This window comes from Staurois parvus, unplaced genomic scaffold, assembly GCF_062004578.1.
Source record: "Staurois parvus isolate SC_StPar_1 unplaced genomic scaffold, SC_StPar_1.0 ptg000169l, whole genome shotgun sequence".
Lineage (NCBI taxonomy): Eukaryota > Metazoa > Chordata > Amphibia > Anura > Ranidae > Staurois > Staurois parvus.
This window is the reverse complement of record NW_028317965.1, coordinates 6,362,038-6,506,216: the sequence shown is the minus strand read 5'-3', so window position 1 is coordinate 6,506,216 and position 144,179 is coordinate 6,362,038.

The following is a 144,179-nucleotide window of genomic DNA, read 5'->3' as shown; positions in this document are numbered from 1 at the left end:
ATGGGGGTTCTTAAAATTGGAGAGTTAGGAACTACAGAATACTAGGTGCCGTGACGAGGCTCTGTAGCTTACACATGTATTTGCAAATGTGTGCTAACTAAACCCCTGTTTTTAATGCATACTGTTAGACAGGTTAATTTGGTTTGTTTGCAGGCTGATTGGTAAAAAGAACTTGGGTTTTTTTAAGCCCAGTTTGCATGGTCCCTTACTGTGAAAAACCTCTTTAAAATGTATGTCAAGGCTACATTTTAAAAAATGCAATACATCTCTAAAATACATGCCCATCTTCCCATGTTTTATCCCTTTAAAGATCCAGCAAGTATCAAAAAATACCTCTCGATTGGCCAGAATTGCACTCAGTTCCTAAGCCCTTTTGTGAGCTGAAAACACTCAACATTGTAGTGTCAGCCCTGCCCAGTTGCCTTTTCCACTCTCACATCCAGGGGCGGACTGACAACTCATGGGGCACCCGGGCAATAGGGGATTGTGGGGCCCCTGTGTCCTTGCCCACACTAAAAAAAAGCCTATAAAAAGGTACCAGGGGCATTTCATGGGGCCCCCTACTGACCCAGGGCCCTCGGGCAGTGCCCGAGTGCTCGAATGGTCAGTCCGCCCCTGCTCACATCTCTACAAGGTTAATAATTCTGCAGTCCAATGTAAGAACAAGCCATAGATTATTCTATTTTCTTTTCTTCCGCCATGGGTGAAAGGAAAGAAAATCACTCAATTCTCCCACAGTCAGTATTGATGGGGTACAGCCTCCTGTGGAGCTATTGTATTCTGGTGGTGGGGAGCGGTGAGCTTTCTAGACCAGCAGAATACAATGATTACTGTTAGCAGCTATAGCCGCAGGCAGTAATCAAATGCAAAATATACGAAAGACTGGTTGGACCCAAGTCAATTGATGGATCAACTTGGGTACAAACTACCTGCCCATAGATGGATCAAGTCTGCTGAACCGGCCGAGATTCGATCCATCTATGGCATCTATGGCTGGCTTAAGTAGGGCTAACAAGAGTCTTTAAGATAATACAGGAAGTTTGCACAGGACACAGGACAGCTCTGAATTTCTGGCATGATCCAAGTTTTGTTTTGTTATGTTTGCACTTGTAACACTACCCCTGTAGGAGTTGCTGGGTTTTGGGTCCCCTTATAGTCCTGCACGGCAATGAACACACATTTTCCATACAGACTTGCATGCAGGAGACAGTATCCAGTCTTTGATCTTGTTTTTTTTAAATGTATTAGGGAAATTAAACTTGAATGGGGTTAGGGATGTATGGGATGCCCAAAGAGAATGGCAACTGAGAACAATCTCCCTTATGTAAAGTCTCTTTAGACAGCAAACATTCTCTTCTGGAGAGCTAGCCAGCATCTCCTGGTGTACCACCCAGACCCCAGATACTCCTTTATATAGCTGTACAGGGTGAATCCCTGAGCAGGGGTTCCAGTGTATGTCACTTTAAAAGATACAACAGTCCCTGGTAGTAGTTATTCCAGTTTCCAACTAGAGTTCTTCTTCCCCTTTCTGGCCCAGGTGTTGTAGGTCTACTCACTCAGTCCTCTATCTGTGAGATGATGGGTTGGTGGCTGCTCTCAGGCTTTCTGTTGGGCTGCTCCTTCTCTGCTGCACAGGTGGTCCTAGCTCTGGGGGTCGATGAAGTCCTGAGCTTTCCTCCTTTCCAGCTCCACTGCCTGTAGGTGAGCCCCTTCCCATTTGGGCCTCTGCCCAGGCTCCTACTCCTCAGCCTTCTCTCTCCATCTTCCACCCAAACTCTACTGCTGCTGAGCAGGCTCCCTCACTTCAAGGGCTGTCCTGGCCCTATGGCAAGCCTCCTGTTGGGGATTGTCCAAGATCTCCTGAGAGTGCAGACCAGCCACTCCTCACTTCCTCCCACTGCTTCTAGAATCTTCACCAAAATTCTAGAGCAGGGGAAAGTTCCAGAGAGCTAGTCTGCAGAGCCTCTCAGCACCTGGGCTGCTACTCAGCCCCTCTAACTGAGATTTAGAATCTAGCTCCCCCTAGCTACCTAGGAGGGTGCTACACACTTATTAAACATATATAACAAAATGCTACCAATGTTATATTTAATAGACCAAAAGGGAGCAAATAAGAAAAGTTCATTGTTAGGGTTTACATACACTTTAAATTGAAGCCATGTCTTTTTCAGCCTAATATATCTTAAGTTCACTAAAATCTGCAATGTTCGTAAAGATCTCAAGTCTGATGGTAATTTTATTGCGAGCCAAATGGGTCATAAACACTCCTGGTGTTGGCAGTGCATTTTATTGAAACCCTTGAGCAAAGTAAAAAGTTACTGACTTTATGCAATGAATACAAACTTTAATTTCCCCCTCCATATCAGTGCATTCCTTCTTCCAGGCTTATTGTGTGCTTAGACTATAGGAACTACTGTGAAATTGATTCTTAAAATGGCAGAAGCGAAGGATAAATCTGTTTAAAAGTAAAAGCAGACTCATATTGTCCTAGTCAGGACAAAGATGTTTTCATATAGCTCTAAATGGAAGGTATTGTTGATGCTGCATAATGCTGAACTATGTTATTATCAGACCCTGCATGACACAGACGAATGAAAGATTTCTGCCCAGCTGTAAATGTCACCTATAGTTCCTGTTTTCACACTAATATCTTCAAAGCTGAAGATTTTTCACATTTAGAATTAAAATAAAGCTTCTTCTTCTTTGGAAGAAAAAACATAAATATCATATGCCATCTGTAATTAACCATTTCCCACCCAGGCCAATTCTGATATTTCATACATACATGTACAAACATCATTTTTATTTTTGCTAGAAAATTACTTAGAACCCCCAAGCATTATTTTTTTTAAAGCAGATTCCCTAGAACAGTGGTTCGCAACCTGTGGGTAGCGACCCCTTTGGGGGTGAACGACCCTTTCACAGGGGTCCCCTAAGACCATCAGAAAACACATATTTCCGATGTGTAAAGAGCAGCTACTGTGCAGAAAGCAGCTGCTGTGTTGAAAGCAGCTACTCTGTTAAAAGCAGCTACTGTGTTGAAAGCAGCAGTATTGGAGGTAAAACAACACTCATGAATTATAATTACTGGGTAAATAATTTTATGGTTGGGGGGGTCACCACAACATGAGGAACTGTATTAAAGGGTCACGGCATTAGGAAGGTTGAGAACCACTGCCCTTGAAGATAAAATGGTGGGTGTTGCAATTTTTTATGTTGCATGGCATTTGCGCAGTGGTTTTTCAAACACACATTTTTAGGAAAAAATAATGAATTTTAGTGCACACAAACCCAATATAATACCCAATTTTGGTAAAATATAACAAAAATATGTCATGCCGAGTAAATAGATACCTGACATATCATGCTTTAACCGCTTCCTGTCCACCCTATAGCAGAAATACTGCTACAGGGCACCACGGGTGCACAAAATCATGTGAATATATACATGATTTTGCAGTTCCAGGTAGGGGGTGCATGCGAGCCCTACCTGCGCCGCCATTCATGGCCTCAGCTTTCAACCACTGGGTCTGGGCGGTGATTACTCGCCGACACCCTGTGATTGCTGAGTATTACTCTCTCCCCTATTAGCTCCTGCACACTGCTTTGTATGGCTCTGCGTAGCACTGTGTGCTTACAGTGAGGCACATACACAACCAACAGTGTCATTAGTATAGAGTCAGTGCTTTTGATTAGCACTGATCACTGTATTGGTGTCACTAGTGATGTCAGTGACACCAAGTCAGTTCCCCCAGTGTCAGAATGCCCGCCGCAGTCCCGCAATCCTTCTATAAGTCACTGATCACCGCCATTACATTCCAGTATCTATACCGCCATTTGTAAACGCTATAACTTTCACGTAAACTAATTCATTTACACGTATTGGGATTTTTCTTCCAGCAAAGACATGGAGCAGAATACATTTTTCCGTAAATTTATGATGAAATTTGATGTTTATTTTTTTTAACTGGACATGTTTAATAGCAAAAAGTAAAAAATATTTGTTTTTTCTCAAAATTGTAAAAGTAACTTTAAGTATTGCCCATCTATATATATTTTAAGACATCGTGTACGGCAAGTTCCGCACAGCCAGCACAAACGTTTCTCACTACTGCCCGTCAAACCACGTGGGCATGGCATCTGGTATCACTTTTAGTCTGGAATTTGGTGATACTTCCAACCCACTTTAAGCCACCTTCCTGGTGGTGTGATGACGTCATTAAGGTCTGCCTTGACGCGTTTCGTCACTTCCTGTGACTTCTTTGGAAGGCAGATTGATGACGTCATCATGGAGCTTGATCACGCCACCCGGAAGGAGCGATCTGAATACTGAAGCTTGCTGATGCTGCGATCTTCTTCTTAAAGTGTTACTAAACCCACAACAGTAAAATCAGTCTGTAAATGCAGTAAAGCATGCTTGTTATATTCACTGTGGAACCTAACAGGTTTATCCTCTGCATTGTGGAAAAAAGATGTTTGATCCAGACTTCTCTGATCCTCCCCTTCTCCCACTGCCCCCCTCTTATCCCCTGTGAAGACATATCTTATGGAGTCACTCTGTACATGCTCAGTTTGGTGTATATTGCTAAAGAGGTCTTGGGAGAGTGCATGTGATCAACACAGTGCCAGTCAGCACTGTTCAGACAAAGGTCAAGGGTTCTGCATCCCGCTAGAGCAAAATGAAGACTCTTCCTACAAGCTTTAACATGTGCTCTGCCAGACACTGATAGAAGTCACAAGATTGCTCTAACTGCTGATGAGAAAACGTATTTAGCAGTTTATATTTACTAAAATAATTGCATTTCAATGTTGTGTGTACTGTGGGAGACCAGATATAATGAATGTATGGTCCTTGGAGACCAGATATAGTGAATGCAGGGTCCGCCGAGACCGGATATAGTGAATGTAGGGTCTGGGGAGACCAGATATAGTGAATGCAGGGTCTGGGGAGACCAGCTATAGTGCATGCAGGGTCCTGGGAGACTGGATATAGTGAATGCAGGGTCTGGGGAGAGTGGATATAGTGAATGCAGGGTCCGGGGAGAGTGGATATAGGGAATGCAGGGTCCGGGGAGACCAGATATAGTGAATGCAGGGTCCGGGGAGACCAGATATAGTGAATGCAGGGTCCAAGTAGACCAGATATAGTAAATGCAGGGTCCGGGGAGACCAGATATAGTGAATGCAGGGTCCGGGGAGAGCGGATATAGTAAATGCAGGGTCCAAGGAGACCAGATATAGTGAATGCGGGGTCCGGGGAGAGCGGATATAGGGAATGCAGGGTCCGGGGAGACCAGATACAGTGAATGCAGGGTTTAGTAACACTTAGGGGACATATACATGTATATGCCAAAAGGGGCGGACCAGATATAGTGAATGCAGGGTCCGGGGAGTCCAGATATAGTGAATGCAGGGTCCGGGGAGAGCGGATATAGTGAATGCAGGGTCTAAGGAAACCAGATATAGTGCATGCAGGGTCTGGGGAGACCAGATATAGTGAATGCAGGGTCCGGGGAAACCAGATATAGTGCATGCAGGGTCTGGGGAGACCAGATATAGTGAATGCAGGGTTTAGTAACACTTAGGGAACATATACCTGTATATGCAAACAGAGGCGGACTGACAACTCATGGGTCCCCCGGGCAATAGGAAATCATGGGGCCCCTGTGTCCTCGCCCACACTCAAACGACACCCAAAAAAGCCTATGAAAGGTACCAGGAGCATCTCATGGGGCTCCCTACGGACCCTGGGCCCTCGGGCAGTGCCTGAGTGCCTAAATGGTTAGTCCACCCCTGTATGCAAACACCATTTCTAAGGTTGTGCACTGCTGTTTATTAGTGCTCTAACATTGTGAGTCTATTTTAAAGGGTTTTTAAATACATGTGTAATGGTTTTTATGTAGAAAAACACTATGTTTGGTTTCTGTTCCTTTTGAGTGACATTTGTTATTGAAGAATATGTTGGGTTTGTTGGATACACATTGAAATCTATGGAGAGAAGAGACAAGGAAGGAATTAGAGATTTAGAGTAATCTTCAGGGATCCCCCATATAGGGGAAATCGTATAGTGAGCTGCTTAACGTCCAGAAGTTAAGGTGAGCACAGAGAGTGATTGGTGGTGGTTCACACTGAAGATTGCTCACATCGGTGATTGTAAAATACTGGATATCCAAAATGTGAGCACCAGTTGGAATATATGATCTTTATATTTGATTTGTAGTAACACTAACCCTCTTATTATAAATTGTACTTTTGGTTCTTTTTTTTTATATTGGACACATTGAATTGTTCATATGCATATATTATGAGAAGATAATATTTATTTATTTATTTATTTATGCCCTAGATTTAACACATATTTACACACTGTTTACTTTTATGTGATATTTTTTATTTGATCTAGCGCTGGTTGGAGCATTTGATTTGCAGTATTATAGTGGTGGTGGAACCCTCTTATTTAAAAATTGGATTACTGAATATTTTTTGCACACATTGAATATTACGTGTATGCATGTATATATATGTATATATCATGAAAAGATAATACTAATTTACTTGTTATGTGTAGCACATACGCTATATTGCCAAAAGTATTGGGCCACCTGCCTTTACACGCACATGAACTTTAATGGCATCCCAGTCTTAGTCCGTAGGGTTCAATATTGAGTTGGCCCCGCCCTTTGCAGCTAAAACAGCTTCAACTCTTCTGCGAAGGCCGTCCACAAGGTTTAGGAGGGTATCTATGGGAAGGTTGGACCATTCTTCCAGAAGAACATTGGTGAGGTCAGGCACTGATGTCAGAAGAGAAGGCCTGGCTCGCAGTCTCCGCTCTTATTCATCCCATAGGCATTCTATCAGGTTCAGGTCAGGACTCTGGGCAGGCCAGTCAAGTTCCTCCACCCCAAACTCACTCATCCATGTCTTTATGGACCTCGCTTTGTGCACTGATGTTCAGTCATGTTGGAACTGGAAGGGGACATCCCCAAACCGTTCCCACAAAGTTGGGAGTATGAAATTGTACAAAATGTCTTGGTATGCTGACGCCATAAGAGTTCCCTTCACTGGAACAAGGGGGACAAGTCCAACCCCTGAAAAACAATCCCACACCATAAACCCCCTTCCACCAAACGTTACACTTGGCACAATGCAGTCAGGCAAGTACCGTTCCCCTGGCAACTGCCAAACCCAGACACATCCATTGGATTGCCAGATAGAGAAACATGATTCGTCAACCAGAAGAACACGTCTCCTACTACTACTACTGCTACTCAAGAGTCCAGTGGCGGCGTGCTTTACGCCACGGCATCCAATGCTTTGCATCGCACTTGATGATGTAAGGCTTAGATGCAGCTGCTCGGCCATGGAAACCCATTCCATGAGGCTCTCTACGCACGGTTGTTGTGCTAATCTGAAGGCCACACCAAGTTTGGAGGTCTTTAGCTATTGACTCTGCAGACAGTTGGCAACTTCTGCGCACTGTGTGCTTCAGCTCTGTCATTTTACGTGGCCTACCACTTGGTGGCTGAGTTGCTGTTGTTCCCAGTTGCTTCCACTTTGTTATAATACCACTAACAGATGACCGTGGAATATTTAGTAGCCAGGAAATGTCATGGGTGGACTTATTGCACAGGTGGCCACCTATCACGGGACCACGCTTGAATTCACTGAGCTCCTGAGAGCGACCCATTCTTTCACAAATGTTTGTAGAAGCAGTCTGCATGCCTAGGTGATGATTTTATAAACCTGTGGCCATGGAGGTGATTGGAACACCTGAATCCAATGATTTGGAGGACTAGCCCAATATTTTTGGCAATATAGCAAATATACTCTCACTTCCTGTATATGAAATCAATATGACGGCCTGATGTCATCGCAGGACCCTGATGAAGTCACATGTTGTGACGTAACGTCACAACTGATTTTTCTACACTTTATATGATAATTTGAGTTGTAGCACATTACACTGTATGACACTGTTTGCAGATTTTAATTTTATCATATGTGGGTACACATAGGGGTTGATTTACTAAAGACAATTAGACTGTGCAGTTGCTCCTGAACTTTGTAAATGAGCAGAAGCTCTGCTGACTTCCATCATCCAATCATGTGCAAGCAAAAATTAATTTTCTTTCCATGTGATTGGGTAGCTTTTTTTTTTTTTAATTCTTTTATTTATAATTTTTTTGCAAAGTAGCCAAAATATGTACAATAGGCAGTACAGAAAAGTTACATAGCAAATGGCAGGCTATGGGTCAAACATAACCAATAATCCAGGAAACAAACAGCAGCATGGTAAAAAGCGAGATAGGCATGAACAAAATAAAATCAAGTGAATGGTACTGTGTGGTCCCGACTGGCTGGTATGTCAGTGGTCCAAATACAGGTACCAACAACACAGGCCACACAGACAACCGGCCATCCAAAGATCTCAGACGTGATTGGGTAGCTTTTAGAGATGAGCGAATCGAACTAGGCGAAGTGGAATTCGTTTCGAATATTAGGAAAATTTCGATTCCGATTCCGAATCCGAAAATAAGCAGACTTCGGATGCGCGAATCGAAATTTTTCCTAAAATGACGGCGACATGTGCGGCGACGGAGCGGGGAAGTCTGGGAAGGCGCGCAGACAAGGCGCGCTGACCCATAATGCATTCATTCATGACATGTGATCGCATTAGCCAATCAGCAGCCAGCCAGCCAGCACTGTGTAATGGTCGAGCTATAAATGGCAGCCATTTTAGAATTCTCCATTTGCCTCCAGTCATTCAACAGAGGCAGACCTGGCTGTATTCAGGGAGAGAGTTAGGGACACAGAAACGTTACTTAGGGCCACAGAATCGTTAGTTAGGGACACAGAAACGTTACTTAGGGCCACAGAATCGTTAGTTAGGGACACAGAAACGTTACTTAGGGCCACAGAAACGTTACTTAGGGACACAGAAACGTTACTTAGGGCCACAGAAACTTTACTTAGGGACACAGAAACGTTACTTAGGGACACAGAAACATTACTTAGGGACACAGAAACGTTACTTAGGGCCACAGAATCGTTACTTAGGGCCACAGAAACGTTACTTAGGGCCACAGAAACGTTACTTAGGGCCACAGAATCGTTACTTAGGGCCACAGAAACGTTACTTAGGGCCACAGAAACGTTACTTAGGGCCACAGAATTGTTACTTAGGGACAGACACAGATTTGTTACTGAGGGACACAGAATTGTTACTGAGGGCCACAGAACTGTTACTTAGGGCCACAGAAACGTTACTTCGGGACACAGAATTGTTACTCAGGGACAGACACAGAATTATTACTTAGGGACAGACACAGAATTGTTACTGAGGGACACAAAATCGTTACTTAGGGCCACAGAAACGTTACTTAGGGCCACAGAAACGTTACTTAGGGCCACAGAATTGTTACTTAGGGCCACAGAAACGTTACTTAGGGCCACAGAATTGTTACTTAGGGACAGACACAGAATTGTTACTGAGGGACACAGATTTGTTACTGAGGGCCACAGAACCGTTACTTAGGGCCACAGAAACGTTACTTAGGGACACAGAATTGTTACTCAGGGACAGACACAGAATTGTTACTGAGGGATACAGAATTGTTACTGAAGGCCACAGAACTGTTACTTAGGGCCACAGAAACGTTACTTAGGACCACAGAAACGTTACTTAGGGCTACAGAAACGTTACTTAGGGCCACAGAAACGTTACTTAGGGCCACAGAAACGTTACTTAGGGCCACAGAATCGTTACTTAGGGCCACAGAAACGTTACTTAGGGCCACAGAAACGTTACTTAGGGCCACAGAATTGTTACTTAGGGACAGACACAGATTTGTTACTGAGGGACACAGAATTGTTACTGAGGGCCACAGAACTGTTACTTAGGGCCACAGAAACGTTACTTCGGGACACAGAATTGTTACTCAGGGACAGACACAGAATTATTACTTAGGGACAGACACAGAATTGTTACTGAGGGACACAAAATCGTTACTTAGGGCCACAGAAACGTTACTTAGGGCCACAGAAACGTTACTTAGGGCCACAGAATTGTTACTTAGGGCCACAGAAACGTTACTTAGGGCCACAGAATTGTTACTTAGGGACAGACACAGAATTGTTACTGAGGGACACAGATTTGTTACTGAGGGCCACAGAACCGTTACTTAGGGCCACAGAAACGTTACTTAGGGACACAGAATTGTTACTCAGGGACAGACACAGAATTGTTACTGAGGGATACAGAATTGTTACTGAAGGCCACAGAACTGTTACTTAGGGCCACAGAAACGTTACTTAGGACCACAGAAACGTTACTTAGGGCTACAGAAACGTTACTTAGGGCCACAGAATCGTTACTTAGGGCCACAGAAATGTTACTTAGGGCCACAGAAACGTTACTTAGGGCCACAGAATCGTTACTTAGGGCCACAGAAACGTTACTTAGGGCCACAGAAACGTTACTTAGGGCCACAGAATTGTTACTTAGGGACAGACACAGATTTGTTACTGAGGGACACAGAATTGTTACTGAGGGCCACAGAACTGTTACTTAGGGCCACAGAAACGTTACTTCGGGACACAGAATTGTTACTCAGGGACAGACACAGAATTATTACTTAGGGACAGACACAGAATTGTTACTGAGGGACACAAAATCGTTACTTAGGGCCACAGAAACGTTACTTAGGGCCACAGAAACGTTACTTAGGGCCACAGAATTGTTACTTAGGGACAGACACAGAATTGTTACTGAGGGACACAGATTTGTTACTGAGGGCCACAGAACCGTTACTTAGGGCCACAGAAACGTTACTTAGGGACACAGAATTGTTACTCAGGGACAGACACAGAATTGTTACTGAGGGACACAGAATTGTTACTGAGGGCCACAGAACTGTTACTTAGGGCCACAGAAACGTTACTTAGGACCACAGAAACGTTACTTAGGGCTACAGAAACGTTACTTAGGGCCACAGAATCGTTACTTAGGGCCACAGAAACGTTACTTAGGGCCACAGAAACGTTACTTAGGGACACAGAATTGTTACTTAGGGACAGACACAGAATTGTTACTGAGGGACACAGATTTGTTACTGAGGGCCACAGAACCATTACTGAGGGCCACAGAAACGTTACTTAGGGACACAGAACCGTTACTCAGGGACAGACACAGAATTGTTACTGAGGGACACAGAACCGTTACTTAGGGCTACAGAAACGTTACTTAGGGCCACATAATCGTTACTTAGGGCCACAGAAACGTTACTTAGGGCCACAGAAACGTTACTTAGTGCCACAGAATTGTTACTTAGGGACAGACACAGAATTGTTACTGAGGGACACAGATTTGTTACTGAGGGCCACAGAACCGTTACTTAGGGCCACAGAAACGTTACTTAGGGACACAGAATTGTTACTCAGGGACAGACACAGAATTGTTACTGAGGGACACAGAATTGTTACTGAGGGACACAGAATTGTTACTGAGGGCCACAGAACTGTTACTTAGGGCCACAGAAACGTTACTTAGGGCCACAGAAACGTTACTTAGGGCTACAGAAACGTTACTTAGGGCCACAGAATCGTTACTTAGGGCCACAGAATCGTTACTTAGGGCCACAGAAACGTTACTTAGGGCCACAGAAACGTTACTTAGGGCCACAGAATTGTTACTTAGGGACAGACACAGAATTGTTACTGAGGGACACAGATTTGTTACTGAGGGCCACAGAAACGTTACTTAGGGCCACAGAAACGTTACTTAGGGACACAGAATTGTTACTCAGGGAAAGACACAGAATTGTTACTGAGGGACACAGAATTGTTACTCAGGGACAGACACAGAATTGTTATTGAGGGATACAGAATTGTTACTGAGGGACACAGAACCGTTACTTAGGGCCACAGAAACGTTACTTAGGGCCACAGAAACGTTACTTAGGGCTACAGAAATGTTACTTAGGGCCACAGAATCGTTACTTAGGGCCACAGAAACGTTACTTAGTGCCACAGAATTGTTACTTAGGGACAGACACAGAATTGTTACTCAGGGACAGACACAGAATTGTTACTGAGGGACACAGAATTGTTACTCAGGGACAGACACAGAATTGTTACTGAGGGATACAGAATTGTTACTGAGGGACACAGAACCGTTACTTAGGGCCACAGAAACGTTACTTAGGGCCACAGAAACGTTACTTAGGGCTACAGAAACGTTACTTAGGGCCACATAATCGTTACTTAGGGCCACAGAAACGTTACTTAGGGCCACAGAAACGATACTTAGTGCCACAGAATTGTTACTTAGGGACAGACACAGAATTGTTACTGAGGGACACAGAATTGTTACTGAGGGCCACAGAACCGTTACTTAGGGCCACAGAAACGTTACTTAGGGACACAGAATTGTTACTCAGGGACAGACACAGAATTGTTACTGAGGGACAGACACAGAATTGTTACTGAGGGACACAGAATTGTTACTGAGGGACACAGAATTGTTACTGAGGGCCACAGAAACGTTACTTAGGGCCACAGAAACGTTACTTAGGGCTACAGAAACGTTACTTAGGGCCACAGAATCGTTACTTAGGGCCACAGAATCGTTACTTAGGGCCACAGAAACGTTACTTAGGGCCACAGAAACGTTACTTAGGGCCACAGAATTGTTACTTAGGGACAGACACAGAATTGTTACTGAGGGACACAGATTTGTTACTGAGGGCCACAGAACCATTACTTAGGGCCACAGAATCGTTACTTAGGGCCACAGAATCGTTACTTAGGGCCACAGAAACGTTACTTAGGGCCACAGAATTGTTACTTAGGGACAGACACAGAATTGTTACTGAGGGACACAGATTTGTTACTGAGGGCCACAGAACCATTACTTAGGGCCACAGAAACGTTACTTAGGGACACAGAATTGTTACTCAGGGACAGACACAGAATTGTTACTGAGGGACACAGAATTGTTACTCAGGGACAGACACAGAATTGTTACTGAGGGATACAGAATTGTTACTGAGGGACACAGAACCGTTACTTAGGGCCACAGAAACGTTACTTAGGGCCACAGAAACGTTACTTAGGGCTACAGAAACATTACTTAGGGCCACAGAATCGTTACTTAAAGCCACAGAAACGTTACTTAGGGCCACAGAAACGTTACTTAGTGCCACAGAATTGTTACTTAGGAACAGACACAGAATTGTTACTGAGGGACACAGATTTGTTACTGAGGGCCACAGAACCGTTACTTAGGGCAACAGAAACGTTACTTAGGAACACAGAATTGTTACTCAGGGACAGACACAGAATTGTTACTGAGGGACACAGAATTGTTACTGAGGGCCACAGAACTGTTACTTAGGGCCACAGAAACGTTACTTAGGGCCACAGAAACGTTACTTAGGGCTACAGAAACGTTACTTAGGGCCACAGAATCGTTACTTAGGGCCACAGAATCGTTACTTAGGGCCACAGAAAAGTTACTTAGGGCCACAGAAACGTTACTTAGGGCCACAGAATTGTTACTTAGGGACAGACACAGAATTGTTACTGAGGGACACAGATTTGTTACTGAGGGCCACAGAACCATTACTTAGGGCCACAGAAACGTTACTTAGGGACATAGAATTGTTACTCAGGGACAGACACAGAATTGTTACTGAGGGACACAGAATTGTTACTCAGGGACAGACACAGAATTGATACTGAGGGATACAGAATTGTTACTGAGGGACACAGAAACGTTACTTAGGGCCACAGAAACGTTACTTAGGGCCACAGAAACGTTACTTAGGGCTACAGAAACGTTACTTAGGGCCACAGAATCGTTACTTAGGGCCACAGAAACGTTACTTAGTGCCACAGAATTGTTACTTAGGGACAGACACAGAATTGTTACTGAGGGACACAGATTTGTTACTGAGGGCCACAGAACCGTTACTTAGGGCCACAGAAACGTTACTTAGGGACACAGAATTGTTACTCAGGGACAGACACAGAATTGTTACTGAGGGACACAGAATTATTACTGAGGGACACAGAATTGTTACTGAGGGACACAGAATTGTTACTCAGGGACACAGAATTGTTACTGAGGGACACAGAATTGTTACTGAGGGACACAGAATTGTTACTCAGGGACAGACACAGAATTGTTACTGAGGGACACAGAATTGTTACTGAGGGACACAGAATTGTTACTGAGGGACACAGAATTGTTACTCAGCGACAGACACAGAATTGTTACTGAGGGACACAGAATTGTTACTGAGGGACACAGAATTGTTACTCAGCGACAGACACAGAATTGTTACTCAGGGACAGACACAGAATTGTTACTGAGGGACACAGAATTGTTACTGAGGGACACAGAATTGTTACTCAGGGACACAGAATTGTTACTCAGGGACAGACACAGAATTGTTACTCAGGGACAGACACAGAATTGTTACTGAGGGACACAGAATTGTTACTGAGGGACACAGAATTGTTACTGAGGGACACAGAATTGTTACTCAGCGACAGACACAGAATTGTTACTCAGGGACAGACACAGAATTGTTACTGAGGGACACAGAATTGTTACTGAGGGACACAGAATTGTTACTCAGGGACACAGAATTGTTACTGAGGGACACAGAATTGTTACTGAGGGACACAGAATTGTTACTCAGGGACACAGAATTGTTACTGAGGGACACAGAATTGTTACTCAGGGACAGACACAGAATTGTTACTCAGGGACAGACACAGAATTGTTACTCAGGGACAGACACAGAATTGTTACTGAGGGACACAGAATTGTTACTCAGGGACACAGATTTGTTACTGAGGGCCACAGAACCGTTACTTAGGGCCACAGAAACGTTACTTAGGGACACAGAATTGTTACTCAGGGACAGACACAGAATTGTTACTCAGGGACAGACACAGAATTGTTACTGAGGGACACAGAATTGTTACTGAGGGACACAGAATTGTTACTCAGGGACACAGAATTGTTACTGAGGGACACAGAGTTGTTACTGAGGGACACAGAATTGTTACTGAGGGACACAGAATTGTTACTCAGGGACAGACACAGAATTGTTACTCAGGGACAGACACAGAATTGTTACTGAGGGACACAGAATTGTTACTGAGGGACACAGAATTGTTACTCAGCAACAGACACAGAATTGTTACTCAGGGACAGACACAGAATTGTTACTGAGGGACACAGAATTGTTACTGAGGGACACAGAATTGTTACTCAGCGACAGACACAGAATTGTTACTCAGGGACAGACACAGAATTGTTACTGAGGGACACAGAATTGTTACTGAGGGACACAGAATTGTTACTCAGGGACAGACACAGAATTGTTACTGAGGGACACAGAATTGTTACTGAGGGACACAGAATTGTTACTGAGGGACACAGAATGGTTACTGAGGGACACAGAATTGTTACTCGGCGACAGACACAGAATTGTTACTCAGGGACAGACACAGAATTGTTACTGAGGGACACAGAATTGTTACTGAGGGACACAGAATTGTTACTCAGGGACAGACACAGAATTGTTACTGAGGGACACAGAATTGTTACTCAGGGACAGACACAGAATTGTTACTGAGGGACACAGAATTGTTACTGAGGGACACAGAATTGTTACTCAGCGACAGACACAGAATTGTTACTCAGGGACAGACACAGAATTGTTACTGAGGGACACAGAATTGTTACTGAGGGACACAGAATTGTTACTCAGGGACAGACACAGAATTGTTACTGAGGGACACAGAATTGTTACTGAGGGACACAGAATTGTTACTGAGGGACACAGAATGGTTACTCAGGGACAGACACAGAATTGTTACTGAAGGACACAGAATTGTTGCTGAGGGACACAGAATTGTTACTCAGCGACAGACACAGAATTGTTACTCAGGGACAGACACAGAATTGTTACTGAGGGACACAGAATTGTTACTGAGGGACACAGAATTGTTACTCAGCGACAGACACAGAATTGTTAATCAGGGACAGACACAGAATTGTTACTGAGGGACACAGAATTGTTACTGAGGGACACAGAATTGTTACTCAGGGACACAGAATTGTTACTCAGGGACACAGAATTGTTACTGAGGGACACAGAATTGTTACTGAGGGATACAGAATTGTTACTGAGGGACACAGAATTGTTACTCAGGGACAGACACAGAATTGTTACTCAGGGACACAGAATCGTTTAATTAAAGAGTATGTCAGACAACATGCAGAGGAGTGGCAGAGGAGGCAATGTTTTAGGAGCGAGCAGACGTGGCAGCAGAGGAAGGGGTCGAGGCAGCACTAGTCGCAGCCAGAGGCCAGTGCTCCCGGTGTCATCCAGCGGTCGTGTCTCCACCGACAACCCTGCCGTCATCGATTGGTTGGCTCGGTCGTCTTCCTCTTCCCAGGTCACCTCTGACACCTACAGCCAACGGTCGGTGGGTACGTCAGACACAACCGTTAGTTGGCATGGCCCGGGAGCAAGCCCACTGAAATCACGTGTCCTCTACCTGCCCCTGTCCTTTGGTGTTCCCTCACCAAGCAAAGTATCGCATGCTGTGGGCTCAGCCCCACTGTACAGTGAGGAAGAGCTAACAGAGGGCGGTCAGGAACGGGGGGAGACATCCGCCTCTTCAGCAGACAGGCGAAGAAGTAGTGGCGAGGAGAGTGGCTCGGTAGCCGGTCTAGAGACAGGTCTGTCTCCTGACCCACACGCAGCCGAGGGGGCTAGTAGTGAGGCGGAGACCCTAATTGATGATGATGAGGCTGATCGCACTTGGCAGCCTCGTCGTCATCAGGCTATTGCTTCCGCATCATCAGGAGAAGAGGGTGGCAGCTTGGCAGCGAGCAAAACAGTCGGTGGGTTGCCCAGGAGGCAGCAGGGTCGCAACAGTGTCAGTGGAGGCAAACGGCCACGGAGTACAGCACCAGCTCCACTGCAGCCTACCACCACGGCCAGTAGTGGTGCCGGTGTGCACGGAGGAAGCAGCAGTCAGCCAGTGAGGAGTATCGGGGGCAAAGTTTCCTACTCGGCGGTGTGGCAATTTTTTGTCAAGCCGCCCGAGGAAGTAAACGTAGCCGTATGTCGACTATGTGGCCAGAAAGTCAAGCGTGGCCAGGGGGCCCATGTTGGGACTACAGCGTTGCGGCAGCATATGCAGCGTCGCCATTTGGTGGCCTGGGAAAACCGTGATAAAGATACGGCGGTTCTGCCCGCCCCAGCCCCCGCTCCATCACCCGCTCCGTTACTTGCTCCGTCACCCGACGTCAATCGCCCTCTATCAGCCAGTCAAGGCTCCAACACCTCTGCTGAGGGGAGTTGTCGCTCGTTGCCATCTTCCGCTCGTTCAGATGCTCCTTCTCCTGCTACTCCTCTTCACGGATTCCGTCAGCAGTCTTTCTTGGAATCCGTTTCCAAGAGACAACAGTTTGCGAGCACGCACCCGACGGTGCAAAAGCTGAACGTCCTCCTGTCCAAGTTGCTGGTGCTGCAGTCCCTCCCTTTCCAAGTGGTGGACTCAGCACCTTTCTGAGAAATGATGGCTTGTGCCGCGCCGCGGTGGAGAGTGCCAAGCCGCCATTTCTTCGCCAAAAAGGCAGTGCCAGCCCAGCATTCACATGTAGAAGAGATGGTGGGCCAGTCTTTGAGCATGTCGGTCTCTGCCAAAGTGCACGGCAGCGCCGACGTGTGGAGCTGTAACTACGGTCAGGGACAGTACATGTCATTTACGGCCCACTGGGTGAACGTGGTGCCGTCACAGCCGCACCAGCAACTTGGACAGGTCACGCCGCTTTTGCCTCCACGTTTGCACGTCCTTGGTCCGGCAAAGATGTCCGCCTCTACCACCTCTTCTTCCGCCGTGTCCTCAGCCGCCACCCCCGTGCCAAGTCCCATTACCCGACCGGCATATCACATGTGCAGGGCGCAACGGTGTCACGCTGTGCTGCACCTGGTATGCCTTGGCGAACGTAGTCACACAGGGGAGGAACTTCTCAGTGTAATGAACAGAGAAATCGACAGATGGCTGTCTCCGCGCAAACTCAAAATCGGAACCATGTTGACCGACAACGGAAAGAACATGGTGTCTGCTCTGCGTCAAGGAAGGTTGTGCCGTGCGCCATGCATGGCTCACGTGTTCAATCTGGTTGTCAAGCGGTTCCTAAAATCCACCATCGCACTGCAAGACATCCTTAAAATGTCACGTAAACTTTTCATGCATTTCAGCCATTCCTACACCGCAAAGCACACCCTCCTTGAGCTGCAGCGGCAGAACGGAATTCCACAGCATCGCCTGATCTGCGACGTTGCAACAAGGTGGAATTCAACCCTACACATGTTAGACCGCCTTTACGAACAGCGAAAGGCCATCACCGATTTCCTGATGTTACAAGCGGATAAAGGTACTCCCCTGTGTAACTTCGATGTCAGCCATTGGCAGCTCATGCGTGACACCTGCCGCTTGCTCAGGCCCTTTGAGGAGGCCACGCTATTCGTGAGTCGGCAGGACTATGGGATGAACGACGTCATTCCTCTGTTGCACGTCCTGGAACAAATGCTGTTAACAATGGCTGGTCAGGGTGCGGTAGACGTGGCGCACAGATCTCAACGCCACATGACCCCTGTGGGGGCAGGACAGGAAGAAGAGGAGGAGGTAGAGGAGGACATTGGTGCTCAGGAATTATTGAGTGAAATGGGTGGTTTTTCCACTCAGCGGACAGGAGTGGAGGAGCAGGAGAATCTGGTAGAGGAGGAGGAGGAGGAGACAGAGGACCCAGACGCACCGTGGCAGTATGCTGTGGAGATGGAGGCAGGGAGTCCCTCGCATTCCTTGGCACAAATGGCCCATAGCATGCTCGCTTGCTTGCGTAGCGACAGCCGAATAATAACCATCAGACAGATGGATGACTTTTGGCTGTCCACCTTGTTGGACCCTCGCTACCGTTCAAAAATGGTGGCCTTTTTCACACCTGCTGAGAGGGAGGCCAAAATAATGTACTATAAAAACTACCTATGTAGTCAGTTGGTCTCTGCCTTTCTGCGCCAACGTCCATCCTCAGACACTGTGGGCCCTGTGCGCTCGCGTTCCGCTGCCATGGCAGCAGGGGATAGGTGGGGTGGTAGGAGCAGTGGCAGCTCCACCAGTAGCGGCTGCCTCAGTCTGCAGTCGATGATGAGTAGCTTTCTTCACCAGCGCAGTGAGGAAACTACTAACCAGCCGCAGCAGCAGCAGCATCAGGTGGACCTGGAGCAGGACCTCAAACAACAGGCTTGGGCCTACTTGGACAGCACCCTGCCAACCGAGGTAGACAATCCCCTTGACTACTGGGCAACGAAACTTGACCTTTGGCCCCAACTAGCTGAATTTGCCCTTGAAAGGCTGTAATGCCCGGCCAGTAGCGTGGCATCAGAGCGCGTGTTTAGTGCGGCAGGAGGTATTGTAACTCCGCGGAGGACACGACTGTCCACCCAAAGTGTGGAGAGACTCACGTTTGTGAAAATGAATCAGGCGTGGATTAGTCTGGATTTCAAACCACCAGTTCCTGACACAACTGACTAAATCCGCCATGAATCATGCCCCAAACATGTGCCACTTTCAGGTCTCCTCACACTGCTGGTGTGTTCCATTTTTTGTCATAGGGTGCTGGCAGATTACGGGCCTCCCATAGCTGCTGCCAGGCCCCTAATCTGCCATGGGCCCCTATACCGCCTCCTCATGCTGCTGCCAGGTCCAGAGTGTGTCATGGGTCCCTGTACGGCCTCCCATTGCTGCTGTCTCCATCGCCATACTCTGCCATGTGCCACTTTCAGGTCTCCTCACACTGCTGGTGTGTTCCATTTTTTGTCATAGGGTGCTGGCAGATTACGGGCCTCCCATAGCTGCTGCCAGGCCCCTAATTTGCCATGGGCCCCTATACCGCCTCCTCATGCTGCTGCCAGGTCCAGAGTCTCTCATGGGTCCCTGTACGGCCTCCCATTGCTGCTGTCTCCATCGCCACACTCTGCCATGTGCCACTTTCAGGTCTCCTCACACACTGCTGGTGTGTTCCATTTTTTGTCATAGGGTGCTGGCAGATTACGGGCCTCCCATAGCTGCTGCCAGGCCCCTAATCTGCCATGGGCCCCTGTACCGCCTCCTCATGCTGCTGCCAGGTCCACAGTGTCTCATGCCATGTGCCACTTTAAGGTCTCCTCACACTGCTGGTGTGTTCCATTTTTTGTCATAGGGTGCTGGCAGATTACGGGCCTCCCATAGCTGCTGCCAGGCCCCTAATCTGCCATGGGCCCCTATACCGCCTCCTCATGCTGCTGCCAGGTCCAGAGTCTCTCATGGGTCCCTGTACGACCTCCCATTGCTGCTGTCTCCATCGCCACACTCTGCCATGTGCCACTTTCAGGTCTCCTCACACTGCTGGTGTGTTCCATTTTTTGTCATAGGGTGCTGGCAGATTACGGGCCTCCCATAGCTGCTGCCAGGCCCCTAATCTGCCATGGGCCCCTATACCACCTCCTCATGCTGCTGCCAGGTCCAGAGTCTCTCATGGGTCCCTGTACGGCCTCCCATTGCTGCTGTCTCCATCGCCACACTCTGCCATGTGCCACTTTCAGGTCTCCTCACACTGCTGGTGTGTTCCATTTTTTGTCATAGGGTGCTGGCAGATTACGGGCCTCCCATAGCTGCTGCCAGGCCCCTAATCTGCCATGGGCCCCTATACCGCCTCCTCATGCTGCTGCCAGGTCCAGAGTCTCTCATGGGTCCCTGTACGGCCTCCCATTGCTGCTGTCTCCATCGCCACACTCTGCCATGTGCCACTTTCAGGTCTCCTCACACTGCTGGTGTGTTCCATTTTTTGTCATAGGGTGCTGGCAGATTACGGGCCTCCCATAGCTGCTGCCAGGCCCATAATCTGCCATGGGCCCCTATACCGCCTCCTCATGCTGCTGCCAGGTCCAGAGTCTCTCATGGGTCCCTGTACGGCCTCCCATTGCTGCTGTCTCCATCGCCACACTCTGCCATGTGCCACTTTCAGGTCTCCTCACACTGCTGGTGTGTTCCATTTTTTGTCATAGGGTGCTGGCAGATTACGGGCCTCCCATAGCTGCTGCCAGGCCCCTAATCTGCCATGGGCCCCTGTACCGCCTCCTCATGCTGCTGCCAGGTCCACAGTGTCTCATGCCATGTGCCACTTTCAGGTCTCCTCACACTGCTGGTGTATTCCATTTTTTGTCATAGGGTGCTGGCAGATTACGGGCCTCCCATAGCTGCTGCCAGGCCCCTAATCTGCCATGGGCCCCTATACCGCCTCCTCATGCTGCTGCCAGGTCCAGAGTCTCTCATGGGTCCCTGTACGGCCTCCCATTGCTGCTGTCTCCATCGCCACACTCTGCCATGTGCCACTTTCAGGTCTCCTCACACTGCTGGTGTGTTCCATTTTTTGTCATAGGGTGCTGGCAGATTACGGGCCTCCCATAGCTGCTGCCAGGCCCCTAATCTGCCATGGGCCCCTATACCGCCTCCTCATGCTGCTGCCAGGTTCAGAGTCTCTCATGGGTCCCTGTACGGCCTCCCATTGCTGCTGTCTCCATCGCCACACTCTGCCATGTGCCACTTTCAGGTCTAATCACACTGCTGGTGTGTTCCATTTTTTGTCATAGGGTGCTGGCAGATTACGGGCCTCCCATAGCTGCTGCCAGGCCCCTAATCTGCCATGGGCCCCTATACCGCCTCCTCATGCTGTGACGTTGCAACAAGGTGGAATTCAACCCTACATATGTTAGACCGCCTTTACGAACAGCGAAAGGCCATCACAGATTTCCTGATGTTACAAGCGGATAAAGGTACTCCCTGTGTAACTTAGATGTCAGCCATTGGCAGCTCATGCGTGACACCTGCGCTTGCTCAGGCCCTTTGAGGAGGCCACGCTATTCGTGAGTCGGCAGGACTATGGGATGAACGACGTCATTCCTCTGTTGCACGTCCTAGAACAAATGCTGTTAACAATGGCTGGTCAGGGTACGGTAGACGTGGCGCACAGATCTCAACGCCACATGACCCCTGTGGGGGCAGGAGAGGAAGAAGAGGAGGAGGTAGAGGAGGACATTGGTGCTCAGGAATTATTGAGTGAAATGGGTGTTTTTTCCACTCAGCGGACAGGAGTGGAGGAGCAGGAGCATCTGGTAGAGGAGGAGGAGGAGGAGACAGAGGACCCAGACGCACCGTGGCAGTATGCTGTGGAGATGGAGGCAGGGAGTCCCTCGGATTCCTTGGCACAAATGGCCCATAGCATGCTCGCTTGCTTGCGTAGCGACAGCCGAATAATAACCATCAGACAGAGGGATGACTTTTGGCTGTCCACCTTGTTGGACCCTCGCTACCGTTCAAAAATGGTGGCCTTTTTCACACCTGCTGAGAGGGAGACCAAAATAACGTACTATAAAAACCACCTATGTAGTCAGCTGGTCTCTGCCTTTCTGCGCCAACGTCCATCCTCAGACACTGTGGACCCTGTGCGCTCGCGTTCCGCTGCCATGGCAGCAGGGGAGGGGTGGGGTGGTAGGAGCAGTGGCAGCTCCACCAGCAGCGGCTGCCTCAGTCTGCAGTCGATGATGAGTAGCTTTCTTCACCAGCGCAGTGAGGAAACTACTAACCAGCCGCAGCAGCAGCAGCATCAGGTGGACCTGGAGCAGGACCTCAAACAACAGGCTTAGGCCTACTTGGACAGCACCCTGCCAACCGAGGTAGACAATCCCCTTGACTACTGGGCAACGAAACTTGACCTTTGGCCCCAACTAGCTGAATTTGCCCTTGAAAGGCTGTCATGCCCGGCCAGTAGCGTGGCATCGAGCGCGTGTTTAGTGCGGCAGGAGGTATTGTAACTCCGCGGAGGACACGACTGTCCACCCAAAGTGTGGAGAGACTCACGTTTGTGAAAATGAATCAGGCGTGGATTAGTCTGGATTTCAAACCACCAGTTCCTGACACAACTGACTAAATCCGCCATGAATCATGCCCCAAACATGTGCCACTTTCAGGTCTCCTCACACTGCTGGTGTGTTCCATTTTTTGTCATAGGGTGCTGGCAGATTACGGGCCTCCCATTGCTGCTGCCAGGCCCGTAATCTGCCATGGGCCCCTGTACCGCCTCCTCATGCTGCTGCCAGGTCCAGAGTGTGTCATGGGTCCCTGTACGGCCTCCCATTGCTGCTGTCTACATCGCCACACTCTGCCATGTGCCACTTTCAGGTCTCCTCACACACTGCTGGTGTGTTCCATTTTTTGTCATAGGGTGCTGGCAGATTACGGGCCTCCCATAGCTGCTGCCAGGCCCCTAATCTGCCCTGGGCCCCTGTACCACCTCCTCATGCTGCTGCCAGGTCCACAGTGTCTCATGCCATGTGCCACTTTCAGGTCTCCTCACACTGCTGTTGTGTTCCATTTTTTGTCATAGGGTGCTGGCAGATTACGGGCCTCCCATTGCTGCTGCCAGGCCCCTAATCTGCCATGGGCCCCTGTACCGCCTCCTCATGCTGCTGCCAGGTCCAGAGTCTCTCATGGGTCCCTGTACGGCCTCCCATTGCTGCTGTCTCCATCGCCACACTCTGCCATGTGCCACTTTCAGGTCTCCTCACACACTGCTGGTGTGTTCCATTTTTTGTCATAGGGTGCTGGCAGATTACGGGCCTCCCATAGCTGCTGCCAGGCCCCTAATCTGCCATGGGCCCCTGTACCGCCTCCTCATGCTGCTGCCAGGTCCACAGTGTCTCATGCCATGTGCCACTTTCAGGTCTCCTCACACTGCTGGTGTGTTCCATTTTTTGTCATAGGGTGCTGGCAGATTACGGGCCTCCCATTGCTGCTGCCAGGCCCCTAATCTGCCATGGGCCCCTGTACCGCCTCCTCATGCTGCTGCCAGGTCCACAGTGTCTCATGGGTCCCTGTACGGCCTCCCATTGCTGCTGTCTCCATCGCGACACTCTGCCATGTGCCACTTTCAGGTCTCCTCACACACTGCTGGTGTGTTCCATTTTTTGTCATAGGGTGCTGGCAGATTACGGGCCTCCCATAGCTGCTGCCAGGCCCCTAATCTGCCATGGGCCCCTGTACCGCCTCCTCATGCTGCTGCCAGGTCCAGAGTCTCTCATGGGTCCCTGTACGGCCTCCCATTGCTGCTGTCTCCATCGCCACACTCTGCCATGTGCCACTTTCAGGTCTCCTCACACACTGCTGGTGTGTTCCATTTTTTGTCATAGGGTGCTGGCAGATTACGGGCCTCCCATAGCTGCTGCCAGGCCCCTAATCTGCCATGGGCCCCTGTACCGCCTCCTCATGCTGCTGCCAGGTCCACAGTGTCTCATGCCATGTGCCACTTTCAGGTCTCCTCACACTGCTGGTGTGTTCCATTTTTTGTCATAGGGTGCTGGCAGATTACGGGCCTCCCATTGCTGCTGCCAGGCCCCTAATCTGCCATGGGCCCCTGTACCGCCTCCTCATGCTGCTGCCAGGTCCAGAGTCTCTCATGGGTCCCTGTACGGCCTCCAATTGCTGCTGTCTCCATCGCCACACTCTGCCATGTGCCACTTTCAGGTCTCCTCACACTGCTGGTGTGTTCCATTTTTTGTCATAGGGTGCTGGCAGATTACGGGCCTCCCATTGCTGCTGCCAGGCCCCTAATCTGCCATGGGCCCCTGTACCGCCTCTTCATGCTGCTGCCAGGTCCAGAGTGTGTCATGGGTCTCTCTACGGCCTCCCATTGCTGCTGCCAGGAGGCAGCAGGGTCGCAGCAGTGTCAGTGGAGGCAAACGGCCACGGAGTAGAGCACCAGCTCCACTGCAGCCTACCACCACGGCCAGTAGTGGTGCCAGTGTGCACGGAGGAAGTAGCAGTCAGCCAGTGAGGAGTAGCGGGGGCAAAGTTTCCTACTCGGCGGTGTGGCAATTTTTCGTCAAGCCGCCCGAGGAAGTAAACGTAGCCGTATGTCGACTATGTGGCCAGAAAGTCAAGCATGGCCAGGGGGCCCATGTTGGGACTACAGCGTTGCGTCAGCATATGCAGCGTCGCCATTCGGTGGCCTGGGAAAACCGTGATAAAGATACGGCGGTTCTGCCTGCCCCAGCCCAGGGTTCCATTTTGTCATAGGGTGCTGGCAGATTACGGGCCTCCCATTGCTGCTGCCAGGCCTTAATCTGCCATGGGCCCCTGTACCGCCTCCTCATGCTGCTGCCAGGTCCACAGTGTCTCATGGGTCCCTGAACCGCCTCCCATTGCTGCTGTCTCCATCGCCACACTCTGCCATGTGCCACTTTCAGGTCTCCTCACACTGCTGGTGTGTTACATTTTTTGTCATAGGGTGCTGGCAGATTACGGGCCTCCCATTGCTGCTGCCAGGCCCGTAATCTGCCATGGGCCCCAGTACCGCCTCCTCATGCTGCTGCCAGGTCCACAGTCTCTCATGAGTCCCTGTACGGCCTCCCATTGCTGCTGTCTCCATCGCCACACTCTGCCATGTGCCACTTTCAGGTCTCCTCACACTGCTGGTGTGTTCCATTTTTTGTCATAGGGTGCTGGCAGATTACGGGCCTCCCATAGCTGCTGCCAGGCCCCTAATCTGCCATGGGCCCCTGTACCGCCTCCTCATGCTGCTGCCAGGTCCAGAGTCTCTCATGGGTCCCTGTACGGCCTCCCATTGCTGCTGTCTCCATCGCCACACTCTGCCATGTGCCACTTTCAGGTCTCCTCACACTGCTGGTGTGTTTTATTTTTTGTCATAGGGTGCTGGCAGATTACGGGCCTCCCATTGCTGCTGCCAGGCCCCTAATCTGCCATGGGCCCCAGTACCGCCTCCTCATGCTGCTGCCAGGTCCACAGTCTCTCATGGGTCCCTGTACGGCCTCCCATTGCTGCTGTCTCCATCGCCACACTCTGCCATGTGCCACTTTCAGGTCTCCTCACACTGCTGGTGTGTTCCATTTTTTGTCATAGGGTGCTGGCAGATTACGGGCCTCCCATAGCTGCTGCAAGGCCCCTAATCTGCCATGGGCCCCTGTACCGCCTCCTCATGCTGCTGCCAGGTCCAGAGTCTCTCATGGGTCCCTGTACGGCCTCCCATTGCTGCTGTCTCCATCGCCACACTCTGCCATGTGCCACTTTCAGGTCTCCTCACACTGCTGGTGTGTTCCATTTTTTGTCATAGGGTGCAGGCAGATTACGGGCCTCACATAGCTGCTGCCAGGCCCCTAATCTGCCATGGGCCCCTGTACCGCCTCTTCATGCTGCTGCCAGGTCCAGAGTGTGTCATGGGTCTCTCTACGGCCTCCCATTGCTGCTGCCAGGAGGCAGCAGGGTCGCAGCAGTGTCAGTGGAGGCAAACGGCCACGGAGTAGAGCACCAGCTCCACTGCAGCCTACCACCACGGCCAGTAGTGGTGCCAGTGTGCACGGAGGAAGTAGCAGTCAGCCAGTGAGGAGTAGCGGGGGCAAAGTTTCCTACTCGGCGGTGTGGCAATTTTTCGTCAAGCCGCCCGAGGAAGTAAACGTAGCCGTATGTCGACTATGTGGCCAGAAAGTCAAGCATGGCCAGGGGGCCCATGTTGGGACTACAGCGTTGCGTCAGCATATGCAGCGTCGCCATTCGGTGGCCTGGGAAAACCGTGATAAAGATACGGCGGTTCTGCCTGCCCCAGCCCAGGGTTCCATTTTGTCATAGGGTGCTGGCAGATTACGGGCCTCCCATTGCTGCTGCCAGGCCTTAATCTGCCATGGGCCCCTGTACCGCCTCCTCATGCTGCTGCCAGGTCCACAGTGTCTCATGGGTCCCTGAACCGCCTCCCATTGCTGCTGTCTCCATCGCCACACTCTGCCATGTGCCACTTTCAGGTCTCCTCACACTGCTGGTGTGTTACATTTTTTGTCATAGGGTGCTGGCAGATTACGGGCCTCCCATTGCTGCTGCCAGGCCCGTAATCTGCCATGGGCCCCAGTACCGCCTCCTCATGCTGCTGCCAGGTCCACAGTCTCTCATGAGTCCCTGTACGGCCTCCCATTGCTGCTGTCTCCATCGCCACACTCTGCCATGTGCCACTTTCAGGTCTCCTCACACTGCTGGTGTGTTCCATTTTTTGTCATAGGGTGCTGGCAGATTACGGGCCTCCCATAGCTGCTGCCAGGCCCCTAATCTGCCATGGGCCCCTGTACCGCCTCCTCATGCTGCTGCCAGGTCCAGAGTCTCTCATGGGTCCCTGTACGGCCTCCCATTGCTGCTGTCTCCATCGCCACACTCTGCCATGTGCCACTTTCAGGTCTCCTCACACTGCTGGTGTGTTTTATTTTTTGTCATAGGGTGCTGGCAGATTACGGGCCTCCCATTGCTGCTGCCAGGCCCCTAATCTGCCATGGGCCCCAGTACCGCCTCCTCATGCTGCTGCCAGGTCCACAGTCTCTCATGGGTCCCTGTACGGCCTCCCATTGCTGCTGTCTCCATCGCCACACTCTGCCATGTGCCACTTTCAGGTCTCCTCACACTGCTGGTGTGTTCCATTTTTTGTCATAGGGTGCTGGCAGATTACGGGCCTCCCATAGCTGCTGCAAGGCCCCTAATCTGCCATGGGCCCCTGTACCGCCTCCTCATGCTGCTGCCAGGTCCAGAGTCTCTCATGGGTCCCTGTACGGCCTCCCATTGCTGCTGTCTCCATCGCCACACTCTGCCATGTGCCACTTTCAGGTCTCCTCACACACTGCTGGTGTGTTCCATTTTTTGTCATAGGGTGCTGGCAGATTACAGGCCTCCCATTGCTGCTGCCAGGCCCGTAATCTGCCATGGGCCCCCGTACCGACTCCTCATGCTGCTGCCAGGCCCGTAATCTGTCATGGGCCCCTGTTGTCGCTTGTTGGCATATTCCGCTCGTTCAGATGCTCCTTCTCCTGCTACTCCTCTTCACGGATTCCGTCAGCAGTCTTTCTTGGAATCCGTTTCCAAGAGACAACAGTTTGCGAGCACGCACCCGACGGTGCAGAAGCTGAACGTCCTCCTGTCCAAGTTGCTGCTGCCAGGCTCGTAATCTGTCATGTGCCTCTGTACCGCCTCCTCATGCTGCTGCCAGGTTCAGAGTGTGTCATGGGCCCCCGTACCGACTCCTCATGCTGCTGCCAGGCCCGTAATCTGCCATGGGCCCCCGTACCGACTCCTCATGCTGCTGCCAGGCCCGTAATCTGTCATGGGCCCCTGTTGTCGCTTGTTGGCATATTCCGCTCGTTCAGATGCTCCTTCTCCTGCTACTCCTCTTCACGGATTCCGTCAGCAGTCTTTCTTGGAATCCGTTTCCAAGAGACAACAGTTTGCGAGCACGCACCCGACGGTGCAGAAGCTGAACGTCCTCCTGTCCAAGTTGCTGCTGCCAGGCTCGTAATCTGTCATGTGCCTCTGTACCGCCTCCTCATGCTGCTGCCAGGTTCAGAGTGTGTCATGGGCCCCCGTACTGACTCCTCATGCTGCTGCCAGGCCCGTAATCTGCCATGGGCCCCCGTACCGACTCCTCATGCTGCTGCCAGGCCCGTAATCTGTCATGGGCCCCTGTTGTCGCTTGTTGGCATATTCCGCTCGTTCAGATGCTCCTTCTCCTGCTACTCCTCTTCACGGATTCCGTCAGCAGTCTTTCTTGGAATCCGTTTCCAAGAGACAACAGTTTGCGAGCACGCACCCGACGGTGCAGAAGCTGAACGTCCTCCTGTCCAAGTTGCTGCTGCCAGGCTCGTAATCTGTCATGTGCCTCTGTACCGCCTCCTCATGCTGCTCCCAGGTTCAGAGTGTGTCATGGGCCCCCGTACCGACTCCTCATGCTGCTGCCAGGCCCGTAATCTGTCATGGGCCCCTGTACCGCCTCCTCATGCTGCTGCCAGGTCCAGAGTCTCTCATGGGTCCCTGTACGGCCTCCCATTGCTGCTGCCAGGCCCGTAATGTGTCATGGGTCCCTGTACGGCCTCCCATTGCTGCTGTCTCCATTGCCACACTCTGCCATGTGCCACTTTCAGGTCTCCTCACACTGCTGGTGGTTTCCTTTTTTGTCATAGGGTGCTGTATGGCCTCCCATTGCTGCTGCCTCCACTGCCACACTGTGGCTCCACACTCTGGTTTTGGCCCCGTGACTGCCCAAATGAGTGAAGTGTGCGGTGATTCTAAGATCGACGGCACTCATCTGCATGTCATACTGACTGTCAGTATTATTTCTCTTCCCCAGCAGACTCCAAGGGCATTTAAATTAAAGGTACAGTGTTCTGCACTAATATAAAGGCTCTCTGAAGCCTAGAAACACCCTTTTATAAGTTAAATTCGCAGCGAATATATTCAACTCGAATCAAAAATTTTTCACGAATTCGCCGAATCAGTCGAATCGAATTTTTGAATAATTCGCTCATCTCTAGTAGCTTTACCTGATTTACAAAGCTCTGGAGCAGCTACACTTGCAGAGTGTGATTGCACTTTGTACAGTGCAGTCTAGTTGCCTTTAGGAAATCAACCCCATATTGTCAGCACCCAGTTTAACACTTGGAGAGAGATTATAGCTTTTTATGTAAGTGCACTGAGGTATATTGTGTTCATTAGCAAATTAATAAACCTGTATGTATTTCAAATGTATTTAGCCCAGTAGCCTGGAGTTCCACTTTAGTAAAAAATAAAATGGCCTTACTACTGCATCACATTAAGCCAATCCTTGAATATCCAGCACTCTTCTAACGGCGTCTTACAAGCCATATAGATATCTTCATGTTACGATCTTGTTACACATCCTTATGAAGTGGCTTTCCTGGGCAAAGGTATAAATATTCATCATGAGAATTTACAAAAATGCAAACTGGCACAAAGTATACTCATTGTGCTCACATTACGTTTTCCTGGTAACGTGCTGTCATGTGGTTTTTCAGCCCATGGAGAAAAACTGTTTGCGGAAAAACATGTTTGTGGTTACGTCAAAAGGAAGACATAATCCCAACCGACAGTAATTTTTTCACTGTAATCAGGAGAGAATAGCGCTGTAAAATCATCTGCAGAAAATATAAATAAGTTGGTAGATTTATATTCTGTTTGCACTGCATTTATTTCTGAAAAAAAATTGAATCCATGTGCACATCCAGTGAGAAAAATGCTTATTTCAGTATAAAACAAGCGGTGTGCAATTACTGGATGTGTAATTATCATCTTAATTAGAATGAAATACTGAAAATGTGTCCAAAAATGCAAGTATAGGGCAAAGGGCTAGTCACTAGTAGGGATGAGATTCGGGTTCAGGAGAACATTGGGTTCAAGGAGAGCCCAGTCTGTCCAAGGTTTATGGATCCACCAAACTAATTTGGCAGTTTAGTAGCCTGAATTCATTGTAATGATAATGCATTGCATGGGATTTTGAACTTTGGTCAGCTGGTTTAGAAGGGCCGGTAATGGGAGTTTTGCTATGTGCCAGACCCATATTTGTCCATAACATCACCCAGGACTCCTGGCTGTCTGTTTACATTACCATAGCCTGGGATCTGTTATTGATCGTTGGGAGTGCGATGGGCAGGGGCGGACTGACCATTTGGAAACTCGGGCACTGCCCGAGGGCCTGGGGTCAGTAGGGGGCCCCATGAAATGCCCCTGGTACCTTTTTCATAGGCTTTTTTAAGTTTGGGCAAGGACACAGGGGCCCCATGATCCCCTATTGCCCGGGGGCCCCATGAGTTGTCAGTCCGCCCCTGGTGGTGGGTAAGTATGGGCATCAGGTCATGATTGATGCTGGACTCCATGACTAATGTGGATTACTTTTAGAGACATTAAAACATATCTACACTCAAAACCAAAAATGTAATATATTGCAGCTTGCCGATTCTCAAATGCAATGGCTGCATTCGTTTTCTATTTTTTTTTCCCTTTATATTCCCTGATGATCCAGCCAAACACACCTCCTGTCTTAAGGTGGCTCCACTCTATGAAGGAGCAATGAAGCCACACTTGGACATTAACATTGTTAACCTGTGGAAAGGGTAGTGTCACATGCACTAGCCAATTTAGGTGGATTTGACTAACAAATTAACCACTTGCCCTCCCGAAGATTTTACCCCCTTCATGATCAGGACATTTTTTACTATTTGCCATTGCGTTACTTTAACTGACAATTGCGTGGTCATGCAACGCTGTACCCAAATCAAATTTAAATATTTTTTTTTACACAAATAGATCTTTCTTTTGGTGGTATTTGATCACCACTGGGTTTTTTATTTAATATTATACACTGCTCAAAAAAATTAAAGGAACTCTTTTTAATCAGAGTATGGCATCAAGTCAATGAAACTCCTGGGATATTGATCTGGTCAGGTAAGTAGCAGAGGGGGTTGTTAATTAGTTTCAGCTGCTTTGGTGTTAATGAAATTAACAACACGTGCACTAGATAGGCAACAATGAGATGACCCCCAAAACAGGAATGGTTTTACAGGTTGAGGCCACTGACATTTTTTTTCCTTACTCATCTTTTTTTACTGTTTTTCACTAGTTTTGCATTTGGCTAGGGTCAGTGTCACTACTGGTAGCATGAGGCCATACCTGGACCCTACAGAGGTTGCAGAGGCAGTCCAACTCCTCCAGGATGGCACATCAATACGTGCCATTGCCGAAAGGTTTGCTGCGTCTCCCAGCACAGTCTCAAGAGCATGGAGGAGATTCCAGGAGACAGGCAGTTACTCTAGGAAAGCTGGGCAGGGCCATAGAGGGTCCTTAACCCATCAGCAGGACCGGTATCTGCTCCTTTGTGCAAGGAGGAACAGGATGAACACTGCCAGAGCCCTACAAAATTACCTCCAGCAGGGCACTGGTGTGACTGTCTCTGACCAAACCATCAGAAACAGACTTCATGAGGGTGGCCTGAGGGCCTGACGTCCTCTAGTGGGCCCTGTGCTCACTGCCCGGCACCATAGAGTTTGATTGGCATTTCCTATTAAACACCAGAATTGGCAGGTCCGTCACTGGCACCCTGTGCTTTTCACAGATGAGAGCAGGTTCACCCTGAGCACATGTGACAGATGTGAAAGGGTCTGGAGAAGCCGTTGAGAAAGTTTTGCTGCCTGTAACATTGTTCAGCATGACCTCTATAGGCTAGACAATGGCACCCTGACTGCCATTAGGTATCGGGATAAAATCCTTGAACCCTTTGTCAGAGCCTACACTGGTGCAGTGGGTTCTGGATTCCACCTGCTGCACATCAATGCCCAGCCTCATGTGGCGAGAGTATGTGGCGAGAGTATGCAGGCAGTTCCTGGAGGATGAAGGAATTGATACCATTGAATGGCCTCCACACTTGCCTGTCCTAAATTCAATAGAACGCCTCTGGGATATCTTGTTTCGGTCCATCCGACGCCACCAGGTTACACCTCAGACTGTCCAGGAGCTCAGTGAAGTCCTGGTCCAGATCTGGGAGGAAATACCCCAGGACACCATCCATCGTCTCATTAGGAGCATACCCCCATCATTGTCAGGTATGCATACAAGCACGTGGAGGTCACTACAATCTACCATTTTGAGTTGCCGCAATGAAATTTCAGCAAAATGGACTAGTCTGCTGCATAATTTTTTCACTTTTATTTTCGGGGTGTCTTTGAATTCAGTCCTTTGTAGGTTGAAAATTTTCATTTCCATCAAATGCTGGGGCATCCTTACGTTCCTAACACATTATCCAGTCCATATCCATATAGATATCCAGCAGGAGATTGTTACCCATTGAGATCTGATGTGTTTTTAGAGTGTTCCTTTAACTTTTTTGAGCAGTGAATACATGAAAAAAGACTGAAAAATATGAAAAAAAAACAAAGCCAAACAATTTTTTTTTACTTTCTGCTATAAAACATATCCAATAAAAAAAGTCATAGAGTCTACAAACTATGGTATATATGCTGAAATTTCTATTTATTTATTTACACTAGTAATGGTGGTAATCAGTGACTTATAGTGATAAGGTGGTGGGCAATCTGACACTGACACTTTAGTGTAATGCACTGATCAGTGATAATAACACATACTGACACTGTACTAATGACACTGCCTGGGAAGGGGTTAACATCTAGGGGCAATCAAAAGGTTATCAAGCATTGGCTGGGATCCACTAATTGACTACTCACAACACAGCCCAGCCCAGGTGGCAGGCGCATGCCTCCTACCCGGAAGAGCTGGATCACGTTTTAGATACTGCACCCCCTGCACCCCCATAGCGATGCTACTGAATGTGTGAATTGGATGACCTTTCCCTTTCTGCTTATTTTTGTAATCACCAGAACTGGAGGATTCTTCTGACGGTTTGTGAGGTGATAGTTGCTGATGGTTATCTACATCCAAGAGCCTACTGGGTCCTGTCACAGTTTTTTTTAGCAGTGAGTTATTAGTTCAGATGTCCAGGCCCTATCTGCCTATTCAGCTTCTGAATTTGTGAACATTTGTCCATACACAAAACGGTATAGATGATCCTGTATCTAATATCACACCTAGTGACAACCACTTCCCCCATTTCTATGGTGGGTGTCATAGGGAGCAGGTAAAAATCTCCCAAATAGGGTCACAGAGAAAAAAAACTGACACAAATTCAATTATTATCTGAAGTTACAGGTTTTTCGACACTCCCGTCACTTGCATTAGCAATTCTGAATTTAGGGATAGATCATTTACCTGTGAACTGAGGTACAGTCGTATCCTATATCCTCAGGACTGGTGCTAGACTATTTTGCGCACTAGGCAAGACCAGCTACTTGCAAAAAAAATTGTAAAAACTAGTAAAAAAATACTAAATCAACAAAACATGAAACTGATAAATTGCTTTTAATTTGCAAAAATAAGTGCCGTAAGATGCCACCAGAACCAATATTAAAGACAAAATCAGTGTCACGGACAGACTGTATCTGTGGCTGGCAGTGGCAGGGTGACAGTTGCAGTGAGTGGAGGATGATGGATCCACACTCTGACAGATCCCAGGCTGGAATTCCCCAGGCAATGGGGGGTGATAAAACGCTGTGACAACAGGCAACTGAATTGAGCGATCCCACATAGTGACAAATCTAACACAACACACCACCACCAACACTGACACAGATCAGCAGGCCCAGCAGGCACTAGAAGAGCAGGCTGTGGGATCATGATGCTGTCATCACTCACTGACACATTGCACATGTGATGGATGGCCGGCCGGGTCACATTCACACAGACATGAGACATCAGAGTCAGACATTACCTTCCTCCACAGGCGCAGCTCTGCCTCCGCTGATGAATGGGAAGATAAAGACTGGAACTCCACAGTGATCAGCAGCCAGCAGCAAGTGCACAGTAAAGGACTGCGTCTGAGAGGAACACTGGGAGGAGCTGCAGCCCAGCTGCTACACTAGCCCCAGACACCCAGCATCTTCCTCTGTCCTTTCTTCCTCCCCTCTGCCTCCCGCCCCTCCCCTCAGCTGAAGGATCATTCATGACATGGCGGCATGCAACATAGAGAGAGTGCCTGCCTGTGCTGTGCCCAGGCACCCCTAGGTGGTAGTATGCCTTAGGTGGCCACCTAGTTTGCCTAGTGGAAGCACTGGCCCTGCTTATCCTCCTATCTGCCAGAATTGTGATTACAAGGTACTGGAAACAACAAGTTGCCCCAATCCTTTGAAAGTTGTTGAGCTAATTAAACATTAATTAAGCATGAAAAGTTACTGGCTCTGACAGGTATGCAGCCCATGACAAGGACTCGAAATCATAGAATATATGGATGGTTAAAAGTAAATGTGCATTTACTATGTCAACATCCTATGGCTATAGTAATCTTTATTTGCTGCCCTTTGCAGTTTTACTCTTTATGGTTACTATTATTATCATTACTGCTTTGCAGTTATATTCTGTTTTGTCTTTTAGGCATTGTTTGTGATTCTTCTGCATTTTTTTATATTTTAATTTTGTTTATGTTTTCCACAAAATGTTCCACAGTCACTCACATAATCTCTAAAATTACAAATCCAAATAATATGTCCGTTACAAACAGTTTTTCTGTTGAGAATACACTCATCGGCCGCTTTATTAGGTTCACCTGTTTAATTGCTTGGTAACACAAATTGCTAATCAGCCAATCACATGGCAGCAACTCAATGCATTTAGGCATGTAGATGTGGTGAAGAAGACCTGATGAAGTTCAAACCGAGCATCAGAATGGGGAAGAAAGGAGATTTAAGTGACTGTGAACATGGCATGGTTGTTGGTGCCAGACGGGCTGGTCTGAGTATTTCAAAAACTGCTGATCTACTGGGATTTTCATGCACAACCACCTCTAGGATTTACAGAGAATGGTCCGAAAAAGTGAGCAGCAGTTGTGTGGAGGAAAATGCCTTGTTGATGTCAGAGGTCAGAGGAGAATGGGCAGACTGGTTCGAGATGATAGAAAGGCAACAGCAACTCATGTCAATAGGGACCAAAATCTCTGAAGAATGTTTCCAACACCTTGTTGAATCTATGCCACGAAGAACTAAGGCAGTTCTGAAGGCAAAAGGGGGTCCAACCCGTAACTAGCAAGGTGTACCTAATAAAGTGGCCGGTACCATTCTACGGTACTGGTTGCTACTCACCTTAGTGCATTCAAGAAAAAGAAAATAAAGAAATAGAAAAAGGAAAAAAAAGGTCTTTTCACACTAGAGAAAACATGATCCTCCTCACATCATACCATCTCTAAATCTGATATATCTTATGCCAGGAATGCCCATTTGACAGCAAATCTCTAAATTTAGAGGTTGTACAAAAATATCTCCAATGGGACCACACTTCCAAAAATGTAGTGTGATTATCATATAAGGTCCATATAAGGTTAGAAAAAAAAAGATACAAATTTTTGCTCTTTCCCACTCTATCAAAACTATTTAAAAAATGGTTTCAATTTTATATAATATGATATGATATATCATATAATATGAGGGTAAGAGTCTGAGTGCTTGCAATGACTAGTAAAAGGAGTGGCTGTCATATACTTTGGAAGGAGGCCGAGCTGACGAGAGGGCTTCCCTTGTGGATCTGGTCCTGGCACTGCTGAATGTAGTGACAGAGATAAAAGACTCAAAGAAGCACTGGTGCAGGTAGCTTGGTAGCAGGTGACTGCCAGGGTCAGAGACATAGTCAAGGTGAGCCAAAGTTATACACAGTTGAGGCAGAAGCTTGGTCAGGTAGCAGGCTGAGATCAGTACCAGGGAAGCAGGCAGAACAAGGTCCAATAGTAGGCCAAGGTCAACACCAGGGAAGCAGGCAAAGAATAGTCAGAGCCAAGCCAAGGTTGGTATCCAAGATCCACAGATTGAGGTCAGGAACAAACCAGGTTAGCAATGGGAGATCAGTCAGCAAAAGCAGGAGCACTGGAACACAGATCACAGGGAAGCTGAAGAACATCCAACAATTAGCTCACTCCAAGGCAGGGGCGGACTGACAACTCATGGGGCCCCTGGGCAATAGGGGATCATGGGGCCCATGTGTCCTTGCCCAAACTCAAAAAAGCCTATGAAAAAGGTACCAGGGGCATCTCATTGGGCCCCCTACTGACCCCGGGCCCTCGGGCAGTGCCTGAGTTTCCAAATGGTCAGTCCGCCCCTGCTCCAAGGCCTCCTCTAAATAGACAACTCAGTGTAATTCTCAGAAATGGGCGTGCACAAGTGTGCGCCAATGCATGTGGCCGTGCACTTGGACGCAAGCTGGTACACACAGATGGGCCAACACGGCACTGCATGCCCCAACTTGTGTGTGTGCAGCATTAGCTGTATTAGTTTCCTGATAATGGGGTAGGATAGAGCAGAATGGCAAGTCATAAGCATCTTTGGTTTATTTTTTACACAGCTGAACCAATCCCATATCTCCCATATTTCATGCACTGGGAGCACTGAGGTTACTAATTAGGCAACTCAATAGCCAAAATGTTTAAAGTACATAGCTGAGACTCTTAAAATGGTTGTAAACCCTGAAAGGTGTGAGGTGACTGTCCTCAGTTGATACACAGGGATGAAACAAATTGCCAGGGATGCGGGTGTGACCAGAAGTGTGTGGACTGACACAGGGAAACGCAAGCTTCAGATATGGTATAAATAAGACAATTAATTTTATTAAGACTAACAATACAAATATAAATGCAGTGCACCAAACTCCAAGCTAACACAAATACATACAACAAGGTGAAACAAACCCAAACCTAAACTGGTATAGATACACAGGTACATACACATATAGAGCACAACGTAGTCAGGCAGGCCGGGTCGATAACTATCGGGCAGGTAGGTACAGAAGGAGCAGGCGGAGAGTAGTCAGGTCACGAGCCAGGTACAGCAACTAACGGACAGGTAGGTACAGGGGGTCAGGCAGAGAATGGTCAGGGTCACAAGCCAGGGATCAAAACAGGAGAAGTCACCAGAGGTCAGGATCAGGCAGGGTCGGCAACAAGTCAGGCAGAAACAGGAACAGGAATGCAGGTTACAAGATACAGGGGCCCATGGAAAAACACACACCAAGGCACAGACTGCATGTCTGGCCATCCCTTAAATACACCACCTGCAATCAGCCCCAGGTGCTGGCTAATTGCCGAAGTGAACCTCTGGTTGTTGAGAGCACCCGCTGGCCAGCCCTGGTACTGCAGCCCACAAGGCAGGTGAGTCCCACCACTATTGGCAAGTCCATTCCTGACACAAATCCTCCTACATAAGTTGTATTTGTTTATTTGCATCCTATCTTCTCCAGAGCCATTCAAAGTGTTCAGTTTACACTAGGGATGCACCGATACAGAGTATTTTCATGAGTGCTCGCATTCGTGAAAATACTCCTGTTACCTTAAAGAGGAGTTCCACCCAAAAGGGGAAGTTCCGCTTTAAAGATTGGTTCCCCACTCCCCATTAAGGATTGGCACCTTTGGGGAGCGGGGGGGGGGGGCGGGTACTCGAATTTGACAGGTACCTGCTTCCACTTCCGCTGTGATTGCTTGGGCGGTCGGAAACAGAAGTTGTCCTTCTACTCTCCCTCCCCGAAGTATTGTGGGACATGTGACAGGTCCCAGAAGATGACGGGGCCATTCAGGAAGTGCAGCACTACTCGCGCATGCGCAGTGGGCACCCAGCTGTGAAGCCACAAGCCACACTGAAGATGCCGGTCGGTCGGTAAAACGGGCTCCGGCAGTGGCAACGCGGGATCGTGGGACAGGTGAGTGGCTGTTTTTTTAAAAGTCAGCAGCTACAGTTTTTATAGCTGCTGACTTTTATTTTTTTACAAAGTGAGTGGAACTCCGCTTTTACCGGCACTTTGTGGTGTGATTTGTGTTAATGGACACAAATTGCAATGCAAAGATTAGCATGTGATTTGAACAGGAATGTAATTTGTGTCCAAATTGCATGCGGTTTCCCCACTGCTCCTGTGTGAAGCCAGGCTTGTCATAGCCCAAGTTCACACAGGAAAAACTCCCTGCAGGCATCCTATGCTGAGTCTCAATGGTAGGAGAGGAGAGAAAGCGGCGGGAATTTGAAATCTCAGCTGCTTTCTCTCCACTCTATGCAGAGATGACAATTCGAGATAGACAGCATCTGTCAATATATTACTCAAACTGCATATATGTACCTCATCCCTAATATATCATAGCAAAAGGAACAAAAACTAATGGGACTTTATTGGTACAAAAAGCGGACAACCTCAAATTCATATATAAAACATATTTATTGAAACACATCTTGCATAGGCTACATATAAAAGCAATACTTGACTAGTAAGCCCAAAAACAGCAGCATCATGTATATGTGGCATCTATGTACTCCAGAGGTCGACATGTTTCGCCTATTAGCTTCTTCAGGAGCCCTAAAGCTGGAGACAGCATCTGATTGGTCAGCACCTTCCATGTGACGGTGCTGACTAATCAAAAGTCCTCTAGCCCAAACTATCATCCCTGCAAGGAGAGGAAAGAAAGCAGCGGGGATTTCAAATCCCTGCCGCTTTCTCTCCTCTCCTACCACTGACACTCAGCATGGGATGCCTGCAAGGAGGTTTCCCGCACTTCTCCCATGTTATGACAAGCCTGGCTTCACACAGGAACATTGGGGAGACTGCATGGGATTTGGACAGGGGCGGACTGACAACTCATGGGGCCCCCGGGCAATAGGGGATCATGGGGCCCTTGTGTCCTTGCACAAACTCAAAAAAGCCTATGAAAAAGGTACCAGGGGCATCTCATAGGGCCCCCTACTGACCCCGGCCCCTCAGGCAGTGCCTGAGTTTCCAAATGGTCAGTCCGCCCCTGGATTTGGACAAGAATCGCAGTCCTGTTCAAATCATATGCTATTCTATCTATTGACGCAAATCACAATGCGAAGTATCGGTAATCGGTATTTGTCCGGAAGTATCGGTGCTCGAACTTGCCAATAAAAAAACAGTGTTGGTGTATCCCTAGTTTACACAACATCTCTAAGCTTCCAGAGGCAAGAGGCGGGAATCTGACATCACACACTACACAGCATAAAGCAGGAAGCTGAGTGTAATCTGAGACCAGAGTAAAGGTAAAGGACACACCCCCTCTACACAGTCTCCTAGGGAAACAGGCACATCTGAGGCTGTCAATCACCTACTGTGTGTTGGGGGGGGGCAGGAACATACCTTGGGATCCCTTGTTGGCATAGACTGTCAGAAGTGACTCATGCAAATAGCAGAGGAAGAAGGCAGCAGACAGAGCTCACACTAGGTGCTTTGGATTGAGGCAAAAACACATTATGGAGGGATATGCTTTGTCCATTTTTCAGTTTAGAGGTTTACAACCCCTTCAAGAGAACCACCTGTAAACATAAAAATGTAAATCTTGCACATCATGATAACATTTCTATAGTCCATATGGGAGCATTACAAAACAAAGGAAAGGTTGCAGAAAAAAAAAAGAAAATATTTCATAGGCTGGCAGTAATAAATGCTTGAAATTTTTTTTTTTCTGCTGAGTTACTTCCGAAATAACACTGACATGTTTATACTCTGCACTGCATTGGCTCTGCCTGTATTTTAATCTGGTATTGTGAGTATAAAGTTACTGGCCACTCTGGCTGTTTATCAATTCACAGCATTGCGTTCCCTGTTGGCCCTCTCATGACTCCTCATTCGAAAAGATGAGAAAATGATTTCACAGCAGCAAATCCCATCTGCGTTCCAGAAAAGCTGATGGTGCACAAAATGTAAATCTGAGTGTTCTGTGCCCACCTTTATCAATGAATCATATTTGTATCAGGTACCAGAAAGGTCATTAGTCTGCCGGAGAAAGAGAATGCCTTCCAGACTTTCATTTCTTGGCATGACATAAGCATTCACTTTGTCAGATTTGGCCTTTACTGGGAGAGACTTGACCTACCGGAAAACAGGCAGTTCAATCAGCGCAATGCAAAGAAACGAGTGACGGACAGGTGTGCAAGTTTTTCCTGGCATTTTGTTACTGCTGCATTCAGTCTTTTTTTTAAGTTGCAGGTACTATAACAAAATTGAAACTGTAATTACGGCTGTTTCATGAGATTGTGCTGTTTTGAAGCCCAGAAAACAGCCACTTTATTTTGGCCTCATTTACTTAGTTCTCAAAAGTATTTTGGCTTAAAGTGGTATTAAACCCAAAATCAAAAATGTAGCGCGGGAGCGCGGGGGAATGCAGTTCCGGCACTTCCAGCACTGAATGACTGTAATGGCAAGGGGTACAGGGGTGAGCTGGAGGATCTATTGCTGCTAGCTGCTTGGGGACCTATTGTCACTGAAGCGGATCTATTTTTGTGTGGTGGTCTATTGTTGCTGGTGTGGGATCTATTGTAGATTGGGTCATTTGTGGCTGGAAGGGCTATACTGTGCACTGTGGCTTGGGCAGCACAGTGGCTAAATGGTAAGCACTTCCGCCTGGCAGTACTTGGGTCGCTGGTTCAAATCCCAGCCATGGCATCTCCTGCCTGGAGTTTGCATGTTCTCCCTGTACCTACATGGGTTTCCTCCGGCTACTCCAGTTTCCTCCCACACTCCAAAGACATGCTGGTAGGTTAATGGGATCCTGTCTAAATTGGCCCTAGTATGTGTATGTATGAATGTGAGTTAGGGGCCTTAGATTGTACACCTCTTGAGGGTTAGGGACTGATGTGAATGTTATTTAATTTATTTTTAATATTCAAAGCAAACTCACCCATCCACCCATGTATTGTAAACTATTACCATGTTTTTTTTTTCTTTTTAGAAAATACTGCTAAAGAGATAGCACAACAGTAGCTATTTCTTTTCCATCTTGCTCCTTCTTGTTGAAACTTTAACAGGAGAACACCAATAAGAGTCATGACTCATTCAGTTTATTCTTTCAGCTTGAGCTTTTGATCTCTGTAGACAAAACGCTATTGAAAACACCATGGCTATGAGAAGATGTACAGCTTGTGACCATAAACCTAGAGCACCTGGCATCTACAGTATCTCCCAGAAGTGAGTACACCCCTCACATTTTTGTAAATATTTGATTCTATCTTTTCATGTGACAACACTAAAGAAATGATACTTTGCTACAATGTGATGTAGTCAGTGTACAGCTTGTATAACATGTACATTTGCTGTCCCCTCAAAATAACTCAACACACCGCCATTAATGTCTAAACCGCTGGCAACAAAAGTGAGTCCACCCCTAAGTGAAAATGTCCAAATTTGGCCCAATTAGCCATTTTCCCTCCCCGATGTCATGTGACACGTTAGTGTTACAAGGTCTCAGGTGTGAATAGGGAGCAGATGTGTTACATTTGGTGTTATCGCTCTCACTCTCTCATACTGGTCACTGGAAGTTCAACATGGCACCTCATGGCAAAGAACTCTCTGAGGATCTGAAAAAAAGAATTGTTGCTCTACATAAAGATGGCCTAGGCTATAAGAAGATTGCCAAGAACCTGAAACTGAGCTACAGCATGGTGGCCAAGCCCATAATTAAACAAATTAAGAGGATTGTGTTTTCCCTTTAATTGGGATTATCCAGTGAGTGGTATGCCCATTGTGCTCAGAAATCATCATCAAATTATTTCCAACACTTTTACTTTGTCAAGCATTTGTTTTTTTTATTTGTGTGTATTCTATGGGTGGTGTGTGGCATTGTTCATGCTAGTCATTCCAGGATTTTTCATTGCTTTACTCTTTTCTTATGCCCACAAATTACTGATCATGAAATATAAGCTCTTACACTCTAAGGTCACTTTTGCTGTACTCTTCCCTACCCTATTACAAACTTTTGAGAGTAGAAGGCTCCCCAGGGCAACCTCACAATGTATATTTCCCCATTTCTGATGCACTATACTCTTTGTGGGATTCTCTAACATGAGGAAGCAAAGCCCTGCCTCTACCAAGATGGCAGCCTCCACACTGAGGCATGGTGCAGAACTAAAGATGATTTTTTCTTTATATTTTGGATACAGTAAAGAAGAGTTATAACCCCTGTTGATTCTTTTGCCATCTGTGTCCCATTGGGATGATTTCCCTTCCCTTCCTGTCCCATAGCCACAAACTGAAGTGAGGGAATATTTGGTTGTCACCAGGGTCACCAGAACTAGTGTTCCTCCTGGAAGATTTCCCCTCTATTACTGTTCTGAGGACAGCTACAAATATGGGATTTTCTTTCACTTTCAGTAATAATGGTTAACATGACAATTAGAGAGGGTGACTGTCCTTAATTGGGGCACAGAGAGCAGTAAAATCAAGAAAAGGGTTCTTATCCCTCTCCACTCTATCCAAAACTAAAGAAGAGTTTTGCCTTAAGTTATACTTTAAAGCATTAATAAAATTGCTGCTCCCCTGCCAAACAGCTTTGGTGCATATCTTTCAGAGCACTCCCCAGTTCCCTAGGCCATTTGTATGATAATCCCTTGCCTAATCCCAAGCCTAGAAAATGGCCATTACTAATTTTTAACTACTTGGCAGCCAAGACCATTTTAAAATTTTTCATACACATGTTAAAACCATCCTTTTTTAGAAAACGACTTAGAACCTAAAATGTTATATACAAGGATTATACCAAAAATAATGTAAAAGTGGACATAACTTTTTATTAATTTACATAGGTTGTTCGAATTTCACGTGTTGGTAGAGTAAATCTTCCTCCATAGCAGTTTGTCTTCTTTTTCTCTTTCATTGAAGGTAATTAATGGATTCCAAGCAGAAGCCATCACAGAATTCTTGACGAAGAAGGGGTGCAGGCTGTCCAACTTCTACAGAAGGCTACTGAATGTTTATTGAGATGACCCCATTGATGAGAGCAATATCTTGTCATTGGTGCCTCTAGACAATGGTGTCTTCTCTGTGAACATTCTGTAGCTTTCTGTGGATGTTGGACAGACTGAACCCCTCCATACCAGGGGCGGACTGACAACTCATGGGGCCCCCGGGCAATAGGGGATCATGGGGCCCCTGTGTCCTTGCCCAAACTCAAAAAAGCCTATGAAAAAGGTACCAGGGGCATCTCATGGGGCCCCCTACTGACCCCGGGCACTCGGGCAGTGCCGAGTTTCCAAATGGTCAGTCCGCCCCTGCTCCATACTCAACAACTCAATGACAGCACTTTGCTTCCACTTGAAATCCATAATTTACCTGCAAAAGGATAAAAAGAAGAGTTACTATAGAGGAAGAGTTACTCTACCAACATGTGAAATTTTAATGACCTATCCAAGTTAATATAAAAGATACACTCACCGGCCACGTTATTAGGTACACCTTGCTAGTATTGGGTTAGACCACTTTTGCCTTCAGAACTGCCTTAATTCTTCGTGGCATAGATTCAACAAGGTATTGGAAACATTCCTCAGAGATTTTGGTCCATACTGACATTAGTTACTGTTGCATTTCTATCATGTTGAACCAGTCTGCCCATTCTCCTCTGACCTCTGACATCAACAAGGCATTTTCATCCACACAACTGCCACTCACTGGATATTTTCTCTTTTTTGGACCATTCTCTGTAAACCCTAGAGATGGTTTCTGTGTGAAAATCCCAGTAGATCAGCAGTTTTTGAAATACTCAGACCAGCCCGTCTGGAACCAACAACCATGCCACGTTCAAATTCAATTAAATCCCCTTTCTTCCCCATTTTGATGCTTGGTTTGCACTTCAGCAAGTCGTCTTCACCACGTCTAGTTGCCTAAATGAATTGAGTTGCCATGTGATTGGCTTATTAGCAATTTGTGTTACCAAGCAATTGAACAGGTGTATCTCATAAAGTGGCCGGTGAGTGTATTTGTTTTATGTTTTGTCTGTATATGTATGCAAAATGAACCTAATAAAGGTATTTGATTAAAAAAATAATAATTGCAGCCGAACCCCAGCTAATACTTTAGATGCAGTTACATCAAACAGTTTTTTCCTTTTGAGATAAAGGTTTTACATAAATAATGCTGATCATTGTAAGCACCCCTGTCAGTGGAAAATGGTTTGTCTCATTCCAGTAATTGCAAGAGAGCTTGTTTTAAAAAAAAAACAAAACAAAAAAACAACAAGCTCACTGGCTAGACCATCAGGTGAAAATAGAAGAAAAAACCCTAACAGAGAAAGCTAATGCAGCCCCCACATCTAAGAATTGGTAAGCTACATTATGATATACTGTATGTTTGTTTTTGAGTTTAATACTACTTAATGCACTGGGAAACCTAAACACTCAACTGTATCTAAGCATCACAAACTGAAAATGGTATTTAATTTATTTTTAATATTCAGATCAAACTCGCCCATCCACCCATGTATTGTAAACCATTGCCATGTTTTTTTTTTTTCCTGTTAGAAAATACTGCTAAAGAGATAGCACAACAGTAGCTATTTCTTTTCCATCTGGCTCCTTCTTGTTGAAACTTTAACAGGAGAACACCGATAAGAGTCATGACTCATTCAGTTTATTCTTTCAGCTTGAGCTTTTGATCTCTGTAGACAACACGCTATTGAAAACACCATGGCTATGAGAAAATGTACAGCTTGTGACTAGAAACCTAGAGCACCTGGCATCTACAGTATCTCCCAGAAGTGAGTCCACCCTCACATGTTTGTAAATATTTAATTCTATTTTTTCATGTGACAACACTGAAGAAATGATACTTTGCTACAATGTAATGTAGTCGGTGTACAGCTTGTATAACATGTAAATTTGCTGTCCCCTCAGCTTTTGATCTCTGTAGACAACATTGTATTATTATTATTATACAGGCAGGGGCGGACTGACCATTCGGGAACTCGGGCACCGCCCGAGGGTCCGGGGTCAGTAGGGGGCACCATGAGATGCCCCTGGTACCTTTAATAGGCTTTTTTGGGTGTGGTTTGATTGTGGGTGAGGACACAGGGGCCCCATGATCCTCTATTGCCGGGGGCCCCATGAGTTGTCAGTCCGCCCCTGTATACAGGATTTATATAGAGCCAACAGTTTGCTTAGCGCTTTACAATATAACGGGAGACAATACAGCAACAATACAGTTCAATACAAGAGGGTTAGGAAGGGCCTGCTCCTTGGAGCTTACAATCTAGGCTCTATATATACACTGCATGTTGAAATTATTACAAAATATATGAAAAATATTTAAAAAATATATATTTTTTAAATATAGTCTTCAGATTTTTTTTAACATATAAAAAAGTAATTTTAACATTTATTTTTACAGATACTTGTAAATGCATTCCAAAAATGTAGATTAAATGTATTTTTAAAGACATACAGTATATATGAAAATGTATTTTTAAAAATATTTTTCATATATTTTGTAATAAAAACACATTTCAACATACAGTGTATATATATATATATATATATATATATATATATAGAATATGGTCAAAATTGTAGTATTTCAAATATATGTCAATATATTTGGGAAGAATATTTTTTTAAAATATATTTCAAATATATTTTTCTTCCATGTGGGTATGCATATACCATACCTGTGGGATCCCACTTGAAGCTGGAAATCACTGTAGTAGGCACCTTTCATCCAGTGACCTCACCTAGTTTCCAGGTCTCGTGCTGATTGGCTGCCCTACTGCATTGTGATCACAAAAGATTGGCAGCTCGGATGGATGCCAATACAAGAGGGTCAGCTCCTCGGAGCTTACAATCTAAGAGATCTGAACATGTATTGAACAGGTGTACCTAATAAAGAGGCCAGTGAGTGTATGCACACTTTGGGGGTTCTAGGTAATTGTCTAGCAAATAATTCTAGTTTTAACATGTGTGAAAACTTTTTAAAAAACTAAAGATACACTAAAACATTCATTAGGCTCTCACTGATTTTAGTGGGGTTCAGATTTGCCACCTAAACTTTAGTTTGTTTTGTATACTCACCTTAAACCAAACCCAGGTGCATTTGGCTTTTCCCTCTTTATGAACAGTATGTCTGTGTTTATAGAAAATATTATTTAGAAACGGAATAAAGCTTTTTATTTTAAACAACTTAATCACAGCTCTTGTCACATTAGAATTTGTTTGAAATTTGACAATAGCAGTTGATGCTTTGTGATTTCTTTGCTGCCTCTGATTATAGAGAGTTATTGGGTGAATCATAAATTACAGTTAAGCAGTGTAAATGAACAATCATGATGTTATCCAATGCCTGAGCATGCTACCGACTCTCTATTAACAATGTGTTCACTTTTCTCTCCAAATAAGATCTCATCTGGGTAAAAGCAAAAACATTGTTACTTAGCTGTGAGGTTACTTTCATTATTAATATGAAAAATCTGACAAGAATAATATCTGCTGGTTATTTAGATGAAATACTTAGTGGCACGCACATGCAAGGCTGGGTGCTTAGTGCTGAGCAGCTCTGGCATACAGAGCATGCAAGTAAACATCACAAGGCCAAGGTTGGCCAAACATGTACTGTATTGGCACCAATAAAAACCATTGTGGAAGTTTAATATGTGTACAGGCTACAGAAGAGTCACTACTGGTAGCAAGGTCAGTGTCACTACTGGTAGCATGAGGCCATACCTGTACCCTACAGAGGTTCCCTCCAGGATGGCACATCAATACGTGCCATTGCCAGAAGGTTTATTTGTCTCCCAGCACAGTCTCAAGAGCATGGAGAAGATTCCAGGAGACAGGCAGTTACTCTAGGAGAGATGGACAGGGCTATAGAAGGTCCATAACCCATCAGCAGGACCGGTATCTGCTCCTTTATGCAAAGAGGAACAGGATGAGCACTGCCAGAGCCCTACAAAATGACCTCCAGCAGGCTACTGGTGTGAATGTCTCTGACCAAACAATCAGAAATAGATTTCATGAGGGTGGCCTGAGGACCCAATGTCCTCTAGTGGGTCCTGTGCTCACTGCACCATAGAGCTCGATTGGCATTATTGTCAGACCCTACGCTGGTGCAGTGGGTCCTGGGTTCCTCCTGGTGCACAAAAATGCCCAGCCTCATGTGGCAGGAGTATGCAGGCAGGAGGATGAAAGAATTGATACCACTGAATGGCCCCCACGCTCGCCTGACCTAAATCCAATAGAACACCTCTAAGATATCATGTTTCAGCCTATCCGATGCCGCCAGGTTGCACCTCAGACTGTCCAGGAGCTCAGTGATGCTCTGGTCCAATCTGGGAGGAAATACCCCAGGACACCATTCATCGTCTCATTAGGAGCATGCCCCGACATTGTCAGGCATGCATACAAGCACGTGGGGGCCATACAAACTACTGAGTGTCATTTGAGTTGCTGCAATGAAATTTCAGCAAAATGGACTAGCCTTCTGAATAATTTTTTCACTTTAATTTTCGGGGTGTCTGTGAATTCAGTCCTCTGTAGGTTGATATTTTTCATTTACTTCAAATGATGGGGTGTCCTTACGTTCCTAACACATTACCCAGTTCATATCAGTATAGAGATCCAGCATGATATTTTTCCCCATTGAGATCTGATGTATTTTCAAAATTTTCCTTTAATTTTTTTGATCAGTATATATATATAACTACAAATGTATTATCCTCCATTTCTTAACACCAGTAATGTCACTGACCACTATGAGCCAAGGAAAATGGGATGTCATTGTATTGTATAATGTCACTATAAGGATGTGTAGTATAGTGCAAGCATCACTTATTCACAGAGGTGGGGAAAACAGAGCCAAGCATTCTCTCATCTTATTTTTTTTATTTCTCATTATATGATTTTCTTCTTCCGTGTCTTTGTGTGCTTCTTTTTTTGTTCTATCATCACATCACCAGTTTTCATCAACATCCAATACATACACCTGTATTGTTTCTATTCATGGATGATGATCCATGAATAGAAACAATATACTAATATAAACTCATGCTAGGCCCTGTTTTCCCTGCCTCTGGGCACAGAATTCAAAAAATATTAAATTTCTAATAAAAAAATATCATATGCAATCACCAGTATGAATATGTAAAACCTAGACAAGGGACAGGCTATGGATATACTTTACTAAAGTGTTTGATACAGTTGCACATAGTAGGCTATTGTGTATGCCAAGGTCTATAGGCCTATAAAATTCTGTTTGTAATGGATGAAAAAACTGGTTTATTGACCTGAGTAGTGATTAATAAATCATACCCTGAATGGTTTATGGTTGTACGCCAAGTAGATTGGGTTAGGACTTCCAGGGGAGGAACCTGAACAAAGATGGCCATGTTTTACAAGGGCTTCATTCATCCTCAAAATAATTGCAGGTTGCTCCATGATTTAACCTATAGATATGTTGACCTCCATGATTTAACCTTCCATACACCTTAGACTTCGGGACCATTACTCCAAATGCTCCACCATGTATCCCTCTGACTTGCAATTCTTATGAGATTGGGTGTTGCCATGCAAGAATCTTGTGCAGGCTTGGTGGTGTGCGATCTGGAACCCAAGAGACACCTCTAATATGCTACTTCACAGTTAATCTTGTGTCCTCTTTAAAAACATGAAACGTGTGCAACTTAACATGGAGAAAGCACACTGTTTCGGACCAAAAAAGACAGGAATCTAACCAGGGGTGGACTGACAACTCATGGGGCCCCCGGGCAATGGGGGATCATGGGGCCCCTGTGTCCTCGCCCACACTCAAACCACACCCAAAAAAGCCTATGAAAGGTACCAGGGGCATCTCATGGGGCCCCCTACTGACCCCAGGCCCTCGGGCAGTGCCCGAGTGCTTGAATGGTCAGTCCGCCCCTGGATCCAACAGGCCTAGACTAGTGATAGCTAAATACTTCCACTATGCTGACAAAACTACAATTTTAAATGCATGCAGAAAGAAAAATAAAATCCACATAGCCACACAGATAGCAACCGAATATTGATCTCTCAAGACTTTTCTGCCTCTGTTACTAAAAAAAAAATGCAAAGAATTTCTACTTATTGGTGAAAAAGCTCTCAGAAAACAATGTCAGATTCTTCTTCTTGTACTCTGCAAAATTGTGTCTGTTTTGGACTGGCAAGAACAAATTGTTTGAAGAACCACAAATAGCTACCCATCAATTACAAATGGATTTCTCACCTAAAAGTTTTATTGACTTTTTAACCCTGCCTTGATGGCATACCTCGTTATCTCTAGCTAAAAACTTCTTTCATTCCTATAAATGACGACCTTTTTCGTCTTCAAGAGACACGGCTTCATTTATCTAAGTCTCACTTTTGTTGCTGTGTACCATGTTCTTACTTATTTTATGTTTTTTAAGCAATTGTTTATTTTGATGAACTTTAAAAGAAAATAAAAACAGAGAATGCTCTAGTCACTTGAAATGTGGGGTACAAGGGGTGGTGGTTGGTCAGTCTAGAAAAATGTCTGCTTGAAGCTCTTTTCATTGTGAGGATGACAGTAGCTCATTGGGATGGCCATCCACACCCATCAGGAAAGCATTGTCTTGCTTTCTTCTCTGCCACCCTATTTATTTGTCACCTGAACACCTAATATTTCAACCCCAACCCTGGGGTTGGGGACATACCCCGAAAGCTTGTCCTCAAAATTGTATGTTAGTGCAAATAAAAAAAGTATCACGGACAGTACTCATTTGTTTCAACCCCAACCCTGAAAAGCATAATCGTAAAATTATTTCTGGAGGGATCTTAAATCCTTCCATGCCTCTCTGCCCCAATGAAACACTAATTAGAATATCTATGCTGGTCCCGTAGAGCAGATTATGTATGGTGGATACATTTGCCTTTTTGAAAAATTTGCTAATCTCTATTCATCTCCAGAATTGTTCTAATTTGTACTGTGGTTTTATATATTTGTAAAACTCGTTAAACAGTATTATGAAAAAGAAAAAATCCTTGAAAAAAGTTGGGCCTCAATACTCAAGTTAAAAGAAAAAAATGTTCTCTAACATCTAAATACATTTAAAATTAGATATAATTTGTTTACAAGAGACCAACTTGAAAGTGAACCAACCTAACCAGTTGAAAGATATTTGAACTTCAGTGACGTTGCCACTTCCTATAAAATAAAGAAAAGTGGTGTTGCAGAACTTCTCAATAAATGTTTTCCATATGAAATTCTGAACACTGTTCTTGACCAAGAAAGCAGGTATATAACACTAGATAGAGATGCACAGCAAAAAAATGTGTTTCGTATCATAGTAATTTGTTTTTTTGGTTCGTTGTATTCATTATGTTAGAATGGTTTGTTTTCTGAATTTGCTTTTGTATTCGGATTTGTTTTGTATATTCATTATTCCAGGAAGTCTCCAAGATCCTCTCTGATGCCCGCCTCACCACCTGCCCCCTCGACCCTATCCCCTCACAACTCCTACGACCTTCCTCCTCCTCCATCCTACGCTCCCTCACCCACATCTTCAATCTCTCCCTCTATTCAGGCACTTTCCCCTCCCCTCTGAAACATGCACACATCACCCCCATACTTAAAAAGCCCTCCCTGGACCCCAATGACCCGAACAACCTCAGACCCATCTCCCTGCTCCCATTTACATCTAAACTCCTCGAGCGCCTAGTCTACACCCGCCTATGCTCTCACCTCAACGACAACAACCTCCTCGATCCCCTACAGTCCGGCTTCCGTCCCCTACCCTCCACCGAAACTGCCTTACTCAAACTCTCCAACGACCTGCTAACCGCCAAAGCTAATGGCCACTATTCAGTGCTCCTACTCCTTGACCTCTCTGCGGCCTTCGACACAGTCGACCACCCCCTCCTCCTCAAAAAACTACACTTCCTCGGCCTCAGAGATTCTGTTCTCTCCTGGCTCTCATCCTACCTGTCACAACGCTCCTTCAGCGTTACCTATAATGCTACCACCTCCCCCTCACTCCCCCTCTCTGTTGGGGTCCCTCAAGCCTCTGTCCTCGGGCCCCTTCTCTTCTCCATCTATACCTCCACCCTTGGCCAACTCATACACTCTCACGGCTTCAACTACCACCTCTATGCCGACGACACACAAATCTATCTCTCAACCCCCCACCTCACCCCCTTGGTCTCAGCCTGAATCACACACCTACTGAGCGACATATCAGACTGGATGTCGCTCCATTTCCTTAAATTGAACCTCTCCAAAACCGAGTTTCTTGTCTTCCCCCCAGCCCGGACACCACCCCCCATTGATTTCTCCGTCACGTCCAACAACGCTACCATCAAACCCGCCCTGCAGGCCAGAGTACTGGGTGTCATTCTGGACTCCAACCTATCCTTCCAGCCCCAAGTCCAATCTTTAACAAACTCGTGCAGACTCCACCTCCGCAACATCGCCAAAATCCGCACGTTCCTAACCCCAGAAACCACTAAACAGCTCATCCACTCCCTCATCATATCACTACTCGACTACTGCAACTCCTTCCTCACTAGCCTGCCTCGCCGCTGGCTATCCCCGCTTCAGTCGATCCTGAATACGGCTGCCAGACTCATTCACCTTTCCAACCGCTCTGTCTCCGCCACCCCCCTCTGCCAATCCCTCCACTGGCTTCCGATTGCGCAACGGATCAAATTCAAAATCCTAACGCTGACGTACAAAGCTGTCCACCATACTGCCCCGAACTACATCACTGACCTAATATCCAAGTACCGCCCAACACGCACACTCCGCTCCTCACAAGACCTCCTTCTCTCTAGTTCCCTAGTCTCCTCCTCCCATGCCCGCCTCCAGGACTTCTCCAGGGTGTCACCCATCCTCTGGAACTCCCTGCCCCAACCCATCAGATTATCACCTACTCTCCTCTCCTTTAGGCGCACCCTGAAAACCCATCTCTTCAGGGAAGCCTACCCCACCCCCTGCTAACTTGCCGACCTCCTCCACTCTTCCTACCACTCCATCCCCCACAGCTATCTCCTCCTGTGCCACCACCCCCTCCCTCCTAGATTGTAACCTCGAAAGAGCAGGGCCCTCGATCCCCTCATGTTTTGCATTGTATTGGTATTGTTCTGTCACATGTTCTGTCCCCCTTTGTAATGTACAGCGCTGAGCGAACTATTGGCGCTTTGTAAATACTGTATAATAATAATAATAATAATTCCAAATCCAATTGTATTTTCAGAAGCTATTTTGGAAGATTTGGTTTCTTTCACTATGTTATTTCGGTGACTTGCTTGTGACTTTGATGGCAACTTTCTTATGAATTGTTTGCAATTTGTTTGGGAGTTTGATGAGAGTGTTACAGAGTGTGATACATATTATTGAACTTACAAAACTCTCTGAAGTCGCAAACAAATGAAACAAATAATTGTTTTCATTTATAATTTATTTATAACGAATTATTGGTTTTGTTTGAATTAATTTTAGATTAGTAGAAATTCATTGCTATTCTGTTTTGGAACTTCTGATACATCAGAATCTCTGAATAATAAAAATGTGGTCCGCATTTCGATTCGTAATGAAACCAATTTCACTTATTTAAAGTGTTACTAAACCCAGGACCCTGCATTCACTATATCAGGTCTCCCAGGACCCTGCATTCACTATATCTGGTCTCCCCGGACTCTGCATTCACTATATCCGGTCTCCCCAGATCCTGCATTCACTATATCTGGTCTCCCCGGACCCTGCATTCACTATATCAGGTTTCCCAGGACCCTGCATTCACTATATCAGGTCTCCCAGGACCCTGCATTCACTATATCAGGTCTCCCAGGACCCTGCATTCACTATATCTGGTCTCCCAGGACCCTGCATTCACTATATCAGGTCTCCCAGGACCCTGCATTCACTATATCAGGTCTCCCAGGACCCTGCATTCACTATATCTGGTCTCCCCAGAGCCTGCATTCACTATATCTGGTCTCCCACAATACACACAACATGAAAATGCAATTATTGTAGTAAATATAAATGGCTAAATACCTTTTCTCATCAGAAGTTAGAGCAGTCTTGTGACTTCTATCAGTGTCTGGCAGAGCACTGGTTAAAAATTGTAGGAGAAATTTTAATTTTGCTCTAGCGAGATGCAGAACCCTTGACCTTTGTCTGGACAGTGCTGACTGGCCCTGTGCTGATCACATGCACTCTCCCAAGAAAAAAAAAAAAACCTCTTTAGCAATACACACCAAACTGAGGATGTGCATAGTGTCTCCACACAATATATCTTTAGCAGGAGATAAGAGGGGGGCACTGGAAGAAGTCGAGGATTGGAGAAGACAGGATCAAACATCATTTTTACACAATGCAGAGGATTAACCCCTTAGGTTCCACAGTGAGTATAACAAGCATGCTTTACTGCATATATAGGCTGATTTTATTGCTGGGGGTTTAGCACTTTAATACTAGAACTGTATATAGCTGGAGAACCCTTTTCTCTTTTCAATATATATATATATATGCATCTAAAAGTTCCTTCCCCTGTCTTTGCTCATCTCACCCAACTTCCCTCAATTGAAGAATATTCCAACTTAGTGGCACCTGCTGACTTCAATACTATGCTAAAGCCTTCAATTCATCCTTCAAATCCATCCATTACATACACCCCAATGCAAATGAGGACATGCAATGCCTTCTTACAAATACTATGGTAGTTGATGTCTGGAGACTACTGCACACAACAGAACATTATTATACGTGTTAAGCCTCATGCATTCATGCATACTGCAGCTAACAATAGCCTGTTTTAATAGTTTTCGACTTTTTTTTTCTGCCCCTAAATGCCACTTTATGCTAGCCTGTGGGGTTGATTTATGAAAACTGGTGAATGAAAAATCTGGTGCAGCTCTGCATAAAAACCAATCAGCTTCCAGGTTTTATTGTCAAAGCTTCAATGAACAAGCTGAAGTTAGAGGCTGATTGCCATGCACAGTCTGAATTTTGCACTCTCTAGTTTTAGTAAATCAACCCCTATGTGTCCATTTACACATAGGTGTTTACTTGCATTTAGAGGCAGGGGTGTTTAGGGGAAAAAATGTGAACCTGAATCAACTTCAGGAGAAAAAAAAACCCCAATGTACATAAACGCATGAGCACTTATTGATTTCAATGGCGTGAATAAATTAACACTCTGGCCAATGGAATGAATAAATGCTCCATCACTTGAGCACATCTAAACATATTTGAAGAACACAGATTCAGATGTGTTTTTAACACTGCTTTTCTCCTGTCAGAAGAGACTAGTTTGCATGAGGACTAAGGCTCCGTTCACACCCACTGTAAATATAGTCACAGTTAGAGATGAGCGAAGAAATGAAAAATTCGATTCGACTGATTCGGCGAATTCGTGGACAATATTCGATTCGAGTCGAATAAATTCGCTGTGAATTTAACTTAAAAAAGGGTGTTTCTAGGCTTCAGAGAGACTTAATATTAGTGCAGAACACTGTACCTTTAATTTAAATGCCCTTGGAGTCTGCTGGGGAAGAGAAATAATACTGTCAGTCAGTATGACATGCAGATGAGTGCCGTCGATCTTAGAATCACCGCACACTTCACTCATTTGGGCAGTCACGGGGCCAAAACCAGAGTGTGGAGCCACAGTGTGGCGGTGGAGGCAGCAGCAATGGGAGGCCATACAGCACCCTATGACAAAAATGGAAACCACCAGCAGTGTGAGGAGACCTGAAAGTGGCACATGGCAGAGTGTGGCGATAGAGACAGCAGCAATGGGAGGCCGTACAGGGACCCATGACACACTCTGGACCTGGCAGCAGCATGAGGAGGCGGTACAGGGGCCCATGACAGATTACGGGCCTGGCAGCAGCATGAGGAGTCGGTACAGGGGCCCATGGCAGATTACGGGCCTGGCAGCAGCAATGGGAGGCCGTACAGGGACCCATGACACACTCTGGACCTGGCAGCAGCATGGGGAGGCGGTACAGGGGCCCATGACAGATTACGGGCCTGGCAGCAGCATGAGGAGTCGGTACGGGGGCCCATGACACACTCTGGACCTGGCAGCAGCATGAGGAGGCGGTACAGGGGCGCATGACAGATTACGAGCCTGGCAGCAGCAACTTGGACAGGAGGACGTTCAGCTTCTGCACCGTCGGGTGCGTGCTCGCAAACTGTTGTCTCTTGGAAACGGATTCCAAGAAAGACTGCTGACGGAATCCGTGAAGAGGAGTAGCAGGAGAAGGAGCATCTGAACGAGCGGAATATGCCAACAAGCGACAACAGTGGCCCATGACAGATTACGGGCCTGGCAGCAGCATGAGGAGTCGGTACGGGGGCCCATGGCAGATTACGGGCCTGGCAGCAGCTATGGGAGGCCCGTAATCTGCCAGCACCCTATGACAAAAAATGGAACCCACCAGCAGTGTGAGGAGACCTGAAAGTGGCACATGGCAGAGTGTGGCGATGGAGACAGCAGCAATGGGAGGCCGTACAGGGACCCATGAGAGACTCTGGACCTGGCAGCAGCATGAGGAGGCGGTATAGGGGCCCATGGCAGATTAGGGGCCTGGCAGCAGCTATGGGAGGCCCGTAATCTGCCAGCACCCTATGACAAAAAATGGAACACACCAGCAGTGTGAGGAGACCTGAAAGTGGCACATGGCAGAGTGTGGCGATGGAGGCAGCAGCAATGGGAGGCCGTACAGGGACCCATGAGAGACTCTGGACTTGGCAGCAGCATGAGGAGGCGGTATAGGGGCCCATGGCAGATTAGGGGCCTGGCAGCAGCTATGGGAGGCCCGTAATCTGCCAGCACCCTATGACAAAAAATGGAACACACCAGCAGTGTGAGGAGACCTGAAAGTGGCACATGTTTGGGGCATGATTCATGGCGGATTTAGTCAGTTGTGTCAGGAACTGGTGGTTTGAAATCCAGACTAATCCACGCCTGATTCATTTTCACAAACGTCAGTCTCTCCACACTTTGGGTGGACAGTCGTGTCCTCCGCGGAGTTGCAATACCTCCTGCCGCACTAAACACGCGCTCCGATGCCACGCTACTGGCCGGGCATGACAGCCTTTCAAGGGCAAATTCAGCTAGTTGGGGCCAAAGGTCAAGTTTCGTTGCCCAGTAGTCAAGGGGATTGTCTACCTCGGTTGGCAGGGTGCTGTCCAAGTAGGCCTAAGCCTGTTGTTTGAGGTCCTGCTCCAGGTCCACCTGATGCTGCTGCTGCTGCTGCGGCTGGTTAGTAGTTTCCTCACTGCGCTGGTGAAGAAAGCTACTCATCATCGACTGCAGACTGAGGCAGCCGCTGCTGGTGGAGCTGCCACTGCTCCTACCACCCCACCCCTCCCCTGCTGCCATGGCAGCGGAACACGAGCGCACAGGGCCCACAGTGTCTGAGGATGGACGTTGGCGCAGACAGGCAGAGACCAGCTGACTACATAGGTGTTTTTTATAGTACGTTATTTTGGCCTCCCTCTCAGCAGGTGTGAAAAAGGCCACCATTTTTGAACGGTAGCGAGGGTCCAACAAGGTGGACAGCCAAAAGTCATCCCTCTGTCTGATGGTTATTATTCGGCTGTCGCTACGCAAGCAACCGAGCATGCTATGGGCCATTTGTGCCAAGGAATGCGAGGGACTCCCTGCCTCCATCTCCACAGCATACTGCCACGGTGCGTCTAGGTCCTCTGTCTCCTCTTCCTCCTCCTCTACCAGATGCTCCTGCTCCTCCACTCCTGTCCGCTGAGTGGAAAAACCACCCATTTCACTCAATAATTCCTGAGCACCAATGTCCTCCTCTACCTCCTCCTCTTCTTCCAGTCCTGCCCCCACAGGGGCCATGTGGCGTTGAGATCTGTGCGCCACGTCTACCGCACCCTGACCAGCCATTGTTAACAGCATTTGTTCCAGGACGTGCAACAGAGGAATGACGTCGTTCATCCCATAGTCCTGCCGACTCACGAATAGCGTGGCCTCCTCAAAGGGCCTGAGCAAGCGCAGGTGTCACGCATGAGCTGCCAATGGCTGACATCTAAGTTACACAGGGAGTACCTTTATCTGCTTTTAACATCAGGAAATCTGTGATGGCCTTTTGCTGTTCGTAAAGGCGGTCTAACATATGTAGGGTTGAATTCCACCTTGTTGCAACGTCACAGCATGAGGAGTCGGTATAGGGGCCCATGGCAGATTAGGGGCCTGGCAGCAGTTATGGGAGGCCCATAATCTGCCAGCACCCTATGACAAAAAATGGAACACACCAGCAGTGTGAGGAGACCTGAAAGTGGCACATGGCAGAGTGTGGCGATGGAGACAGCAGCAATGGGAGGCCGTACAGGGACCCATGAGAGACTCTGGACCTGGCAGCAGCATGAGGAGGCGGTATATAGGGGCCTACGGCAGATTAGGGGCCTGGCAGCAGCTATAGGAGGCCCGTAATCTGCCAGCACCCTATGTCAAAAAATTCAACACACCAGCAGTGTGTGAGGAGACCTGAAAGTGGCACATGGCAGAGTGTGGCGATGGAGACAGCAGCAATGGGAGGCCGTACAGGGACCCATGACAGACTCTGGACTTGGCAGCAGCATGAGGAGGCGGTATATAGGGGCTTATGGCAGATTAGGGGCCTGGCAGCAGCTATAGGAGGCCCGTAATCTGCCAGCACCCTATGTCAAAAAATTCAACACACCAGCAGTGTGAGGAGACCTGAAAGTGGCACATGGCAGAGTGTGGCGATGGAGACAGCAGCAATGGGAGGCCGTACAGGGACCCATGACAGACTCTGAACTTGGCAGCAGCATGAGGAGGCGGTATATAGGGGCCCATGGCAGATTAGGGGCCTGGCAGCAGCTATAGGAGGCCCGTAATCTGCCAGCACCCTATGTCAAAAAATTTAACACACCAGCAGTGTGAAGAGACCTGAAAGTGGCACATGGCAGCAGAGTGTGGCGATGGAGACAGCAGCAATGGGAGGCCGTACAGGGACCCATGAGAGACTCTAGACTTGGCAGCAGCATGAGGAGGCGGTATATAGGGGCCCATGGCAGATTAGGGGCCTGGCAGCAGCTATGTGAGGCCCGTAATCTGCCTGCACCCTATGTCAAAAAATTAAACACACCAGCAGTGTGAAGAGACCTGAAAGTGGCACATGGCATGAGAGACTCTGGACCTGGCAGCAGCAGGAGGAGGCGGTATAGGGGCCCATGGCTGATTAGGGGCCTGGCAGCAGCTATGTGAGGCCCGTTATCTTGCAGCACCCTATGTCAAAAAATTTAACACACCAGCAGTGTGAAGAGACCTGAAAGTGGCACATGGCAGCAGAGTGTGGCGATGGAGACAGCAGCAATGGGAGGCCGTACAGGGACCATGACAGACTCTGGACTTGGCAGCAGCATGAGGAGGCGGTATATAGGGGCCCATGGCAGATTAGGGGCCTGGCAGCAGCTATGTGAGGCCCGTTATCTTGCAGCACCCTATGTCAAAAAATTTAACACACCAGCAGTGTGAAGAGACCTGAAAGTGGCACATGGCAGCAGAGTGTGGCGATGGAGACAGCAGCAATGGGAGGCCGTACAGGGACCCATGAGAGACTCTGGACCTGGCAGCAGCAGGAGGAGGTGGTATATAGGGGCCCATGGCAGATTAGGGGCCTGGCAGCAGCTATGTGAGGCCCGTAATCTGCCTGCACCCTATGTCAAAAAATTTAACACACCAGCAGTGTGAAGAGACCTGAAAGTGGCACATGGCATGAGAGACTCTGGACCTGGCAGCAGCAGGAGGAGGCGGTATAGGGGCCCATGGCTGATTAGGGGCCTGGCAGCAGCTATGTGAGGCCCGTTATCTTGCAGCACCCTATGTCAAAAAATTTAACACACCAGCAGTGTGAAGAGACCTGAAAGTGGCACATGGCAGCAGAGTGTGGCGATGGAGACAGCAGCAATGGGAGGCCGTACAGGGACCATGACAGACTCTGGACTTGGCAGCAGCATGAGGAGGCGGTATATAGGGGCCCATGGCAGATTAGGGGCCTGGCAGCAGCTATGTGAGGCCCGTTATCTTGCAGCACCCTATGTCAAAAAATTTAACACACCAGCAGTGTGAAGAGACCTGAAAGTGGCACATGGCAGCAGAGTGTGGCGATGGAGACAGCAGCAATGGGAGGCCGTACAGGGACCCATGAGAGACTCTAGACTTGGCAGCAGCATGAGGAGGCGGTATATAGGGGCCCATGGCAGATTAGGGGCCTGGCAGCAGCTATGTGAGGCCCGTAATCTGCCTGCACCCTATGTCAAAAAATTTAACACACCAGCAGTGTGAAGAGACCTGAAAGTGGCACATGGCAGCAGAGTGTGGCGATGGAGACAGCAGCAATGGGAGGCCGTACAGGGACCATGACAGACTCTGGACTTGGCAGCAGCATGAGGAGGCGGTATATAGGGGCCCATGGCAGATTAGGGGCCTGGCAGCAGCTATGTGAGGCCCGTTATCTTGCAGCACCCTATGTCAAAAAATTTAACACACCAGCAGTGTGAAGAGACCTGAAAGTGGCACATGGCAGCAGAGTGTGGCGATGGAGACAGCAGCAATGGGAGGCCGTACAGGGACCCATGAGAGACTCTGGACCTGGCAGCAGCAGGAGGAGGCGGTATATAGGGGCCCATGGCAGATTAGGGGCCTGGCAGCAGCTATGTGAGGCCCGTAATCTGCCTGCACCCTATGTCAAAAAATTTAACACACCAGCAGTGTGAAGAGACCTGAAAGTGGCACATGGCAGCAGAGTGTGGCGATGGAGACAGCAGCAATGGGAGGCCGTACAGGGACCATGACAGACTCTGGACTTGGCAGCAGCATGAGGAGGCGGTATATAGGGGCCCATGGCAGATTAGGGGCCTGGCAGCAGCTATGTGAGGCCCGTTATCTTGCAGCACCCTATGTCAAAAAATTTAACACACCAGCAGTGTGAAGAGACCTGAAAGTGGCACATGGCAGCAGAGTGTGGCGATGGAGACAGCAGCAATGGGAGGCCGTACAGGGACCCATGAGAGACTCTGGACCTGGCAGCAGCAGGAGGAGGTGGTATATAGGGGCCCATGGCAGATTAGGGGCCTGGCAGCAGCTATGTGAGGCCCGTAATCTGCCTGCACCCTATGTCAAAAAATTTAACACACCAGCAGTGTGAAGAGACCTGAAAGTGGCACATGGCAGCAGAGTGTGGCGATGGAGACAGCAGCAATGGGAGGCCGTACAGGGACCATGACAGACTCTGGACTTGGCAGCAGCATGAGGAGGCGGTATATAGGGGCCCATGGCAGATTAGGGGCCTGGCAGCAGCTATGTGAGGCCCGTTATCTTGCAGCACCCTATGTCAAAAAATTTAACACACCAGCAGTGTGAAGAGACCTGAAAGTGGCACATGGCAGCAGAGTGTGGCGATGGAGACAGCAGCAATGGGAGGCCGTACAGGGACCCATGAGAGACTCTGGACCTGGCAGCAGCAGGAGGAGGTGGTATATAGGGGCCCATGGCAGATTAGGGGCCTGGCAGCAGCTATGTGAGGCCCGTAATCTGCCTGCACCCTATGTCAAAAAATTTAACACACCAGCAGTGTGAAGAGACCTGAAAGTGGCACATGGCAGCAGAGTGTGGCGATGGAGACAGCAGCAATGGGAGGCCGTACAGGGACCATGACAGACTCTGGACTTGGCAGCAGCATGAGGAGGCGGTATATAGGGGCCCATGGCAGATTAGGGGCCTGGCAGCAGCTATGTGAGGCCCGTTATCTTGCAGCACCCTATGTCAAAAAATTTAACACACCAGCAGTGTGAAGAGACCTGAAAGTGGCACATGGCAGCAGAGTGTGGCGATGGAGACAGCAGCAATGGGAGGCCGTACAGGGACCCATGAGAGACTCTGGACCTGGCAGCAGCAGGAGGAGGTGGTATATAGGGGCCCATGGCAGATTAGGGGCCTGGCAGCAGCTATGTGAGGCCCGTAATCTGCCTGCACCCTATGTCAAAAAATTTAACACACCAGCAGTGTGAAGAGACCTGAAAGTGGCACATGGCAGCAGAGTGTGGCGATGGAGACAGCAGCAATGGGAGGCCGTACAGGGACCATGACAGACTCTGGACTTGGCAGCAGCATGAGGAGGCGGTATATAGGGGCCCATGGCAGATTAGGGGCCTGGCAGCAGCTATGTGAGGCCCGTTATCTTGCAGCACCCTATGTCAAAAAATTTAACACACCAGCAGTGTGAAGAGACCTGAAAGTGGCACATGGCAGCAGAGTGTGGCGATGGAGACAGCAGCAATGGGAGGCCGTACAGGGACCCATGAGAGACTCTGGACCTGGCAGCAGCAGGAGGAGGCGGTATATAGGGGCCCATGGCAGATTAGGGGCCTGGCAGCAGCTATGTGAGGCCCGTAATCTGCCTGCACCCTATGTCAAAAAATTTAACACACCAGCAGTGTGAAGAGACCTGAAAGTGGCACATGGCAGCAGAGTGTGGCGATGGAGACAGCAGCAATGGGAGGCCGTACAGGGACCATGACAGACTCTGGACTTGGCAGCAGCATGAGGAGGCGGTATATAGGGGCCCATGGCAGATTAGGGGCCTGGCAGCAGCTATGTGAGGCCCGTAATCTGCCTGCACCCTATGTCAAAAAATTTAACACACCAGCAGTGTGAAGAGACCTGAAAGTGGCACATGGCAGCAGAGTGTGGCGATGGAGACAGCAGCAATGGGAGGCCGTACAGGGACCCATGAGAGACTCTAGACTTGGCAGCAGCATGAGGAGGCGGTATATAGGGGCCCATGGCAGATTAGGGGCCTGGCAGCAGCTATGTGAGGCCCGTAATCTGCCTGCACCCTATGTCAAAAAATTTAACACACCAGCAGTGTGAAGAGACCTGAAAGTGGCACATGGCAGCAGAGTGTGGCGATGGAGACAGCAGCAATGGGAGGCCGTACAGGGACCCATGAGAGACTCTAGACTTGGCAGCAGCATGAGGAGGCGGTATATAGGGGCCCATGGCAGATTAGGGGCCTGGCAGCAGCTATGTGAGGCCCGTAATCTGCCTGCACCCTATGTCAAAAAATTTAACACACCAGCAGTGTGAAGAGACCTGAAAGTGGCACATGGCAGCAGAGTGTGGCGATGGAGACAGCAGCAATGGGAGGCCGTACAGGGACCCATGAGAGACTCTGGACCTGGCAGCAGCAGGAGGAGGCGGTATATAGGGGCCCATGGCAGATTAGGGGCCTGGCAGCAGCTATGTGAGGCCCGTAATCTGCCTGCACCCTATGTCAAAAAATTTAACACACCAGCAGTGTGAAGAGACCTGAAAGTGGCACATGGCAGCAGAGTGTGGCGATGGAGACAGCAGCAATGGGAGGCCGTACAGGGACCATGACAGACTCTGGACTTGGCAGCAGCATGAGGAGGCGGTATATAGGGGCCCATGGCAGATTAGGGGCCTGGCAGCAGCTATGTGAGGCCCGTAATCTGCCTGCACCCTATGTCAAAAAATTTAACACACCAGCAGTGTGAAGAGACCTGAAAGTGGCACATGGCAGCAGAGTGTGGCGATGGAGACAGCAGCAATGGGAGGCCGTACAGGGACCCATGAGAGACTCTGGACCTGGCAGCAGCAGGAGGAGGCGGTATATAGGGGCCCATGGCAGATTAGGGGCCTGGCAGCAGCTATGTGAGGCCCGTAATCTGCCTGCACCCTATGTCAAAAAATTTAACACACCAGCAGTGTGAAGAGACCTGAAAGTGGCACATGGCAGCAGAGTGTGGCGATGGAGACAGCAGCAATGGGAGGCCGTACAGGGACCATGACAGACTCTGGACTTGGCAGCAGCATGAGGAGGCGGTATATAGGGGCCCATGGCAGATTAGGGGCCTGGCAGCAGCTATGTGAGGCCCGTAATCTGCCTGCACCCTATGTCAAAAAATTTAACACACCAGCAGTGTGAAGAGACCTGAAAGTGGCACATGGCAGCAGAGTGTGGCGATGGAGACAGCAGCAATGGGAGGCCGTACAGGGACCATGACAGACTCTGGACTTGGCAGCAGCATGAGGAGGCGGTATATAGGGGCCCATGGCAGATTAGGGGCCTGGCAGCAGCTATGTGAGGCCCGTTATCTTGCAGCACCCTATGTCAAAAAATTTAACACACCAGCAGTGTGAAGAGACCTGAAAGTGGCACATGGCAGCAGAGTGTGGCGATGGAGACAGCAGCAATGGGAGGCCGTACAGGGACCCATGAGAGACTCTGGACCTGGCAGCAGCAGGAGGAGGTGGTATATAGGGGCCCATGGCAGATTAGGGGCCTGGCAGCAGCTATGTGAGGCCCGTAATCTGCCTGCACCCTATGTCAAAAAATTTAACACACCAGCAGTGTGAAGAGACCTGAAAGTGGCACATGGCAGCAGAGTGTGGCGATGGAGACAGCAGCAATGGGAGGCCGTACAGGGACCCATGAGAGACTCTGGACCTGGCAGCAGCAGGAGGAGGCGGTATATAGGGGCCCATGGCAGATTAGGGGCCTGGCAGCAGCTATGTGAGGCCCGTAATCTGCCTGCACCCTATGTCAAAAAATTTAACACACCAGCAGTGTGAAGAGACCTGAAAGTGGCACATGGCAGCAGAGTGTGGCGATGGAGACAGCAGCAATGGGAGGCCGTACAGGGACCCATGAGAGACTCTAGACTTGGCAGCAGCATGAGGAGGCGGTATATAGGGGCCCATGGCAGATTAGGGGCCTGGCAGCAGCTATGTGAGGCCCGTAATCTGCCTGCACCCTATGTCAAAAAATTTAACACACCAGCAGTGTGAAGAGACCTGAAAGTGGCACATGGCAGCAGAGTGTGGCGATGGAGACAGCAGCAATGGGAGGCCGTACAGGGACCCATGAGAGACTCTAGACTTGGCAGCAGCATGAGGAGGCGGTATATAGGGGCCCATGGCAGATTAGGGGCCTGGCAGCAGCTATGTGAGGCCCGTAATCTGCCTGCACCCTATGTCAAAAAATTTAACACACCAGCAGTGTGAAGAGACCTGAAAGTGGCACATGGCAGCAGAGTGTGGCGATGGAGACAGCAGCAATGGGAGGCCGTACAGGGACCATGACAGACTCTGGACTTGGCAGCAGCATGAGGAGGCGGTATATAGGGGCCCATGGCAGATTAGGGGCCTGGCAGCAGCTATGTGAGGCCCGTAATCTGCCTGCACCCTATGTCAAAAAATTTAACACACCAGCAGTGTGAAGAGACCTGAAAGTGGCACATGGCAGCAGAGTGTGGCGATGGAGACAGCAGCAATGGGAGGCCGTACAGGGACCCATGAGAGACTCTGGACCTGGCAGCAGCAGGAGGAGGCGGTATATAGGGGCCTATGGCAGATTAGGGGCCTGGCAGCAGCTATAGGAGGCCCGTAATCTGCCAGCACCCTATGTCAAAAAATTCAACACACCAGCAGTGTGAGGAGACCTGAAAGTGGCACATGTTTGAGGCATGATTCATGGCGGATTTAGTCAGTTGTGTCAGGAACTGGTGGTTTGAAATCCAGACTAATCCACGCCTGATTCATTTTCACAAACGTGAGTCTCTCCACACTTTGGGTGGACAGTCGTGTCCTCCGCGGAGTTACAATACCTCCTGCCGCACTAAACACGCGCTCCGATGCCACGCTACTGGCCGGGCATGACAGCCTTTCAAGGGCAAATTCAGCTAGTTGGGGCCAAAGGTCAAGTTTCGTTGCCCAGTAGTCAAGGGGATTGTCTACCTCGGTTGGCAGGGTGCTGTCCAAGTAGGCCCAAGCCTGTTGTTTGAGCTCCTGCTCCAGGTCCACCTGATGCTGCTGCTGCTGCTGCGGCTGGTTAGTAGTTTCCTCACTGCGCTGGTGAAGAAAGCTACTCATCATCGACTGCAGACTGAGGCAGCCGCTGCTGGTGGAGCTGCCACTGCTCCTACCACCCCACCCCTCCCCTGCTGCCATGCCAGCGGAACGCGAGCGCACAGGGCCCACAGTGTCTGAGGATGGACGTTGGCGCACAAAGGCAGAGACCAACTGACTACATAGGTGGTTTTTATAGTACGTAATTTTGGCCTCCCTCTCAGCAGGTGTGAAAAAGGCCACCATTTTGGACCGGTAGCGAGGGTCCAACAAGGTGGACAGCCAAAAGTCATCCCTCTGTCTGATGGTTATTATTCGGCTGTCGCTACGCAAGCAACCGAGCATGCTATGGGCCATTTGTGCCAAGGAATGCGAGGGACTCCCTGCCTCCATCTCCACAGCATACTGCCACGGTGCGTCTGGGTCCTCTGTCTCCTCCTCCTCCTCCTCTACCAGATGCTCCTGCTCCTCCACTCCTGTCCGCTGAGTGGAAAAACCACCCATTTCACTCAATAATTCCTGAGCACAAATGTCCTCCTCTACCTCCTCCTCTTCTTCCTGTCCTGCCCCCACAGGGGTCATGTGGCGTTGAGATCTGTGCGCCACGTCTACCGCACCCTGACCAGCCATTGTTAACAGCATTTGTTCCAGGACGTGCAACAGAGGAATGACGTCGTTCATCCCATAGTCCTGCCGACTCACGAATAGCGTGGCCTCCTCAAAGGGCCTGAGCAAGCGGCAGGTGTCACGCATGAGCTGCCAATGGCTGACATCTAAGTTACACAGGGGAGTACCTTTATCCGCTTGTAACATCAGGAAATCGGTGATGGCCTTTCGCTGCTCGTAAAGGCGGTCTAACATGTGTAGGGTTGAATTCCACCTTGTTGCAACGTCGCAGATCAGGCGATGCTGTGGAATTCCGTTCTGCCGCTGCAGCTCAATGAGGGTGTTCTTTGCGGTGTAGGAATGGCTGAAATGCATGCACAGTTTACGTGACATTTTAAGGATGTCTTGCAGTGGGATGGTGGATTTTAGGAACCGCTTGACAACCAGATTGAACACGTGAGCCATGCATGGCGCATGGCACAACCTTCCTTGACGCAGAGCAGACACCATGTTCTTTCCGTTGTCAGTCAACATGGTTCCGATTTTTAGTTTGCGCGGAGACAGCCATCTGTCGATTTCTCTGTTCATTACACTCAGCAGTTCCTCCCCTGTGTGACTACGTTCGCCAAGGCATACCAGGTGCAGCACAGCGTGACACCGTTGCGCCCTGCACATGTGATATGCCGGTCGGGTAATGGGACTTGGCACGGGGGTGGCGGCTGAGGACACGGCGGAAAAAGAGGTGGTAGAGGCGGACATGCTTGCTGGACCAAGGACGTGCAAACGTGGAGGCAAAAGCGTCGTGACCTGTCCAAGTTGCTGGTGCGGCTGTGCCGGCACCACGTTCACCCAGTGGGCCGTAAATGACATGTACTGTCCCTGACCGTAGTTACAGCTCCACACGTCGGCGCTGCCGTGCACTTTGGCAGAGACCGACATGCTCAAAGACTGGCCCACCATCTCTTCTACATGTGAATGCAGGGCTGGCACTGCCTTTTGGGCAAAGAAATGACGGCTTGGCACTCTCCACCGCGGCGCGGCACAAGCCATCATTTCTCGGAAAGGTGCTGAGTCCACCAGTTGGAAAGGGAGGGACTGCAGCACCAGCAACTTGGACAGGAGGACGTTCAGCTTTTGCACCGTCGGGTGCGTGCTCGCAAACTGTTGTCTCTTGGATACGGATTCCAAGAAAGACTGTTGACGGAATCCGAGAAGAGGAGTAGCAGGAGAAGGAGCATCTGAACGAGCGGAAGATGCCAATGAGCGACAACTCCCCTCAGCAGAGGTGTTGGAGCCTTGACTGGCTGATAGAGGGCGATTGACGACGTCGGGTGACGGAGCAAGTAACGGAGCGGGTGATGGAGCGGGGGCTGGGGCAGGCAGAACCGCCGTATGTTTATCACGGTTTTCCCAGGCCACCGAATGGTGACGCTGCATATGCTGACGCAACGCTGTAGTCCCAACATGGGCCCCCTGGCCACGCTTGCATTTCTGGCCACATAGTCGACATACGGCTACGTTTACTTCCTCGGGCGGCTTGAGGAAAAATTGCCACACCACCGAGTAGGAAACTTTGCCCCCGCTACTCTTCACTGGCTGACTGCTACTTCCTCCGTGCGCACCGGCACCACTACTGGCCGTGGTGGTAGGCTGCAGTGGAGCTGGTGCTCTACTCCGTGGACGTTTGGCTCCACTGACACTGATGCGACCCTGCTGCTGTCTCCTGGGCAACCCACCGACTGTTTTGCTCGCTGCCAAGCTGCCACCCTCTTCTCCTGATGATGCGGAAGAAATTGCCTGATGACGACGAGGCTGCCAAGTGCGATCAACCTCCTCATCATCAAGTAGGGTCTCCGCCTCACTACTAGCCCCCTCGGCTGCGTCTGGGTCAGGAGACAGACCTGTCTCTAGACCGGCTACCGAGCCACTCTCCTCGCCAGTACTTGTTCGCTTGGCTGCTGAAAAGGCCGATGTCTCCCCCCGTTCCTGACCGCCCTCTGTTAGCTCTTCCTCACTGTACAGTGGGGCTGAGCCCACAGCATGCGATACTTCGCTTGGTGAGGGAACAGCAAAGGACAGGGGCAGGTAGAGGACACGTGATTTCAGTGGGCTTGGTCCCGGGCCATGCCAACTAACGGTTGTGTCTGACGTACCCACCGACCGTTGGCTGTAGGTGTCAGAGGTGACCTGGGAAGAGGAAGACGACCGAGCCAACCAATCAATGACGGCAGGGTTGTCGGTGGAGACACGACCGCTGGATGACACCGGGAGCACTGGCCTCTGGCTGCGAATACTGCTGCCTCGACCCCTAACTCTGCTGCCACGTCTGCTCGCTCCTAAAACATTGCCTCCTCTGCCACTCCTCTGCATGTTGTCTGACATACTATTTAATTCAACGATTAGGTGTCCCTGAGTAACAATTCTCTGGCACTCAGTAACAATTCTGTCTGTCCCTGAGTATGAATTCTGTGGCCCTGAGTAACAATTGTGTGTCTGTGCAAGTAACAATTCTGTGTCTGTGCAAGTAACAATTTTGTGTCTGTGAGAGTAACAATTCTCTGGCACTCAGTAACAATTCTGTCTGTCCCTGAGTAACAATTCTCTGGCACTCAGTAACAATTCTGTCTGTCCCTGAGTAACAATTCTGTCTGTCCCTGAGTATGAATTCTGTGGCCCTGAGTAAGAATTCTCTGGCACTCAGTAACAATTCTGTCTGTCCCTGAGTATGAATTCTGTGGCCCTGAGTAACAATTGTGTGTCTGTGCAAGTAACAATTCTGTGTCTGTGCAAGTAACAATTTTGTGTCTGTGAGAGTAACAATTCTCTGGCACTCAGTAACAATTCTGTCTGTCCCTGAGTAACAATTCTCTGGCACTCAGTAACAATTCTGTCTGTCCCTGAGTATGAATTCTGTGGCCCTGAGTAACAATTCTGTCTCTGTGCGAGTAACAATTCTGTGTCTGTGCAAGTAACAATTTTGTGTCTGTGAGAGTAACAATTCTCTGGCACTCAGTAACAATTCTGTCTGTCCCTGAGTAACAATTCTCTGGCACTCAGTAACAATTCTGTCTGTCCCTGAGTAACAATTCTCTGGCACTCAGTAACAATTCTGTCTGTCCCTGAGTAACAATTCTCTGGCACTCAGTAACAATTGTGTGTCTGTGCAAGTAACAATTCTGTGTCTGTGCAAGTAACAATTTTGTGTCTGTGAGAGTAACAATTCTCTGGCACTCAGTAACAATTCTGTCTGTCCCTGAGTAACAATTCTCTGGCACTCAGTAACAATTCTGTCTGTCCCTGAGTATGAATTCTGTGGCCCTGAGTAACAATTCTGTCTCTGTGCGAGTAACAATTCTGTGTCTGTGCAAGTAACAATTTTGTGTCTGTGAGAGTAACAATTCTCTGGCACTCAGTAACAATTCTGTCTGTCCCTGAGTAACAATTCTATGGCACTCAGTAACAATTCTGTCTTCCCTGAGTAACAATTCTCTGGCACTCAGTAACAATTCTGTCTGTCCCTGAGTATGAATTCTGTGGCCCTGAGTAACAATTCTGTCTCTGTGCGAGTAACAATTCTGTGTCTGTGCAAGTAACAATTTTGTGTCTGTGAGAGTAACAATTCTCTGGCACTCAGTAACAATTCTGTCTGTCCCTGAGTAACAATTCTCTGGCACTCAGTAACAATTCTGTCTGTCCCTGAGTATGAATTCTGTGGCCCTGAGTAACAATTGTGTGTCTGTGCAAGTAACAATTCTGTGTCTGTGCAAGTAACAATTTTGTGTCTGTGAGAGTAACAATTCTCTGGCACTCAGTAACAATTCTGTCTGTCCCTGAGTAACAATTCTCTGGCACTCAGTAACAATTCTGTCTGTCCCTGAGTATGAATTCTGTGGCCCTGAGTAACAATTCTGTCTCTGTGCGAGTAACAATTCTGTGTCTGTGCAAGTAACAATTTTGTGTCTGTGAGAGTAACAATTCTCTGGCACTCAGTAACAATTCTGTCTGTCCCTGAGTAACAATTCTCTGGCACTCAGTAACAATTCTGTCTGTCCCTGAGTAACAATTCTCTGGCACTCAGTAACAATTCTGTCTGTCCCTGAGTATGAATTCTGTGGCCCTGAGTAACAATTGTGTGTCTGTGCAAGTAACAATTCTGTGTCTGTGCAAGTAACAATTTTGTGTCTGTGAGAGTAACAATTCTCTGGCACTCAGTAACAATTCTGTCTGTCCCTGAGTAACAATTCTCTGGCACTCAGTAACAATTCTGTCTGTCCCTGAGTATGAATTCTGTGGCCCTGAGTAACAATTCTGTCTCTGTGCGAGTAACAATTCTGTGTCTGTGCAAGTAACAATTTTGTGTCTGTGAGAGTAACAATTCTCTGGCACTCAGTAACAATTCTGTCTGTCCCTGAGTAACAATTCTCTGGCACTCAGTAACAATTCTGTCTGTCCCTGAGTAACAATTCTCTGGCACTCAGTAACAATTCTGTCTGTCCCTGAGTAACAATTCTCTGGCACTCAGTAACAATTGTGTGTCTGTGCAAGTAACAATTCTGTGTCTGTGCAAGTAACAATTTTGTGTCTGTGAGAGTAACAATTCTCTGGCACTCAGTAACAATTCTGTCTGTCCCTGAGTAACAATTCTCTGGCACTCAGTAACAATTCTGTCTGTCCCTGAGTATGAATTCTGTGGCCCTGAGTAACAATTCTGTCTCTGTGCGAGTAACAATTCTGTGTCTGTGCAAGTAACAATTTTGTGTCTGTGAGAGTAACAATTCTCTGGCACTCAGTAACAATTCTGTCTGTCCCTGAGTAACAATTCTCTGGCACTCAGTAACAATTCTGTCTGTCCCTGAGTAACAATTCTCTGGCACTCAGTAACAATTCTGTCTGTCCCTGAGTAACAATTCTCTGGCACTCAGTAACAATTGTGTGTCTGTGCAAGTAACAATTCTGTGTCTGTGCAAGTAACAATTTTGTGTCTGTGAGAGTAACAATTCTCTGGCACTCAGTAACAATTCTGTCTGTCCCTGAGTAACAATTCTCTGGCACTCAGTAACAATTCTGTCTGTCCCTGAGTATGAATTCTGTGGCCCTGAGTAACAATTCTGTCTCTGTGCGAGTAACAATTCTGTGTCTGTGCAAGTAACAATTTTGTGTCTGTGAGAGTAACAATTCTCTGGCACTCAGTAACAATTCTGTCTGTCCCTGAGTAACAATTCTATGGCACTCAGTAACAATTCTGTCTTCCCTGAGTAACAATTCTCTGGCACTCAGTAACAATTCTGTCTGTCCCTGAGTATGAATTCTGTGGCCCTGAGTAACAATTCTGTCTCTGTGCGAGTAACAATTCTGTGTCTGTGCAAGTAACAATTTTGTGTCTGTGAGAGTAACAATTCTCTGGCACTCAGTAACAATTCTGTCTGTCCCTGAGTAACAATTCTCTGGCACTCAGTAACAATTCTGTCTGTCCCTGAGTATGAATTCTGTGGCCCTGAGTAACAATTGTGTGTCTGTGCAAGTAACAATTCTGTGTCTGTGCAAGTAACAATTTTGTGTCTGTGAGAGTAACAATTCTCTGGCACTCAGTAACAATTCTGTCTGTCCCTGAGTAACAATTCTCTGGCACTCAGTAACAATTCTGTCTGTCCCTGAGTAACAATTCTGTCTGTCCCTGAGTATGAATTCTGTGGCCCTGAGTAAGAATTCTCTGGCACTCAGTAACAATTCTGTCTGTCCCTGAGTATGAATTCTGTGGCCCTGAGTAACAATTGTGTGTCTGTGCAAGTAACAATTCTGTGTCTGTGCAAGTAACAATTTTGTGTCTGTGAGAGTAACAATTCTCTGGCACTCAGTAACAATTCTGTCTGTCCCTGAGTAACAATTCTCTGGCACTCAGTAACAATTCTGTCTGTCCCTGAGTAACAATTCTCTGGCACTCAGTAACAATTCTGTCTGTCCCTGAGTAACAATTCTGTCTGTCCCTGAGAATGAATTCTGTGGCCCTGAGTAAGAATTCTCTGGCACTCAGTAACAATTCTGTCTGTCCCTGAGTAACAATTCTCTGGCACTCAGTAACAATTCTGTCTGTCCCTGAGTAAAAATTCTGTGGCCCTAATAACGTTTCTGTGGCCCTAAGTAACAATTCTCTGGCACTGAGTAACAATTCTGTCTGTCCCTGAGTATGAATTCTGTGGCCCTAACTAGCGTTTCTTTGTCCCTAAATAACGATTCTGTGGCCCTCATTAACAAGTCTGTGTCCCTGAGTAATGGTTCTCTGTCCCTAAGTAACTTCTCTCTGTCCCCAATTCTCGTTTCTGTGGCCCTAACTCTGTCCCTGTCCCTAGTACAGAGCGGTCTGCCTCTGTTCAATGACTGCAGGCAAATGAAGATTTCCAAAATGGCCGCTATATATACCTCGACCATTACACAGTGCTGGCTGGCTGGCTGCTGATTGGCTGATGCGATCACATGTCGTTGAGGAATGCATTATGGGGCAGCGCGCCTTGTCTGCGCGCCTTCCCCGACATCCCCGCTCCGTCGCCGCACATGTCAGCCGCCATTTTCGGAAAAATTTCGATTCGCGCGTCCGAATTAGGCTGTTTTTCGGATTCGGCACGAATCGAAATTTTTCCGAAATTCGACTCGAATTCCACTTCGGATACTTCGATTCGCTCATCTCTAGTCACAGTAAAAGAACAGTGCTTAAACACCAATCATACATGACCAATATGTGCTACTTCTAATTAAATAAAACCACTAAAACCATTAATATCAAATAGTCCACAAATTATAAAAACTACATAATATTCCCCAAGTCCAAATATGTGATAAATAAGTGACATTTCTCTTCCTGAAAACTTAGTGTTGGTTACATTATGCTCCTCCACCCAAAACCACACTTATCAACAATGGTGACCTCCACATTATAGGAAAGTCAAATAACCATGAAGCTATAATCCATTGAATCTCCAAAAATGATGCTCTTGTGGGATGTTCCTGGTCTGCAGTGGTCAGGACTGGGCAAAAGTGGTCCAAGAAAGGAAAACTGGCAAACTGCCGACAGGATCATGGGTGACCAAGGCTCATTGATGCACTTGGGGAGCAAAGGCTAGCCTGTGTAGTCCAATCCAATAGAAAAGCTACTGTAACTCAAATTGCCGAAAAAGTTGGTTTTGATAGAAGGGGTTCAGAACACGCAGTGCATCACAGTTTGTTGTATATGGGTCTGCATAGTCATAGACTGGAAAGGGTGCCCATACTGACCCATGTCCACAGCCAAAAGCCTCAACAATGGGCACATGAGCATCAGAATTGGACCAAAGAATTATGGAAGAAGGTGATCTAGTCTGATGAATTCAAGAATGGTTTGAGGAACACAACAATGAGTTTGAGGAGTTGACAAGGCTTCAAAATTCTCCAGGTCTCAATCAAATCAAGCATGTGTGGGATATGCTGGAAAGACAAGTCTTATTCATGGAGGCCCCTCCTCCCAACTTACAGGACTTAAAGGATCTGCTACTGAGGCCTTGGTTCCAGATACCACAGCGTACCTTCAGAGGTCTAGTGGAGTCATACGTTGATTGGTTATGGTGGGTGGTCATAATGTTACAGGTGATTGATGTATATAGAATAATTTTATTTTGAACAGCTACTATTTTACTTTTTAAGAGGTTGCGCAGTGTTTAGTGGTGTTTTCCTTTCTGTTTCCACCTATGTGGAAGGTGTGATGGAGCATGAATGTTTTTGCTTTGCTTTTTTTGTGTGCTTTTTCCTTTCAATGGGCCATCCTACATGCAAAAAATTAACTAAAGAAGTGCCTGACCTTTTAAACACTGAAATTTATTTTGAAATTCACATATTCACATTTCAGCCAGGAAATATAACTATTAAAAATACTATTTTTTCTTGGCATGACTGAGTAGTAATGGCTATTGCAAAAGGTTATGCTGTAGAGGTTGGGATCAGGAGTGTAATTGGGGTATCACCTAAACTCCAAACTTCCTGTAACAAGCCACAGGCTACAAGTGATTGGATGTTTGAAGTGAACACTGTTTCACTTTACTTCAGCAAATCACCCCAGTATCTTTTCTGCACAAGCCCAATCTTTTCTCCGGCTATTTATCTATATCATTATCACTAGTCATTGCAGTGAATATTAGAAATGCTGAATATTAGTCACTGTGAGAGGCGAGGAGAGAGGGCTATATATCACCATGCTATTTTCTAATAGATTTTTAAGTAGAATGGCATGATTTATACTTTTTTCATTATTTTCAAAATTTGACACACTAGCCCATCTGTTATAGTTCCTATCTTACATTTCCTCTCTTTTTCCTTAGCTTCCTGAGAAATACATTTTGTATTTTATGTAGAAAAAAATAGAAGAATTTATAAAAACCAGCAGAGTTCAAACAAGCGCAGTAAATGTACAGCTTGTTTGCAGTATTAACAGTTGAATGTGCAACAATATTTAAATTCAGTTAGACTCATGAAAGCTGTAATTCAGTAATGGCTGTTCAAACGCAAATGTTTTCCCTGGGAGATAGTTGTCATTTTTGCTTTTGGAGATAAGTAGTATTACAAATTCCTATTTAAAGAACATTAGAATAGAACATTTAAAGGGAAAGTGTAGCATTTACTGTATAATGATATATATATATATATATATATATATATATATATATATATACTCTCCGGCCACTTTATTAGGTACACCTTACTAGTATCGGGTTGGACCCCCTTTTGCCTTCAGAACTGCCTTAATTCTTTGTGGCATAGATTCAAGAAGGTGTTGGAAACATATCTGACATGACATGATAGCATCACAATGTTGCTGCAGATTTGTGGGCTGCACTTCCATGATGTGAATCTCCCTTTTTACCACATCCCAAAGGTGCTCTATTGGATTGAAATCTGTGGAAGCCATTGGAGTACAGTGATCTCATTGTCATGTTCAAGAAACCAGTTTGAAATGATTTGAACTTTGTGACATGGGGCATTATCCTGCTGGAAGTAGACATCAGAAGATGGATACACTGGAGTCATTAAAGGAATGGACATGGTCAGCAACAATAATTAGGTAGGATGTGGCATATAAATGATGCTCAATTGGTACTAAGGGGCCCAAAGTGTGCCAAGAAAATATCCCCCACACCATTACACCACCACCACCAGCCTGAACCATTGATACAAGGCAGGATGGATCCATGCTTTCATGTTGTTTATGCCAAATTCTGACCCTATCGTGTGAATGCCACAGCTGAAATTGAAACTCATCAGACCAGGCAATGTTTTTCCAATCTTCTGTTGTCCAATTTTGGTGAGCCTGTACAAATTTTAGCCTCTGTTCTTAGGTGATAGGAGTGGCACTCATTGTGGTCTTCTGCTGTAGCCCATATTCTTCAACGTTCGACGTGTTGTGTGTTTATTTTTTTAATACTTATTTATTTTTTCACAAAAATACAAAAATACATATTCCACTTCCATTTCCATTCATTTAATAACATCCCCTCTCCCTTACTATCAAAATCCCTATCCTTCCCTCCCCCCCTCCTTGCCCCCTACCCCTTTTATCCTACGTTTTCCACCTTATCATAACATAAACACTTCAATTCTTAAAGCAAGGAAAATATTCTCAGAAATAATCATTATTACTTCATACATTTAACCTTCATATTCTTCCCATTTGTTCCATTTCACATAATATGCTCCCAATCTATCCTACTGAGTGTAATACAATTTTTCCATCCTACTAATCTGTTTTACTCTATCCATCCAGTTCTCCTCCCTCGGCGCCTCAACCTTACACCAAAACTTAGGTATCAGTCCCTTTGCAGCATTCAAGTAGTGCCATATTCCTGTTTCTTTATATTTCTTAACTGACAAGTCTGTTCTATGAAAAAGACATATTTCAGGATCCAATCTCAGCTCTACTTCCGTTATCAACCTAATTTGATGTATTATTTTCTTCCAGAATATCTGTATTTTGGACACTCCCGCCAAATGTGACATGTCGTGCCTATCTCTCCACACTCTCACCAACACCCTGAAGATCTCTCCACACTCATCCTGTGTTCCACACTCGGTGTAATATGCCATCTTATCAAACACTTATAGTTCATTTCCACCTCACACATGCTTATATTTTCGTGAATCAATCTATATATTTTTTTCTGTTTATCTTCCCCAATCTACACCCCCAAATCTCTTTCCCATTTTGCTATATACATTAATTTAGTATCCATATCTAATTCAGTGAGAATTTTATATACTTTAGCTGTGCCATGCTTCCTATCTCCTCGTGATTCCAACAACCTTTTGAATGCATTCCAATTTTCCCTCGCTCTCAAAGGTTTTGGAAGGGTCCCAACAAAATGTTTCAACTGATTATATTTCCACACATCTAGTTTAATAAATATCCCTCCCTCTTTCTTCACCAAAACCCCATATGATTTCAGTTCTACTCCTTCCATTATGTCACCCAATTGTGCCTCTTCCTTCTTAAACCACCTTCCCGTAAACTCCTCTCTACCTGGGGGAAAATACTCTGAATTTCTCAAAGGCATTAAAAGTGAATTAAAATCCCATTTCATCTGCTTATGCATTTTATCCCATACTCTAAAAACATTTAACGTGTACAAACTCGTGCTCTCTTCTAAATTTCTATATTGTAAAGGCACCCATATGCTTTTACTTAAATTATTTCCACTAAGTGTATTTTCAATTGTAACCCAACTTTTCCCAGTTGGTTTATGAGTCCAATCAAATATTCTTGCCAAAATTACCGCTCTATAGTATCTCCTAATATCTGGCACTCCCAATCCCCCTTTCTCTTTATTTCTACTTAACACTTCATATGCTACTCTAGAGTTTTTATTTCCCCATGTATCTTGTTATCAATCTTTTCATTACTTTAAAATATATCTCTGGAAGATTAATAGGGACCATTTGGAATTTATATAGGATTTTAGGAACAATTATCATTTTTACCAGGTTTATTCTTCCCATCCAAGACATGCTACCTCCTCTTAATTTCTTTATTTCTTCCTTAATTTCATTTAACAGGGGAATATAGTTTGATCGTTACAAATATTTATATGTAGAAGTAAGTTTCACCCCCAGATATTTTAATTCCTTCTCTTTCCACACAAAGGGAAATTCCCTTTGCATCTTTTCTTTCTCACTATTTGGGATGTTTATATTCAATATCTCCATTTTATTAGGGTTGATTTTTAAGTTAGACACCTCCCCATATTCCTTCAACGCTCTCATTAAATTAGGGAGTGTTATTCTAGGGTTTCCAACATAAAACAATAAATCATCCGCAAAAGCAGCTACCTTATGTTCAGTACTTCCTATACCTATTCCCCTAATATCCACATTTCTCCTTATTGTTAACAGCAAGGACTCCAAAGATAAGACATACAACAGAGGGGACAATGGGCAACCCTGTCTTTGTCCATTTGACATCTCAAATGACTCTGACTTTTCCCCATTTACCAAAACCACTGCAGAAGGTCTTTTATATAATTTTCCTATCCACTCTCTCATTCTACTTCCTATTCCCAATGCTACCAAAGTATCCATCATAAAACTCCAGTTGACTCTATCAAATGCCTTTTCCGCATCGACCGAAAGCACAACCACCGGAAGCTTTTCCTTTTTACATTTCTGAATTAACAATAGCGATCTTAACCCATTGTCTCTACCTTCTCTACCCTGGACAAAACCAACCTGATCTCTATGTACCCATTCAGGCATTAGGTCTCTCAACCTATTTGCCAAAACCTTTGCATACAGCTTCGTATCTGTAATCAAAAGCGATATAGGTCTATAAGTTGAACATTGGGAAACGTCCTTTCCTTCCTTATGAATAAGGACCACCTGAGCCTGCAAGGATTCCCTCCTAATTTCCATCTCTCCCCCCAGGGCATTCATATAACTCTTCAATTTAGGCATCAGTAGTTCAGTATATTTTCTATAATAACTCACCGTATATCCATCTGGCCCAGGACTCTTTCCCGTCTTAAAACTTTTTAATGCCATTTTTATTTCATCTTGTGTAATTTCAGAGTCCAGAGAGTTTAAAAGTTCTTCATTTAAATTCGGTAGGTCTGCATTTTTTAAATATTCCCTTCTTTTTTTCATTATTTACACTATCATCCTTACTTATATAGTCATGTGAAGCGATGTTATATAATTTACTATAATAATCCTTAAATGCCTTCACAATTTCTTTAGTTGAATACACCAATTCTTCCTTGGGGTTTTTTATTTTGTCTATATAATTTCTATTTTTCTTTTTTCTCACGGCTCTCATCAAAAACTTTCCTGGTCTATCTCCCCATCTATATCTCTCCTCTATCACCTTATTAAAAACTCTCCTCTTTTCTTCCTCCATCATATTCTCCAATTCTTCCTTCTTTTTTATAACTTTCTGTTTAATCTCTTTAGTTATATTATTTTTATGCAGTTGTTCTAATTCAACTAATTCCTCCAAGAGCCTACTAATTTTTTCTCTCCTTTCTCTTTTCTTTTTTGCCCCGATTGCGGGAAGGATTCCTCTTATATACGCCTTATGGGCCTCCCACACTGTAGCCACTGAAACATCTCCTGTCTCATTCTCCTCAAAAAATCTCCTAATCTCTTCTCCAATCTTCCTATCATTGTCTTGATCCATAAGTAGTTACTCATTTAACCTCCATGACGTACCTCTTACCAATCTCCTCCTCCATCCCAATTTCATTATGACAGGGGCATGGTCCGAAAGAGACATTGCTTCAATTGTTACTTTAGCTAAGGTTTCAATAAATTGGTGATTGATCAAAATATAATCTAATCTGGATGACACCTTATGTACACTTGAAAAAAAAGTATAGTCTCTATCCTTCATATGCATAATTCTCCAACTATACACCAATTGACATTCTTTCATCTCTTTTTTCACTAATCTCAAAGACCTACTACCCTCTCTCTGAACCTGGGAAGTCGTATCCATCTGTGGTTCCATACATAGGTTAAAATCCCTAGCCACTATCAATAATCCTTTCTTAAAATCCAACACGCTTTTTAAAATTCCTTTCAAAAATACCTCCGGATTCTTATTTGGACAATAAATATTAGCAAATGTACACTCCATATCCGGCAGCTTACCTTTCAAAAACAAGAACCTCCCCTCATGATCAGTTTTCCTATCCTCCAGTTCAAATCTTATATTCTTTGCAAACCCTATAGCAACACCTTTTGCCCTCTTAATAGGGGAATATGCATAATACCATGTTGGATAATGTCTAGAGTTCAACTTAACATTTGATTTTATCTCAAGATGTGTTTCCTGTAAAAATACTACTGAAATTGCTCTATGTTGAATTTCCCTTAATAATCTAAACCTTTTCCCCGGACAATTCAACCCATTTACATTGTATGTTATAAACTGTAACTCCTCTATTCTTCTTTTAATTTTTTTTCTTCATTTCTCTCTACTTTCCTTGTTTTCCTTTTTTTTTCCTTACTTTTTCTTCCTTACTTTTCCCTACTTTATCATTCTTCTCTTCACGTAGGATATCCACCTTTATCAAACCAGATTGAGACCCCTTTGGCCCATTACTTTTAACATTTTTATTCTTCATCTCTTCTGTGCTTATTCTTTTTTCTAATATAGGAACCACACTAAGTCCAAAAGATAAACAAAAAAAAAAACATGCGCCAGGGACCTAGAATTAATCTTCCATCCACCTTATTCTGCTTTATACTTTCCTCTCTTTAGCCTTCCCAGAGAATACCCCCCTTCACATGAAAACCTTCTTTTCCTTCTTCTTATATTATCATGGTTTCAATCAAATCACTGCTGCAAGCCATTATTCCAATATACTCTAATGTTAGATTCTTTCAAATCACAGGCAGTCAGTTAGTTTTATCAGCTCTCACCTCCATTGACCCACAATCTTCTGGGGGATTCCTCCAGTTTTCTTCCTCTCATCTGCCTTCCAGGTCCCTTCCAGCCTCGGGGAACAAGCTGTCAGCTCAGGGACTCCGTGTCTCTCAGGATCTCTCCCAGCAGAGGAGGAGGGGAGAGGAGAAGCCTGCGTTTTCCTCCAGAAGCTAAACGCCGGCTTCTCTCCTACCCAGTGCTCCCTTGCTGCCAGTCTCTTGGTCAGGCCGCATTCGCGTGCCTCCCTGCTTCCTCCTCCAGCTCACCACTCAGTGCCCTGCCGACCTCCGGGGACCAATCACAGCCTCGGCACTTCTCACGTCGGACCGGCTCTCCACCCTCCGACTCCCGGAGACGCCGCGTCCACGATCCACCACCTCCTCTCAGCTCCTCGGGCCGCTTCCCTTAGGCTTTACCGGCCTCCAGGGTGATGGGAAAGCGGCGGAGAGCAGCAAAAGCGTGCACTCCTACGCCGCCATGACTAGACTCCGCCCCCCCCGACGTGTTGTGTGTTTAAAGATGGTATTCTGCGTACCTTGGTTGTAATGAGTGGTTATTTGAGTTACTGCTGCCTTTCTATCCTTTCAAATCAGTCTGCCAATTCTCCTCTGACCTCTGACATCAACAAGGCATTTTTTTCCCACACAACTGCTGCTCACCGGATATTTTTTATTTTTTAGATCATTCTCTGCAAACTCTAGAGATGGTTGTGTGTGAAAATCCCAGTAGATCAGCAGTTTTTGAAATGCTCAGACCAGGTTGTCTGGCACCGACAATCATGACATGTTCAAAGCCACTTAAATCCCCTTTCTTCCCCATTTTGATGCTCAGTTTGAACTTCAGCAAGTTGTCTTTACCACTTCTAGATGACTTAATGCATTGACTTGCTGCCATGTGATTGGCTGATTAGCAATTTGTGTTACCAAGCAATTGAACATTGCCTGGCTACCTTACTTTCTCTTTCCTGAATTCCACAATTATTCTCGTTGACTTCAACATCCCCGTTAACCTTGACACTCCTGCTACTTCTAAACCTCTGAGCCTAACTATTTATTTTGACCTAAAACAATGGACACATGTTTCTACTCATTTTCCTATCTATGCACTCCTTGCAACCTCACCAACTTTCCTTTTCCTCTCTCTGATCACTCCCATATTAGCTTCAATCTCTCCTTGGCTTCCAACTACCGAACAGTTACCCGTAGAGACCTTCGCTATCTTAACTCTTTTCTTCTTTTTTTCTGCAACAGATTGTCTCTATTACAAAATCTCAGCCCTGTCCTGCCCCAACCTGGCCACTTCTGTTTACAACAGTTCACTGTCATCCAGTGTGGACACATTGGCCTCCCTCACTACACACAGAATTAGGCCCCGACCGTTACAGCCCTAGCAAACACACAATACCAGATGTCTCAATAAACATAGCCATGCTCTTGAGCGTTTATGGCATAAGACTAAGACCCAGCAACATTTCGACCAATATACATCTATAAATCTGCCCATCAAAAATACAATTCCTGTCTCCACACTGTCAAACAGAACTTTGTATCACTCTCATTAACACCCTCTCATACAGTTCCCATCAACTCTTTTCTACCTGTAACTCTCTACTTTGTCCTTCATTACCTCCACCCACTAACTCACTCACAGCCCAGGATATCGCTAATCACTTAAAAAATAAGATTGATACAATTCATGACGAGATCTCCACTGTACAGATATCTCCCTCACCCTACACTCTTTGTCCACCTGCACAACCAATACTTCCCTTGTTTAACCCAGCTACTATAGAGGAGGTTGGTAAACTTTTTTCTAAAGCCCACCTAACCACCCGTCCCCTGGACCCTGTTCCCTCACTAAGGTCACCCTCTGGCTCTATCCTTCACTCTTTAACTCATATCTTCAATCTCTCCCTTTCTACTGGAATCTTCCCCAATCCTCTAAAACATGTACTAGTCACCCCCATACTTAAAAAGGCCTCACTGGACCCCACCAATCTTAGCAACCTAAGACCCATCTCCTTACTCCCTTTTCCCTCCAAACTCCTTGAACATCTAGTCTACAACCAGCTGAGCTGCCACCTTATTGAGAATAACCTTCTTAGTCCCCTTCAGTCTAGATTTCTCCCACAACACTTCACAGAAACTGCTCTCCTAAAACCCACAAACGACTTACTAGCAGCTAAAACCAATGCTCACTATTCTGTACTTTTACTCTTGGTCCTCTCTGCTGCCTTTGACTCAGTTGACCATCTCTTCCTCCTTAAAAAACTATATTTACTTGGCCTCCGTGACTGTACTCTCCGTTGGTTCTAATCTTATCTATCTCACCGCACCTTCAGTGTCATTTACAACTCTACTTCTTCCTCTCCTAATCCTCTTACTGTCGGGGTCCCCCAAGGTTCTATCCTTGAATCTCTCCTATTCTTGATCTACATTTCTTCCCTGGGTCTGCTGATAGCTTCCCATGGTTTCCAATACCATTTCTATGCTGATGACACACAGATCTATCTCTCACCCCATCAGTTTCCTCACGTATCACTGATTTACTAACAGACATATCAGACTGGATGTCACACCACTTTCTAAACCTCAATCTATCCAAATCTGAGCTCATAATATTTCCTCTCCCCTGTGCCTCTTCCCCTGATTTCTCAGTCAAGATGAATAGCACAACTATCAACCCATCCCTGAATGCTAGTGTTCTAGGGGTAACTCTGGATTCTGAACTATCCTTTCAGGCCCACATCCAATCCTTGTCCAAATCATGCCAACTCAACCTCCACAACATATCCAGACCACGCCCCTTTTTAACCAATGATACCACAAAGCTTCTATTTCACTCGTTACAGCCAAGATATGCAGAATACTATCCTTGCCACGAACAACTACAATTTCAGGTTACAACCCGGTACCAACAATGTGAACCCAGGGGTGGACTGACAACTCATGGGGCCCCCGGGCAATAGGGGATCATGGGGCCCCTGTGTCTTTGCCCAAGCTCAAAAAAGCATATGAAAAAGGTACAAGGGACATCTCATGGGGCCCCCTACTGACCCTGGGCCCTTGGGCAGTGCCCGAGTTTCCAAATGGTCAGTCCGCCCCTGTGTGTACCTGATGGCCAGTGAGTGTATATGGCCAGTGAGTGTATATGGCCAGTGAGTGTATATCACTGTGCTATTTTCTGATCGATTTTTGGTGCCTGATGTACCATGTACTTGTATGAATAAGTCTCCTGTTCCCTTTGTATTGCTTCCTTTGTGTGAAATCCCTGGTGCTCCTGCCAGTCCCTTTGCGTTCCTAATAAAAACTGACCACACTAGGCTTGAGAGCACAGTGCAGTCAATTCTCTGATCTGATCTGACATGCCCCCCCTAAACAGCCATCCATTGGGAAAATTCAGTGTACTGCTGTTTCTCCTCCTTCTCTCTCCACACAGCTGAGAACAGAGGGAATGTGATCACTTATAATTTTTTCTTTTTCATATCTATACACAAATGTTTTATCTTTCAGTTCTATTTTTAACTGTATGGGTTGTTTTACAAGGTGAAGGTTTACATATACTTTAACAGCATGCAAATAAAGTCGAATGTGTTGTACCACGTCCACACAATACATTACATCCAGTACTGTATATTATTTCATGAGGTTTTTTTCTTTTATTATATAAATACTCTTCCAGCCCTGCAGAAGCTTTACACACTTGGAAAATTACTAATTAGGCACTGGATTAAAAATAAAACGATTTTAATAGAATGTCAGGCAAAACAAAATCTATTTTTCCATTTTCACAGTGCCGCTGCTACCGCCTTAGGTTCCCAAGCTAAGTATTGAAAATTCATGATTTAGTTAATAAGAATCCCGGGATGGTAACACTGAATCCTCTCCGATGTTGTAAACAGTCATGATATCTTCTATCTCTATAGTTAGAATAATAAAAGAGATATTTCTTTCTTCAGATCTTTCATGCGGGAAGCCCTTGGCAAACTATTTTCTGGTATTTACAGCGCTAGCATGTCTAACTCTGTTATGTCTTCTGTAGCCAAACAAGAGACTATTAGAACTAGATGAGAAAAACTATTTGAATGTTATGGCAAAGCAGCAACACTGAAAAAGTCACTGGGATGGAACCATGCTAATCGAGGCGACTTCAGTGTTAGTTTTATTACTTTAGAGAAAGAGAGAAAGGGATTAAGAGAGGGCGAGAGACAGAGGAAGAGCAAAGAGGCTGGAAAGAGAGAAGATAAAAAAAAAAGTCTAATGAGTTTTTGTTTTGGGAACGTTCCTTCAATATTCTCATGGTTAGCGGGATCTAATCACCGTTCGTTTTTTTACTCTAACAGCTAGAATAATGGAATGATCATGATGAAATGCTTTTTTTCAAGCAAAGTTCTAACTGTGAATGTGAATTTTGTATGGGAAAAATTGTCCATATTGTAATAAGCAGGGGCCCGTGGTCAGTAGGGGGCCCCATGAGATGCCCCTGGTACCTTTTATAGGCTTTTTTGGGTGTGGTTTGAGTGTGGGCAAGGACACAGGGGCCCCATGATTTTCTATTGCCCGGGGGCCCCATGACTTGTCAGTCCGCCCCTGGTAATGAGCATGTTCTGGAACAAAAGAAACCTGTTTAGTCACTTCAGTCTCCATGATGTACCCTACGTTGTCAGGATGAAGGGGTTATGCCAGGATTAGGCAAATATATTGTGTATAGGCGAGCGCTGGCAACAAGTATAATGTAAAGCAGCTAGCACACAAGGTAAAGGTAACAACACCTAAAAGTATATGGTATAAAAGTGCAGTGCTAAATTAATGAAATAATGTCAAGTGAAAGAGTTAAATGCACCATATAAATTGAAATAAATATAAATATAGTCCATAAAATATATAAAATGGATAATAGTGTCCGTGAGACTACAAGGCACAGCAATCACGGTGAAGGATAAACTGTGATTTTGATCCAGTGAGGGAATCCACCACCTCTGCCAGATGTAAACGCACCATAAAACTACTGGTAGTTAGCATGTATGCACATCACATCAGGAGCCAAGAAACAGCCAGAAGATCTAACATAAACTGCTCCGCCACAGGCAAAATGAAGGTGGACCCTTTCCAAGATGGCCACCGCTCCTAACTTCGGCAGCGTGACATCAGCAAGTGTGGCTTCTGCTGACGCGTTTCGTGCGCATGCATGTCTTCAGGGGTACGCCCACACTTTTATACCAGAATTATGCCTGCAGCTAAATACATTATCCCAGTATCAATTGTTTTTCCAGCAATGCTCTTTAAAGTGGAGTTCTACTCAAAAGTGTAAGCCCTTCTTATCTGCCTCCTCCCCCCCTCTTCTGCCACATTTGGCACCTTGGGGGGGAGCGGGTACCTGGTTTTAAGATGGAAGTTCGCCCCCCCCCACAGCCCTCTGGAACCTGTGAAATGTCCTGCAGCCCACTGTCAAAACGCAGCAAGAGTCACACATGTGCAATAGGAAACCGACTGTGAAGCTCCAAAGCTTCACTGCCAGTTTCCCTTAGTCAAGATGGCAGCGTCAGGACCCAACAGCCAATGGAAGAATTGGTGGAGACCAATGGAGACCCCTGGACAGGTAATTGCCCTAATATTAAAATCCAGCGGCTACAGTATTTGTAGCTGTTGACCTTTATTTTTGGGAGGGGGTCCAGAACTTTTATGTCAAAGCAATCCTAGTGGCTAATCAGTTGCTGGATCACTTTCATAGGCAACGGAAGCAACCCCCCCACCCCCCCACCGCCTTTTGCCATCTTTCTGGGCTCTCCTGTCCCACTGGGGAGCCTGGAACTGTATCCGGTGCTTCTGCCGGATGACCATAGAGATAACTGAGGACTGGAACATCCCCGATCATCTCTATGGTCTAAGAAACCAGAAGTGAGGGGTACTTTCTCACATCTAGTTTCACCAGGAGGTACAAAAGCCTTTACTGGCCTGTGAAAGCATCAGATCAAACCAATCTGCATTTGATCTGATGCTTTGAAGGGTAGATGAGAGATCTGGGACCTAAAAGACTGCAGATCTCTCCATATAGAGGACCTGCCAGCTATCACAAGGAATGTTGTTCATCCCTTGTAATAGTCAGAAAAATGAAATAAATAGAGTGTAAAAAAAAAAAATATAAATAAATAAATGATAAATAAAAAAAAGGTTTAGTCTGTGCTTGCGAGAGAAGGTGAACGCATATTTGTCTCTTTCTCGCCTATGGATAAATTAATGTACCATAGTTTGTCACTGTTCCATGATCATGCGTAATTTTAAAGCATGACATGTTAGTTATCATCATCTTATATTTTACCAAAAAATAGGTATTATATAGTGTTTATGTGCATTAAAATTCATTAAAGTGTATATTTTTCAAACAAATTGCTGCACAAATACCATGTGTCATAAATTGCAACATCCACCATTTTATTCTCTAGAATCTCTGCTTAAAAAAAAAAAGAAGAAAATATGTATATATATATATATATATATATATATATGTATATATATATATATATATATGTATATATATATATATATATATATATATATATATATATATAATGTTTAGGGGTTCTAAGTAATTTTCTAGCAAAAAAATAAATGCTGTTTTTTTTACATGTAGGAAAGGATTAGCCAGGGACTGAAGTGGTTAATACGCCTTGAATAGCAGGTCTGGATGAAATTTTAAAAGCTTTTGAATAAATATAATTGACTCAATGGTAGTAAGATTGAATTCTCTGATAAACGATTTTTCAGAACTTAAATAAGTCCAAATCAAACAAAATATTCCTCTGGCACAATTCTCCGCTTTGAAAGCACTTGTGAATAACAAAATCCGTGTGTGAAACTACCACTTCCACGCTATTGGATGTACGCTCACCTTAATCTCTGGACCTTTACAGCAAAAAAAAATTGGTTGTAAAGGTAGAAGGTTTTTTACCTTCATGCATTCTATACATGAAGGTAAAAAACCTTCTGTGTGTTGCTCCCCCCACAGCTCCCCCTAATACTCACCTGCACTCCCTCTCAATTCAACGACGTGCTCGAGAGCCTCAGTTGTCCAGGGACTCCCTCTCCTCATTGGCTGAGATACCAGCAGAAACCAATGAGGAGAGAGCAGGGGCAAAACCCAGCTCTATGTGTCTTATGGATGCACAGAGCTGGGCTTGAGTGCAAGCACACGCCAGTGCCCCCCCAGCTTGCTATTAGGAGCACTGGTTAAGGGGGAGGATCCAGGAGCACCGGCGGGGGACCCGAGAAGAAGAGGATTAGGGCTGCTCTTTGCAAAACCATTAAATAGAGCAGGTAAATATAACATGTTATTTATTTATTTTTTTTCAAGCCGAACCTTTAAGGCTGTGACAGGCTCTATTGGAGAATGGCGATTTGCTCCACCAAATGGTTCACCACAGATAAATCACAAATATAGCTCAAAAGGATAAAAATAAAAAAAATTTCCATAGTGCTCTCCATTTGTGTGAAAGTACCCATAAAACATTTATTAAAATGCTCTTTCAATTTAAAAACCAAGCCACGCTTTACATTAATTGTGCACGGGAGCAGGGACAACTCTCACCACTTCTGTGTGAACACTGCCCATAATTCAGTGTCAATGGACCGTTGGCATCTGCTGCTCTCCTCCCTTGTCTGTAAGCACAACTGACAGGTTTCAGCGCACCGCCCTATGCTTGACGTCATCAAGCTCTTGAGCGGACAGCGACTTTATGCACTGTGATTACTCTGAGCATATATTTTATAGGTATACCTTAGTGCAATGGCCCCCTTTATATACATATTTGAGCAAGGTTTTCTTTGGAGTACCATTGCTTTTAGTTTGATTATTGCACACCATATTTTATATTTGGGTGAGCACGAGAATTTTTGTTGTGTATAGAAAATATACTGGTGTATAGACAGCTTTAGGATAGCTTAACCTCCCTGGCGGTATGATTATTTCATATTTTTGGTGCTGAAAGCGGTACCATTATTTTGCATGGAAATATGTAGTTTTTTTATTGTAGGCTGTAATTTTTAGGAATAACTCACTGAAATCTGTCTGAACAAGATTCTAAATCATACATTTAATTCAATAATATAATCAAACCAAAAACACCGAAATTTGAAATAGAGTGCCAAGTTCACACATCACTGAGCAAAGTCGCTAAATCGTTTTCAGTGTCTGATGAGGAATTTTCCCACGAATCATTATCACTCAATTCTGCAAGTGGTTCTGATTTACTATCACTGTTCTCTAGCTGATCTAAACCCGCTTTTGACCTAAAGGGACACTTTTTGGACGCCATGGACGTTTCTCAGTTTCCAGGCAGAAAGAACAATCAAAATGCAGACAGGGGACAGGACAAAGCACTCGGGACAAAATGTATGTGAAATGGGTTGAAACAGCAATGTTTTACTATGTAAAATCGTTTTGAAAAAAATAAAAATTTTCTTAAAATTTTCAAATTTCCCGCCGCCTCCGCCGGCGGCACCCGTACGTCCCGTCGTCACAGGGACCGGAAAACAGGAGGCGGATGCCGGCATCCGCTGGAGGAGATGGCCGGGGATGCTGCAGGGGACACATCGTGGGAGCCAAGGACAAGGTAAGTGCTGCAGGGACTCCCTATGCAGCGCCGCGTGGTAAGCCCGAGTGTAGCTCGGGGTTACCGCTTTTGGTACTGACATTTTACCCCGAGCTACACTCGGGAATACCGTTAGGGAGGTTAAAAAAGTAAAAAGAGAAATGGGAAGGAATATTGGGTGGGTGGTGAGAAACGGGAGAGGAAATGGGAGAGGGAGAGATCAAGTGAACCATAGCTTACAACAAAATGTGGTAGTGTTAAAACAGAAATCCCAAGTGAAGAACTGTTGAAGGTAACCAGCATTTTTTATTTTTTTTGTTAAAGTAGAACATCACCCTAAAGAAGAAGCTCTGCTTTATGACCTTCCCTTACACCCCCCCCCCCCCCCGCCTTCCTATGTGTTTGGTACTTTTTTTGGGGGGGGGGGAAACCTGGTTTTGACCCCACTTCCCACAACTTTCTGTGACATGTCACAGGTTCCAGAAGGCTACAGGACCATTCACAAAGCACAACGTGGCTCATGCATTGCACAATGGGCAGCCGGCTGTGAAGCCTCAAGGACTTATAGCCAGGTGCCTACAGTAAACCTGCTGATGCCAGGGACCTGAAAACCGTAGAAGAACCAGTTTAGGTGAACACGGAGCTGGACCCCTGGACAGTAGACATGTGTGAATTGTTTCGTAACAAAACAAATTCAGATGAAATTGGAATCATAGAAAAGTGACGGCAGAAAAAGACTGAGTGGTTAGTCGAGTCTGCCCTTCTTTTTTAATTTTTTTTTGGGGACTGGATCACTACCTCAGCTGGAAGTTTATTCCATGCATCAATTGCTTTTTCAGTAAAATAGTACTTTCTGAGAATACATTTTTGTTATTCAGAGATTTGGATGTATCCGAATTTCCGAATCACAATAGTAACGTATGTCAAGGAATCCGAAATAAAATATAACAAAACAAAATATCCGAATTTGAAAATGAAGTTGGATTTGAAATGGAAACATATTGCAATAAATACAGTAAGGTACAAAAGTGCAATAAGATGATGATTCCTACTTATGCTGTTTTTTAGAATAGAAAATAATAGAATATGATAGAATAGAATAGAAAAGAAAAGGATAGCATATAATAGAAAATAAAATAATAGAAAATAAAATAGAATAAAACAGAATAGAATATAAAGGAAGAGAATAAAAAAGAATAGAATAGAACAGAACAGAGTGGAATAGAATATAATAAAAGAATAACATAGAATAGAAAATAAAACAATAGAATATAAAATAGAAGAATAGAATAAAATAAAATAGAACGAATATAGCCATCTTCCAAAATTCATATTTTGAAATTCAAATTTGAAAATAACTAATATATGAAACAAATCCAAATCTAAAAAATGTATTCAGAAAGCAAATCATTCAGACGTAACGAATTACCTATCCAGCGGTGTCCTCATCCGAGTTGATTCTTCAATCGGCTGTCGGGCGCTGGCGCCGGCGCCGCCATGTTATCTAAGGGAAACTGGCAGTGAAGCCTTGAGGCTTCACAGCCGGTTTCCACCTGCGCATGCACGAAGCAAGCTGTGCTTTGTGAATGGGCCGCAGTCCTCTGGGATCTGTGAAGTGTCCCAGAGGGCTGAGGGGGGGGGGGGGGCAAACTTCCAGCTCAGTTTGCTGCAGCGAACTGAGTCGTAAGTGGGAGTGGGTACCTGTCAAAACCAGGTACTCGTTCCCCTACAAAAGGAGCCAAATGTGGCAGCAAACGGAGGTTGTGAATACTAAAACGTGGGGTCTTGAGAGCTATTATGGTATAAATAAATATTCAAGTGTATCAAATAAATAATACAGGTGCTAATACAATAAAAAAAATATAAATATTGAAATTATAATGAGCGGGTCGCTTACACTCTACACATACTCATACCAATGTGTTATAGCAGTGGTTCTCAACCTTCCTAATGCTGCGACCCTTTAATACAGTTCCTCATGTTGTGGTGACCCCCAACCATAAAATTATTTACCCAGCAATTATAATTCATGAGTGTCATTTTACCTCCAATACTGCTGCTTCCAACACAGTAGCTGCTTTCAACACAGTAGCTGCTTTCAACACAGCAGCTGCTTTCTACACATCGGAAATATGTGTTTTCCGATGGTCTTAGGCGACCCCTGTGAAAGGGTCGTTCGACCCCCAAAGGGGTCGCGACCCCCAGGTTGAGAACCACTGTGTTATAGTGAACCAAAAAAACATAAACAGTGTCTTGATCCACTGATAATGCAATAATAAGTGAAAAAATATATTAAATATAGTGAAATTTAAAAAATATAAATAAAATGAGTAGTCCAACAATATATTAGATGTAATATTACAATCACTCTTGTGCCACAAAAAAGTCCTTAATGAATCTGTGATTTTGACATCCCTTCTATTGGTGTGATAAAACATAAATTTCCGTGCAATTCTTTAATCAGGAATAGTGTACACACCTTCACCGGCTGTGCTCTCACCTGGCGTATATGACCAAACTGTTAAGTGAGATCATATAGAGCTTGTGTCCCTTTAATTGGACTTGGAGATAGATGGATGGAATTATCCCTCTTCTCAGTAAGGCTGGCCATACACTATACAATTTTCTGTCCAATTTCTGCCCAATTTTCTTTAGATTTACCTTCAACCCTGTAGTGCAAGAGCCTGCCTAACTGGATACAATTGAAAGTGTTGTTATGTTTTACCTCCTATTATATAGTTTTTGGTAAATCTAAACCAAAAATCTCAAGAAAATTGTATAATGTATGGCGAGCCTAGGGGTCTCCTTACTTCCTTAGAGCTTTTCCTCCATAGGTATAAGTGCCATAAAGAATAATAAAGAATATAGTGCCTTATCTTCTTTTTAAAACATGTATTAAATAAAGTAGTGCACTCACATGAAATACATGTTAAAATCGCTTTTATTTTTTTCAAAAAGGCTGAAGAACTGCTTTAACCTCCCTGGCGGTATGATTATTTCCGATTTTTGGTACTGAAAGCGGTACCAATTTTTTGCATGGAAATATGTATTTTTTTATTGTAGGCCTGTAATTTTTAGGAATAACTCAGTGAAATCTGTCCGAACAAGAGTCTAGTAAACATTCCGGATATGATAAAACCTGAAATACGAAATCATAAATTATAATTTAATTAATAATCATAAAAAATAATAATATAATAATAATACATTTAATTCAATAATATAATCAAACCAAAAACACTGAAATTTGAAATACAGAGGCAAATTCGCACTTCGCTGAGCAAAGTCGCAAAATCGTTTTCAGTGTCTGATGACCAATTTCTCCACGAATCATTATCACTCAATTCTGCAAGTGGTTCTGATTTACTATCGCTGTTCTCTAGCTGGTCTACAATCGCTTTTGACATAAAGGGACGCTTTTTGGATGCCATGGACTTTTCTAAGTTTCCAGTCAGAAAGAACAGTCAAAATGCAGACAGGAGACAGGACAAAGCACTCGGGACAAAATGTATGTGAAATGCATTGAAACAGCAATGTTATACTATGTAAAATTTGTTTGGAAAAAAATGACATTTTTTAAAATTTTCAAATTTCCCACCGACGTCACAGAGACCGGAACACGGAAGCCAGATGCCGGCATCGGCTGGAGGAGATGGCCGGGGACCAGGGGCGGACTGACCATTTGGAAACTTGGGCACTGCCGGAGGGCCTGTGGTCAGTAGGGGGCCCCATGAGATGCCCCTGGTACCTTTTTCATAGGCTTTTTTGAGTTTGGGCAAGGACACAGGGGCCCCATGATCCCCTATTGCCCGGGGGCCCCATGAGTTGTCAGTCAGCCCCTGCCGGGGACGCTGCAGGGGACACATCGCGGGAGCGAAGGACAAGGTAAGCGCTGCAGGGACTCCCTGAGCAATGCTGCATGGTAAGCCCGAGTGTAGCTCGGGGTTACTGCTCTTGGTACTGAAATTTTACCCCGAGCTACACTCGGGAATACCGCCAGGGAGGCTAAGTTATGCTATGTTAATGGGAACATGTAACATACAAATTAGGTGTTATTCCAATTTGGCTGCAAAAGTGGAAATACACTTTAAGGTGCCCACTGTACAGCTCAATAGTCACTTTACTCTTTGTTTACTAAGTTACAGGTTTCATTTAATGATTTAATGATCGAAAACAATACATACGTTTGCCTTAGCACTCCTAGGACAATATAATACTCTATTACAGAATTCATTAAAGCATGGTTATATATATTGTTTGTACGATGTACATTACATTACCACCGAGGAGCATTCCCCTCATCTTCTGTTCTGATCAATAATATGTTTTATATGTACTTACGATGGACATTGATACAGTCCCCAGCCATTTAGATACTATTTCAACACTCAGATGATGCAGCTTCTCAATTGAAATGTCAATTCTGAGCTTTTAACCTACACTTCTAATCTGCCTAAGACTTTGTTTACTGCAGCCATTTTCGCAGGCTGTTCTAGTCAATTTACTTTTATCAGCAAATTTTGTCAGCTCATTTATACTGTCTTAAAGAGTATTGAAGTACATAATTGAAAAAGTTTAAAGTGTAGAAATAGCTGCTTTTTTTTATACCCTATCTGCCCTACGATGAGATTTGTATCTTTCCTCTTCTTCCCATTGTGTTGGCCATTTTCTTTACTGTTGGTCATAACAGAGAGTACACGGGCCCTGTCCCATTAAATATATTTAAGTCAGTTTCTTTTGTTTTACTTTTTATGATTCGTTTACGCTCTTACTGCTTCTTTCTGTAAAAATGAATGGGGTTTGTTTTACAAAGACAATTATAGAATGTAGAAGGAGAAGTCCACTTTTGCTTAAAACATTTTATTGTGCCTCTTACAGCTTCTGCAGCAAAAAGGAAAATAAAGACAATGTAGGAGCTTTATGTAATACAAACCCTATGATGCCGCTGTGTAACCCAAGAAGCACCATTGTGTTAGCAGGCCTCTGATTCCCTCTGGCAATGGTCATGCTGACCCAGGGCACCTCCCACCTTCCTCTTGCAACAGGAATCAGATGGTGTCCCATACACCTATGGAATGGAAGTATTCCACCAACTTGATCTTGGCTAGAGACCCAACTCGAACGCATAAACAGAGTGTAAAGTACACCTCTTTTTCCATCCACCTGACATCAGCATTACTGTACATCCTGAATTAAAATTTAACATGAGGATGCAGACCAGCACTTCAATCTCCTTCAGCTGTAAGTTTCCTTAGACTAGGTTCACACCTGTGCATATGGTTGCCACTGCGGGACCCACACCTGATCCTGCAGCCGCATCCACCCACAGAGTGAAATGCAGCTGTAGGTGGGTGCCATTAACCCTAATGGCAAGCCTCCTGCTCTGTAAATTGCACCTGCAGTTCCCCTGCGGACTGCAATTCCAAGAGTTGGGCAGGGACTTTTCCCTGCATTTCACGAGGCATGGCAGACCATTAAAATAAAAAAAAATTGCGGCCACATGGGCCGCAGAGATGTGAGCACAACCATACATGACAAAATAGTTTTTTTCTTTTCATAAAAATGGATTTAAGCAGGTCAATCAGCAAAATTGGGAATTTTCGCTGGGGGAAAATTTCACAGACTGCAAATTTGATAACTTGGCTATGCTCCCTACTTTTACCAAGCTGAGAGTCCTCTATTCATTTTCAGTTAGACTGATACAGCCAGAAAGTGTGCCGCCAGTAATAGGCTTTGCCTGCACAAAGCCCAGATTTCTTTGCATAAAAAAGGGTTCATGGGTTCACCCTTCATTAAATGTCTATTTGTAAAATAAGGTATTTAATCAAATAGATTATCTGAAAACAATCTATTGGCAGACTTTGAAACCTAAAAAAAGGTTAAGCTAAGTTCTGGGGAAAATTCCCTTGCAAAGTGAACAGCCTATTTGCCTTTAGTAAATCAACCCCATTATGTTGATGATCAAGGTCCACTAGCCTGTTAATGCACTGAAAAAAATGTGCTGACAGTGTTGGACCTTAGAATGGAATCTCATAGAGTGGTTAGTACACACATTGATCTCATCCTGATATAAAAGTGATATCAAATGCCCATGTACACCAACCTGTCCAGCTCTCTATGCCACCGTCACTCAGTTCACATGGGCAGCAACAATGACAAATATTTAGATATTTGTACAGTATTTTTAGATTCTTAGTGCATTTAATTTGTTGTTTGTACTTTAGCCTGGAAGAAGGGGGTGGGGGTTAAGTCCCCAAAATACATTGGTTCATGGACACAATTTATAAAATCTTACCTTGAAATAAATCTCTATCTCAACGACTAATTTTGTTGTTGCACTTCTATCTCAAATAGACCTTTAGATGTTTTTTTATAGTATTTTTAGATTCTCAGAGTATTTACTGTTGTTTGTACTTTAGCCCTGAAGAAGAGGGAGTTTTTAGCCCCTGATGTGCTCATTACCAAAATTGACAATACATTTGCATCTGGATGATTGAATTTTGGTGGAGCACATCTATCTCTAACAGATCTTTAGATATTTCAACAGTATTGTTAGATTCTCAGTGCATTTAATGTTGTCTGTACTGTAGCTCTGAAGAAAGGGAAAGTGTTAAGCCCCCAAAACACATTGGCTCATTGAAAAAATTTACAACATCTTACCTTGGAAAAACATTTGTGTCTGGACAATGACTTTTTGATGTGATGCTTCTGTCTCAAATTCCTTCCATTACAAACCAAATTGATGGTGGAGGTCTTTTGCTATGGAGAAGCAACCAGACCATAGAATCCAGATAGACATTATAGTCAAATACCCCTATACCCCCTAAAATACAGTATTAGGACAATTATAACTTCCAGAGCTATCCTTTGAATTTTTTTCCCCTAGTTCTATGGCATGGCACACTTCTGCCAAACATACCTGATCTGGACGTACTTTGAGTCTGACAATGTTCTACAGCCTTACTTGTGTCACATGCCATCTATCTTTTGTTTCCTTTCAAATGCCAAATTGTATTCATTATTTGTTCATTACACAATATTATCCTGGTTTACCGCAGTGCACCTTAAGTGCAAAGTAAAAATTCATATCACCTATACTTTTCTGCAGCCTGTTTAATTTTCTACAGAGTAATAGCTATAAGCCATAATCAATACTGACTTCTGAATGACCCAAAGCTATGAGGACTGAAAGGGGAAGTAATTTAGCTGTCTTTTAAACTATCCATGTTGGTAAATTGTTTCAATTTTCACACAGGCAATACTAATTATTCGCAAGAGCATACACTATGTGACAAGTCCTCCATCCAAGGACACGTGTGCACAGCCACAGAAAATGTTGAAAAGTCTGTAGATTTGATTGCATTTGTAAGACAAATGGCTTTGAACTACGGCAGTAATTAAATATTGTTTCCGTCGCAATTTGCAATACTCAGCGCCGTGTCTGCATTTCTTCTTGAGGGTATTAAGAGTATTAAACATAAAATACATATATTAAAGAAGGATTCAAGGTATGGATAATTTTATATAGTTCCATCGTTCCAGCTTGGACTAATGTAACTATGCATATACCGTACCTATGGGATCCCTCTAAAAGCTGGAAATCACTGTAGTAGGCACCTCTCATCCAGTGACGTCAACTAGCTTCCAGATCCTGCACCGAATGGCTGCCCTACTGCATTATTAAACACAAGAAGTCAGGTGCCTCATCCAACCAGAGAATGCTTTGGACTTTCCTCATGAATGCAAAGCATTCTCTGGTTGGATGAGGTAAAGACCATTCATTGAAAAAGTACGAAGATTTCTCTGAATGGCACCCATCCGAGCTGCCAATCTTTTGTGATCACAATGCAGTAGGGCAGCCAATCAGCACGAGACCTGGAAACTAGGTGAGGTCACTGGATGAAAGGTGCCTACTACAGTGATTTCCAGCTTCTAGAGGGATCCCACAGGTATGGTATATGCATACCTACATGGAAGAAAAATATATTTGAAATATATTTAAAAAAAATATTCTTCCCAAATATATTGACATGTATTTGAAATACTACAATTTTGACCATATTCAATATATATATATATATATATATATATATATATATATATATATATACTGTATGTTGAAATGCGTTTTTATTACAAAATACATGAAAAATATTTTTAAAAATACATTTTCATATATACTGTATGTCTTTAACAATACATTTAATCTACATTTTTGGAATGCATTTACAAGTATATGTAAAAATAAATGTTAAAATTACTTTTTTATATGTTAAAAAAAATCTGAAGAATATATTTAAAAAATACATATTTTTAAAAATATTTTTCATATATTTTCTAATAATTTCAACATGCAGTGTATATATAGAGCCTAGATTGTAAGCTCCAAGGAGCAGGGCCTTCCTATCCCTCTTGTATTGAACTGTATTGTTGCTGTATTGTCTCCCGTTATATTGTAAAGCGCTGAGCAAATTGTTGGCGTTATATAAATCCTGTATAATAATAATTATATATATATATATATATATATATATAAATATATATATTGAAATATATTGAATACGGCCAAAATTTTAGTATTTCAAATATATGTCAATATATTTGGGAAGAATATTTTTAAAATATATTCCAAATATATTTTTCTTCCATGTGGGTAGTCACATTGGTCCAAGCTGAACCAATATAACTATGTTAACATTGAGATTGGCAGATGTTAATATGAGGAATTAAGGTGTCTGTTTAAGAAAGGGAGAAAAGATCCTGGTGATCACAGCTGATCTCTCAGGTGTGCCAGTTTATGAAGCTGAGGCAGGGGCGGACTGACCATTTGGAAACTCGGGCACTGTCTGAGGGCCCGGGGTGAGTAGGGGGCCCCATGAGATGCCCGTGCTACCTTTTTCATAGGCTTTTTGGAGTTTGGGCAAGGACACAGGGGCCCCATGATCCCCTATTGCCTGGGGGCCCCATGAGTTGTCAGTCCGCCCCTGAGCTGAGGTGAGGAGCGGAGAACATTTTCATCACTTCTCATTGCAGGGCGCACCCTTCTGTCATTCACTTTTACAGAGATCTGAAGATCTCACTGGCCATCTCTTTAAAATATCTCCGTCCAAGCTTCTCCAGCCTAGAGCTGGAGAATCCTGGTGAGAAGCTGCTGTGATGTGAGGAAGAAGGCTTCTTTCTTCCTAATATCAGCATATCTGTTTTATAAATTATAAATATATATCAGGGGTGGACTGACAACTCATGGGGCCCCCGGGCAATAGGGGATCATGGGGCCCCTGTGTCCTTGCCCAAACTCAAAAAAGCTTATGAAAAAGGTACCAGGAGCATCTCATGGGGCCCCCTACCTACCCCGGGCCCTCGGGCAGTGCCCGAGTTTCCAAATGGTCAGTCCGCCCCGCTATATATGTTTATGTATGTATATATATATATATATTTGTGTTTTATATATAGTGTACAGTATAGTTATAGTGTATTGTCATTTAGAACGCATTCACATCTGAGCAACGCAGAATTGTTAAAATAAGCAGTGTGCTTCTGGGTGCCATTCATTGTTAATGGCATCTCAAATGCTATTAGCAGACAAGCATTTTGCCGCACATTTTGTCATTTGACAAATTCGCTATCAACGCACGAAAATGCATATTGAAAAAAACACAACGCTCCATGCCCAAAAAAGGTTCAGTTTGGCTTTTGTGTGCCTTTCTATTGCACATTTTGGTGTAGTTTTTAACAAACATTTTGCGCCTTATTCAACACACATTTTGAAAACCGAGTGAGCTAAAATTTTTATGTGCATTTTGGTGCTTTTTTTAACATGTATTTTAGCGTTTTGTTTACCCAAAATTTTTTGGGTAAAAAAAATCCGAAAACGCCGGTTTGCGGTGTTTTGCTGCATTTTGCCTCGTTTTTCAGCATTAGAGCCCTTTTACAGCTAAAAAAACTAATCTAGAAACCCACTAGTCCTGGGTTTTTTTTTCCAGCCAAAAAACGTCCCTGCCAAAAACCGTTGATTACAGTCTATGTGTGTATGGACACATAGGATCACATGCTGGGGAATTTACTAGCTGTAGAAAAAACCATCAAAAGCCAAAAACAGCCGCTGTAAACATGTCAAGTGTGCATGAGGACTAAAGTGCAACTTAACTGTTTCTGAGCACCACAAACTGAAAATGCTATTTAATTAAATTTTTATGTTCAAAGCAAACTCATCCATCCATGCCTCTAACCTTTATTTTGTTGAGAAATTACTATGAAAAACACCTCCTAACTTTTCCAGCTGCAGCCTTCTTCAAAAAGGGCAAATGATTGATGTGGCATTTACTTCCTGCAATCCATCTACCTTTAGCTCAGGCATGCATGCAGGAGGGTGTGCTTAGCTGAGAAAGCCCCTCCTCCAGATGAAAGTAAAAAAATGCTCATGAAGACTTCTGGGATGTAGGACATCATTTGGTCTAGGCCAGAAACCAAGAAGCAACTGAAGACATGTAAAATTATTATTATTATACAGTATTTATATAGTGCTAAAAGGTTTGATCAGCGCTGTACATTATAGTGGGGGACACAACATGAGACAATACAGTAACAATACAATACACGAGGGGGCCAAGGGCCCTGCTCTTTCGAGTTTACAATCTAGGAGATAAAAGCAAAAACACTTAAAATAAGTAAATACCAGGGGCAGACTGACCATTTGGAAACTTGGGCACTGCCCGAGGGCCCTGGGTCAGTAGGGGGCCCTATGAGATGCCCCTGGTACCTTTTTCATAGGCTTTTTTGAGTTTGGGCAAGGGCACAGGGGCCCCATGATCCCCTATTGCCCGGGGGCCCCATGAGTTGTCAGTCCACCCCTGGTAAATACAATATAACTTCCTATCTATTTACTAGCAGCATATTGAATTAAAATAGTTAATGTTGATTTTGAGAGTTTCATTCCATTTTAATAACAGGGCAGCATAGTGGGTAAATGGTTAGCACTTCTGCATGCCAGTACTAGGGTCGTTGGTTTGAATCCCAACCACGGCACCACCTGCCTGGAGTTTGCATGTTCTCACAGTGCCTGTGTGGGATTCCTCTGGGTACTCCGGTGTACTCAAAAGACATGCTGGTAGGGTAATTGGCTCCTGTCTAAATTGGCCCTAGTATGTGTATGTATGAATGTAAGTTAGAGACCTTAGATTGTACACCCCTTAAGGGTTAGGGACTGATGTGAATATACAATATATATGTGAACCACAGCACCACCTGCCTGGAGTTTGCATGTTCTCCTTGTGCCTGCGTGGGTTTCCTCCCACACTTTAACCGTTTCAATACCGTGCAATTTTACACCTTCCTGCCCAGGCCATTTTTCAGGTTTCAGCGCTCTCACACTTTGAATGACAATTGCGCGGTCATACAACATTGTACCCAAACTAAAATTTTATCATTTTCTTCACACAACTAGAGCTTTCTTTTGGTGGTATTTAATCACCGCTGGGGTTTTTATTTTTTGCTAAATTAACAAAAAAAGACCAAAAAGTTTGAAAAAAAACCACATTTTTCTTTGTTTCTGTTATAAAAGTTTACAAATAAATAATTGTTCGTCATAAATTTAGGCCAAGATGTATTCTACTACATGTCTTTGGTGAAAATAACCCAAATTAGGATGTATTTTTTAGTTTGTAGGAAAGTTATAGAGTTCACAAACTATGGTATAGATCTGAATATTGATCAATCCTGAAGTACTGACAGCCAATCTAATTTCTTGAGGTCCAAGAATGTCAGAATAGTACAGATATCCCCCAAATGACCCCTTTTTGCAGAGTAGGCAGTCCGACGTACTTCATAAGAGGCATGGCAAGTTTTTTGAAGTTGTATTTTTTTGTCATAATTTTTCGGAAAATGAAAAAATGAAAAAAATTATTTTCACTATTTTTTTTTTACATACTGTCACCAGTGCAGTACAGCGTCATCATATAACTGGCATGGCGGTGAACAGGGACACTGACTGGTGACAGTATGAAAAGAAAAAAAATATATATATTTTTTTATTTTTTTTTATTTTTTTATTATATTTAATTTTTTATTACATTTTTTTTTATTTTTTTTAAGATTTTTTTTTCATATTTTACTATGACCAAAATAGTACAATGTTACCATAGTAACATTGTACTACTTTGGGGAAGTGATCAGTATTTTTTTATTTATTTTTTTTTACACAATTTGCTTATAGCAAAGAATTACTTTGCTATAAGCAAGCATTTACCTGAATGAAATCGATTCATTCAGCTTTTTTTTTTTTTTTTTTTTTTGTGCTTAGCTGTGATTTGGTCACAGCTAATCACATGACATGTGCATGTGATTAGCTGTGACCATTCACAGCTAGGCACTAGTATACAATGGATGGCATCATGAATGAAGCCATCCATTGTATACAACTGTCATGTGACCTGCTGTGATTGGTCACAGCAGGTCATATGGTACCAGCAACGGGAGCCGGTACTCGGATCTGTCATCGGCCGTGTCCGAGGTGCACGGCCGGTGACAGATAGCACTGCTGCGCCGCTCTGCATTAGCGCAAACGGCGCATGTGCGGGAGCACGCCAAATGGCGTGCACCCGGAATGCAGAGACACATCTGAAGCCGCCAAACGGCCATTGGCCGGGCGGCTAATGGTTAAAGACATGCTGGTAGGTTAATTGGATCCTGTCTAAATTGTCCCTAGTATGTGTATGTATGAATGTGAGTTAGGGACCTTAGATTGTACTCCCCTTGAGGGTTAGGGACTGATGTGAATGTACAATATATATGTAAAGCGCTGTGTAAATTGATGGCGCTAAATAAGTACCTGTAAAAAAAAAAATAATAGGTCTGGTGGTGGGCCCTCTTTTCTGGTGGGTCCAGGTCATGACAAATGCTGGTCCCTGCTGGTAGAAAGTCGCTGACCACTGTTCTAATACTTCATGAGAAAGTGGATAGCAAATCTCTAAGTGATATACTTTCTATCTGACCATGAATAAACAGAGTGTGTATGTTTAGATGACAGTCCAATAAAATACTGAAATCTACTTGTACAGAACTTCTGATATCTATTCCTCCACGTCTTTCTATATTTGTAATTCAATATTCATTATTGTCCTTGGTGAATTTTCTAGTGCCGTGATTGCATCTTCATCATGAATAAAGCAGAATTTAAAATACGCCATGATCGAATATCCAAACAAAATATATTCTGCATAAAGAGATAAGTATCTAAATCTGTCACCTTCTTTTAAATCCTACATATTGCATTCATCTAAAAAGCTGTGAGCTGCCAGATAGATTTATTTTTGTCTTTTCCAGCATTTATCATTCGCTTAATATATTCTGTATCATTATTTGTAGTGTGAATGCAAACAAGCAGGCCCATAGTTAAAGTTTTTTTTTTTTGTTCCTCTCCTTCTTTGTTTGTATCAATCTAGTTTATTTTATGCTGCATGGAAATCAAATACTTAGTATATGAGATTGGTTTATTGAACATCTCTGGATTGCCTTTCTGTTGAAAGATTAAAATGAAATATTCCTGAACATATAGTACATAAAAGTCTTCCTGGGAGGCGATAGAAAACTATAAATTTTAAATGTGTAAACAAAGGAAAAGGCATGGTTAGCTAATGTGCAAATGCACTGAATGCAAACCTGAATGCTTTATATATGTTCTCCAGTCTGAAGGACACAGTGTCAGGGCTGATGGGTATAGGATGGCGCCGGGCCGATAGATGTGAAAATTGCTTTTGATGTATAGAGTGAAAAATGATGTTTCCGTCAAAGACGCAGATCCGAGATTAAAATATAGTGGGGATAGGCCCTGTTCTGGTTCTAAGCAGGTACAGCTCTGATTGGGAGCGCTCTTGGATTTGTAGGGAGGATCACCTGGTGAAAAAATGTTAAAATGACTTTTTGAACATGGTTAAGAGCAATAAAAACCCACCTCTTCGGGGAAGCGTACCCCACCCCCTGCTAATTGCCGACCTCCTCCACTCTTCCTACCACTCCATCCCCCACAGCTATCTCCTCCTGTGCCACCATCCCCTCCCTCCTAGATTGTAAGCTCCAAGGAGCAGGGCCCTCAATCCCCTCATGTTTTGCATTGTATTGGTATTGTTCTGTCACATGTTCTGTCCCCCTTTGTAATGTACAGTGCTGAGCGAACTATTGGCGCTTTATAAATACTGTATAATAATAATAATAATAATAAATACAGCCAACACATTTAAATCCTCCTCCTTTTTCAGGGCTAAAGTATAAATAACTTAACTAACCACTTCCAGTCCGGACACTTTCACCCCCTTCCTGTCCAGGCCAATTTTCAGGTTTCAGTGCTGTCACACTTTGAATGACAATTGCGCGGTCATGCAACACTGTACCCATATGAATTTGTTTAGCATTTTTTTGAGACAGATAAAACTTTATTTTGGTGGTATTTATTCACCACTGGGATTTTTATTTTTTTGCTATATAAATTAAAAAGTTCACAAATTTTGAAAAAAAGTGTTTTTCTTATAGAATTTTGCAAATAAATAATCTTTCTTCATAAATCTTGGCCAAAATGTATTCAGCTATCTTTTTAGTATTTATTTCAGGTACTTATATAGCGCCATCAATTTACGCAGCGCTTTACATATGTATTGCACATTCACATCAATCCCTAACCCTCAAGGAGTGTACAATCTAAGGTCTCTAACTCACATTCATACATACACATACTAGGGACAATTTAGACAGGATCCAATTCACCTACCAGCATGTCTTTGGAGTGTGCGAGGAAACCAGAGTACCTGGAGGAAACCCACGCAGGCACAGGGAGAACATGCAAACTCCCGGCTGTGGCTGGGATTTGAACCAACGACCCTAGTACTGCCAGGTGAAAGTGCAAACCATTTAACCACTGTGCTGCCCAGTAAAAAAAAAAAAAAAAAATTAGTTTATAACCAAAAATAATTTTTTAAATTTTTATTTTATATATATATATATATATATATATTTAACATACTGTCACCCTAGCAGTACAGTGTCACCATAATGACACTGTACTACTTGTGGGGGGTGATGAAGATTTTTTATTTTTACACTGATTGCTTTTACACCCATAAAGGCTGTAAAAGCAATCATTTCTCCTTCTCTCTAGCTGCATTCTTGCAGCCATTGAGAAATACTGTGTGAGCTGCGATTGGTCACAGCTTGTCACATGGTACAAGGCTGTTGTGAATAGCCTTGTACCATGTGATCTCTGTGATCATTTACAGATTTCACATGTAGTAAGCAATGATGTCAGAAGTGACATCTTGCTTACTACTCTTCATGTGATCATTGATTGGCCAATCAGTGATCACATGATCGGGACCTCACACAGAGGTCCCGTACAAAGATCGGTGTTCCGCTGTGTCCAGAACACAGCGGGCACTGGATCTCGGTACTGCGCGCTCCCAGGGAGCACGCACAAGCAGAGAGCGGGGAGGACGTTTATAAAAGGCCACCCGCCCCTGTGCTGCTCCTATCCTATCCGGCCGTTTATATACATGGGCAACACGGGAAGTGGTTAATGAATGAATGAATGAATAAATGAATAAATAAATAAATAAATAAAAAAAATTAAAAAAAATAGATAAATAAAAAAAGCAATAATAAAATGTTCTGTATAGGCCAGGGGTGTCCAATCTTTTGACTTTCCTGGACCACATTGGAAGAAGAGGAATTGTGTTGGGCCACACATAAAATACACTAACAATGCCCAGAGGTTACCCTGCACCTTCTAGCCTTCTTACAAAGGGGTCGATTGCAAAAGTATATAGCAGGGGGCTCAAAGGACATCCCTGGCGCACACCAGAGCCAACATCAAAAGGCCGTCCAACCCAACCATTAACAGGTGGGAAGCTCTCAGCCCCTCTACATAATGTTTTCAGCCAACCTATAAACCTCCCCTGCAGGCCGTATCTACCAAGTAGCAACCACAGTTATTCATGATTCACTGGTCCATCCACATTCATTTCACTTAAAGGACTTTTTGAACATGGTTAAGAGCAATAAATACAGGCAACACATTTAAATCCTCCTCCTTCTTCAGGTATGAATGAATAAATAAATAAATAAAGCAATAATAAAAATTTCTGTTTAGGCCAGAAGTGTCCAATCTTTTGACTTTCCTGGGCCACATTGGAAGAAGAGGAATTGTGTTGGGCCACACATGAACTACACAAACAATGCCCAGAGGCACCCCACACCTTCTAGCCTTCTTACAAAGGGGTCGATTGCAAAAGTATATAGCAGGGGGCTCAAAGGACATCCCTGGCGCTCACCAGAGTCAACCTCCATAGGCCGTCCAACCCAACCATTAACAGGTGGGAAGCTCTCAGCCCCTCTATATAATGTCTTCAGCCAATCTATAATCCTCCCCTGCAGGCCGTATCTACCAAGTAGCAACAACAGGTATTCATGATTCACTGGTCCATCCACATTCATTTCACTTAAAGGACTTTTTGAACAATAAATACAGCCAACACATTGAAATCCTCCTCCTTCTTCAGGGCTAAAGTATTAAAAAATAAATTAATGAATAAATAAATAAATAAAGCAATAATAAACATTTCTGTATAGACCAGGGATGTCCAATCTTTTGACTTTCCTGGGCCACATTGGAAGAAGAGGAATTGTGTTGGGCCACACATAAAATACACTAACAATTAGGAGAGCTGAGGAGCAGAAAAAGTCGGGCAGATCACAAGTTAACGATCACTGATATAGATAATGTACCTATCTGAGGAATAAAACTTCATTTTTTTGGAAACTTTTTTATTCTAAAAGTAAAAGAGGGCAACATAAAACTAGTGCGATATCTGACACTGTTTTAGATTAACGAACACATCAATATCTGGTTGGATGGACGTAGTAGCAATTCTCAATGAATTCTTGAGGCGATCATCAGATATTTTGGTTCTAATTTTGCCCTCCGCGTGTTTCATCCTTGAGAATAGTTGCTCACAAATATAGGTGCTGCTAAAAACTGATGACATGATTAAGACATGATTGTAAAAAGTGTCAGATTTTTCTTTAGGAAGATAAAACTAATAAAAGTCCAGTAATGAGAGACTGTCTAATTTTTCTTTGGCCGCACATGTTGGCTAAGTGCAAATACATTTTTAAAAAAATTTAAAAAGAATTCAACATCTTTAACCACTTGCCTACAGGGCACTTATACCCCCTTCCTGCCCAGGCCAATTTCCGCTTTCAGCCCTGTCTCACTTTGAATGACAATTGTGCGGTCATGCAACACTGCACCCAAACTAAATGTTTATCTTTTTTTTGAGACAAATAGAGCTTTCTTTTGGTGGTATTTAATCACCACTGGGGATTTTATTTTTTGCTAAACAAACTAAAAAAGACTGAAAGCTTTGAAAAAAAAACGTTTTTTCTTAGTTTCTGTTATACAATTTTGTAAATAACTAATTTTTCTCCTTCACTGATGTGCGCTAATGGGGCTGCAGTGATGGGCATTCATAGGCTGTACTGATGGGCACTGATATGCGGCACTGATGAGGAGGCACTGATAAGTGGCACTGATGGGCATTGACAGGCATCACTAGTGGGCATTGACAGGCATCACCGATGAGCACTTAAAGGCAGCACTTATATATGGCACTGATAGGTGGCACTGACGGGCACTGATAGGTGGCACTGATAGGCGGAACTGACTGGCACAGTTAGGCGGTACTGATGGCACTGGTAGGCTGCATTGACTGGCACTGATTGGCGGAACTGATAAGCATCACTGACTGGCACTGATAGGCAGCACTGACTGGCACTGATAGTTGCCATGGAAAGTCAGCTCTGATAGGCACTGATATGTGGTATTGATGTGCACTGATTGGCACTTGTATGTGCCATTGATGGGCACTGATATGTGGCATTGATGTGCACTGATCGGCACTTGTATGTGCCATTGATGGGCACTGACAGGTGGCATTGATGAGCACTAACAGGTGGCACTGATGGGGCTACACTGATCATCAGTACCTTGATGATCAGTGTAGATGTCCCCTCCGAGGAATGCTGGCATTTCCTTATTTACATGGGATCAGTTGTGATGTAGACACAGCTGATCACATGACAGAGCCGACGTCATCAGCTCTTTAGTTTGATCGGTGATCCGCTGTGTCCCAGGGACACAGCACACTGCTGATCTCCGCGTCGCGTGCCCCCGGGGATGCGCATGCGCAGTTAGAGTGGGAGGGCATCATATGACGTCCTCCCAGAACAAGAGAGCCTCCGCCCACCCATCATTTCCTTATAGGGCGGGTGGGAAGCGGTTAATTAAGTTTATGATTGCGTATTGGGCTGCATTCACAGCCATCTTGGGAAGCAGGGGGGATAACCCTGGTACAGGCCATGTAGGCCAGGGCTTACAACCACTACCGGTTTTACCATCAAGCACAGTAAAACAATGTCAAAAACCTGTGTCTATAAACAGCAGAGACCACTTCCCTGTAATAATATTGGCCACTTGGTTTTCTTTCCAATAATGAGTAATTCCATGTAGTTCTATATACACATTGTAGCAGTAAAATAAAAAACACCAAAGCACATTGGCCCTGTGAAGTATGTTCACTGTTTATTGGCAAGACCTAAAACAATGTAATCATGAATACAAGGAGAAAATTGGTTTATGATGAATCTTTATCCACATAGACCTTCCCCCATCAATATTATGCAGTACAGGCTGATGCATTTCTAGGGCCAAAAGCCCAAATGCAAAACACCCCTGTTGACTTCAATGCAAAATTTCATCCCATTGACTTCAATGCAAAAACACCTCTATTTAAGTTTTTTAATGTTATATATATTTCATTTTATTTTCTGTCCAATTTTTGTGTGTTACTTTCAATAAAAGTTATTTTACGTTATTGGATTGTAATTTTTAAATTTATATTAAATTAAATTCATGATATTAATTAATCGCTTCCCTACCGCCCTATAGCAGAGCTTCCGGTAAAGGGCGGTATGGCTGCACAAAATCATGTATATATACATGATTTTGCATTTCTGGGTAGGGGGCGCACGCCACCCTACCTGTGCCGCCATTGGTGGCTACAGATTTCAATCACCGGGTCCCGGCTGGAGATTCCCCACTGATGAACAGTGACAGAGGAGAGACCTGTGTGTAAACAAGACAGGTCTCTCTCCCAGGGGCGGACTGACCATTTGGAAACTCGGGCACTGCCTGAGGGCCCGGGGTCAGTAGGGGGCCCCATGAGATGCCCCCAGGAACCTTTTTCATAGGCTTTTTTGAGTTTGGGCAAGGACACAGGGGCCCCATGATCCCCTATTGCCCAGGGGCCCCATGAGTTGTCAGTCCGCCCTTGCTCTCTCCTGCCAGCAGTAGCATGCTGCTGTGTACTCCTCTGCACAGCAGAGAAATACACAGTAGCATGTTTACAGAGTAAAACAGACACAGCACACAGTTAACCCTTTAATCGCCCCAGATGTTAACCCCTTCCTGCCCAGTTCCATGAGTACAGTGTCAGTGCTTTTTATTAGCACTGATCACTGTATTAGCGTCATTGGGATGTCAGTGGCAGTTAGTCAGTTCTATAAGTCGCTGATCGCCGCTATTACTAGTGATGAAATTTTATTTTTTTTACTGGATATGTTTTATAGCAAAAAGTAAAAAATATTGTTTTTTTTTTTTTTTAATTGTCGGTCATTTTTTGTTTATAGCGCAAAAAATAAAAAACACAGAGGCGATCAAATACCACCAAAAGAAAACTCTATTTATGGGAAAAAAGGACAAAAAATCATTTGGGTGTAGCGTTGCTTGACTGCACAATTTTCAGTTAAAGTAACGCAGCGCTGTATTGCAAAAAATGGCCTGGTCAGGAAGGAGGGGTAAATCCTCTGGAGGGCAAGTGGTTAAAAAGTCTAATATAATACAATTATATATAAAAATATATATATTTTTCAAAACTGCCTGTTTCGGTTTAAGGCCAAGTGCATCCTGATTTTTGGTTTCAGTCCAGAATTTTTATTTCGGCGAACCACTAGTATATATATATATATATATATATATATATATATATATACAGTAATACCAGGGGCGGACTGACAACTCATGGGGCCCCTGGGCAATAGGGGATCATGGGGCCCCTGTGTCCTGCGCCAAACTCAAAAAAGCCTATGAAAAAGGTACCATGGGCATCTCATGGGGCCCCCTACTGACCCCGGGCTCTCGGGCAGTGCCCGAGTTTCCAAATGGTCAGTCCGCCCCTGAGTAATACACAGTGTGTATGTATATATATATATATATATATATATATATATATATATGCAAATTTTTAAGTTTTACTGATTTCATTTTTATTTGCACATCCTGGGAACTGCTTGATAAATAAGGTCCTATTGAGCTTTGTTAACGTATTAACTTGGTAAAGAGTTTGCAGACCATGTATCTGGTTGAGTTCCTACTATCTTTCTAGATGCTGCTGTCTTGTACTTTTGATTTTGTATTATTTTTTGCAAAGTTTGAACATGTTTACTTGAGTTGATATTTTTATGTTCCCAGGGGTGATATGAATGTAATTAGCCTAAGGTCACTTTTCTATGTTTATGCAGCGCTTTTTCTATATGCTACATAGGACTGCACTGTGACTGTTTGTCATGCAATTGTTTCACAGTTATTTCAGCTGCTCAGCAACGGCTGTCAAATTGTTACTCCATGTGGAGAGTTTAATACTAGTTGTAATATAGATCTGTGAAGTCATTGTTTTATCCATCCGAGTGTTAAGCCCTTAAGAAGGGGGAGTGGTGTTGCCCATGAAATGTATTGACTTTTTTTTATATGAATTTTTTTACTAACCATTAAAATCAGCTTGGACTCTATTATCCGATTTTGGTCTAGTCTTTCAGTCTGTATTTCTGTGGCTTGAACTACTGTTGAGTGCCCAAGGGAAGCCTTGCTGTGTGGGGGCCACCTTGCCAAAACTGTTGAGCTTGCTTGAAGTTTTCCTTCATCAGCACCTCTTTAAATACACTATATAACCAAAAGTATTGGGCCGCCTGCCTTTACACGCACATGAACTTTAACGGCATCCCAGTCTTAGTCCGTAGTGTTCAATATTGAGTTGGCCCCTCCCTTTGCAGCTATAACAGCTTCAACTCTTCTGGGAAGGCCGTCCACAAGGTTTAGGAGGGTGTCTATGGGAAGGTTCGACCATTCTTCCAGAAGTGCATTTGTGAGGTCAGGCACTGATGTCGGATGAGAAGGCCTGGCTCACAGTCCCAGCTCTAATTCACCCCAAAGGTGTTCTAACGGCTCGAGGCCAGGACTTTATGCAGGCCAGTGAAGTTCCTCCACTCCAAACTCACTCATCCATGTCTTTATGGACCTTGCTTTGTGCACTGGTGCGCAGTCATATTGGAACAAGAAGGGGCTATCCCCAAATTGCTACCACAAAGTTGGTAGCATGAAATTGGCCAAAATGTCTTGATATGCTGATGCCTTAAGAGTTCCCTTCACTGGAATCAAGGGACCAAGCCAACCCCTGAAAAACAACCCCACACCATAATCCCCCCTACACCAAACTTTACACTTGGCACAATGCAGTCAAGCAAATTCCATTCTCCTGGCAACCTCCAAACCCAGACACGTCCATCAGATTGCCAGACAGAGAATCGTGATTCATCATGCCAGAAAAAACCTTTCCACTGCTCTAGAGTCCAGTGGCGACATGCTTTACACCACTGCATCTGAAGCTTTGCATTGCGCTTGGTGATGTAAGGCTTGGATGCAGCTGCTCAGCCATGGAAACACATTCCATGAAGTTGCTTGTTATTATTATTATTATATAGTATTTATTATAGCGCCAAAAGGTTTGCTCAGCGCTGTACAAAATAGTGGGGGACAGTACGTGAGACAATACAGTAACAAAACAATATACGAGGGGTTCGAGGGCCCTGCTCTTTCGAGCTTACAATCTAGGAGGGCCTATGCACTGTTGTTGTGCTAATCTGAAGGCCACGTAATATTTGGAGGTCTTTAGCTATTGACTCTGCAGACACATGACAAATGCTATGCACTGTGCGCTTCAGCATGCGCTGACCCTGTTGTGTTATTTTACGTAGCTTGCCACTTGGTGGCTGAGTTTCTGTTGTTCCCAGTTGCTTCCACTTTGTTATAATACCACTAATAGTTGAGCATGAAATATTTAGTAGCCAGGAAATGTCATGGGAAGACATATTGCACAGGTGGCCACCTATCACGGGACCACGCTTGGAGTCACTGAGCTCCTGAGAGCGACCCATTCTTTCACAAATGTTTGTAGAAGCAGTCTACATGCCTAGGTGATGATTTTATACACATGTGGCTATGGAGGTGATTGGAACATCTGAATCCAATGATTTGGATGGGTGTCCCAAAACATTTGGTAATATAGAGTATGTTGTTTTGGATTCCAGCCAACATTACCTTCTTTTTTGCCATTGCCTGTACAGGAATTGTCCTTACTGGGGAAAAGGGGGGGAACCTATCAAAGGAAGGAAATTTTTTAGCTATATTTGTTACAGCTGTAGCCAGAAATGCCCATCATTTTTAAAACATTTGGATAAAGTATTAATAGTTAATACCCCTTAGTTATTTGTTTTAAGTTGTCTTTGTCCTGTTGTGGAAGATTTTGGAGACACACCAGGAAACCAGAGACAATCTCTCCAAAGTGTGTGTGGGGAAGGGAGGGGGGATTCCCACTTGGCAAGGTGTCACCAGAATAGGTGTTGCCATTGGAATGTTTCCAAATTTTCCTGTTCAGGTTTTCCTGTCATTTTCTGCTCTGGGGACAATGGTCACCAGAACAACTATAGATGGTGAATTTACCTATCAAGGATACAGACAGTAATAAAAATCCAATCTTTCCACACTTTATCCAAAACTTTAAAAAAAATGGGTGATTTGGCTTTAGATGCAGACATAAATTCATACATAATCCTGATCTTTAATATGCATTCAAGTTGAATTGACTATTAATTATGCTGATCAAAGAAGTCAAGGTAAAACATTTCTTTCTAATTATGAAATAGAAGCAAATTAGCTGCTTCAATCACACCAATTGGCATTGAATGAATCAAATAGCCAGTGATCCTCCTACACAGTATACATGTTGCCATATTGAAGGTCTAACTCTTTTTACATTGAGCAATTTTCAATATTCTTGGAAAAGCAAACCTGACCTGACAGTCAAGAACAAAACAGTCAACAGATTTAATTAACATAATTTTCATAAATCTGATATTGTGTCTTTTGTGAATCAAATGAAATGATAATCATTAGATGCGCTGCAAAACATCTTTCAGTTTTAACAAGAAATTGATGGAAGCAAATGATTAGCTTCAAAGTTCATGCATTTATCTTTACCATTGTTAGATGTGTCAAGTTATTTCTATGCAATGTGACCTAAGCAGATCTATGCAATGAGACCCAACACTGAAATATCTTTTAAAAAAATGATAGACGATCTGCAGAGCTTGAAAAATAGAATGAAATAAAAAAATATTCATCCAAAAATGATGCTCTCGTTCACCAAATGTGTTTGCAAACAACACTCCAGAATATTATTCCTAAGGTCAATTTAACATGTGATTATTCAATCCCGTACCATGATCCACAGTGAAGCAGAATAAGCCAGACTCCTTCAGGTACTGGACTGCCATCATAACCACCCTATATGGATCAAGTATAATATTCTCACCGCTCACATTCCTATAAACAGCAAAACGTAAGTGGGTGCTGTAGCAACTACTTACTGGAGACCGGTAACATCATAAGTCTAAGCATATGTCGCCAGCATGCCATGGATGTTCAAGATATCCATCCGTCAATGGTGGAGAAGGATCTGGGAGTTCTGGTAGATCACAAGCTTAATAACGACATGCAATGCCAAGCTGCGGTTTCTAAAGCGAGCAAAATCTGTTCATGTATTAAAAGACGTATAAACTCCAAAGAGAGAGATATTATTTACCCCAATACCAAACATTAGTAATACCTCATCTGGAATATGCAGTTCAATTTTGGGCACCAATTCAGAAAAAGAACATTGGGGAACTGGAGAAAGTACAGAGAAGGGCAACCAAACTGATAAGAGGCATGGAGGAGCTCAGCTATGAGGAAAGATTAGAGGAACTGAATGTATCTTTCTTGAGAAGAGGAAATTAAGGGGAGATATGATCTCCATGTATAAATACATCAGTGTTTAATATAGTGAACTCGGTGTAGAGCTATTTACCTTGAGGTCATCACAGAGGACAAGGGGGCCCTCTTTACATCTGGAGGAAAAGAAATGTTATCTCCAAATATGGAAAGGTTTCTTCACCGTAAGAGTTGTGAGAATGTGGAATAGACTCCCTCAAGAGTTGGTTCTGGTTAGCTCAGTGGATTGCTTTAAAAAAGGCCTGGATTCTTTCTTCCGATTGACTCTCGGGGGATCAAGAAGGAATTTTTTCCCCTGTATGTGGAAACTGGATCATGCTTTGCTGGGTTTTTTGCCTTCCTCTGGATCAACTGTGGGTGTAGGATTTTAATTTTGTTTTTCTTTTATGGTTGAATAGGATGGACTTTTGTCTTTTTTCAGCCAGACTATGTAACTATGTAATTTATTAGAATGATAACTTCATCACTGTAAAGTTGCATCCTTAACACTATGATCTGATGACTTTATTAAATGTTTGGGCATTAGCTTGAAGATCCATGTTGTGCTAGCAATGTATGATTCAACCTATATGGATCAAGACTCAACAGAAGGATGCACCCCAATTGCTAGAGGTCAGCAATCGCTCTTGTATGGTACATTCCATATTCTTGGGTGTTTAGCTTAGCTCCAACCAGTGTATTCTTCAAGTGGTGTCATACAAACGATGATGTAATTATCCCCTGAGAAGATAAATAAAAAATTATCCAATGGTACAGATTGAACTAATCAATTAATTCAAATCAACATAACAAATTATTTTAAAAAAAAGCCAGGTAGATAAACAAAGATGTATCTTAAAACCAGTGCAGGATTAAACTCTTTGGAGACCCCTAGGCAATCAAAACCTTGGGCTCCCATTGCAGGTTTATGGAGATTTCTTGTGCATGAGCTCTAGTGGGACAACATTGAACTAAGCAGTGTGCACGTAGGACACTAGATGGAGAAGACAATCACTACTGTACATACACATTTGTAGGTTGCACCAATTTTTCTTAAAAACTGATAGCTGAAAGAAGATGAGCTTTTAAGAGACAAACTGTAATGGCAACCTGATGTCTATGGTTGATGTACTTTAATTTGATATAGGGTACATTACATTAATAGAGTATTTTCTCTATAGAGTCTTTAATGAAAAGTTTTTGTTTCTTTGAGTTGATTCGTTTAAATGGCGTAGGACCCATAGGCCAGAGCTCACTCTGCCTATTTGGTAATCCAGCACTGCTTAAAGCCCAACACCAGGTCCTGCTCTTTTTTATGTATTTATTTATTTCATTTTTAATACTCACTACCTCTCTGTTTTTATCTATTAACAGGCTGCTCTGGAAAAAGATGGTGTGGTTGTATTGAAGTTGCACAATACGATGATACTTGAACAAAAATGAGCTGCATGGCAGAGTTGCCAGAAAGGAGTCTTTACTTTGCCAATGCCACAAAAAGGACTAGTGTCCTGGTGTTGTCGGCCATATTATAACTGGGCTTTGTTGTGGGATTAGTGCAAAAATTAGCTGCATGGCAGAGTTGCCAGAAAGGAGCCTTTACTTTGCCAATGCCACAAAAAGGACTAGTGTCGAGGTGTTGTCAGCCATATTATAACTGGGCTTTGTTGTGGCATTAGTGCAATTAAGGCTTCTTTCTGGCCATTCGACCACGCAGCTCATTTTTGTTCAAGTATCATCGTATTGTGCTCCTTCAAAACAACCACACCATCTTTTTCCAGAGCAGCCTGTATTTCTCCTGAGAGTCATCACAAACACTTCCTTATGGCAGATCTTTCTTTGTCTACCTGACCTTGGATTGGTATCAAGAGATCTCTGAATCTTCCACTTCTCAATAAGCCTTTGAGTATCTTTTTATACCCTTTTCCATCTTTGTAAAGTTCCATGACCTTGTTACACAGGTCTTTTGACAGTTCTTTTCTGTTCCATGGCTCAGTATCTAGCCTGCTCAGTGCAACAAACTCATTGCCTATTTATACACAGACACTAAAGGCAATTTAAAAAGCCACAGATGTGGGAGATTAACCTTTAATTGCCATTTTAACCCGTGTGTGTCACCTTGTGTGTCTGTACCAAGGCCAAACATTCCAGGGCATGTAAATCTTTGATCATGGCCATTTGGGTGATTTCTGTTATCACTATGATTTAAAAAGGAACCAAACAACTATGTGATAATAAATGGCTTCATATGATCACAATCTTTAAAAAAATAAATTTTTGGCATGATCAGTCACATTTTTAATATCAATGCAAAATTTCATAATTTCTGCTAGGATACGCAAACGTTTGAGAACAACTACACATGTATGTACTGTATGTAGCAAAAGCAATAAAAATGTCACCCTGTCAATGACAGCAAGTTGCTTCTGCTTGGAATCCATATTTTACCTGCAATCCGAAAGAAGAGGAAGAGTTACTCAACCAACATGTGAATTTTGAACCACCTATGTAACATAAAAAAAAAGTTATGCCCACCTTTGCATTTTTTTTGCTATAGCCCTCATACAGTATATATTATTCTCGACTTGTTTTATGTACACTTTTTTTTCTTTGTGAGGGGACCTGATCCAGACCCCCCCCCTTCATAAAACTCTGCAGTAACAGAACTTTCCTAATAATGATCTACTACTGGCTGCAATTAGCTAGTATAGATCACTAAGGCAGCGACCTACCGCCACAGGGAATGGCTTTATAGAGCTACAACAGCTCTGCCTGATCCTCCGTATGCAGAGGAAATGTTATGATGTCACATTACTTACAATGTAAACACAATGCCCCCTGTCCTAGCCCTTTGCTTGCATATGGCTTATGCTACTGATTGCCACCTGCCCTGACCCTTGCCTAGATATAGATTACACTACTGATCACCACATGCCCTGGCCCTTGCCTAAATATCGATTACACTACTGATTGCCACCTGCCCTGACCCTTGCCTAGATATAGATTACACTACTGATTGCCACCTGCCCTGACCCTTGCCTAGATATAGATTACACTACTGATTGCCACCTGCCCTGACCCTTACCTAGATATCGATTACACTACTGATTGCCACCTGCCCTGACCCTTGCATAGATATTGATTACATTACTGAGTGCCACCTGCCCTGACCCTTGCCTAGATATCGATTACACTACTGCCCTGACCCTTGCCTAGATATCGATTACACTACTGCCCTGACCCTTACCTAGATATCGATTACACTACTGATTGCCACCTGCCCTGACCCTTGCCTAGATATTGATTACATTACTGATTGCCACCTGCCCTGACCCTTACCTAGATATCGATTACACTACTGATTGCCACCTGCCCTGACCCTTGCCTAGATATCGATTACACTACTGATTGCCACCTGTCCTGACCCTTGCCTAGTTATCAATTACACTACTGCCCTGACCCTTGCCTAGATATCAATTACACTACTGATTGCCACCTGCCCTGACCCTTACCTAGATATCGATTACACTACTGATTGCCACCTGCCCTAACCCTTGCCTAGATATCGATTATATCACTTATTGCCACCTGCCCTGACCCTTGCCTAGATATCAATTACACTACTGATTGCCACCTGCCCTGACCCTTGCCTAGATATCGATTACATTACTGATTGACTCCTGTCCTGACCCTTGCCTAGATATCGATTACAATACTGATTGAATCCTGTCCTGACCCTTGCTTAGATATCAATTACATGACTGATTGCCTCCTGCCCTGAACCTTGCATAACAGACTCTTTCATTGCCTGCTCTCTGTAAGCCAGTTAATATTTCCGGTTGCTTCTGTATTTTATGCCTTCCATAAAAAACACCCTGCATTCTCAAGCCATATGACATGGAACATGAATTTACTCTCTCTGTGTTTACTGAAATAAACAATATGGTAAAATGTCCCACCATTTAAACTGTTTTTGCCAACATCCCAAAGTATATAGACCAAGAAAACCTAGAAATGTTCCCCTGGGACTGTGTATGGCGAAAACCACAATGAGTAAACAAAAAACATAAAACAATAATGTGTATTACAAAAGATTAACACAACAAAAGGAATTAAAAGATTCAATGTAGTAGCTTATGATACAATAATTCATATATCACATACAGAACATATATGGTGTGCATAAAACCTGACTGTCTGTAGTACATCAATTGGCAAATAGGTTAACATCCCAACAGAGCTTAAACAGTGATGTTGTTCAGACAAATCCAACGCGTTTCGGGACTCTTATTTCCTTCTTCAGGGACTAAATATGTCAGGTCTAGAACAAAACATCATATCCAATGAGTGTGAGCAATATAATACATAATATCATTTTGAAAGGTATGTAGAAAAAATCTGGTTACTCAAATACTTACAAATTACACCACATCGGATAATAAGTGACAGATATTCTTAAATAATTGACTAAGGATGCTCTCCAAATGACACGTCAGGGAGAGGACAGGCAGAGACACCCCAGCAAGCCATCCACCAGTGAGGACCACATAGTAGCAGCCAATGAGGGGATCTGACAAGTGTAATAAGAGCCGAAATGAAAAAGATAAAATATAGTATTTGATGTTTGGCACACAGAAACGATGTGTGGCTCAAGCAAAAGGATTTTTGGAATAAGGGTTAAATCAAAATATGTATATGATGAAATGCCAAAAATAAGTCCTACCCACATAAAGATAACAAAGGATACATGTAAAGGCCCATATGCAAACAAACAGGAATCACCCAGTTCGGTGAATACATCTCTTTAAATCTTGGGGGCAGACAAGTACCGGTAGGCATACTATCCGTGAGGGTAAAGAAAAAAAAAATCTCGCTAACATTTGTTATTTTTTCAGAAAAGGACACAAATCAGTAAATCCCTACAAAAAACCCACAATACCTGTATTTGAATGAGGACATAAGATCTGAATGAATATAACATTATCATCTTCATATCTTCTTTTAGGTATTAATAATTAGTTGCAGGCTTGTGTCTCAATTTTGCAGGCTACTGCTGTTTTATTAATTTGCAAACTTTGGTTGTAAATGAAAACAGACCTCCTGAAGGTAAATTGAAATGTCTGGAACTATCTAATGTTCAGATTAGGATGAATCATCATGTGGATTCACAATTTTAAAACCTGTGCAACTGTGGAAAGAAGGAACAATTACATCAATATTTATAAAGGTTTTTTTTTTTTGCAACTCTTTACAAAATGAAATTCCTATATTAACTCTTTAAAAGTTGAACAGCCATTTAGTACAACAAAATTTATATAAAACAATAAAAAGAAATATTAAAAATAATAATACTCATAATACTAATACTAACAACAACAACAACAACAATAATAATAATAACAATATCAATAACATATTATAAAATATATAATAATACAAATTACTTTCTTTTACAAATATATCTTGGGAAGTAATATTTTTCCTGCCATTAAATTTTTTTTACTTTGGACTGGTAAATTTTTAATTTTAAAAACAAATTTTGGCAGCTCAAGCAAACCACTCATAGAGTACTTCACTTTTGACCACTTGCCACCCAGTCACAGTAGATTTAAACATTGAAACAGCACAATCTTGTGAGCAGGTCCCAGGCAATTATTTATGGCTGAGACCTACTGATCGACTGTGTCCAATCACAGCACAGAGCTCTATGTTTACAAATAACACAGAACTCTGTACACAGAGCAGCAATCTGGCTGTCTGTTCTCCCTGCAGAGCAGGAAGCAGAAACAGACAGGTCAATTAGTAAAAGCAGAACATACTACACTCATTACACATTGTTAGGCACGCAGTTAACCCTTTGATTGCCCTTATGTGTTAAACCCTTCCCAGCCAGTATCATTAGTGACAGTGTACAATCTTAGCACTGATCATTATATTATTGTCCCTATTGATGTCAGTGTCAGTCAGTTAGTATACCTCCTAGCCAGCATCAGCTAATGCCAGATTTCCTGCCACACTATCACAGTCCCATTATAAGTCATTATCATTAGAGAATCATAACTACGTAAATTCCAGTATGCATACCATAGTTTGTAGACGCTATAACTTTCACACAAACCAATTAATGTGCACTTATTGGGATTTTTTTTGCAAATGCAAATAGCAGAATAGACTTTGACCTAAATGTATGAAGAAATTAGATTTTTTTTTTATTGGATATGCTTTATAACAGAAAGCAGAAAAAAACATTTTTTTGGTTCAAAAATGTTGGTATTTTCTGTTTATATAATAAAAATAAAAAACCCAATGGTGATCAAATGCCACCAAAATAAATCTATATTTGTGTAAAAAAAATATGATACAAATTTAATTTGGGTACAGTGTTGCATGACCGTGCAATTTCCAGTTAAAGTAGCACAGTTCTGAATAGCAAAACAATGCCCTAGTCATGAAGGTGGTAAAACCTTCTGGAGGTCAAGTGGTTAAGTAAGGTAACCTATGACTGCATGTGTGTGTTCATGTATGACCTCAATGATGATGTATCCTACATTTTGAAAATGTGTGACTGTCATTGAAAGTGGAAACCAGCTCTGTGTATAAAGGGACCCCCACATACCTGAGGTGCCACGTGCCCCCCAAGGTCTAAATCTGGCTCCACCTCTACCCTCCTGCCACCAATGCTTCCCTTCCCAAATTCCCTCCCAATTTATTTAGCATTTTTCTTAAAGTGAGACTAAAGTGTTCTTATAAAGACTGTGAACAGGCAGGCTATTATTGCTGAAGAGACATGCAATGCGGTATAAAACACCCAACTGACTGCTTGCAGTCTTTTATGGCATGTAAACTGAGCTGCACATGTGCCCTGACTCCATAAGATGTGCACCATCCCAAGCTGTCCAATGAGACAGCCAAAAACCAGCACCCGGGAGAAGATGTCGGAGTGGGAGAGGGACCCAGATCATAGAGAGGAGGTAAGTTTAATGGCTTTAGTTCCACTTCTAATAAACCAAGCCCATTTTTAAAGATCATAATTACATAGTTAGACAAGAAAAAAAAAAAAGTCCATCCAGTTCAACCATTAAAAAAAAAGTTATAATCCTATACCCACAGTTGATCCAGAAGAAGGCAAAAAAATAACCCAGCAAAGTATGATCCAATTTGCTCCTGCAGGGAAAAAATTCCTTCCTGATCCCCCGAGAGGCAATCAGATATTCCCTGGATCAACTTTACCTATAAATGTTAGTATCCAGTTATATTCTGTGTATCCAAGAAAGAATCCAGGACTTTTTTGAAGCAATCCACTGAGCTGGCCAGAACCAACTCTTGAGGGAGTCTATTCCACATTTTCACAGCTCTCACTGTGAAGAAACCTTTCCGTGTTTGGAGAATAAATTTCTTTTCCTCCAGTTGTAAAGAGTGCCCCCTTGTCCTCCTGTGATGACTTCAGGGTGAATAACTCTACACCGAGTTCACTATATGAACCAATGATGTATTTATACATGGAGATCATATCCCCCCTTATGTATCATACATGGAGATCATATCCCCCTTTATCTATTATTCATGGAGATCATATCCCCCCCTTATGTATTATACATGGAGATCATATCCCCCCTTATGTATTATACATGGAGATCATATCCCCCCCTTATGTATTATACATGGTGATCATATCCCCCCTTATGTATTATACATGGTGATCATATCCCCCTTATGTATTATACATGGAGATCATATCCCCCCTTATGTATTAAACATGGAGATCATATCCCCCCTTATGTATTATACATGGAGATCATATCCCCCCTTATGTATTATACATGTTGATCATATCCCCCCTTATGTATTATACATGGAGATCATATCCCCCCTTATGTATTATACATGGAGATCATATCCCCCTTATGTATTAAACATGGAGATCATATTCCCCCCTCATGTATTATACATGGAGATCACATCCCCCCTTATGTATTATACATGGAGATCATATCCCCCCTTATGTATTATACATGGAGATCATATCCCCCCTTATGTATTATACATGGAGATCATATCCCCCTTATGTATTATACATGGAGATCATATCCCCCCTTATGTATTATACATGGAGATCATATCCCCCCTTATGTATTATACATGGAGATCATATCCCCCCTTATGTATTATACATGGTGATCATATCCCCCCTTATGTATTATACATGGAGATCATATCCCCCCCCTTATGTATTATACATGGAGATCATATCCCCCCCTTATGTATTATACATGGAGATCATATCCCCCCCTTATGTATTATACATGGAGATCATATCCCCCCCCTTATGTATTATACATGGAGATCATATCCCCCCTTAATCTCCTCTTCTCAAGAGAGAATAAATTCAGTTCCTCTAATCTTTCCTCATAGCTGATCTCCTCCATGCCTCGTATCAGTTTGGTTGCCCTTCTCTGGACTTTCTCCAGTTCCCCAATATTCTTTTTGTGAATTGGTGCTCAAAACTGAACTGCATAATCCCGATGATGCATTTCACACTAAATCATGTTTTCCTTCATGAAACTCAAAGTACCCCAAACAAAAGCACATTCTACAGACCTCGGTATAATAGTCTTCTAAAACTCTAGCAGTGATCTATCCATCCACATTGATTATGCCGAGGTAAAGGATGGTACAGAGTATACAGGGAAATCCCCCTGCTAACTTATCAGTCAGTTTTTAGTAACAAGAGGGTGAATCTGACAGCCAGGTATTCAGCCTTTAATTGGTATTTGTTGCTTTCTCTTCCTACGTTGAACTGTCCATTCTATAACAAGAATCATCTCCTCAGACTTATGTCATATGCAAGTAATGCAGAAACAGTTACTTTTTATTTCATTATAACATACATAATAAACTTTAATAAATAGTGCAATTTATAAAAAGAAGATTGCGACAAATGTACATTGATTTCAGATGATTGAGATTCAGGTTTCATCTTAGGAATGAGGAACCAGACATAAATTTAAATAATAAACTTTAAATGCACAAAGATTCTGATCCAATCAACTTGTTAGGCATGTCAGGTGTGATTACAGTGTGCCGAGCTAAAATGAAAAAGGCAGTCAATGGGATTTGCATTTAGATGGCACTCAGGCCTCTTTATTTCCCTATGCATGTCAACTTCATTATATTTATGAATTTTACATGTATAATACATGCAGCATACCCAGACAACGCAACTTGGAAAAGATATAAAACATTTTTTTTGTGAAACTCATTTTTCCTGATAATTTTTTTTAGATGTTTTGTTGTTCGTTCTCAAAAGGAACCCATCAAGTTGAACAAATATGAGAGCTGGCATTGCGGGCTTGGTTTTTAAATGTGCAGGCTATCATCCCATGTCTTCCCAACCTGACTTTACTACCTAGTAAGTTAATGACCTGGAATAAAGTTGGAGGGCAGCAATTTAGACTTTTTAGGCTTGCTTGTCTACATGCTGGAGTTTGCATGTTCTCCCTGTGCCTGTGGGGGTTTCCTCCGGGTACTCAGGTTTCCTCCAGAACTCCAAAGACATGCTGGTAGGTTAATTGGATTCTGTCTAATTTGGCCCTAGTATGTTTATGTATGAATGTGAATTAGGGACCTTAGATTGTACGCCCCTTGAGGGTTAGGAACTAATGTGAATGTACAATATATATATGTAAAGTGCTGCGTAAATTGACGGCGCTATACAATTACCTGAAATAAATAAAATAGTGATCCGGTTTTCATAAATGTGTATTAAAGGCATATATTTGGGTAGACGGGGGTTCTTTTTCACTTTGCTGTATCTCAGACAGTTATAAAGAAAGAAAATACAGTGTATATCAAATCCTTATACAGTCATGGCCAAAAAATATTGGCATCCCTGCATTTCTGTCAGATAATTCGCCCAGAAAATTTTTGCAATTCCACGTTGATGTGAATGTACAATATATATATGTAAAGCACTGTAAATTGACTGCACTATATATGTATCTGTAATAAATAAATAAATAAAATGCTTGTTCCTGATCAAAGTATTAGAGCCAGAGGCAACTAGTATTGTTAGACAAATGTTATCCGATCCATTATGCTTCCCAATCCGCAGATCCAATCCATCTTGTGGGGATCGTCGGCTTGCTTTAAAACTTTCCTTTTCGTGGGGCTTGTGGAGAGGGTCCAGTGTCACCCTGTGCGATAGGTGTCACTCAGTGCTGTGCACACCCCCCGCACCTGCCTAGGGACGCCACTGATGGGAGGTGGGTAGGGGGTGGAATCAAAGGACAGTGCTCAGAGGTGGGTAGGGGGTGGAGACAAGGGGTGACTTTAAAAGGGGAGTTCCTGCACCTATTCCGTGCGGAAAAAAGCCCTGTATAATGTACTTTATGTAAAAATATGTACAGATTCTTTTAACCTCCCTAACGGTATGATTATTTCAGATTTTTGGTGCTGAAAGCGGTACCATTTTTTTGCATGGAAATATGTATTTTTTTTATTGTAGGCCTGTAATTTAGGAATAACTCACTGAAATCTGTCTGAACAAGAGTCTAGTAAACATTCCTGATATGAGGAAACTTGAAACACAAAATCATAAATTATAATTTAATAAATAATCTTAAAAAATAATAATATAATAATAATACATTTAATTAACTAATCAAACCAAAAACACTTAAATTTGAAATATATCGCTGAGCAAAGTCGCAGAATCATTTTCAGTGTCTGATGACGAATTTCCCCCACGAATCATTATCACTCAATTCTGCAAGTGGTTCTCATTTACTATCGCTGTTCTCTAGCCGGTCTAAAACCGCTTTTGACGTAAAGGGACGCTTTTTGGACGCCATGGACTTTTCTAAGTTTCCAGGCAGAAAGAACAGTAAAAATGAAGGCAGGGGACAGGACAAAGCACTCGGGACAAAATGTATGTGAAATGGTTTGAAACAGCAATGTTTTACTATGTAATAATCATTTTTTAAAAAAATGAAATTTTTTAAAAAATTTAAAATTTGCCGCCAGTTCCGGTGCCCGTACGTCCCGACGTCACAGGGACCGGAACACGGAAGCCGGATGCCGGCATCGGCCGGAGGAGATGGCCGGGGACGCTGCAGGGGACGCATTGCGGGAGCGAAGGACAAGGTAAGCGCTGCAGGGACTCCCTGAGCAACGCTGCATGGTAAGCCCGAGTGTAGCTCAGGGTTACCGCTTTTGGTACTGAAACTTTACCCCGAGCTACACTCGGGAATACCGCCAGGGAGGTTAATATATATAGAGTTACGCACATATTACATAACCACTAAACTCCATAAAATGGGCCTATTGTGTGACCCAATCTGCAGTAAATGCCACAGAGATCATGGTGACCTCATTCATAAACTGTGACACTGCCCTAAGCTGCATAGATATTGGACCATGGATTTAGATACCATAAACAGAGCTTTTCAGGCTACAGTTAAAATGGAATCTGAAGCAACGGAAGCCAGATGCCGGCATTGGCCGGAGGAGATGGCCGGGATGCTGCAGGAGACGCATCGCGGGAGCGAAGGACAAGGTAAGCGCTGCAGGGACTCCCTATGCAATGCTGCAGGGTATTCCCGAGTGTAGCTCGGGGTTACCACTTTTGGTACTGAAACTCTACCCCGAGCTACACTCGGGAATACCGCTAGGGAGGTTAAAGGAAAAATTCTACATTAGGAAAGGAAAACCTGCAAACGCTCCATGAACAAGGCTGTAACAGCAAAAATAAAAAATACAGAGGGCAACATAGTGCCCAGCTTATGGAGTAACTAGCCATAGGCATGGATATACAGTAGAATCGTTCTCAAAGCATGGATGATCAACTGTCTGCTAATATTACAGCAAGATTGTCTATCATGTAATCCCTGTACAAACTCTCACTTCCAATTCTCTCACTTCTCCTAATAGCAGGGCTATACCTGCTGTCACATCTCCTTGCACATTGTGCTTGTGTGACAGTTATTTCAAGCATGGCCATGTCATTGAAACACAATGGCATATGGTTTTATTTCAAACTGGTATAAATTAAACATGTGTAAAAAGAGAATCCCTTGGTATTCGATAGATTGTAATTAAATTCAAGTTAGAAAATAGAGTCGCAGTTCATGTGATACCAATTAAATAGTTGATTTGCTGCCTACTTCTATAAAAAATGACCAAGTGCCACACTGCTAGTGTGACATGGTGGTACTTAGCTGACTCCTGGAGGATGCACAGCATTGTAAATGATGGAGAAAGGCCAGAAAATTAACCAACTGTTTTTATTATGCTTGAGAATACTAATCCAATTCAGGGAAGAAACAATGGGTAGAATAGTAGAGCTAAAACTCTCGCAGAAGTTTCATATGGAGAACAAAAATGTACCTGAAATAATACAGGAATTAATATCCACATGGAAGAAAAATATATTTGAAATATATTTTTAAAATATTCTTCCCAAATATATTGCCATGTATTTGAAATGCTACAATGTTGGCCATATTCAATATATTTCAATATATATATACCATATTTTTCGCTCCATAAGACGCACTTTTTTCCCCTCAAAAAAGGGGGGAAAATGTCAGTGCGTCTTATGGAGCGGACGGTCCGGTATTTCCATATCAGAATATCGGGCCGGCCGCTCAGCTCTTCTCTCCTGCAGGACCTTACCTGTTCCTCGCTCCAGCGCTGCAGTCTTCCCGCGGCGGCTTCTGTGACAGCCGGGTGCCCACTGCGCATGTTCTGCGCTTTGTGAATGGTCCGGTGTCTTCTGGGACACATGCCAGGTCCCAGAAGGCTCCGGGCCATTCACAAAGCGCAGCGCTTCTCGCGCATGCGCAGTGGGCACCCGGCTGTCACAGAAGCCGCCGCGGGAAGAAAAAGGAAGGACAACTCCGTGGAAGTGGGAGCGGGTACCTGTCAAATTCAGGTACCCGTTCCCCTCCCTCCCCAAAGGTCCGCAGTCTCTGGAAATCTCCTTTACTGTCTGCACTCTTTGGTCATCTGTACTGTGTCCGCAGTCTCTGGTCATTCCCTGTACTATGTCCGCAGTCTCTGGTCATCCCTGTACTGTGTCCGCAGTCTCAGGTCATTCCCTGTACTGTGTCCGCAGTCTCTGGTCATCTCCTGTACTGTGTCCGCAGTCTCTGGTCATCTCCTGTACTGTGTCCGCAGTCTCTGGTCATCTCCTGTACTATGTCCGCAGTCTCTGGTCATCTCCTGTACTGTGTCCGCAGTCTCTGGTCATCCCCTGTACTGTGTCCGCAATCTGGTCATTTCCTGTACTGTGTCCGCAGTCTCTGGTCATCCCCTGTACTGTGTCCGCAGTCCATTGGTTCAAAATATTTTTTTTCTTGTTTTTCTCCTCTAAAACCTAGGCGCATCTTATGGTCAGGTGCGTCTTATGGAACGAAAAATACGGTTTTTATTACAAAATATATGAAAAATATTTTTTAAAATACATTTCAAATATACTGTATGTCTTTAAAAATACAAATCTAGATTTTTGGAATGCATTTAAAAATATATGTTAAAATTACTTTTTTATATGTTAAACAAAATCTGAAGAATATATTTTAAAAAATCTATATTTTAAAAAATCTATATTTTTTTAAATATATTCTTCAGATTTTTAACATAAAAAAGTAATTTTAACATAAAGTTTTAAATATATTTGTAAATGCATTCCAAAAATGTAGACTTGTATTTTTAGAGACATACAGTATATTTGAAATGTACTTTTAAAAATATCTTTCATATATTTTGTAATAAAAATGCATTTCAACATGCAGTATATATATATACAGTCATGGCCGAAATTGTTGGCACCCTTGATATTTTTCCTGAAAATCAAGTATTTCACACAAAAAAGGTATTGCATTAACACATGTTTTGCTATACACATGTTTATTCCCTTTGTATGTATTGGAACAAATATAAAACAGAGGCAGAAAAGCAAATATGACATAATGTCACACAAAACCCCAAAAATGGGCTGGACAAAAGTATTGGCACCCTTAACTTAATATTTGGTTGCACACCCTTTGGAAAACATAACTGAAATCAGTCGCTTCCTATAACCATCAATAAGCTTCTGACACCTCTCACCCGGAATTTTGGACCACTCTTCCTTTGCAAACAGCTCCAGGTCTCTCTTATTGGAAGGACACCTTTTCCCAACAGCAATTTTAAGATCTCTCCACAGGTGTTCAATGGGATTTAGATCTGGGCTCATTGCTGGCCACTTCAGAACTCTCCAGCGCTTCTTTGCCATCCATTTCTGAGTGCTTTTTGACGTATGTTTGGGGTCATTGTCCTGCTGGAAGACCCAGGATCTTGGACGCAAACCCAGCTTTCTGACACTGGGCCCTACAGTGCGACCCAAAATCCTTTGGTAATCCTCAGATTTCATGATGCCTTGCACACAGTCAAGGCACCCAGTGCCAGAGGCAGCAAAACAACCCCAAAACATCATTGAACCTCCACCATATTTTACCGTAGGTACTGTGTTTTGTTCTTTGTAGGCCTCATTCCGTTTTCGGTAAACAGTAGAATGATGTGCTTTACCGAAAAGCTCTATCTTGGTCTCATCTGTCCACAAGACGTTTTCCCAGAAGGCTTTTGGCTTACTCAAGTACATTTTGGCAAACTGTAGTCTTGCTTTTTTATGTCTCTGTGTCAGCAGTGGGGTCCTCCTGGGTCTCCTGCCATAGCGTTTCATTTCATTTAAATGTCGACGGATAGTTCGCGCTGACACTGATGCTCCCTGAGCCTGCAGGACAGCTTGAATGTCTTTGGAACATGTTTGGGGCTGCTTATCCACCATCCGGACTATTCTGCGTTGCAATCTTTCATCAATTTTCCTCATCCGTCCACGACCAGGGAGATTAGCTACAGTGCCATGGGTTGCAAACTTCTTGATAATGTTGCGCACTGTGGACAAAGGCAAATCTAGTTCTCTGGAGATGGACTTGTAACCTTGAGATTGTTGATATTTTGCCACAATTTTGGTTCTCAGGTCCTCAGACAGTTCTCGTCTCCTCTTTCTGTTGTCCATGCTTAGTGTGGCACAGACAGACACACAATGCAAAGGTTAAGTGAACGTCTCTCCTTTTTATCTGCTTTCAGGTGTGATTTCTATATTGCCCACACCTGTTACTTGCCCCAGGTGAGTTTACAGGAGCATCACATGCTTGTAACATTCTTATTTATCCGCAGTTGTGAAAGGGTGCCAATACTTTTGTCCAGCCCATTTTTGGAGGTTTGTGTGACATTATGTCGAATTTGCTTTCTTTCCTCCCTTTTTTTGTTTTGTCCCAATACACACAAAGGGAATAAACATGTGTATAGCAAAACATGTGTTAATGCAATACGTTTCGTGAGAAATACATGATTTCCTGGAGAAATATCAAGGGTGCCAACAATTTCGGCCATGACTGTATATATATATATATATATATATATATTTTTTTTTTTTTTTTTAAATATATTGAATATTGCCAAAATTGTAGCATTTCAAATATATGGCATTGCTAAGGCTTTTGAAGGACATTGCTATCCAGGAAAATACACCATTCACGTGGATATCTCATTTGCTTGTACTAAGAGATTGGGAAGCTGCTATTGACGACTTCTATCTCAGAAATTTTGTAGGTGACTGAAACAAGCATGATATCAGAAGTTCTGACTTTATTGTCTGATTGTTTGTTTAAAGTAGTATTAAACACCCCCCCCCCAAAAAAAGTTGTAATATATTGTAGATTACCAATTGTTAAAGTTGTAATATTTGTAGATTACCAATTTTTTAAAGTGATTCTAAAGGCATAATTAAAAAGAAACAAAAACAAACACACTATACTCATCTGCTGTGTGCGGTGGTTTTGCACAGACCAGCCCAGATTCTCTTCTTCTCAGGTCCCCTGCAGGCTCTTCTGCCCCCTCCCTCCTGTCGGGTGCCCACACAGCAAGCAGTTGCTATGGGGGCCAGACCATATTTAGATGGACTCTGACTAAAAATTCAATTCTTGTTGACTGTAGTGTTGGATTCTCCCAGTATTAGGACCAAGATCTGAACTCACGATCTCTGCTACACCTACCAGTATCTTTTCATGTTGAGCCACCTGGCATGCTGAACATCATCCTATCTGGTCCTTTGGGCAATCTTGCCTTTTGTACCTTGTTTCTGGTGAACCGTGAACTCCTTGTTCCTCCCATAAACATCCTGTTTAAGCTATGCCACTTCCTGCTTGTCAGATTATTGTGCTCTCTCTGCAGATGATATATTGTCCCTTTGCATACTTGCTGCTGTTCATATCTTCACTACCACTAGTTACTGACCTTTGGCTTGTTCCTTGACAATGCTTCCAATTGATCCTAACCTGCAATCATTTGTCAGTGACCTTTGACTTGTCTCTCGACTAAACTTTTGCCCCTTTGCGTAATTGCAGCTGTCCTTATCTTCACTACCACACGTTACCGAACCTTTGACTTGTTCTTCTACTACACTTCCACATGATCCTAACCTGCAACCACTTGTTACTGACTTTTGACTTGTTCTTCTACTACACTTCCACATGATCCCAACCTGCAACCACTTGTTACCGACTTTTGACTTGTTCTTCTACTACACTTCCACATGATCCCAACCTGCAACCACTTGTTACCGACTTTTGACTTGTTCTTCTACTACACTTCCACATGATCCCAACCTGCAACCACTTGTTACCGACTTTTGACTTGTTCTTCTACTACACTTCCACATGATCCCAACCTGCAACCACTTGTTACCGACTTTTGACTTGTTCTTCTACTACACTTCCACATGATCCCAACCTGCAACCACTTGTTACTGACTTTTGACTTGTTCTTCTACTACACTTCCACATGATCCCAACCTGCAACCACTTGTTACCAACCTTTGAATTATTTACTGACTACATTTCTGCTTTATCCCTACCTGATATCTGCTTCTGGACCCCAGCTTGCTCACCTCCTGGTGGAGCGATCCTGAGGATTATGCCCTGGGACTAACACGCAGAAAAACCCACATCCACCATCATGGGCTCTGGTGATTACCTGTTAATGCTTAGACCCTGCATCTTGTGTGAACCCACATCATCCACCAGGGTGACCTGCTTGTTTACTTATCCAGCTGTTCTGTGGGAACCTCTCTACTGCTATAGCTACTGGTCTGCGAGCCTGACCCATGACTCTGACACTGAGGCTGACTAAGACTTTAAAACTCTTCTCAAATTATTTTTGCAGACAAAGTGCTTATGAACACTTGAAGAATTGATGCATGTTGAGATATAACCTACCAAACAAAAAGATTCTTTGACCTGAAAAGGTCACACAGTTTGCTGAATATACAGGACAGGAAATTGCACAATTACAAAAAAGTCAAATATTTTTTCAGTTTGCCATTCAGAAGTTAGAGCAAGAATACATAGCAAAAAACGTATGGCGATCATCAGGTGTCATGAAGCCTATGTCAGAGTCATGGATATTATTGTCACTCCAGGAACAGCTTGCTTATGGAGAAACAGTCACTATTTAAGACATGGCATAGCTATATTTAGTGATGAGGAGGCATTTTGCATACTAGAAGATTCAAACTGTACATCCGGTCTGATGGAATAACTTGGAATGTTGTCTTAATACCCCCCAGTTCCCTTATAGAAGATAATGGATATGGTTATATACTCTTCTACTCCATGGCTTGCATTTTTTAAACCATTCATAAAATGCAAGTGATGCTCTAAGTAGAGAATGCTGTGATTAGAAAAGAGGCCCCTGATGAGACTTTGATAGCCCATGTGTACTTGGGCTCTTTTCTCAACTTTTCTTCAGCATAAACAAAACAAAACTGTCTATCAATTTCTAGTATAAATCAAACCTTGAGCTCGCTGCCAGCAAAACCTTGACCCATAACATGGTTTATGGTCCCTTCCAGTCAGTCACTTATTAAAAAGTCATACATTTGGGGATCTCTTGATACCAAGCCAAGGTCAGGTAGACCAAGAAAGGTTGCAGCCACAACTGCCAGAAAAATTGTTCAGGATACAAAGAAAACCCACAGATAAACTCAGGGGAAATACAGGATGCTATGGAAAAAGACGGTCTGGTTGTTTCAAGAAGTACAATACGATGATACTTGAACCAAAATTAACTGTCTGGTCGAGTTGCCAGAAAAACTGCTCCAAATGCCACAAAAAAGCTCAGTTGCAATATGCCCGACAAAATCTTGACTCGCCTCACAGCTTCTGGCACACTGTAATCTGGAGTGATGAGACCAAAATATAGCTTTATGGTCACAACCATAAGCAGGGGCGGACTGACAACTCATGGGGCCCCCGGGCAATAGGGGATCATGGGGCCCCTGTGTCCTTGCCCAAACTCAAAAAAGGCTATGAAAAAGGTACCAGGGGCATCTCATGGGGCCCCCTACTGACCCCGGGCCCTTGGGCAGTGCCCGAGTTTCCAAATGGTCAGTCTGCCCTTGACCATAAGCATTATGTTTTTAGATGCGTCAAGGCCTATAGCAACAAGAATACCATTCCCACTGTGAAGCATGGTGGTGGCTTTCTGATGTTTTGGGGGTGTGTGAATTCTAAAGGCATGAGGAATCTTGTGAAAATTGATGGCAAGATAAATGCAGCATGTTATCAATAAAAAAAATAGCAGACAATTTGCATTGTTCTACACAGGGGTCTCAAAACGACGGCCCGCGGAGCCCTTTGCTTGCTTTTATCTGGCCTGCGGGGCACTTTTCCTTCCACTGATACGAACTACTATTCCTTCCATTGACAACAAGAATGGGGCGCTATTCTTTTCCCTGGCACCAATGATGGGACACTCTTCCTCTGTCAGCACCTGTGGTAGTGAGCTCTATTGATCCACAACTTGGGGTTCCCCAGGGTGTGGAGTCTAAGCTCCAGCCTGCTTGTTCACTAGGGCACCTGATGGTGGGGATGGACTTGCAGCAGGTTGGGACCAGGTCGCAGCCCCCAGGTACACCCAGTTGAGGTGGAGGTGCTAGTGTGAGCAGGGTACAACGGGAAAAGACACAGGGAATCCAATAGGCAAGCCGAGGTCAGGACAGATGGAAAACAAGAAAGGTCAGGAACGAAGCCGGGGTCGGTACACTGATAGACAATATAGGATTCACAGCAGAAACACACAGGAGCTCCAACAACTAAGAAGTTGCTCAGGCAAAGTGGCCTAGTCTGAGCACATCTTATATAGACAGGCAGACAAGGAGACGGGGCAGGAAGTGATGGAAGGGAAGGAAATAAAACCCAGAGGACAGCATCTGATGCATAGAAGAGCACAGACAAACATGAGAAGAGACCAGAAACAGGACTGCAGCAAGAAAGGTAAGAACACAAACGCAACTGCAGTATAACATGTGACATCCTCCCTCTGACACCAATGATGGGGCACTATTCCTCCCACTGACACCAACAATGGGTTGCTATTCCTCCCACTGACACCAATGATGGGATGCTATTACTCCCACTGACATAAATGATTGGGCGTTATTCCTGCCACTGACAATAATGATGGGGCACTGTTCCTTCCACCTACCCCAATGACAGGGTACTGTTCCTCCCACTGACCCAAACCATTGGGCACTGTACCTCCCACTGACCCAATGGTGGGGCACTGTTCCTCCCACTGACCCCAACGATGGGGCACTGTTCCTCCCACTGATAACAGTGACGGGACACTGCTGCTCCCAATGACACCAGCAATGAGGTACTGTTCTTCCCACTGATACCAGAAATGGGGAACTAACTATTCCACCGACACTAATGATGGGGCACTGTTCCTCCCACTGACCACCAAGCCTAGGGTATTGTTTACTCCCACTGATGCCAAGGCATTTCCTACTCCCACTGGCCACAATTCAGCCCCCCTAAAGTTTGAAGGGTAGTAAACTGGCCCTTTGTTTCAAAAGTTTGGAGACCCCTGTTCTACATGAAAGCTGAGCATGGGACATTCTTGGACTTTCCGGCACAACAATGACCCTACAAACAAGGCCCAGTTGACCCTCCAGTGGTTACAGTAAAAAAGGTGAAGGTTCTATGTGGTCATCACAGCCTCCTGACCTTAATCTCATTGAGCGTCTCTGGGGAGATCTCGAACACGTGATTCATGCAAGACAACCAAAGACTTTGCATGACCTGGAGGCATTTTGCCAAGACGGATGGGCAACTATACCACCTGCAAGAATTTGAGGCATCATAAACCACTATTACAAAAGACTGAATGCTGTCATTGATACTAAAGGGGGCAATACACAGGAAGTATTAAGATCTAAGGGGATGCAGACTATTGAACAGGGGACATTTTATTTGTTTACTTGTTGCCATATTCTGTTTTGTTTCATGAGTGTGCCATTCTGTTATGACCTACAGTTGAATATGAATCCCAGAAGAAATAAAAGAAATGTGTTTTGCCTGCTCACTCATGTTACACACTGTATTTTACCAATTCTCCAAAGGTGTGCAAACTTTTGAGCACAACTCTATCTATCTATCTATCTATCTATCTATCTATCTATCTATCTATCTATCCATCAGTCCATCCATCCGTCTATCTATCAGTCCATCCATCCATCTATCTATCAGTCCATCCATCTCTCTATCAGTCCATCCATCCATCCATCTATCTATCAGTCCATCCATCCATCTATCTATCAGTCCATCCATCTGTATATCAGTCCATCCATCCATCTATCTATCAGTCCATCCATCCGTCTATCAGTCCATCCATCCATCTATCTATCAGTCCATCCATCCGTCTATCTATCATTCCGTCTGTCTGTCAGTCCATTTGTCTGTCCGTCCGTCCGTCTGTCCGTCCGTCCGTCTGTCCATCTATCTATCTATCTATCTATCTATCTATCTATCTATCTATCTATCTATCTATCCATATATATGTCTTTCTTTCTTATACCCCGATTATAATTTACAAACAATTTAGTGTTTCACATTATATATTTTTTAGAAGTGTTATGTTATTTTACTCTTTCCTCAATTCATATTCAATATTTATTAATAGTGCAAGGTAATTCTAAGGTTAATCCTTTTTGTGAAGTACTTTACATGCTCATTTGCATTCCGGCTGTGAGAACACTTATGCTTTGCAAAGTGTCTCACTGATGCTGGCAATTCAATCACCTTTAAGTGGTTTAACACATTTATACTGCGTACTGTACAACACACTTAAATAAGAATTATTTATAGGCAAATAGAACTTATGAATAGAATCCATGTAATATTTTGCAAGACGATGATTGCCTAATGCCAGCAATAGAAGTTAAAAGGTGAATAAATAGTTCATATGAAAAAAAAAACTATTTGAATGTAGTCATCACCACTGCACATTATAAAAATAAAAGTCCATGTTGTGTGTATGTCCTCTGCCCTGGGTATTTATGTCTTCTCCGGGTCTCTGCTCAGCCACTACCAATCAGAAAATTAAGGTAATAGGGAACTTTGACACCAGGAAAATTGGGCAAGGTTTGTTAGGGTCATTGCCGATGCAATGGCCTGAGACAGGGAAACATTTGAATAGCACACACTTGATCTAGCTGCTTAGAAAAATTGATAAACCCAAGTTTGCCTCAAACACTGCTCTTTCTTTTTTATTGGGTGGGCTATCCTTTGAATACTTCTCAGTTGTAAGAGTGAAAGCAGGAGCTGCTGGAGACAAGAATCCAATTGCTTAGATATAAACTTCCTCTACCTATCTGTTACCTTCCTCACTAAGAGGAATGAGTCCCCGGTACAGGGCTTTTCTTTTTAAGTAAAACGTGGAGGAACGCAGTTACAGCACCTCCAGCACCTCCAGCACTGAATTTATGTAATGGAAAGGGGTGTTGGGGTATGATGGACAGTCTATTGATACTGACTGCTGGGGAATCTATTGTCACTGGAGGGGATCTATTTTTGTACGGAGGTCTATTGTTAGTGGGGAATTTATTGTTGCTGGGGGTGGGGGGTCAGTTGTTGCTGGGGGAGGCGAATGTTGCCAGGAGGGACCTACTCTTGAGGGGGAGATCTATTGATGCTGGTTGCTTGGGGATCTGTTGTTGCTGCTGGGGATCTATTGTTGTTGGGGATATATTGTTGCTGAATGCAGGGGATTTTGTTTTACTGTTTTATTTCCTGTTATCATTAAAAAATTCCATACAAATTACTTAGCACCACCAAATGATACTTGGTTCTGTATTCTTAAAAAAAGGCTGTACAGGAAGGTGGCTAGGGGGTGGAACCCAGGGATGGTACCAGGGGGGACTGGCAATAAGGGATCATGGGGCCCCTGTGTACTTGCCCAAACTCAAAAAATCTATGAAAAAGGTACCAGCGGCATCTCATGGGGCCCCCTACTGACCCCAGCCCTCTGGCAGTGCCCGAGTTTCCAAATGGTCAGTCCGCCCCTGGACGGTACTCAAAGTTGGGTAGGAGGTGGAGACATGGGGTGAATCAGAAGGGGTGATTTCCTGCACCTATTCTCTGAGAAAAAACCTTCCCCAGTTCTATCTCATACTATAAAAGCCCCGTTCAGTCAGCAATAGGCTAACCATTAACCAGATACAGTTATGGCAAGATTGGGTGGCCATTCACTTTGAAGCCTGTAATCTCATTGTAGAGGACAATCCAAGGGACAGATGCTTTGACATGGTGATGATACAGGATTTCCCCACATGACAAAAGACATCCAATATGAGCGAGGAATGGACTGGGAAGCAGGGGTTTATTTGTCCCTGGACCAGTACAAATAATATATGTTGGACTGGTTGCTCTACAAGGAGATGTTCCCACATTTAGTCCTCAATTAGATTGATACCAAAAGTCACTGGACTGGATTGATGGGCAGGGGATAATTTGCCCCCTAATCCAGAATAAATAATACATATTTAACTGGTTGCCTTAAAATGAGATATTCCCTTATTTAACCCTCAATCAGATTAGTACCAAAAAGTCAATAACAGCTGCTGGGCACCATAAACTGTTGCTATATGTTCAGACCTGTGACCATAGTGCCATGCTAAAGGAAGCCTTCCATCATCTGCTTCCTCTGGGGTTCTGACATCTTATGTAGACAAATGCAGAGAGCTGCAAAGGAAGTCAATGATGGAATAAAGGAAAACTGTGAAATGCGTTGAGTTCATTTATTAAAGGAAGCTGAACGTTATGGATCATTTGTGATGATAGCCACAGTGTTTTATTTACCATAAAATAGCCTTCTTGTTGGGATCATAAACTATTTCTACATTTAAAATGTATTCCTTAGAATCCCATATTTGTATATGTTTAGTTTGTAAAAAGGCATGCTAAGAGTAGCAATGTCCTTGTCCTCCAGAGGATTTACCCCCCTTCCTGACTAGGCCATTTTTTGCGATATGGCGCTACATTATTTTAACTGACAATTGCGTGGTCTTGCAATGCTGCACCCATATGAAATGTACATATGTCCTTTTTTCCCCACATATAGAGCTTTATTTCAGTGGTATTTGATCATCTATGTGGTTTTTAATTTTTTGAGCTATAAACAAAAAAAGACTGACAATTTTGAAAAAAAAAAAACCAATATATTTATGACTTTTTGCTATAAAACATATCTAGTAAAAAAAAATTAAAAAATCAAATTTCATCATAACTGTAGACCAAAATGTATTCTGCTACATGTCTTTGCTAAAACAAAAATCACAATATGTGTAAATTAAATGGTTTACATGAACATTATAGTGTCTGCAAATGGCAGTATAGATACTGGAATTAAAAAAAAAAAAATTCATAACAGAATGGTGGCGATCAGCGACTTATAGTGGGACTGCGAGACTGCGGTGGGAATTATGACACTAACTGCCACTGACTAACTGCCACTGGCATGCCCAGTGACACTAATACAATGATCAGTGCTAAAAAAAAAGCACTGACACTACTAATGACAATGGACAGGAAGGGGTTAACATCTGGGGCGATCAAAGGGTTAACTGTGTGTGCTTTACTGTGTAAGCATGCTGCTTTGTATTGCTCTACTATGCAGAGCAAAACAAAGCAGCATGCTGGAATTGATAGGAGAGAGATCTGTATTGTTTACATACAGACCTCTTCTGTCAGTGTTCTTTGGCGATCGCCGGGTGCCAGCGGGGAATTTCCGTCCGGGACCCGGTGATTGACAGCCGTAGCCATCAATGGCGGAGCAGACAGGGCGGCGCACACGCGCCCCCTGCCCAGAAATGCTATATCATGTATATATACATACATATATATATATATATATATATATATATATATATATGTGATTTTGCGCATCCCTGTAGTATTTGTGCTATAGGGTCGGCAGAGGTGCGGTTAAAGCATCAGTTCACCTTTTTTAACATGTTAAACCCATATTCAGGGTGTAACATGTTACGATCAGACCAGCCCCAACTCCCTTCTGATTCCCACTTTGACAGCTAGCGGGGGATCTTGTCCCCCCTCGCTAGCTGTCAACTTAAAAAAAAAAACGTGGCTGCGTCACTCATTCACAGTCATCTGTAAGTGAGAGGCTACAATTCCCAACAGCCATAGCAGCTGTCAGCTTGTATACCTCAATGAACTACCATGGTGCTGTGCTTATACTTCCTGCCAGTATATCTACCTGCTCATACATCCCATATGGCAAGCAGACAGGTCTGACAGGTCTGCAGGAGACCTGCATGGCACCAGGGATCTGCTGATTACTGGTGCAATAATTTACAGGCTACTGCAGACAAAAAAAATAAATGCACATTTTTTTACCTGCAAAAAATGTGCATTTATTATTATTTTTCTAAAGGATGAACTTATCCTTTAAGATAACAGCCACTTGTCATGATGGCCATCAATCACTGTGACACAGCAGTGCCCTTTAGTTGGCGTAATCTTTCTTAGCTCACAGGAAATGGCCCTTACCATGAAAAGGACAGCTAGTTGTGTTTTCCTCCCCAGGCCAACGTTGTTCCCAGTTCTCCCCTGATCACATATTATGTAGCAGGGTAGGATGACCTGGAGGCAGCTTCAGAGGATGATCACAGATATATTTTAATGGCTGTTGGAAAAGAAACACGTCGTCCATTTCAGCTGCATCTGTCTGAGAGACCCCATGACCCACAATATGTAATGCTTTTGTGTGTCTGCTACAAACCATCAGTTGATAGAGGTTGTAGCATACATGGATGTAAAAGGACTAAAATTTCTTACATTCTCTGGAATACACTTCAGAAAAAAAAGATAAGCCAGATTTTTAATTACCTTTCTTATGTTCATCTATCAGCTCCAAGTAACGAGTTCCATATTGCTGAACTCTGTGACCAAGCCAACTGTAAAATGCCTCATCTCGAGAAAGGTCAAGATATTTGACTTCTTAAGATTATTCAGTCCACCTAAACTACAGTTGAATACATTGTGGTAGTGAGACTATGAAACAATTTCCTTCTTGTAGACCGAAAGCATAATTAGTGGAAATATATTTAAATATTAATTCTAAATAAATGTTTTTTTAAACATCCAAATAATTGGAATGATGCTGGAATACAAATTTGCTTTGCCAGAACAGAAAATATAACTCTAAAAAAAAAACAAATTATGGTTTGGTATATAATAATATATCCTCCTAGTTCTGTTTGCTGGATCCAAAAGAATAATGGAGTTTGCATTGCCAACTAGAGAATAACAACTTTATAATATTCAAGCTTATTTGACAAGCGAGGGCAAATTGGCAAACTGCAGTAACCCAAAGCAGCCAAAATGAAACTATTTTACAGGTCTCGTAGCTATAAACTGAACCTTGATGGATTGCTATGGGTCTCTGAACTTTGCATACTGTCATTGCTCTTTGAAATGTGTTATTAAAGTGGAAATGCACTGCCTCTGAGCTCCACAAACCAAAAATGCTGTTTAATAATGTTTTTTCCCATAATCAAGTTTTATTATTGAAAATAAAACTTACATCTGCAAGATCGTCATTATAGCCAATATCATAATCATCAATAATAGAAAACACACAATAATTTTTTTTTCATAATCAATTTTTATTATTGAAAATAAAACATCCACAAGTTTAATACGTTTTTAATATTCACTGCAAACTCCCCCATCCATCCATGTCTCCATGCGTTATTTTGCTGAGAAATCATTTTGAACAACACCTCCTGGCATTTCTGGCAGTCACCATCTTGAGTAAGGGTAGATGATTCATGTAGCATTTACTTCCTGGAATCTGTCACGATCGTGGCGTCAGACCCCAGCCCTTCTCACCAAACTCGTGACCAAAGGACTAGCCAATCTAAAACCGCGATGTCACGTGCGTAACAATGCCACACCCAGGTGCACCCTACACAGTGATTTTCCAGCTAATTGGACCACAATTGATGTATTGGCAGCCTGAGCAATTGTTACTGGGTCTGGTTAATTACGCAATTAACCCTTCACACTGCCACCACCTCCTTTTTTTACTCGGCGATATCAGTTATAACACTATAATGGTTGAGGTAATCGTTTGTATAACACGGTTATACAGAGGGTTAAACAAACACAGTAGCGTTCTCTTTAGAGGCAGGAATTCATAAATTGCAATACAGAGCTATAGAAACAGTTCAGCACTTTCAGAAGGAAAGATTTATTGCTAAAAGGTCAAACGGGTGCAATAAAAATATTTACAGAAAAAGATGTAACTAAGATATATATATAAAAATATACAGAGACTAACAGCACAGCAAAGAGATATCAGAGAGAGGTGAAAGGGTTAAGGTACTTGCCAAAGTCCTGGGTTAGCAGAGCCAAGTTTCAGAGCGAAAGGGCACGGGTCTCCCCAGGTGGTACTGATGTTAAAATGGGAGACGTCTTCAACTTAGACTCTTAGGCCTGACAGCCTATTTTGTAGTCCCCAGCAGGGGGTGTCTCTGAAGTCAAGGACCAATACCCCGCTTAGGGCGTGGAGGTTTGGGTGGATACCTCAACTGGAGCCAAAATCTTCCATAACTTATATTTTGGCCCATAACTTTCCAGCTGCACAAGTGACATGCCACCTGCGGGTAGATTATTATGCAGACACGTCTGAGGATTGATTAGATATGAATTATGAAATTATACACTGTACGGTTCACGATATCTACTTTTCTGTTTTCCTATGTATTCGAGACAATGCGAGTGACCTATCAAACTGTTCGCCTTCTTGTGGCCAATCTGACGATAGGTCCGGTTTTTATGTAAGTCTCTCATATTCCAAGATATGAGACATAGGGGAGAAATGGATTTTGAAAAGTGTTTATCTGATTCTGTCACCTACGATAAGTTAGGTTTATTAGGTTGGAATCTATTTCAACTCCTGGGAAAACTTGCCTTATCTCTTACGAGGTGTTACAATTTGCAGGTTCTTTGGACAGGGAGGCCCCGGCTCCCTTGGGGGGCTTTATAGCTCCTATGACCCTCCTGTGACATTCCCAACTCACACACATACTGGCCAAATGTCGCTGGGCCTCTCTAAGGAGGGAGGGGGGAAGAATGAGGAAGAAATATATTTGTCTGGATGGTTAATCCCTTTGCCAAGATGGAGGTTGAAGCCACAATGGTTGAACCGCGTCCATCTCTGGGTATACGCTGTTACAGAATCCATCTGCCCTTAGCTCAGGCATTGGCTGGGCTGACAACATTCCATCCCCTCCTGAAGACTTCTGGGATGTATGACATAATTTGCATAGGCATTGAGACCAGAAAGTAACTAAAGAAATTGTCAGTAATCCGGATATGACCAGAGATGTGTGGACTGACACAGGGAATATCAGGCTTCAGGAATGATGTAGATAATATAATTTATTGTGAGATACACCAGTATACAAAACGCACAGTGCAAACAAAACCAAATAACCAAAACCTTCACCCAATATATACATGTACAGAAATAAAAGTGTAGTCAGGGTTAGCCGGAGATCAAGCATGGGGCGCAGGGAGGAAGACAGGACACGGAATAAAAGTGTAGTCACAAGCAGGAGAGGTAGAATAGTCAGACAGGCCAGGTCAGGATCAATCGGGCGGATCAGGTACAGAGGAGTAGGCAAGCGGACAGTCAAAGGGAGAGCTGGGTGGGTGCAGGCGGAGTTCAATCGTAGTCAGAGTCAAGCAGGTAGATCACAGGAGTAGGTAACAGATAACAAGTAGCAGGTTCAGGGAAACAGGATAACACAGGCTCATGGGAAACAAACAGCAAGGCACTGATTACAGGCCTGGTTACTGTTTAAGTACACCTCCTGAAATCAGCCTCAGGTGATGGCTTGATTGCAGGAAGTGAGATCCTGGCTGCTGAAAGGCCCTCGCTGGTAAGTCCCGGTACTGCAACCCATAGAGCAGGTGAGCCACAGCACCACCAGCGGTGAGTCCTTTCCGGACAGAAATGTAAAAAATTAGAACATGTAAATTTATACATTCCTATCCATTTACTAATGATAGGTTGGAAGGCATCTTCCCTGTGACGTCATCACGTACAACCTTATCGGAAGTTGTGACCTTTGATGCAGTTTGGTGACTATATTGAGAATTATTAAGATATTTATGCTTGTAAGTGAGATTCTGATTCTCATCTACACTAGGAGAGGTGTATTCTCTGTTCCTATGCAACTATATTTGGCTTTCATCCAAGGAGCGGTGCTTTAAACCACCAGTGGCTGGACTGATGTGGAGGTTTCCATTTCTGGCATAATAACCAACGCGTTTACTAACCACTCTGAATTAGGGGGTCAGTGTATCTGGTAAGCCCGCATCTTGTTTATACAGTGGTGTTGGGTGTCACTGGTGGAATTAGGAAGATCCCTGAGTTTGGATTACACACTGACTGTTTTATTTTTTGTTTTTTACACTAGACTGTTGGTTTCATATTCTGTGCACTTTAATGACAATTTGATATCATATAATTTGCTCTTTATTGGTAATTTCTAACTGTGACTTTTGGGTATTGTATTAGGTATGATATTTAGATTATTCATTTTTTCACATAATTATTAGCGCAGCACATATTATTTACTCTGTTTCATAGAGAGAGTATCCTCTTTGGGTTTTGCTGCTTTTTTAGTTTATTTTCTTTTCACACAATTTCTGTGGTTTACAATTTTATTTTTGGTTTAGGAAACAAGAGGAACAGGGAGCAAGATACTGGGAGAGCTGGATGCAGGGTGCAGGTCACAGGAATAGGTCTCAGGGTCAGGTGCAGGTACAGGAACAAAGATCAGGACAAAGGATCAGATCAGGCACACCCAGAGACACGGTTTGCAGGAAGAATACTGAATCTCTGAACTTCAGGCAAGATTATATACCTCCCAGCAGCCCACGTTCGGTGCAGCCTAATTACTCGAAACAGCCCAGCTGCTGGGAGACGCCCACTAGTAACCACCGGAACTGTGACCTTTGACTCTGGGAACAACAGTGCCACCAGCAGGGGACCCAAGTGATGACACAAGTCCTGATAGCCAGCCTTCATGGGTAGGGGGCACACACGTGCGTGCCCCCTGCCCCATCTTTGCTGTCACTTGGCACAGCCCAAGTCGATGAGCAGGTCCCGGCCAAAGATGTATGGTCAGGACCTGCTGATCAGCTTAGCAAATGACAGTACAGAGTCCTGTGTTTGCTAACAGCTCAAGGCTCTGTACACGGAGCAGAGATGTGGCTGTTCTAATACAGTCGCATCTCTTAGTAAAAGCAGAACACATTACACTTGTTAGGCACATAGTTATTCATTGATTGCCCCTAGATGTTAACCCCTTCCTACCATTATCCTTAGTACATTGTTAGAGTATAATAATATCACCGATCACTATATTAGTGTCACTGGAGATGTCAATGTCAGTTGGTCAGTTCCTATCATAATCCCACTATATGTCACTGATCTAAAGAAGACAAATTTCAGTATATACTGTATACCCCATTTGTAGACACTATAAGTTTCACACAAACCAAGCAATATACACTTATTGGGATTTTTTGTTTTACCAAAGACATATAGCAAAATACATTTTGGCCTAAATTTATATAAAATTTTTTTTTTTTTTTTTTTGGATATGTTTATAACAGAAAGTTTGTTTTTTTTCTCCAAATTTTCAGTCTTTTTTCATTTATATAATAAAAAAAACCCAGTGGTGATTAAATGTCACCAAAAGAAAGCTCTTTTTTTGTAAAACAAATTATAAAAAAATTTCATTAGGGTACAGTATTGCATGACCGCACAATTGCCTGTTAAAGTAGTACTGTGCAGAATAACAAACAATGCCCTGGTAAAATCTTCCAGTGATTAATAAGGCCAAAATGTAAAAAGGGTGTTGAGGCAATTTGTATCCTGAGAAAAAACTAGAGTGTATTATTTCAGAGACAATAGCCAGAAATATTGTACAGACTGGCTGGAGAGTACGTATGCAGATTAATTAGACTAAAATCATAAGGCAAGCGAGCGCTCAAATAAAATCAGCTGCTGGCATAAAGGATGACCCCCTGTATCCTCGTATGAACAAATAATATAAAATGCTGTGCTAAATATTAAGAAAGTGACAAGTGCATAAGAATAAGGCGCAAATAAATGCGCTAAATGGTGTAACACAAGTGTCATCACTGAGTGACGAATAAATAGGTGAATGGATGATGTAAAGTGAACCAAATCACATCAAGTGATAAATATCAAATAGTCAAAATAAAGAACAAAGAACACAACTGCAATACATATTATGACAAATTTGAGATATTAATGCAGTAAATTAGATTTCCTGAAATATATGCAATCCAAAGAAGTGGTGCATCAAATATCCGTGCTGGTGACTTCCGTGATAAAGGAATGAAGTATGCATGCACTTACCGGAAGTGCAATTTTAATGCGCATGTAATATAAGTATCTGGGAAACACTGGTGGTCACCGAGGTTCTGGCAGGGACAGGGGGCTCCACTGGTACACACACAGCACACAGGAAGGCACTCCAGACCTCACAGCTCAGACCCTCACAGCATCCAGGGACAGCTCCTTCTATACATCTCCACCAAGAAATTGATAGCCCAAAATGGTAATACTCCACCTTAATTGGCTCATAAACAAGCTAGTATTATTGTTTCGGAGAGATGATAGAACCACACAAATTTTGAGTGCAAAAGCAAAACAGTAGAAACAGAGCAGAAGAAACAGAGTATGAGTTACCCTGTAGAAAACATTAGGAATGGTGCAGTTTTGGCCTAGCTGTGGAAAGAATATGTATGGCACCAGTGCCTGAGTTCTGGAATAGTCCACAAACTTTGAGGTACAATGCAATATTTACCCTGCAGTAGACATTATACATTTTGTAGATGAGGTCCAGCTGTGGAAACATTATGTGTGGCACCTTTATACAGGGTGCAGCAACATAACTTCCTTTTTTCAAAACGCAATAAAACCCATTTTATGAATCAGAATTGTTTTTATTGTCTTTAATAATGTAGGTACATATCTAAAGTTCTGTTTTACACAGTTTTGAAAATCATATCAGGTAGGTGACGCCCCCCATTGTCCATACACTGAATAAGTGAATTCAGACCGGTATGTGAACATGTTGGAGGAATTTGTTTTTCCACGACTTGATGAATTGGACTTAGGGGACATTTGGTTCCAACAGGACGGAGCA